Below are 131891 nucleotides of genomic sequence, written 5' to 3'. Positions count from 1 at the left end.
TACTGCAAACTCTGTGCTGTGGCGCAGTAGTGTGCCACGGTGAGATTCCGGGTGTGCCACGAGAGATAGGCTGTGTACGTGTCTGTCACTGCCGGCACCAGTGCCTCTCCTCCTCTCTGTCCCCTGGCATTCCAGGAATTTTAGGGTTACCTGATGGAGGGATTTCCAAATCCTGGCAGTTTGTCCGGGTTTTGGAAGGCCCCCGAGCTCAGGGCTGTGTCTGGAGGGCCTCTGAGCATGCAAGGGCGTCGATGTGATGACATCACGCACATGCATGTGACATCATCAGTTAACATCTGTGCATGCTTGGAGGCCCTCTAGATGTGGCCCCGAGTTTAGTGTGCCATGGTAAAAAAAAAAGTTTGAGAGCTACTGGTCTAGAATAGTGCTGCCCAATTCAGAGACAAATATTTCGATTCGACCACCCTTTCATTCGATTCACTGTTAATGACACAGCTTTTTAAGTTTAAACATTTTATTTAACCAAGGCAATATCATATCAAAAATTCCCAGCTTCTATCCCCAGACTCACCAGCCCCCCCTTCCGATTCCTAGCTTCCATCCCCAGCCCCCAAGACTCACCAGCTCCCCTGCCGATTCTGAGCACCCCCTGCCGATTCTCAGCCCTCCCTGCCGGTTCAGTTACTTACTCGACTGGATGTGGAATCGCGGGGAAGAGAGGAGAAATGCGGAGACAGCCAAAAAATACCCTTTGCTTCCGACTGATCCGCTGCACGAGGTCTTCTCGCTCCCCCTCGACGCTCCCACGTCCTTTCGTTTCTTCTGATGTAACTTCCGGTTTTGCAAAACTGGAAGTTACATTAGATGGGAACGAGTCCGGCAGCCGGCAGTAAAAAAAGAATGAACTTTAATCGGGATGAATCGGCAAGTCCGGTTTTTTTAACAAAAATGAACCGATTCAAATCGATTCACCTGATTCGAATCGATGAACCGATTCGAATCGTGAATCGGGCAGCACTAGTCTAGAGCAATGGCTCAGTGGTAGTGCTGGATCCTGCCTCTTGAGCAGCAGGGATTGGGAATGTTAAATGTTACCATTTGGAGTTCCCAGGAAGGGTGGAAAGGAGGCGGCAAAGAAAATCCTAGTCATGGTGTTAAAGCAGCTCGTACTGACAAAGGTGTATGTATGTATGTGCACTGCATTCCAACTGTTCAAAATGATTCTAGGTGCCAAACCCAACAGAAATTACCCCTCCCTGGACGCAGTCAAGGAGTTTGCTCAATATTGGGGGTGCTCAAATACCCACAGAGCTGGCTCCTATTCCTGGCCTCATCTGAGGACTCTGTTTGTGATAGCAGAGCTGAACAGGAACAAAATGAGAAACGGCTTAATAGCACTGTAGCTCAAAGAAATGAGCAGAAGAAGCTGCCAAGCAAAAAGATTTAAAGAAAAAAAAAAAAAAAGCCCAACAAACAACAATGGAGGTAAGCTGCTGTATTGTGATTGACTACGTCCTCTGGCAACAGATTCTATATGGCTCAGAGTGGGGCTCACGAGTTTTGAACAGGTTCCTGGAAGAAAAGTCTATTGAAAAGCTTATTCACCAGATAGACTTGAGAGGAGCCATCGCTTATCCATGGCAATGACCTATGAGAAATGAGCCTTCGTTTGCAATTACCTGAGGGATTTCCTCTTTGTTTCACATGGTTTATTATATTTTATATAACTCTCTAGAAACAATTATCACCTCCCTGCTTATTTAGCTTAGCAACTGGGAACCATGCAAAGGGGTTGTTTTGTGATGCCCTGAAATTAGGAGCCTTAAGTCCAGCCACTAGGTTTACTCATCGCATAGTTCTTTTGACACCCTGTCCCCAGGGCTGTGAGCACTGCGTCTGCATCAGCACAGCAGCTCCGGCCAGCCCAGGGGGAAGAACACCCGAGCAGGGAATCGAACCCAAATTCCTTTACAGCATCCCACTTAACCACTAACCAGGCCCCATCTCGGAAAGAGGGGTTTAAATCTAACCAAATCCAATGTTCCTCATTTACAATTCAAATGATCTTCAATCATAATTTTCTTCAGTATACCTAATTCAGATATGGCTCACTGTAAATTAATTTCGATGAAGTGATGTGTTGCAGATATGAAAAAAAAGAAACATACCTGATTGTGTATCCCTTAATGATGGGTACTGCAGCACACGGGGAAACCGCCACTGAATGTTGCTCTTGTGAAAATCTTGGGCATGAGAGGAATCCTTTATACAGACTGTGGGTTGTTGCAGATCATAGATGAATTCCAGCTATCTGCTTTGCAAAGTATTACACTTATACCAGTTTAGTTTAATCTGGCCTGGAAAGTTAAATATTGGCATTCATCCAGTTTATGTAATCTTGATGCACTCTGAAGTACATTTGCTGTTCTTGGTTGAATGTGACTCAGGAATTGTGCTTGTTGCAGGATTCCGGGTCTCGCTGCATCTTTGTCAGGTAGAAACCTACGTTTCAGCCACACTGCTCTGGCTTTCTTCAGGGTGTGCTCTGAAGTCTGCAGTGTGACTTTGGAAATAGTGGGTTCACTTACCTGATTGGGAACAGGGCAGTCCACCAATCTGAATTTTGGTGGGTCTTTCACAACAAAATTCAAATTTCTGACCAACTGACTTTCCCGCCAAAATTCTAACCAGCCAATTGGGACGCACATTTTTTTAAAAAAAAACCCAATTTGAGGCAGGCAACCTGTCAGTGCAGGAAGGTGCCTAGGGACGCTTAAGCTCCCCCAAGGCTGAGCATGGGCATGGTTTCACCCAGAAGTGGCATTGGACAACCTTAAGTGACATAACCCTAGGGCCTCGATAGGTGCCTGAAATGTAGGCCATTGAAATGCTGGCCTACATTTCAAATAGTCGCATTTATTAAGCTGATCGCAGTAAGGAAATCTCCCTGCCACAATCAGCTGAGCAGCCATAGCAGACAACCCCCAAACCCCACTGCAAATCGTCCGGCAGGAAGGATGGACATTGTCCGCTGGAGGAAAGATGCCCAATCCCGCTGCCACCCCTGAACCCACCCTTGAAGTCCCCTGGCAGGAGGGATGCCCACTCTTTCTGGCACCCCCTGAACACATGACCCCCCCTACCCCCCAAAGTCCCACCGGACCACCCAGACCTTTTTCAGGATACCTACTTTCGTCAGCCGGCAGGCCCGCCTCTTCAGAATGGCTAACCTTCCTCTTCCTAGTGCATTCTGGAATGCACCAGGGAGGGGCCTAAGGCTCTGATTGGCCCAGGTACCTAAGGACCCTCCCATAGGTACCATAGGCAGGGCCTTAGGCATCTGGGCCAACCAGAGTCTGGGATGCACTCAGAGTGACCTAAGATTCCAATTGGCCAGATACCTAAGGCCACTCCCAGAATGCACTGGGAAGGAAGCCTAAGACTCTGGTTGGCCCAGGTGCCTAAGGCCCATGGGCCAATCAGGGCCTTAGAACTCTTCCCAGTTCATCCCAGGATGCACTAGGAAGGGGAAGGCACAACATTCTGAAGACATCAGCAAATTTAATTTCTTTTCAAAGAGGATAGTGCCAAATAGTATACTATATACCAGGGGTGCCCACACTTTTTGGGCTTACGAGCTACTTTTAAAATGACCAAGTCAAAATGATCTACCAACAATAAAATTTAAAAAAAACACAACGCACACTGTACGCATAGAAAATATTAATTATCATTCCTATTCCAGGGTTTTTCAAAGAGGTCAAAGCAGATGACTCTATGCACTATCACCTCAGTAACAACCATACAAAAATAGAGAAATATAACCCCCTCCCTTTTTACTAAACCACGATAGGAGTTTTTAGAGCGCAGGGAGCTGCGCTGAATGCCCAGCGCTGCTCTCGACGCTCATAGGCTCCCTGCGCTAAAAAACTCTATTGCGGTTTAGTAAAAGGGGACCTTAGTGTAAAATATAGACAGCAGATATAAATTCAGACACATTTTGATCACTAAATTTAAAATAAAATCATTTTTCCTACCTTGTCTGGTGATTTCATGAGTCTCTGGTTGCACTTTCTTCTTCTGACTGTGCATCCAATCTTTCTTCCCTTCTTTTAGCCTGTATGCTTCCTCTCCTCCAGACCTCATTCCCTCCCCCAACTTTTCCTTCCTCTCTCCCTGCCCTTTCTTTCTCTCTGCCTCCCTTTCTTTTTTTCTGTTTCTCTTCTTTCCTTCTGTCTCCCTGCATGCCCTTTTTCTTTCTTTCTCCCTGCCCTCCCCCAAGCCACTGCCATCGGGGACCAGGACCCAAACTGCCACCAATAACAGGCCCGAAAGCCGACGCCGACCCAAGCTCTCCCTGCTTCGGCCGACCAGCATTCCTCTCCCCGACGTCAATTCTGCCATCGGGGAGAGGAAGGCTGATTGGCCCAAGATCGCGATCGACCTATTGGGGGAAATGCTGCCGGGTCCTGCCTTCGCGGAAACAGAAAGTAGGCAGGACCCGGCAGCAAGAAGAGCAAATGCTTCACTAACCTGTCTCCCACCTTAGCCCATAGTGAACGCTTGCTTCAGGGCTCTCAACATGTGCGTGCCGGCTTCCCTTCTCCCCCCCATAACTTCCGGTTTCGGAGGGAAGAGAAGGGAAGCCGGCACGCACACGTTAGAGCCACGGAGCATAAGTTCGCTACGGGCTGAAATCTCCAAGCCGGATTTTTTTTGTTTTTGTTTTTTAATGTTCAGCAGCAGTGGCAGCAGCAGATGACAGCTGGGCGGACCGCTCAGCTAAAAGGCCCTAGAGAGAACACTGGAGAGGAAGGCTGATCAGCCCAGTAAATCAGGACGGCAACACGAGATGGGCTCCGCGATCGACTCGCGTTGCCTTCCTGAGCTACTGGTCGATCGCGATCGACGTGTTGGGCACCCCTGCTATATACAGTATACTTTATAATGGACTTCAAGGGACCTGGAAAAACAATCCAGAGTCCGTTACATCCAGAGTTGCATTTTTTAAAAACTTTATTTAGGGCAGGAGTAGGGAACTCCGGTCCTCAAGAGCTGTATTCCAGTCGGGGTTTCAGGATTTCCCCAATGAATATGCATTGAAAGCAGTGCATGCAAATAGATCTCATGCATATTCATTGGGGAAATCCTGAAACCCCGACTGGAATATGGCTCTCGAGGACCGGAGTTCCCTACCCCTGATTTAGGGCAACTTGAAACAACGTAAATCGATGAACAACAGTCACTGCACAAGCATATCAGCAATATCAAGAACAAAACTCAGCAAAATATTGGTATGGCACAAAATAATTGCAAACCAGAACACTGTACTGGAAAGAAAAATACTCTGTCATTTTTTTTCTGGGCTGCATTTTGATACTATATCACTGGCATGCCATGTGCCTTGTAGGCAGAGCCTGCATGTCCGTTATAGCTGAATAAAACTACAGCTAAAAGCGACTCTGGGGACCAAAATAGTTGTCCGGTATATCCAAAAGTCCATTATATGCAAGTCCGCTATATCCGATTATTTTCTGTATGTTTATAATGGCGCTTGCCGGGACCAGCGGACCTCGTCTGCTATATGCAAGGATCCATTATAAGTCCGGTATAACGGGATTATACTGTAACTTGAAGGGCACTGTTCTGAGGGATGTTAGTATACAATGCTACCACATCTAAACTGACCAAAATCAATAAAGAGCTTGCATCCCATTCGCATGCCTTGTTGTTCTCACTTTGCTTGTTTGACATTGTTCTTCATGGGACTATCATGCCAGCCTCTTTTGCTTTCTTTTAGGAACTGGGCAGTACTGGCTCAGTGGAGGGAAGAAGGCAATGGTTCCACTTCCAGAATTGTGCCATTCTAGTCTAGGAGAGATATGATAGAGACATTTAAATACCTACATGGCATAAATGTGCATGAGTTGAGTCTCTTTCATTTGAAAGGAAGCCCCGGAATGAGAGGGCATAGGATGAAGTTAAGAGGTGATAGGCTCAGGAGTAATCTAAGGAAATACTTTTATACAGAAAGGGTGGTAGATGCATGGAATAGGCTCCTGGTAGAGGCGGTGGAGACAGTTGTGTCTAAATTCAAGAAAGAGTGGGACAGGCATGTGAGATCTCATAGGGAGAGGAGGAGATAGTGAATGCTGTCGATGAGCAAACTGGATGGGCCATTTGGCCTTTATCTGCCACCAAATTTTTATGTTTCTAGGGGTTCTCAACCCAGTTCTTGAGATACACCAAGCCAGTCAGGTTTTCAGGCATCATTGGGTTGTCCGCCAACCACTCGGATCCCTCTGGTAACTATGGGCCACTCTATTAATCTCTGGTCCCTTTGAGTAGATTGGTCTTCAACTATACCCTAGTCACTCAAGAAAATGCTTACTGGGAGTTAGGCAATTGCCAGCATTCATCTCCCCTCCTCTTCACCTAATCCCCTACCTGATGCTGCATAGGTAAATAAGAAATGTATATGTATATTGATCTAGATCCTCTGTATAGTTTAAGCTAAGATAAACACACTGGGACTCATAATCAAAACTTACATACGTTTAAAAACCCGCCCAAGTCTTCACTTGGTCATCCTAAAAAACAGGCCATCCAAGTGCTGATAAATGAAATGGATTTTTAGATGTATCCAGGGACATTTTAGACCTCTGAATCCTGCTGTGTGCCCAGAGCTGAAAGGGGCATTTCTGGAGGAGTGGTTAGGATGGGATGTGGGCCAGTATAGACTTAGTTGTCCTGCAGGGATAATCGAATATTTGATGAGACTGCCTAGATGAAACTTATATGTTGTGTCTTTACAATGTAAAGACAGGTATAAGTGCCCAAAAGGTATCCAAAGTGACCAGATAACCACTGCAGAGACAAAGTAAAGACACACACACACACACACACATTCCCCCCCTGTTCACTAATCCTGTCGCACCCCCACAAAGTTCAGAATAAAAATATACATATCTGCCTCCGGAACATCAGCATCTGAAACATAGAAACATAGAAAGATGACGGCAGAAAAGGGCTATAGCCCATCAAGTCTGCCCACTCTACTGACCCACCCCATTAGGTCTGAGTGCAAATCACCCAGTTCCTTAACTCGACTTTCGTAGGCATCCCACGTAGATGTCCCATTTATTCTTAAAGTCAAGCACGCTGGCGGCCTTGACCACCTGCTCTGGAAGCTTGTTCCAATGGTCCACCACTCTTTCCGTGAAGAAATACTTCCTGATGTCCCCATTAAATTTCCCTCCTCTGAGTTTTAACGGATGCCCTCTTGTGGCCGAGGGTCCTTTGAGAAAGAAGATGTCATCATCCACCTCGATACGTCCCGTAATGTATTTAAATGCCTCAATCATATCCCCCCTCTCCCTGCGCTCTTCTAGAGTGTAGAGCTGTAGTTTGTTTAGCCTTTCTTCGTACGAGAGACCCTTGAGCCCCGAGATCATCCTAGTGGCCATCCGCTGAACCGACTCGACCCTAAGCACGTCTTTGCGGTAATGTGGCCTCCAGAATTGCACACAGTATTCCAGATGAGGTCTCACCATGGTTCTGTACAGTGGCATTATGACTTCAGGTTTCCGGCTGACTAAACTTCTATTGATACATCCCATCATTTGCCTTGCCTTGGAAGAGGCCTTCTCTACTTGTTTGGCAGCCTTCATGTCTGCACTGATGATTACTCCCAAATCTCGTTCTACTGAAGTTCTAGCTAATGTTTCTCCATTTAAAGTGTAAGTTCTGCATGGATTTCTGCTACCGAGGTGCATGACCTTACATTTCTTAGCGTTGAAGCCCAGCTGCCATGTCGAGGACCAGCTTTCCAACATAAGCAGGTCCTGTGTCATACTATCCTGCAAATTGCATTCACTTACTATATTACATAATTTGGCGTCATCGGCAAACAACGTCACTTTACCCTGAAGCCCTCGGGTCAAGTCCCTTATGAATATGTTAAAAAGGAGAGGACCTAGGACAGAGCCCTGCGGCACTCCGCTGGTCACCTCCGACATCTCAGAGAGGGTGCCGTTGACCACCACCCTCTGAAGTCTCCCACTCAGCCAATCATTGACCCATGCAGTTAGTGTCTCACCTAACCCCATTGATTTCATCTTACTTAATAGTCTGTGGTGTGGGACGCTGTCGAAAGCCTTACTGAAATCAAAGTACACTATGTCCAGAGACTCTCCCGAGTCTAGCTTTCCTGTTACCCAATCAAAGAAGCTGATGAGATTGGACTGGCATGACCTACCCTTAGTGAATCCATGTTGACTGGGATCCCTTAGATTCCCCTCATCCAAGATCGTTTCTAATTTACCTTTAAGTAGTGTTTCCATGAGTTTACACACTATGAAAGCCTGGTAGAACTGCACAGAGGTGGCTTAAGTAGTCTGGAGGGTGGGCTAATGAACCATAGAGAGGAGAACCCAGGACCATAAGCCACTCTAACCATTACATTAATGGTGGAAAATGTGAGCCCACCACAAAACCACAAAACCCTACTGCACTGCCATATAGGTACCACTTAAGGGATATTGGGGTTGTAGACAGGTGGGTATAGTGAGTTTTGATGGTGTTTGGGGGGCTCACCATAACCTATAAGGGAGTTCTGGTGAGATGTTGATGTGGCACCCTTTTTGTAATGTTCACAGCAGTGCCCTGTAAGGTGCCCCACTGCTCTGTTGCCATGTCTGGATGGCCAGCCCATCACAATGCTGTCCCCTCCCACGTCCAAAAGGTCTTGTTCTGGGTGTTTGGGACTTGGACAAATCTATGATTGAGAATGTGGTATAAAGATAGACATAGTGGCAGTCTGGACGATCAAACGCCTTGACATACAGATAGACACTGGGCACAGAGGGGATGGGGGACACAGAATCGTGTTGATGATGAAGGCAGAGAGATGGATACAGAGGAAATACTAGAAAGGGAAGTATATGAGACAGAGAAGGGAGATGCTTGCTGAACCTGGAGAAAAACATACACAGAGATGGAAGATGAATAGTGAGCATGGAGAAAGAAGACATGTCAAATGGGCAGGAGACCCTGGCAAATGAGTTAAGAGTGGACAGGCGGAAACAGAAACCAGAGCCTGAAACCAATGTGATGTGAAGAATAAAATCACCAGACAACAAAAGATAGAAAAAAAATTATTTTCTATTTTGTGATTAGAATACAGTATAACCTTGGTTTGCGAGCATAATGCATTCCGGAAACATGCTTGTTTTTTTTTTTTTAATTTATTTATTTATAATTTTTCACAAATTGTTTAACAACAATCTAAAGAAATTAACAATTGAAAAAGAAAATAATTATATTAAATTATATATAATAATTCCACATATATGACTAATCAGAGTCCACATATTGAAGAGAGAATCCATCACCTCCAAGGGAAGTTGGATCTAAAAGAAAAGAAAAAACTCATACAAATTAGAGTGCGGTTGGATTTAACCATCTGTCTGGATAGAGGACTGTATGGAAGGATCTGGAGCTCTAGACGCCGTCTTACCCTCTAAAAAGAAATTTAATTGGTCAGGGTCATAAAATATATATCTAACATTCTGGTAGGTAAGACAGCATTTGCAGGGAAAGCGTAACTGAAAGGTTGCTCCCATATTCAAAGTTAACTGTCGATAAGCCAGGAATTTCTTCCGTCTGGCTTGCGTCAATTTTGATACATCAGGGAATATTGAAACTTTGGAACCGTGAAATTCTGCATTCTCAGTCCTATAGAATAAACGGAGAACTGCCTCTTTATCCTGAAGAAAAACAAAGGTTACCAGTAAAGTTGCTCTAACAATTATTTCTTCTTGAATTGATGTTTCCAGCATACCAGTGAGATCCAAGTCTCCTGATACAGTCCCTTTGCTTTTCTCTTCTTTGGGAATATTCAAATAGTATAGCTTTTGGAGCGGTGGCATATTATTTTCAGGAAATTTCAACACTGATTGTAAGAAGGAATTAAATAAGTCTCTTGGAGTTTGAAATTTGGATACCGGAAAGTTCAACAGTCTAAGATTTAAATTTCTATTTGCATTTTCCAAATTTTCCATTTTTCTAACCAGCAAAGACTTTTCCTTCAAATGTAAATTCATAGAAGCCTTTATTTCTGACACTGATTTTTCCAAATTGTCCGTTCTATTGGACTGCTTTTGGAGTTTCTCTTCCAAAGTTTTAACTTGTAAATTAGTATTCTGTGTTGAAGAAAAAAGTTGAGAGCATACCTTATGTACTGATTCAAGTCCACTCCAGATTGCTTCCATATCGATGACTTCAGGTCTTACTAGAGGAGGGGGCAAAGATATTCCGGGGATTACCCCTTTAGCTCGCTGCTCCTCTGTCCCTGCTTCCTCACCAGCAACTGCTCCTCCGTTCTCCATTGTCGACTGCAAGAGAGTCGGCAAGCCGTGGAATACTTCCGGGGTCAGGGGTGAGTTCAGCAGCGTCAACGGAGAACTCGTCTCCGGCACCTCCTGCGCTGCCGACGGCGTCCCCGACATCCTCCCGGGCCGCGGAGGAGCTCCAGGACCCATAGGGCTAAGCGAAATCTCGCTCTCCAAGACCGAGGTCTGCCCCCCTCGGTCAGCGGATGTGCCCGATCCAGCCGGTGTGGCATACGCTGTAATTGCCACCTGTCTCGCCATTGAAGTACCAGATGAGGCTGGAAGAACGCCTCTCTGTTTGCCTCTGCGCTTAGGCATAGTTAAGGTAAAAAATTTTAAATGAAATAGAAATCGCCAAAGCCAAGCAGGAGCAGCTTTCAAGGGTGACTCACTCCGTCGCCATCTTGGATCTCTCCCGGAAACATGCTTGTAATCTAAAACACTCGCATATCAAAGCATATTTCCCCATAAGAAATAATGGAAACTCAGATGATTCATTCCACAACCCAAAAACTTTAATACAAAATACTGTATGTACTTCTTATGCAAGACTTTGTTTGTTTAGAACAGTCACTACACTCCCGCAGCGTCAGAGAGAGAAGAACCATCGGCTCAGTTGTTATGCGTGCATACTGTATGTACTTGTATTGCAAGACCTCGTTCGTTTATCAAGTTAAAATTTAATAAAACGTGCTCATCTTGCAAAACAATCGCAAATCAAGTTACTCGCAATCCAAGGTTTTACTGTATATCAGATTTGAAATATGTATCCTGCTAGAGCTGGTGTTAGACATAACTGGGGACTGCAAAGCCCAGGCTGTGCTTCTTTAGCTTCCAGCTGGCTTAGGGCTCTCTCTGACCAGGGGGTAGTTGCTCTAGTTGGACTCCCCTAACACTGTTCCTGCCATGTGTGAGATTCTGTTAGCTTGATTTTTATATGTAGCAGTCTGTAATAATTTGACTTCAATTTTCTCAATAGTGGAGGGGATATTTGCGAGGGGGAGGAGAGGGGAGACAGAGGTTTTGCTAACATCGTTGCCTCATTTCTCAAGTAAGCATGCACTAAGACTTGGTACCTTTTCTTAGATTGTGACACATATCGCATTGGATTTGGATTATGCGAATTAATCAAAGAAATTAAATAAACTTGAAACTTGAAACTAAATAAACTTGAAACTTGAAACTATATGTCATAGAGCTAACTCACACATTAAGCACATGCCACACATTACTTGCATTAGGACAGGGATATTTACAAAAACAGCCATAGGCTCACTATGGAAGAATACACACTTCTGAAAACAGGGCCATTCACACAAGATTGTATTTAAAACTGCCCACACTGTGGCACTGATGTACTGTGTTTAGTTTCTGTAGATGAGCTATTGGAAATGCTAAATCAACCCTTCATTCCCTCAGGTACAAACTTAGATTATGACCCTCCGGGGGCAGGAGAATACCTAACATGTTTGAATGTAATTCACCTTGAGCTGATACTAAAAAGAAATGAGCAAAGAGCAAATAAATTAATCCAGTGGGTTTTCTACTTGCACATGAACAAATACAGCCAAAACATAAAATCAGACAAGAATTTCAGTCATATTTATCAGCTGTCTGGAACTCCCTCCATCCATCCTTGATGTGGCTGATGGTTTTCATGTTGTCCTACAACACATAACACATGGTCTTTTACTTAGATTTCAGCAAAGCCTTTGACACGGTTCCTCATAGGAGGCTCTTGAACAAACCTGATGGACTGAAGTTAGGACCCAAAGTGGTGAACTGGATTAGAAACTGGTTGATGGACAGACGTCAGAGGGTGGTGGTTAATGGAATTTGCTTGGAGGAAGGAAAGGTGAGTAGTGGAGTGCCTCCAGGATTGGTGCTGGGGCCGATTCTATTCAATATGTTTGTAAGTGATATTGCCAAAGGGTTAGAAGTTAAGGTTTGTCTTTTTGCAGATGATACAAAGATTTTTAATAGAGTGGACACACTGGAGGGAGTGGAAAACATGAAAAAGAATCTGCAAAAGTTAGAAGAATGGTCTAATGTCTGTCAACTGAAATTCATTGCAAAGAAGTGCAGAGTGATGCATTTGGGGAGTAGAAATCCGAGGGAGATGTATGTACTGGGAGGGAAGAGGGACCTTGGGATGATAGTGTCTGAGGATCTGAAGGCGACTAAACAGTGTGACAAGGCAGTGGCTATTGCCAGAAGGATGCTAGGCTCTATAGAGAGAGGTGTACCAGCAGAAAAAAAAAAAGGTGTTGATGCTTCTGGATGGATCATTGGTGAGGCCACACTTGGTAGATTGTGTTCAGTTTTGGAGGCTGTATCTAGCCAAGGATCTAAAAAGACTTGACGTAGTCCAGAGGAAAGCGACGATAATGGTAGGGGTTTTGCACCAAAAGAAGTATGAGAAGAGACTAGAAGACCTCAACATGTATACTCTGGAGGAGAGGAAGGGCAGGGTCCTATGGTTCATGGTTTTTATTTATATCCCGCTTTATTCAAAGCGGGTTAAAAAAAAAAACAAAAAAAAACATACATAATAAAATGCAGACATTTAACTAATCTAATCTAATCCTTAGGTTTGTATACCGCATCATCTCCACGTTCGTAGAGCTCGACGCGGTTTACAGTAGGAGAAATAGGAAGGAACTACAACAGAGGGTTAGAGGTAGAAGTGTGAAGAAAATTTAGAGGACTTGGGATGCCAAGATATAAGAGTTTCCTTGATTCCTAAGTTGGAGGGAGACTTACATTTTTTGAGAAAAGCCACGTTTTCAGATGTTTGCGGAAAACTTGGAGAGAGCTCAAGTTCCGAAGAGGGGAGGTAAGGTTGTTCCAGAGCTCAGTGATTTTGAAATTTATTAATATAGAACCAGAGAGGGGAAATTGGTAAAACTAGAGGATCTAAATTGAGGATGTGGGGTGGTAGACTTAGGAGAAATTTTAGGAAATTCTTTTTTTTTTTTTTTAAAGGTAGGGGAGTGGGCACCAGATTCAGTATATAACTACAACAGAGAGGGTGATGGATGCCTGGAATGCCCTCCCGAGGGAGGTAGTGGAGAGGAAATTGGTGACGGAATGAACACAGAGGATCTCTGATTAGACTATGAATGGGCAGACTTTCAAGGTCTGAATTCCAGAAATGAGATGGTTTGGATAGGCTGGAGTGAGCTTCAGTGGTAGCTCCAGTCGTTGGAGCCTAAGGTGGACTTCGAAGGTCTATGGCCCAGAAATAACAAAGGTGGTAATATATTACAAGACTCCTAAAAGTGGTGGTTTCCAATATATTATCTCACAAATGTAATAAATTATACAATTCATACTGCTTTTCATACACTCAGAATTGTGTAATTCAACCAAGAGCCGGAGCTAAATGATCAATATATGACAGGTACCTTTGTGTTGCCTTAAACCTTATTTTAGCATTGAAAATCTGTTTTGTTATGAGTTTTTGAATTTGACTGTATGACCCTTGTGTCTTTTTTCAACAGAATGAAACAATTTCACGATCACTAGCTTTGACATTTCAGTTGCTTAAACCTCGTTTTGGGTTCCTTGAAAAAGACAATCGAAACATGGTCCATGTCGGGACCTGCTGAAAATCTTACAAAGCTAAGTGAAATCACTCTTTTTTGCCATTGAGTATTTAGATTTTAACTTTTGAATAGCACTTGAATCCACAGTTTTTCATCATTTCATACACAGTGATTGGGGTGGTGGGTTCGACTATAGGAGCTCTGGCTCTTGGTCGAATTACACAATTCTGAGTGTATGAAAAGCAGTGTAAATTGTATAATTTATTACATTACATTACATTACAGATTTCTATTCCGCCATTACCTTTCGGTTCAAAGCGGATTACAAAAAGAGTTATGGAAGAAGGGTTACAACATTAGATCAGAGAAGGTTTCCAAGAGAGAGAAAAGTAGGATCTGGGGTTAGGGAGGGGATGGTAAGAGGGGGGTTAAGCTTTATCATGGTATTAAGCTTTATTAAGGGATTTCTTGAAGAGTATAGTTTTTATTTCCTTTCTGAACATCTTGTAGTCTGGGGTTGTTGTCAATAGGTTGGAGACTTGGTTGTCTATCTTCGCTGCCTGAGTGGCCATTAGTCCGTTGTATATTATGTTTGTGAGATAATTTATTAAAAACCACCACTTTTAGGAGTCTTGTAATATATTACCACATTAAACCAATTCGACTTCCTAATTTATTAACACACTACAACAAGCTTCCCTACCTCTTTCTTTTTGACCAAGCCAGAAATAACAAAGAAAAAAAAGACATTTTAATGTAATCATGAAATTGTAAAGCATGGAGCATTCAGGTCTTTTATCTGCAGTCATTTACCATGTCCCACATTTCTTTTCTCCGTACTCACCCTCTGAGCTCTATGGTGGTCTCTCCTTTCTGTAGCCTCCGGACCAGTGTGTCTCCTTTTTTCTTTTCCCACTGACCGCCTCATATCCTGTACTGTATCTTTCTCCCTACTTCCGTGCATCCAGTTTTACATTGGTTCTTATCTACCGCATCGACCTCACGGTTCTGTGCGATTTACAGGTCAAGAATTACTAATAAATAAGGCAGATCACAATCGGTCATAAAGATTTAACAGAAATAAATTTCCAACTGTTTATAGTCTACAATCCCCTCATTGGATCTCTCTCTTCCCTCCCCAAGTTCATCTACCAGTAGCAGCAAATCAAAGCCATAAAATTTCTGCTTTGTATAAAGAGATGCAATTAATGTGGAGCAGAATTGAGTTCAGCCTATTGGTCTGGCCCTTCAGTTTCTCATGTGGCCCTTTGGGAAAATTAATTGCCCACCCCTGGCTTAGATAGTTACTTTTCCAAATGTTTTTTTAAGTATTGTGATAAATTGTGTATATTAAAATTAGAATCTTCCTGGATGTTTCCAAGAAGACCCAAAGGAAGATGAAAAAATGTATATTGCTATGAACAATAGTTTTGCAATTGGGAGCTTTGTGTTTTTTTTCTTACATTGCCTTCCAAATGTATCTGTACAATGTCTTCTTTGAACTAGTACAATTACATAGTAACATACCCTGTTTCCCCGAAAATAAGACCTAGCCCGAAAATAAGCCCTAGCATGATTTTTAAAGATGCTCCTAATATAATCCCTACCCCCCAAATAAGCCCTAGTTAAGATTGACCCCCATAGACACCCCCCAATGTCCCTGACACTCCCTGAATCCATCCCTGCCCAATTCACTGAAAAAATTGGACTCGTCGATTCAGCAACCCCCACCTCAGGTGAGGCCTGACATACCTCCACTCCAAGGCACCTTAAAGCAGCAGCGGCGGCAGCACTCTGAACGGGCTGTTTTGCAGCCTTCCCCGCCGGGGCCTTCCCTCTACCACGTCACTGATGGACCGTTTTTGGAGACCTCGGAGGTACAGTATGTCAGTCTCAAGGTGGGAAGGTCGGTGGAGTTCTGCTGAATGGGGGGATGGGAGGGATAGAAAGATGCTGCACAAGGGGATGGGTGAGGGGGAGGAAAAATGCTGCACATGGGGGAGGGAGGAGAAATGAAAGAGGAAGAATTGGAGTAGAGGAGAGGAAGGAGGATGATTGTTGTACATGAAAAAATATGACATCCCCCAAAATAAGCCCTAATGTGTTTTTTGAACCCCAAATTAATATAAAACACCATCTTATTTTCAGGGAAACACGGTAGTAAATGACACCTGAACAGTCCATCCAGTTTGCCCTGTAATTACATGCATTACAATTTCATGATAAAATAAAAATGTCTCTTTTCTTTGTTATTTCTGGGCCATAGACCTTACCTGTTCAACCTTTATGGAATGATCTACCTTCTCAAATAAGATCTTGAGTTTTGCTTCAGGTCTTCCGTAAAATCTTAAAAACCATGTTGTTTCAACATTTTTTAAACAATAATTTTTAAGATAAATTGTAAACCGAGTCAAGCCCTATTTTTTTTTTTTTAGGGACGACTTGGTATATAAATCTATGATTAGATTAGAAGCCATTTTCAGAAAAGCAAATTTGGAAGAAGAGAGCATTGGCTGCAAAATTGGTGGGCAAAATATAAACCTGCGTTAGGCAGATAATACAGCGCTCATCGCCAGCAGCAAAGAAGACCTGCTGTATCTATCTACTGAGAAAAGCCAAAGCCGAAAGTCATAACATGGGATTAGAACTGAACATGAAAAATGATGAAGATTTTGAGCTTGAAGGCGATTGAAATCCTGGTTAGGGTTGGTAGCAAGAGTTTTATTTAAATTTTCTTGCATTTGCTTTAAGTTGATATCAGGAGAGTCTCCAATTTGCCTGTCTCCTCATTTTGAGTTATATAGACCACTAGCTGATGGCCCGGCGTTGCACGGGTATTTAATTATAGCAATAACACTGTAAATGGATTCAAATAAAGATACTTTATAGTGGTGAATGAAAATATTTTTTTACTTTATAAAAAGTACAATATTCAAATTATAATGTGAAATATTTGACAAAATGAATACAATACAACTAACACAAAACTTGATTATAAACAACATTTTTAGTTTCACCTCCAGGAGCAAGAACATATACATTATTGGGTGAACCCACCCTTCCCACGTGTGCAGGTGGGCCGCGAGACCCCCAGAACATATCACCCCAGGTAGTGAGGGATCTGCATACCAAGTTTCGTTCAAATCGGTCCCACAGCTTTTTACATTTTTTCCATTGAAATGAATGGGTGAAATCTGATGTTCTGTTTGTAGCTCCGCCCACATGTGCAGGTGGGCCGCGAGACCCCCAGAACATATCACCCCAGGTAGTTGGAATTACTGTGAGAATGGCAGTTTTTTACATTTTTTCCATTGACATGAATGGGTGAAATCTGATTTTCTGTTTGTAGCTTCGCCCATGTGTGCAGGTGGGCCGCGAGACCCCCAGAACATATCACCCCAGGTAGTGAGGGATCAGCATACCAAGTTTAGTTCAAATTGGTCCCACAGCTTTTTACATTTTTCCCATTGACTTGAATAGGTGAAATCTGAAGTTATGTTTGTAGCTCCGCCCACGTGTGCAGTTGGGCCGCGAGACCCCCAGAACATATCATCCCGGGTAGTGAGGGATCCGCATACCAAGTTTCGTTCAAATCGGGCAAGCCGGTTTTGCGGAGGCAGTTTTTACATTTTTTCCATTGACATGAATGGGTGAAATCTGATTTTCTGTTTGTAGCTCCGCCCAGGTGTGCAGGTTGGCCGCGATACCCCCAGAACATATCACCCCAGGTAGTGAGGGATCTGCATACCAAGTTTCGTTCAAATCGGGCAAGCCGTTTTTTGCGTTGGCAGCTGTTTTACATTTTTTCCATTGACATGAATGGGTGAAATCTGATTTTATGTTTGTAGCTCCGCCCACATGTGCAGGTGGGCCGTGAGACCCCCAGAACATATCACCCCAGGTAGTGAGGGATCGGCATACCAAGTTTCGTTCAAATCGGGCAAGCCGTTTTTGCGTTGGCAGCTGTTTTACATTTTTTCCATTGACATGAATGGGTGAAATCTGATTTTATGTTTGTAGCTCCGCCCACATGTGCAGGTGGGCCGTGAGACCCCCAGAACATATCACCCCAGGTAGTGAGGGATCTGCATACCAAGTTTCGTTCAAATCGGGCAAGCCGTTTTTGCGTTGGCAGCTGTTTTACATTTTTTCCATTGACATGAATGGGTGAAATCTGATTTTATGTTTGTAGCTCCGCCCACATGTGCAGGTGGGCCGTGAGACCCCCAGAACATATCACCCCAGGTAGTGAGGGATCGGCATACCAAGTTTCGTTCAAATCGGGCAAGCCGTTTTTGCGTTGGCAGCTCTTTACATTTTTTCCATTGACATGAATGGGTGAAATCCGATTATCTGTTTGTAGCTCCGCCCACGTGTGCAGGTGGGCCGCGAGACCCCCAGAACATATCATCCCGGGTAGTGATGGATCTGCATACCAAGTTTCGTTCAAATCGGTCAAGCCGTTTTTGCGTGATCGCGGCACATACATACATACATCCGATTTTATATATATAGATTAAGGAATACAAGAAGTTCTTACTTATTTGCCTATCCTAAGCCAAATGGTGTCAGTTATAAGACCTTAGCGTTTCAGGCAGGTAAATTACAATCCTGGCTTGGTGAATGTATTCATCAAGCCATATCTACTGTTCTTTTCGAAAATTAGTTAAGTCTTCTTTGTTTGACAAATTTATTACTTAGTTGGGTATTTTAAGATTGCAATTACATTTTTAACTTTTTATAATGATTATATTTTTATGGTATGAATGTATTTCGATGATTGTTCAGTTTCTTATGGTGTAAACCACCTAGAACTCTTGGTAATGGCGGTATAAAAGAATAAATTTATTATTTATTATTATTATTCCATGTCTCGATATATAATTGTATTCAATAAGCTCGCTTTTTTCTCAGGTTGCTGTGCACAGTCCTTTCCCCCACTTTTCTTCTTTGCTATATTTATCGTGGGGTGCGTGCCTTGTTTTTAGATTGCCCCCAGTAGCTACACCGCTACACCTTGTGCAAATAAATGCTAATTATATTGGTACTGATGTGCGTAAACACCCTATGCACCATTCTTTAAAGTTGCTGAGTACATGGTGTGGCAAATGGAAGGTGGTGTACATATGAGTACAGTGTGGGTGGGACATGGGTATGTCCGCAAGGTATGGTCGCAACTTATACCGGCCAGTATTCAGCACTATTTGGCTGGCCAGAAATGGCTCCTGGCCAGAAAAATAGTTTATAGCCAGCTAGCTACTGATATGCCATGGGAAAGAGCTGGCTATCACAGGCTGAATATCCTGGTCCTTGGATTGGCCAATGACTAGCTTTGTCACACAACATAGCCGGTCATTGCCTATATTCAGCAGCTGGCCAGCTAAGGCTAGCGGCTAGATAGACCCAAAAGGCAGGTCTATGGCCGCTAGGCTGGCCAGCCGCTAAATATTGACTTGGCCAGCTAAAACCACCATGGTGAACTTTGACCTGGATATTCAATGTTGGTGGCCGGATACAGCCCTGGCATTGAATTTCCAGGATTGCCGTGGTCTCAGTATTGGGTGGATAGAATGAACATAAGAATAGCCTTACTGGGTCAGACCAAAAATCTAACAAGCCCAGTAGCCCGTTTTCATGGTGGCCAATCCATGTCCCTAGTACCTGGCCAAAACCCAAGGAGTAGAAACATTCCATGCTACCAATCCAAGGCAAGCAGTGGCTTCCCCCATGTCTTTCTCAATAACAAACTATGGACTTTTCCTCCAGGAAATTGTTCAAACCCTACACATGGACATGCCACATATAGACAAGCTAAGCTATACCAGGACTTTGGCTGGTGTAACTGCTAGTGCATAAACGTAAGTTATGCTCTTATAGAGCAGGCTCTGACCACAGGGGACCCACCTATAGAATTAACATTTATCATTAATTTTGTATGATATAGCACCCTTTTTGCCCTGCAAATCAAGGCAGGTTACAATCCTAATAAAACATATATAAAATAGAAAAGGAATGCCTTTTTTAAAAAAAATAGTAAAGCACATACAGTCATACAAAAGGTTAGATCCATTCATCTCCATACAAACTAACAGACCAGAAACTGCTCTGTCCATTGCTGCATTGAAAACTGTGTTTTAGAAAAAGGAATAGGAACTTTGTGTCCAGAAAAATAGAACTTGTTTTGTTGAGCAAGGATAGCTAAAACTCAGCTAGGGGTTTTTCAAACATCTGATTCTAATTCCCACCAGAGTATATTTGTGCCAGAACTTTACCGGATCAAACTTAATTTGCAGCAAAACATATATCAAATAACCGTGACCACATCCCATCTCCCATGGACTGGCCATTTTATACAAACTGGAGTGACATTTGGCAATAAAAGTAAGCATTTGGAATCCGGAAGGACAATTGCTTTATATAAACAATGCAAATATTTGTAAGTTGCCACATGACATATTGCAAACACAGTACAGAACCATGAAATGTTTAATTAAATTCATTGCTGCCAAAGTGCCTGGAAATACTTCTCCCAGTTTCTCCATCATTCTCTCTATCATCCCTCTTCTCCCAAAGTCCTCTGTTTTCTGACTTGCAAATGAAAGGACAGTGTACAGTTTATTACTGAAAAAACCATGGACGTGTTCTTCTTCTCCCTCCATCAAAAATTACAAATACTAGGGGACACTCAATGAAGTTACAATTGGAGGAAATATTTTTTCACTCAGAAAATAGTTAAGCTCTGGAATGCGTTGCCTGAGGATATGGTAAGAGCGGATAACATAGCTGGTTTTAACAAAGGTTTGGACAAGTTCCTGGAGGAAAAGTCCATAGTCTGTTATTGAGAAAGACACGGGGGAAGCCACTGCTTGCCTTGGATCGGTAGCATGGAACATTGCTACTCTTTGGGTTTTTGCCAGATACTAGTGACCTGGATTAGCCACCATGAAGTTGGGCTACTGGGCTTGATGGACCTTTGGTCTGACCCAGTATGGCTATTCTTATGCTCTTACAAGTGCCAAGAATAGGACAATTAAGCCATTGTAACATCACTGATGAGGCATTATGGAATGAGGCACTGTGGAATGAGGCATTATGACATCACAATCTCGGCTCTGTGGAATGAGGCATTATGACATCACAATCTCAGCTCTGGAATGTTGCTCTCATTGGGGTTCCGGAATCTTGCTGGAATGTTGCTACTCCTTGGGGTTTTGGCCAGGTACTGGTGACCTGGATTGGCTACCGTGAGAACGGGCTACTGGGCTTGACCCAGTATGGCTGTTCTTATGCTCTTATGTGTGCCAAGTATAAGACAATCAAGCCATTGTAACATCACTGATGAGGTTGGCTCTGAGGCTCTGTGGAATGAGGCATTATGACATCACAATCTCATTGGGGTACCGGAATTTTGATATTCTTTGAGATGCTGGAATGTTGCTACTTTTTGGGTTTGGGCCAGGTACTAGTGACCTGGACTGGCCACCATGAGAACGGTCTACTGGGCTTGATGGACCATTGGTCTGACCCAGTATGGCTGTTCTTATGTTCTCATCTGCTCATCTGCTCTTAGGGCCCCTTTTACAAAGCTGCAGCAGTGATTACCACATGGCAGAACTCAAGTGGATAGTGGCCCTATTCAGATTGCCATCCAGATAACCTACATCAACACAAAAGCAGTCGTGATCCACAGAACATAGAATAAATTAAAACAATGCATTGACGAGGTTAAAAAGGCACACACGTTTTGCATATTGCAGGCTGCTTCAGGGCAGCGGTGTAGTGAGAGGCCTAGGGCCGTGGACCCCTCCCCTGCCCTTACCTCTACCCCCCCCCCCCACCCCGCTCCTTCCCCGATCTTGCCTGCCATGTGACCCCTTTTCTTTTCTTTTCTTCTCTTCCCTTACCTCGTACTTCTAGTTGAAGTTGCTGCTCATAGCGGTCAACAATGTGGACGTCAAGTACTCCTCACGGGCTCTCCCTTTGATGTCACTTCCTATACCCAGAACTGATGTCAGCGGGAGAGCCGACGGAGTCGCGAAGAGATGTACGTAGATTAAAGTGGGCGGGAAAATCGCGCGAGGACAAAGGAGCTCAGACAGATGCGCTTAGGATGTCAGCACGCCAGATGAAAAGTTAAATTTAAAGCGCTCCGATGGAGGGTGTGGGGGAGAACCCCCCCAGTTTACTTAGAAGTGTTGGCGCTGCCGTTGGGGGTTCCGGGGGGGGGATTACAGAGGAAAGTGTAATTTTTCCTTGTTTTAGGGAAAAATTACAGTTTCTTTTCTAAGTGGGGGGGAGTCCCCCTACCCTCCCCCAATGGCAGTGCCAACATTTCTAAGTAAAGGGGGGTTCTGCCCCACGCCCCTTCAGAGCACTTTAAATTTAACTTTTAATCCGGCGCACTAACGTCCTGCGCGCATTTGTCTGAGCTCTTTTGTTCACATGCAATTGGCGTGCTTTAGTCCCCTCACCGCGAAGCGCACATTGTTAACTCCCGTGACTAACTTCGACTAGAGGAATGGGGGAGGGGAAGGGGGTGCGTGCGTGGAGGGGAGGAATGGGAAGAGGTGGGGGGCATGGAGAGGAGGAGGGGTGATGGCGCCCCCCACCAACATGGCATCCAGGGCAGACGGACCCCTCGCCCTCCCCCTCCCCCTTACTACGCCACTGCTTCGGGAGCAGTAGCTGTCAATAAAGCAAAGCATCAAATGAAAATCAAACTACAAGAGAAAGTATACTGCTACTACTATTATTTATTATTTCTATAACGCTGAAAGGCGTACACAGCGCTGTACATTTTAACATACAATAGACAGTCCCTGCTCAGAAGAGCTTACAATCTGATTTAGACAGGACATTTCAGGGTTGGGGAGGTTAAAACGTTGGTCTGGGTATCTGACAGCAGTGAGGGGGAGTTTCAAAAAAGTGGGCTTGTAGCTTGCCAGGGACGGAGCACGACGTATTGATTCAGGCAGCCTGTTCCAGGCATACGGTGCCGCAAGAAGGAAGGAACGGAGTCTGGAGCTGGCAGTGGATCAGAAGGGTACAGATAAGAGGGGCTTGCCCACCTGTTTATGCTGCCCCAGTTTGAATCTGTGACTTTTACTTATTTTTACGCTTCTCCATTTTGTTTTGCAAATTTTGTTGTGGATTTTTTTTTCAAGTGTGTTCTAGCTCAGAGCTCCCCCTGGTGGCCACAGGCAAAACAATGCAAATTGGCAGAGAGCCATATGCACTGTATAGATTCTGTCATTCCCAAACTACAGTACTTAAACATGAGGCCAGTGCTGATCTTGTAGAATTTTAGCAGTACATACCAACATCTGACAGGTTGCCATGACAAACTTCAGTGCAATTTTATTGAAGCTTGTAGTGCAGCAGCTGGTTGCTTTGGCAACCAAGAACATAAGAATTGCCGCTGCTGGGTCAAACCAATGGTCCATCCTACCCAGCAGTCCGCTCACGTGGCAGCCCCAAGGTCAATATCAGTGCTCCAAATGAGTCCAGTCTCACCAGTTTAGAATGAACTTGTACAACTTTGTCTTGAATCCCTGGAGGGTGTTTTCCTCTATAACAGACTCCGGAAGAGCGTTCCAGTTTTCCACCACTCTCTGGGTGAAGAAGAACTTCTTTACGTGTGTACAGAATCTATCCCCTTTCAACTTTAGAGAGTGTCCTCTCGTTCTCCCTACCTTGGAGAGGGTGAACAGTGTCTTTCTCTACTAATTCTATTCTCTTCAGTATTTTGAATGTTTCGATCATGTCCCCTCGCAGTCTCCTCTTTTCAAGGGAGAAGAGGCCCAGCTTGTCCAATCTCTCACTGTACGGCAACTCCTCCATCCCCTTAACCATTTTAGTCTCTTTTCTCTGGACCCTTTCGAGTAGTACCGTGTCCTTCTTCATGTACGGCAACCAGTGCTGGACGCAGTACTCCAGGTGAGGGCGCACCATGGCTCGGTACAGCGACATGATAACCTTCTCTGATCTGTTCATGCAGGAGGATGTCCGTGCCTTATCTGAACTATATGAGCCTTAAATACCCCATAAAAATTTTTGCTAAACCACTGCCATAGGATCTTATATATCTTAGTTCTAGCCCAGGAGTAGGCAATCCTGGTCCTCAAGAGCCACAGGCAGGTCAGATTTTCAGGATATCCACAATAAATACGCATGAGATAGATTTGCATCTCAAGGAGGCAGTGCATGCAAATCCATCTCATACATATTCACTGTGGATATCTTTAAAACCTGACCTGCCTGTGAAAAGGAAGTGTAACTAGAGACTCATGAAATCACCAGACAACAAAGGTAGGAAGAATGATTTTATTTTCAATTTAGTGATCAAGATGTGTCTTCCAGCTCAGCCACGGGACGCACGTAGAAGACACCGCCCGCGGCCTTGAGCAGAGAAATGACTGTGGCAGTGAGGAGGAAGTAACAGGCCAGAAGGTAAACACCCACTGGAGGGAGGCACAGAAGGGAGGGAGGGAGGAAGAAGGGTGTGTTGGGACTCGAGAGGGAGAGAGCACAAACTTCTGACAAATGATGGAAGGAAGGAGGAAGGGGGCATGAACTTGGGACACAGAATGAAGGGAAGGATGGAGGTGAGGATGGACCATAGGATGGAAGAATTGAGGGAAAGAGATGCTGAGGTGAGGGAGGGAATAAAAAGGAAGAATTGGGTGTCTGAGAGAGGGAAAGAGATGGTGCATATGGGGAGATGAAGAAAGAGGAGAATTGTTGAGCAGAGAGAGCGAGGGAGGGAGACAGAATTATTGGGCAGAGAGAGGGAGAGAAAGAGAATTATTGGAAATAGTGGTGGGAGAGGAGTTAGACAGAGATGCATGGGGAAGAGAGAGATGAGAGGGAATAATATTGGATGTGGTGGTGAAGAGGGAACAGTGGGATGGATGGAAAGGAATGTAAGAGGGTCCTTCAGGAGGTGGAGAAGATGGGAAGAATACTAGGATCTGAGTTACATACAAATTCAACTTAAGAATGGTTTCAAAAACGGAACCCGTTCTTAACCTGGGGACTGCCTGTACTGCACATGTGCGGCCTGTGGTGTGTGACCTCGTATGTGCAGCCTATTACTTAAGCCAGGGTAATTTAACATTTGAAGATGGTGTGAGAGTTGAGTATGGAGAGCCTTGGTGAACCTAACGCCCAATAAAGTGCAAAAAAGTCATTTATAATTAAAAAAAAAAAAATAAATAAATCTCCTGCAGCTGATTGTGATTTGTGATGGGGACAGTTCTATAGGTGAAGTGTAGATATTTTTTTTCCAGTGAGAAATTCATTAAAATGCTGAGGGTCAACATGATGATGGCTTGTCTAGCGTTGTTGAATATCTCATAGGCTGCTGTTATTTACAAATTTGTAAAAAAAAAAATCTTAAATGTCACTGAAAAAAAAATCTACCCTTCACCTGCAGAGCTACCCTATCTCAAATTGCAATCAGCTGCAGGAGATTGTTTTTATTATAAATGACTTTTTCGTACTTTACCAAGACTCTCCAAACTTAGCTCTCACACCCTCTTCAAATCTTAATAAATTATGAGTGAGCTAGGGAGGGCCATGGAAGTGACTGAATCTGATGTTTGGAACCCCTGCTACGTGCAATTAATATGCGACAAGTGAGGACCCACTCAACACAGCAGTGTAATTAAAAACTTTGCAGTTCAAGGAAAGCCAAAAGCAGCAAGTAAGTTTTCTGGCACTGGAGCTAAGATGCACAGACAGGAAGATAAATGAACATAAGAATAGCCTTACTGGGTTAGGCCAATGGTCCATCTAGCCCAGTAGCCCATTCTCACGGTAGTCAATCCATGTCACTAGTACCTGGCCAAAACCCAAGATGTAGCAATATTCCATGCTACTGATACAAGTTGGTGGGTGGTTTTCCACATTTTGGATGGCTGCAGACTGAGAAGGAAAGGTAATTTTTAATAACATGATATTGTCAATTGACTTTTACCTCAGTTTTGTATATCTGTTTTTAAAGGAGACATTATTAAAAAAAAAAAAAAGTAAAAAATGTCAAAAACAATTTTAAAGGGACACTGTGAAGAGGAACCCAAAAAAGCAGTAATACTTACCTTGACTGAGCGATCCTCCACATGTGCCACTGACAGCTGCTTCAGCATCCCCTCTCTGTTGACGCTCGCCCTGAAGTGGCTCACCGTAGCTGTAATAAGTGAATGGAAGAACCAGGCTTCTGCTCTCAGCTCAGTCAGGGTATTACTGCTTTTTTGGGTTCCTCTCCACAATGTCCCTTTAATGAAGGTTTATTATTAGATACGTGCATCTTCTGTATTAGTGATTGAAAATATGGGACTTGCTCGACCTTTTTTTTTTTTTTTTTTGCTTATCAGCTAGCATTAGTGTTTGTTCGGCCCCAGACAAATTTTTTTCTTCCAATGTGGCCCAGGGAAGCCAGAAGGTTGGACGCCCCTGATCTAGAGAATGGCACGGGGACAAATTTATCCCTGTCCCTTCAGGAACTCAATTTCCCCACCCCCATCCCGTGAGTTTTGTCGCTGTCCCTGCCCCATTCCTGTATGCTCTGCCTTATCTGCACAAATCTTGAACACTTATGATTTTAAAGTGCTTGAGGCTTGTGCAGATGAGGACGGAGCTCAGGCATTGGTGGAATGAGGCATTATGACATCACAATCTGAGCTCTAGAATGTTGCTATTTATGATTTTATGTTTAAATGATTTTTATTATTCCAGCAGTAAGAAGCAAATACAAACAGTAGTACCATTCATTTTCAACAATATAATCGGTTCCCCTCCCCCCCACCCCTCTCCCCTCCCCTCCCCAAGAATCCATGGCCAGTCCAACAGCTGAGAGTGGGAATAAAATCTTAAAGATTCAAAAGTCTACTGCGAGCACGCGGTGTGAGGTCCCGCCAGAAGTGCTCCCACACCTGACAAAATTTGCGACCCGGAACAAGAGTCAAGTCTCCCACCATGCGTCTCTCCAGTGTTGCGTGCACTATCATTAGGGATCTCCATTGTGCATATGACGGGGGATCACGGGAGAACCAGTTGGTGAGGATGGCTTTTTTTTCCCATGAAATGGGCTCTGGAGATAAATGCTGACATTCCCCTGCGTTTGGGCGAGGCTGTATTATAAAATCCAAATAACGCCCTCGGTTGCGGAAGCCATCGCCTTCCCCAAAGCGATGTGGTATATAGGCCAAGATGTCTCCAAAACTGTTGGATTGCGGGGCAGGCCCAAAACATGTGACTCAAAGATGCGTGAGCCTGATTGCATTTCGGGCAAGAATGCGACGCAGTAATCCCCATCCGGGCTGCACGTTCCGGTGGAATGTAAAGTCTAAGAACAATTTTCAATTGCATTTCCCAGTGAGTCATATTGGGTGACACCTTCTGAATGTTCTTCAGGGCTATTTATGATTTTAAAGTGGTTGAGGCTTGTGCAGATGAGGATGGAGCTTGCAGGAATGGGGCAGGGACAGGAAAAGAGCTTGCGGGGACGGAAAAATGAGTTCCCGTGGGGACAGGGAAAAATTTGTCCTTGTCTCATTCTCTAGTTTCATCCTCTTTATCATTTTGGTTGATCTTCTTTTAACCTTTTCTAACTCCACTATGGGCTCCTTTTACTAAGGTGCACTAGCGTTTTTGCGCATGCCCAAGATTAGCGCGCTATAGTGTGTGCTTAAAAGGAGGTGGTAGCGGCTAGCGTGCGGGGCATTTTAGCATGCGCTATTCCGTGCGTTAAGGCCCTAACGCACCTTTGTAAAAGGAGCCCTATATCTTTTTTGAGATACGGTGACCAAAACTGAATTTATGGCAAAAATCTAGGTACAACTTTGCTGGCTATTTTGTAAGTACTTTCATTTGGGCTAAGGTTTCTAGTATACTTGATATGAGAATCTTAATTACCCAGTAATTATTCTGACATTCTTTCATTTTGTTGATGGTCTATTTTAATCATCTGTTTTGATTTTATTGCTTATATTCTTCCTGTTCTTTTGAGACCTACCATATTTGAAGTATGGTTTATTTTAATTAATTTGTCCTGATTTTACTATTTACATTTCTTTTGTTCATTGTAATCCACTGGAGATATTTGTTGGCTAAATGGAATAGAAATTCATGAATTCAATTAAATTAATTAAAGCCAGAAACGGCTGCACTGCTGCTTGCTATGAGACTCAAGCAGAGCCTGCAGGCAGCTAAGAATGAAACCTGGAGTGGATTCCTTTAAGAAACCAAAAGAAACTCTGTGGAGTGACGATGTTCCTTAAATGGACTTTATTTGAAAATGTCAAAGTTCCAAAGGTACACTAAAATCATCCACATAAAATAAAATCATGCACATAAAAGTAAAGTAATCCACATAAAAGCCTTAAAGGACCTAGTCCGCTAGGGATGCAGGACCTAACACAGTCCGCGTTTCGACAAAAAGTCTTCTTCAGGGGTCCCTGGGTGTCCTATAATGGTGAATACATGGGAAAGCTAATATGTGGTGAGCCGGGAGTGAGACACTGCTTGCATATTAGCTTTCCCACGTATTCACCATTATAGGACCCCCAGGGTGTTGGGTCCTGCATCCCTAGCGGACTAGGTCCTTTAAGGCTTTTATGTGGATTACTTTACTTTTATGTGGATGATTTTAGTGTACCTTTAGAACTTTGACATTTTCAAATAAAGTCCATTTAAGGAACATCGTCACTCCACAGAGTTTCTTTTGGTTTCTTCTGGATTTTCTTCCCTGTGGACATTATGGGGTCATTTTCTGTGGATTCCTTAAGTATGCCACGCCGATGCACAAAACGAAAACATAAACTGTGTGGTTACCATGCGGATTTTCTCATCAGGGCCAGGGCTGGCATTGCCTGACCTGATTTCAATACTGGTTAGCTTTTCTGCATCAGCACCCATATGTCTCCAGCAAACATATGTCTCCTGCTGTAAACACTGCACCTTCTCCCGGCACGACCCTCTTTGTAAACCGCTTCGAACTTAGGGTATAGCGGTATATAAGAAATAAAATTATCATTATTATTATTATTGCTCAACCCTGATGCCTAGGACCCCCGACAGATCCCCTGAACCAGTGGTTCCCAACCCTGTCCTGGAGGACCCTCAGGCCAATCGGGTTTTCAGGCTAGCCCTAATGAATATGCATGAGAAAGATTTGCACATAATGAAAGTGACAGGCATGCAAATCTGCTCCATGCATATTCATTAGGGCTAGCCTGAAAACCCGATTGGCCTGGGGGTCCTCCAGGACAGGGTTGGGAACCACTGACCTAAACTATACTTTTTTAAATCTCTGATATCTAGGGCACCCCTCTCCCCCACTCACTGATCTTATCTCCTCCTGCCTAAAAAAATCCTTGGTGTTTAGTGGCATCCTTCCCCTACCCAAGGGTTACCATATTTAAGAACAGGAAAACACAGACACATGGCCCCGTGCTCCAGTCGAGCCTGCCAGATTCACTCACACAACATCTGGGCTATACAATCACCCGGCTGAACTAGGTATGGAGTCTCGCCATGGTTGACCAGTAGGACAGCCAAAGTCCCTCCAAATCAGGGTCAATAACACCTGCTGCTAGGGCCTTTTCCCAAGCTAGACTGGATCACAAAGCAATCCTTAGATATGATCCCAGGGGACAAGAGACCTATAGATCCGTATTAATCAAAGCCCTCCCTTTAGCGGGAATCTGCTGCTTATGGGCCGCATAAAAGTTGTACCCTGCAGCGCCTCAGATAATGACACCCACGTAATAGTGGGTTGCCAATTCCTAGGCCTAGGTCTCTGACCCCTTAGTCTACCAGGCTCCTTAGTATAAGGTCTCCTCTTGGACCAGGTCCCCATCACACATGACTCCCTATGAGGATCACTCTCCCCCCTCCTATCAACTAAATTTGTAGGAGAAGTTACCAGAGCCCACATACCAGTCTAATCACAACCTAGTATCAGAGAATAAGGTAAGTTCTCTATAATGGCCATTTTTAATGTGGTCTGTTTACCTTCCACCTTGATGGACACGGGACCAAAGGATATTTCTTAATATCCCCATGAACACACTGTATAACGGCTTTGCTACTATTTTTACTGCTGGAATCCGGCCTCCTTGTTTGTCTGCTCCAGTATCTACCAGAGCAGTAATTCTTTTCACAATACCTGTACTTGGACATAACAGTCTCTCCTAACTCCCTTATCAGAGTTACAGGCTATCATGAAGTCTCTCCTTTCTCTACAGTCCTCTTTTCCCACACCTATAACACTGTATGGTCTTCAAGTTAGGTGGTTTCTTATACTCAGGGTGGGTGGGACGTTGGGTGATATCAGGTATGGATCTAGCATCCCTAGCACTTCGGGACTGGGGTCTAGTGCCTCCCTTAAATTCATCACTAGGGGTCTGAGCATCTAAGTATGCTTCTGCAGTAGTGAGAACCTGTGTGATGTTTTCACAATTCTGCTTCCTAAGCCATCCTTTCAAATCTTTAGGCACTGATTCCAAAAATTGTTCACAGTCTATTTCTGCCAGGAAAGGTTGTAGCCATCTCTCTGCCAGCTAAGTTATGCGCTGGAGAAGAACCTTTGACCTCTCCATTGCCTGCATAAATGTACATCTATAATAATAAAACGCTAAGCGCTCATGCGCACTCTTAACGCCGTGTTGCCTGATCTGTAGTTCCGTGGCCGGCAGAGTGTGCATGCGCATTTACCACGCATCTCTCTGTCTCGCAGCGGTCTTGCCGGCTCCGGCCAGACAAAGTTCTTTTTTTTTGTTTAAAGCCTCCGCCACGGCTCCTCTATCGAACCTCACCAGAGTCGGAGAAGACTTCCGACTCTGGCAGGGATCGAGAGAGGAGACGCAGCATCGGCTTTGAACTAAAAAATGAACTTTGTCTGGCCAGAGCTGGCAAGCCCGCTGCAAGACAGAGAGATGGCATCCGAATATTAACAGCGACTCGGCAACGGAGGAGGGGGAAGAAACCAAAAATAGTATGTTCTACCGTTTGGCATTTTTTGGAAGTGTTCCTAATTTTCTTCCTTACCATTTCCCTCATTGCTTCGTAGTTTCTTTTCCTGAAGTTGAAAGTTGTCGCTATGGTTCTCTTTCCTTTCGGTATTCCTACCTCAACCTTGAACTTGATCATGTTATGATCGCTGTTTCCCAACGGTCCCACTACCTCTACTTCCTTTGCAGGTCCCCTTAACCCATTTAGGATTAGATCCAGAGAGGCATTTCCTCTCGTTGGTTCTCTAACAAGCTGCTCCATGAAACAATCTTGTATAGCCTCCAGGAATTCTGTCTCCCTAGGGCATTTTGAGCTTCCAAGACTCCAGTCTATCCCGGGGTTGTTGAAGTCTCCCATAATAACCGTGTTACCGCTTTTGCATTCTCGCTTCATCTCGGCTTTCTATTTTATATTTACATTAAAGGCTCTGGTAGAAACCCATTTACAAAGTATGTATTCTTCCCAATTAATATTTCCAAATTAATGAAGTCTCTTTGCTTATTTGTAAATGGGTCTCCACCAGAGCCTTTAATTAACTATGTCTGAAGTTTATAGGGACGGGGGAGGGGGGAAAGAGGGATTCCTCGCGGGGACGGGTGGGGACGGAGAGTTTCCTCACGGGGACGGGTGGGATTTTGGCGGGGACGGGTGAGATTTCTGTCCCCGCACAACTCTCTAGTGAGCACCCACACGAACATTAGAGATACTCTCTCCATTTGTGAGGACCAGATCCAATATCGCTTTTTCCCTCGTGGGTTCCGTCACCATTTGTCTGAGCAGAGCCTCTTGAAAGGCATCCACAATCTCCCTACTTCTTTCCGATTCCGCAGACGGAACATTCCAGTCCGCATCCGGCAGGTTGAAATCTCCCAACAGCAGAACCTACTCTTTCCTTCCATTGAGTGTTTCATTGAGGTTATTACTCCATATCTTTCTCTCAACATATAAGAGTTCAAAGGAAAAAGAAAACAGCTCAGCTTTTCCTTAAGCAAGGAAAGAGAACCAAAACTTAAGCCCTGCTTCAGAGCTTGTGAGCTGTGACACTGTTCAGCCAAGGTTTGTTCAAAGGCTTAATCTTAATCTTTTAAGCAAACAACACAGCAGGGAGTCTTGACCAAATATACATTCACAGAAGCAGTAGGTTATCTGTACTTGAGAATAGCATATGACTAGGGCCTAGATTCACTATCCTGATCGAGTCAGTCCGCTCCGTGTCCGATCCGACGCGTCACTCAGGCCGACTGATTCCCAACAGGCCTATATTCAAATGGGGGTGATTGGAAAAACGCCCCCCTCCGACCTCACGGATCACTCTCCTGCGATCCGGATGCATGCGCAGACCATCTACTTTGCCTGTAGATGGTCTGCGCATGCGTTTGATGTCCGTGTTTTGTGTTGGGGGGGTTACTTTTTACTCGGGAGCCCATGTTTTTAACCCGCAGGTGTAAAACGGGTTAAAACCATGGGCTCGAGTCAGGGCAGGAGAATCGGAGCAGGAGAGTTGGGGCAGAGGTCGGGGCAGAAGATTCAAAGCAGAGATCAAGATAGGAGAGTTGGGGCAGAGATTGGGGCAGGAGATTCACAGGAGAGTTGGGGCAGAGATCTGGCAGGAGTATAGCATGCACTCTGTGGTCTAGGCTATGATAGAGGACTGTACAATTTGTTCCTCGGCTTGTGCAACAGGAGAATATGCAGAAAATGTACATAATGCTATTAAGAAAAGCAGTGTTATACATTGAGAGATCATTAAACTGAAGGAGTAACCTTCAGAATTTCTTATTGATCAAACAAAAGTATCATCTTAAGCTAGGAACATAGATAAACTACTTTGACTCATGTAATATACTCTGCTTATTATAAGTGCTTTAAATTAGGAATTCTTTTTCATAAGCCAGTATTTGCAGTCTCCGGAAACAACATGAACTCGAAGCAGGAGAGTCGGGGCAGGAGATTCGGAGCAGAGATCGGGCCAGGAGAGTCGGGGCAAAGAACATAAGAATAGACTTACTGGGTCAGACCAATGGTCCATCAAGCCCAGTAGCCTGTTCTCAAGGTGGCCAATCCAGGTCACTAGTACCTGGCCAAAATCCAAGGTGTAGCAATATTCCATGCTACCAATTCAAGGCAAGCAGTGGCAACAAAGCTGGTGAAAGGTATGGAGAACCTGGATTACGAGGAAAGACTTAAGAGACTGGGGTTGTTCTCCCTTGAGAAAAGGAGACTACGAGGGGATATGATCGAGACATTCAAAATACTGAAAGGAATCGACAAAATAGAGCAGGAAAAAACGTTATTTACAATGTCCAATGTGGCACGGACAAGAGGACATGGGCTGAAGCTAAGGGGGGACAAGTTCAAGACAAATATCAGGAAGTTCTGCTTCACGCAACGAGTGGTGGACACCTGGAATGCTCTCCCAGAGGAGGTAATTGCGGAATCCACCATTCTAGGATTTAAGGGTAAGTTAGATGTACATCTCCTTATGAGTGGCATGAAGTGACATGGGTAGGGGTAGGCTAGATGCACTTCCCTTTACGAGAAGCTTGGAGCGATATGGGGACCAAAACTATGCCAGGGTACACCTGGCGGGGCCTCCGCGTGTGCGGATCGCCGGACATGATGGACCTAGGGTCTGTTCCGGAGATGGCACTTCTTATGTTCTTATGTTCCCCATGTCTTTCTCAATAACAGACTATGGACCTTTCCTCCAGGAACTTGTCCAAACCTTTCTTAAAACCAGCTACGCTATCCGCTCTTACCACATCCTCTGGCAACACATTCCAGAACTTAACTATTCGCTGAGTGAAAAAAAATTTCCTCCTATTGGTTTTAAGAGTATTTCCCTGTAACTTCATCGAGTGTCCCCTAGTCTTCGTCATTTTTGATGGAGTGAAAAATCGATCCACTTGTACCCGTTCTACTCCACTCAGGATTTTGAAGACTTCAATCAAATCTCCCCTTAGCCGTCTCTTTTCCAAGTTGAAGAGCCCTAACCTTTTTAGTCTTTTCTCATACGAGAGGAGTTCCATCCCCTTTACCACCTTGGTCGCACCTTTTCTAGTGCCACTATATCTTTCTTGAGATAAGGAGACCAGAATTGAACGCAATACTCCAAATACACCATGGAGCGATACAGGGGCATTATGACATTCTTAGTCTTGTTAACCATCCGTATTTTAATAATTTCCAGCATCCTGTTTGCTTTTTTTGGCCGCCACCGCACATTGGACGGAAGGTTTCATCGTATTGTCTACAATGATACCCAGATCCTTTTCTTGGGTGCTAACCCCCAAGGTGGACCTTAGCATCTGGTAACTGTGATTTGGATTATTCTTCCCAATGTGCATCACTTTGCATTTTTCCACATGAAATTTCATCTTCCACTTGGACGCCCAGTCTTCCAATATTCTAAGGTCCGCCTGCAATTTTTCACAATCCGCATGCGTTTTTACAACTTTGAACAGTTTAGCGTCATCTGCAAATTTAGTCACCTCACTCATTGTTCCAATTTCCAGATCGTTTATAAATAAGTTAAATAGCACTGGTCCCAGTACAGACCCCTGTGGCACTCCACTGTTTACTCCATTTAACCCTACCCTCTGTTTTCTATTCGATAACCAATTCCTTATCCACAGCTAAACTTTGCCACCTATCCCATGACACTTTAATTTTCTCAGGAGCCTCTCATGAGGAACTTTATCAAAAGCTTTCTGAAAATCTAGAGAGCAGGGCAGAGAGCAGGGCTGGAAGATTGGGACAGAGAGCAGGGTGGTAATGGAGCAGGAGAATTGGCAAGGACATGTGCGACTGGTTCCCAGCAGTCACATCTTCGGTTAATCAGCCAGCCCAGTCGGTGTCCCAGATTTGTTTAGTGAATTCCGTCCCTGCCTACTTTGCATACCGTTTCCCCTCATTTACATGCACGGATTGGAATCGGATCGGCACAGAGGTTAGTGAATTGGGTGGGAGGAAAATCGGATTGCAAAGGGGGTCGCAAACCCATCGGTACATGATCGGTTTGCTTAGTGAATCTATCCCTAGATTCACTAAGCCCACCGATCAAATCCTGACCACGTAGCGACCCCTTTGTGACCTGATTTTCCTACAACCCGATTCACTAACCTCTGTCCCAATCATCCTCCGATCCGCGCATGCAAATGAGGGAGAACGGCATTCAAATGTAGGCAGGCAGCGAGTCACTAAAAAAAATGAGGGACACGGACTGGGCTGACTGCTGAGGACCAGTCGCTCAGGTCCTTTCTGACTGCTCTGCCTTCTGCTGCCCTGCTTCTTTGCCCCGAACCTGCTTCTCTGCTCTCTGCCCCGATCCTGCTTCTCTGCTCTCTGCCCCGATCTCCTGCTGTCTGCCCCGACTCTCCTGCCCTTTTCCGCAGTGCAAGCCCGTGGTTTTAACCTGAGGGTTTAAAGTGGGTTAAAACTAGGAGCTCGCGAAGTAAAAAAAAAAGTAAAGTAAAGCAAAGTTCCTCCCGACTCACACACACAAAAAAGTTTCAAGCGTGGTGAGCATGCACAGACCATCTACCGGCAAAGTAGATGGTCTGGCAATGCGTCGGGATCACAGGAGTACGATCCAGGCGGTCGGCTGGGGGCGTGATTCCGAACGCCCTCATTTGCATGAGGGCACTTCTTGAATCGCCCCCCCCCCCTCCCCCCGGCCATGGATCGGATCGGATCCGATCCATGGCCTTAGTGAATCTAGCCCTTAGAGTCTTTAGCTAAGTGAAACTCATGCAGCTCCGTTCTGACGGAGAACTCTTATCTCTCGCTTGCTCCTTAATCAGGGACACCTGCACCCAATTCACTCCATATACAGGAATACAAACACACTGCTAGCAAGGTAAAGCTTCATTTGATAGCTTACAGACACTATTGGTTGAAATGAAGCCCATTTTCCTAAAAAAAAAAAAAAAAAATTTCAATGCACCAGGACGATATAGGAGATACAAAACAATGCTATTTTAAGAATGCAAATAATGTCGAGAGAAACAGAAGGTTTGCCAAGCATTCGTGCCGTTGTTTTATTTTATTTTATTTTTTTAAAACTAAAGCAATAAGATGAACAAAAGAGGAAAAGAGGCTAAAATCAAAAGAGCTTTTATCAATGATAGGAAGCCATTCCCAAGAACACCTAAAATAACCCCCCTCCCTTAAACAAAACCATAGTGTGGATTTTAGCGCCAGCCGCAGCAGTAACAGCTTCAACACTCATAGAATTCCCTAGAGTGTCGGAGTTGTTACCACCGCGGCCTGCGCTAAAAACCACGCTACGGTTTTGTAAAGTGTGGGGGGGGGGAAAATAAATAATACTGAACTAAAAATAAAACGCCTTCAGGTCGATATTATATAAGCATTTTTGCTGCCGGGAAGTGGCACCGAGCACATAAATTTTTCCAAAATAATTTAAGCAGGATGGAGAGGCTTCTCTGTGGGCTATCTGCCGGTGTTCAATGATACTTAAGTGGGCAGTGCCACCGAATAGCGCTAGAACCTACTGATCTCAAGTCGAGGCAGAGCCTCGGCAGTCGGGGGCGGAGTCAGCAGTTAGAAACATAGAAACATAGAAAGATGACGGCAGAAAAGGGCTACAGCCCACCAAGTCTGCCCACTCTACTGACCCACCCCATTAAGCCCGAGTGCTAATGACCCAGCTCCTTAACTCGACCCTCGCAGGGATCCCACGTGGATGTCCCATTTATTCTTAAAGTCGAGCACGCTGGTGGCTCTGATCACCTGCTCCGGAAGTTTGTTCCACTGATCCACCACCCTTTCTGTGAAGAAATACTTCCTGGTGTCACCACTAAATTTCCCTCCTCTAAGTTTGAGCGGGTGCCCCCTTGTGACCGAGGGTCCCTTGGGAAAGAATATGTCATTTTCCACCTCGACACGACCTGTGACGTACTTAAATGTCTCTATCATGTCACCCCTTTCCCTGCGCTCTTCTAGAGTATAGAGCTGCAATTTGCCCAGTCTTTCTTCGTATGAGTCTTTCTTCCTTGAGTCCGGAGACCATCCTAGTGGCCATCCGCTGGACTGACTCAGCTCGAAGCACATCTTTACGGTAATGTGGCCTCCAGAATTGCACACAGTATTCCAGATGAGGTCTCACCATGGTTCTGTAAAGTGGCATAATGACTTCAGGTTTGCGGCTAACGAAGCTTCTATTGATACATCCCATCATTTGCCTTGCCTTGGATGAGGCCTTCTCTACTTGTTTGGCAGCCTTCATGTCTGCACTGATGATTACTCCCAAGTCCCGTTCTTCTGAAGTCCTAGCTAGTGTTTCTCCATTCAAGGTGTATATTCTGCATGGATTTCTGCTGCCGAGATGCATGACCTTACACTTCTTAGCATTGAAGCCCAGCTGCCATATTGAGGACCAGTTTTCCAACGTGATCAGATCATGCATCATGCTATCCTTGAGATTGCTTTCGCTTACTGTATTACACAGTTTGGCATCGTCGGCAAACAGTGCTACTTTACCCTGAAGCCCTCGGGTCAAGTCCCTTATGAATATGTTGAAAAGGGATGGTCCCAGGACTGAGCCCTGCGGCACTCCGCTGGTCACCTCCGAAGTCTCAGAGAGGGTGCCGTTGACCATCACCCTCTGAAGTCTTCCACTCAGCCAATCATTGACCCATGCAGTTAGTTTCTCACCTAACCCCATCGATTTCATCTTGTTTAATAGTCTACGGTGTGGGACACTGTCAAAAGCTTTACTGAAATCCAAGTACACTATGTCCAGAGACTCTCCCGAGTCTAGCTTTCCTGTCACCCAATCAAAGAAGCTGATAAGATTGGATTGGCATGACCTGCCCTTAGTGAATCCATGTTGGCAGGGATCCCTTAGATTCTCCTCATCCAATATTGTGTCTAATTTACCTTTAAGTAGAGTTTCCATGAGTTTACACACTATTGATGTGAGACTCACCGGTCTGTAATTCGCAGGCTCTGCTCTGCAACCCTTTTTGTGCAGAGGAACGACGTTAGCTGTTTTCCAGTCCAGGGGGACTCTCCCCGTACTTAGGGAGAGATTGAAGAGCATGGCAAACGGTTTTGCCAGAACATCGCATAGCTCTCTGAGCACTCTTGGGTGCAAATTGTCCGGTCCCATGGCTTTGTTCACCTTGAGTCTTGACAGTTCTCTGTAAACATCAGCAGTTGTGAACTCAAAATTCTGAAATGGGTCTTCCATGCTTTGCTTTGTTTCCAGCCGTGGCCCGTGCCCTGGTGCCTCACAGGTAAAGACTGAGCAGAAGTAATCATTCAGTAGTTTGGCTTTATCAGAGTCTGTTTCCACATAATCCCCGTCTGGCGTTCTAAGGCGTGTTATCCCGTTTGTGTTCTTTTTTCTGTCGCTAATGTACCTGAAGAAGGATTTGTCCCCTTTCTTAATGTTCTTCACTAGAGTTTCTTCCATTTGAAGCTTGGCCTCCCTGACTGCTGTTTTGACCGCTGTAGACTTTGTCCTGTATTCAATGTTTGCTTCCTTTTCCCCGGTGCGTTTGTATGAGATAAATGCTCTTTTCTTCTCCTTGACGAGGTACAAGACCTCATCAGTGAACCATTGGGGTTTCTTTTTCCTTTGTTGTTTAGATACCGATTTTATGTAGCGGATAGTTGCCTCGTGAAGAGTCGATTTCAAGGTTGACCACATAGCTTCCACATTATCAGTTACTTCTTGAACCTGCAGCTTCTGATGGACGAAATCTCCCATGCGTGCGAAGTCAGTGCCCCGGAAATTGAGTACCCTTGTTTTTGTTTGTGATCTAGGGAAGCCTTTCTTAAGGTTAAACCATACCATGTTATGATCACTGGTGGCTAGCGTTTCTCCCACTGAGACCTCCGAGACGCTTTCCCCGTTCGTAAGTACCAGGTCCAGGATGGCCTGGGCCCTGGTGGGCTCTAGTACCATTTGTTTGAGCCGTACTCCCTTCATGGACGTCAATATCTTCCTGCTATCACAAGTTGTCGCTGAGAGAGTGTTCTAGTCTACATCAGGCATGTTGAAGTCTCCTAAAAGAACAACATCCCCCCGTAAGGTGATATTCTCAATGTCCTCAATTAATTCTGCGTCCTTGTCCTCCGATTGTCTTGGAGGTCTGTATACCACACCAAGGTACAGGCATTTTTCCCCGCCTCTGGCCAGGTTTACCCAGATGGATTCCCCAGTATACTTGACATCCGTGATCCTGGTTGTCTTGATGATCTCTTTGATGTAAAGTGCTACCCCTCCTCCTAACTTACCCTCTCTGTCTTGGCGAAGCAGGTTGTATCCTGGTATAGTTATATCCCACCCATGAGAGTCTGTGAACCATGTTTCGGATATTGCTATTACGTCAAGGTCTGCATTAACTATTTCAGTTTCCAGTTCTAGAAATTTATTCCCTAGGCTGCGTGCGTTAACATACATAGCTCTCCACTCTTTATGTTTATTACTCTCATGTAGAGAGCCACCCATTTGAATTAAAGTGTCTCCTAGCGATTCTTTTGCCGTAAGGGTACTTACCTCAGACTTAGAAGCGGAGTTTTGGTTCGCCACATCAGGATTGTTACTTACTGCTCTGGTGTAAAAGTGGGTACCCACCCCCGACTTACCTAGTTTAAAGCCCTTCGAAGTAGGTGGGCTAGTCGGTGTCCGAAGACGTTCTTACCTCTGTTGGTCAGGTGGAGTCCGTCTGATCCCTGTAGTCCCTGTAGTGCCTCTCCGTGATTCAGGAATCCGAAGTTCATTTCCCGGCACCATCGTTGTAGCCACTCATTCGTCTTCAGGATGCGTTCGTCCCTGTCCCTTCCTCTGCCCCTAACAGGAAGAATCGAAGAGAATACTACCTGTGCTCCTGTCTGTTTTAGCCTCCTTCCCAGAGCTCCGAAGTCTCTGGCTATGTCCTCCAGGGTGTTCTTGGCAGTGTCATTCATTCCGACGTGGATGAGCATCATGGGGAAGTGGTCCTGGGGTCTGACAAGTCTATCAATACAGGTGGTCACATCTCGTATTCTGGCTCCGGGCAGACAGCAGACCTCCCTTGACTGCATATCTGGTCTGCAGATTGGTCCCTCGGTGCCCCTCAGCATGGAGTCCCCGATGACTATTACTCTGCGCTTCTTTTCGGGGGGTCGATCCATTGTCCCTGGAGGTGGAGATGTGTGTTGAACCTGGTCCTGCTTCACTTCGGTATCCTCTTCCTGCAAGACCTGGAATCTGTTCCTCAGGTTAAGTTGTGGGGTCGATGTGGAGCTACCCTGGTAAGAGAAAGAATAAGAAGGTGAAGAGTTTGTAAATGGAGGGGGGGGTCTCCTACGTTTACCTGTGGAGGAGGTTACTAACTGCCAGGAGTCAGTGTCCTCAGCTAACTCCAGGATTCCAACAGTTGATTTCAGCGTCGATGGTCCTGGTGTCTCATTCGACGGTCCTGGTGTCTCATTCAGTGATCTGTCACGGGCCCGTTCGGTGATTTGGGACAGTTCCTGCACTATTCCATCGATGTAGGCCTCGTCCTCTCTAATGCCCCTCAGGCGTTTCACCTCCTCCCTGAGGCAGTTATGCGGGCATGGGCCATATTTGGTGCCAGTGCCCAATTACTAAGCGACAAAATAGGATTGCCATTAAAAGCAGTCCTGACTTTCGCCACTTAGCGATGCGGACGCCTGTACTGAATATTGGCTGACACTCGCTTCACTGATCGGATCCCTACCCCCTTTCTGTGCTTCTTCCCCCACTCATTTAGCAGTGAAAGCCTTCCCTTCATTATATTCCACCCTCTCTCCTGACCCCTCCCCCCCAAGGAGCTCCATCTGGCTTCTCATTCCTGCCTGTGTGTTCATTCTGCTGTTCATGTACAAATAAGGGTACTCCCCCACAAAGTCGCAGTTCAGAATTGGTGGCCACGGTCGTTCGCGGTTTTTCACTAATGTCTTTTTTTTTTTTTCCACATACAAATCAGGCGCTGTTCTTCACAAAGCCAGAGGAGCTCCGGGAATTTTTTGGTGGGTCTGCCACGACATCCACGGGGTGGTCCTGCTGGGGGGGCCTGGGCTCCACCTTCAGCGAACTCTTCCGGATGCAGTTTCTTTTTGCGCGGCCCTGGGACTCTCAGCAGGGGGGCTAGTGACAAGAGAGGTATCGACTCTGCCTTTCTGAAGACTCTCTTCGCTTCTTGCTTTTCAGGGTCAGTGCCGCGGGCCCTATAGCCTTATTGCGCACTCCGTTGAGGGTTGTTACTGTTTTCCTGCAAAGCACACTTTTGGCTATACAGTAAGCCCCCAAAATTAGTTTTGGGGAGCATATTTAGGCATTTTTGTACCACATCCAATATTTGCAGTTTTTTTGCAATTCGCGGTCACTCTAAGAACATAACCCCCGCAAATTTGGGGGGCTTACTGTACGTGTGTACTGATAGACAGCCAGATATATGGAAGAATCACCGTGTATCCGTTTCAAAACAGAGATGGCCTGTTTGTAAGAACAAATAAATGAGTTCTCAGAGACAAAGCAATACTCGGATGTTCCAAGTATTTTTTACGTGTATAGCGCCTTGAACTGAAAAGGTACGACGGGATATAAATAAAGTTATTATTATTACAGTATTATTACCTAGAATCTGATTGGAGATTAGAGCAAGCTATTCAGTGCCAGCCACTTATTTATTAAAAATAAGCAACGTAATTGCAGAGCCAGTTTCACAGACCCAGTACCTGTATATCCTGAATTCAGCCAGCAGTGCTGAAACTCCTACCTAGAGAATGACACGGTGACAAAATTCATCACCGTTCCCGTCCCCGCGGATAACCGCGGGAAACCATCTTCATGTCATTCTTTAAGGAGAGAGGGAAGAATCAGAGTATAATTGGGCACAACCACTGACCAACTAGCTTTGCTTTGAAGAATGCTGGTGTAGAAGAATTGAGGTTGAAATAGACACTAGAAAATAATCTGGGATTATTTCCCACGGTTATCCATGGGGACGGAAACGGTGATGAATTTTGTCACCGTGTCATTCTCTACTCCTACCCTCTTCTTTAATAATTCAAAGCCAGTGTATAGACCTAAGATTGTTTTAGTATTAATGCATTTCACCATTCCTTGCATTACCATGCAGACAGAAGAACCAGTCAAAACAGCTGAACATGATGGAACTCTGCTCTTCTTCTCAGTGACGGGAAGGGGTAAAATGCGGACCTTACGGACCTCACGGATCTAAAACCGCACGTCCTTAAAAATCCGAGGTCCGTGCATTGACAAGTCCGCCTTCGCTTTCCCTGCAGCTCAGCTCAGGCCCCCGGCTCCCTCGCGAACCTCACGGATCTGAACTGCACGTCACATCCTTAAAAATCCGAGGTCTGTGCCACTTTTGAGGTCCCTGCCACTTTTAGTCTCTGGCTCTGACAGAGCTCTATGACAATTAAATTCTGACGGATCGTAGCATAGAGAGGGAAAAGCATTAGGATCCGTCAGAGTTAAATTGTTTTCCATGCCCTTTATCATCCTTGTTGCTCTTCTCTGGACCCTCTCGAGTATCGCCATATCCTTCTTAAGGTACAGCGACCAGTATTGGACGCAGTACTCCAGATGCGGGCGCACCATCGCCCAATACAGTGGTAGAATAACTTCCTTCGTTCTGGTTGTGATACCCTTTTTGATAATGCCCAACATTTTGTTCGTTTTCTTTGAGGCCGCTGCACATTGCGCCTCCAGCTTCATTGTTTTATCCAACAATACCCCCAAGTCTCTTTCTAGGTTGCCTTCCCCCAGTACAGGTGATCGAGGCCCACAGTATCCCAGACTTCAAGAATAAATGGGATACCTATGTGGGATCACTGCGAGAGTCATACCAATGAATAGGGTCGCTAGGATATAGACTTAATAGAGCAGGTCAGTAGAGTTAAGGGGGCCAGTAGACTTAAAAGGGGGTCAATGGTATGGGCAGACTTGATGGGCTGTAGCCCTTATCTGCCATCATCTTTCTATGTTTCTATGTTTTACCCTCCCTCCCATCGTATAGCTGTACATCGGGTTCCCTTTCCCTATATGCAAGACTTTACATTTCTCTACGTTGGAAGTTCATCTGCCATCTTTTTGCCCACTCACTCAGTTTGTTCAGGTCTCTTTGTAGTTCTTTGCATTTCTCAACGGTTCTGACCCTACTAGAGAGTTTTATGTCGTCCGCAAATTTTATAACTTGGCACTTCATCCCTGTTTCCAGCTCATTCATGAATATATTGAACAGCAGCGGTACCAACACTGACCCAACTGTGGGACCCCACTTGTGACCCCTTTCCAGTCAGAATAGCGTCCCTTAACTCCTACCCTTTGTTTCCTGTCCGCCAGCCGGTTCCTGATCACCCAGGGTGCTGGGGCTGTAGCTTTAACCACTGCGCCACACTCTCCCCCTGCACTGGAGAGGTTCCTCTTTGAAAACTGCCTTCTGCTTTATTCTCATGGACTTTGCTACTAGGCAGCTTAGTGAAAACTGACCTCTACAATGTAAATAATGAGCTAGCAGGTCTTCGAAAAAAGGTAGAATCAGGATAACTTAAGACGCTTCTTCATAGAGCGGGGGAAACAAAAAGACACAAAAGCATGACATAAGCACAGAGGGTCTTTACTTTATAACAATTTTTATTGAAAGAATCAAATAATCAATACAATAGGATAATACAAAAATATAATCAATACAATAAGAATCATAATAATAATATTTCATACAAATTTATATTATTCTTTCAAATTAAATTTCCATGTGAACTAATCCAATTTTATCTACACCCCCCCCTAATTCACCACCTACCCCTCTACCTTCCCCCTGAATGAAATCCCTCAACCCGGATGAAAGTTGACAAAAATAAAGAATTAAAATAAGTAACTGGAATGTAATTATTAAACCTAAATTCATAGTAAATCATTGATAACCAAACTTCTTATTCTTGGTGAAAGATTCTGAATATAAGGATCCCAAACCTCCATGAAAAGACGAGTTTTTCTAGGCGAATGTAACTCTCAAATAAAAATAAACGATGCCATTGATTCCTCCAATGCCAGAAACTTGGTGATTCTTTCTGTAGCCAAAATTGCATAATACATTTATGGCCAATCATACAGGCTTTCTGAAATAAAAGACATTTCTTTTGGCCAAAAACCCCACAAGCTGCTGCTTTACCAAAAATTATTCCCCTGGAACAACCCACTAACGATTTACCCCATAAAGAACCTAAAAAGAGTAAAGTCAGGACTGCAACAGAAAGAAAAACTGGACAGGAACGGATGGACCTGGACATCTTTATCCATCACCATAGTACAGGAAAAAAAAAATTGGCCTGTATTCTGCAGAATGACTGTGTGCGCGGCAATGACTGAACATCTGGAGCTATTTCAGCCCACGGCTGTCTTTTCTTGTGCTTCCAGATCAAATATTTGGACCAGCTCTGGAGAATGCCAGGCTCTGTTCCATGGACATTAAACTCCTATGCCTGCATCGTTGCACACCAGCCGATTTACAATAGAGGCTATTGTGCATAAAATACAACCCATTGTGTACATAAATGTTTCAGGTTTTGTTTCAAGAAATTAACGGACAAAAGGAATCTCAAATAGCCACGCTAGTGGTAAAGCAATGTGATACCATATTTTACTAATTGCAAATTCCGCCCTGTGACATGTTATCTCTGGGGTCCATCTGGCTTTTCAGTGTGCTCACAAAATGCAGAGATCACTTAAAAAAAAATACTTGGAACATCCGAGTATTGCTTTGTCTCTGAGAACTCATTTATTTGTTCTTACAAACAGGCCATCTCTGTTTTGAAACGGATACACGGTGATTCTTCCATATATCTGGCTGTCTATCAGTACACACGTACAAGTGAAGAGAACAGGGAGATTACAGCATTGGTTTAGGGGGGGAGGGTGAGAGGAGGGTGGGTTGCGCAGGTAGGAGGAGGTGCGTGTTGGGATTGTAGGTAGGATGGATGGGGTTTCGAAGGATCAGATAAACTTGTCGAATAAGTGGGTTTTCAGAGATTTTCTGAAGGATTGGTATGATGGAGAATTCAGAAGGAGAGTGCTTAGGGTATTGTTCCAGATGCCTGCCTGAAAGGATAGTGTCCTATCAAGGAATTTTTTTGTATCGACATCCCTTGGGAGTGGGGAATGAGAATAGAAGTGTTTTGTGGGAGGGGTGGGGATTGTCCTGTAGAACAAAATGTTTCATGACATAGGTGGGGTCAGCAGGGCCGCTGGGGTCGGCAGGGCAGGGCCGCTCTGTGAAAATCAGTGCCACCATTGACAAATCTAAAGGTAGACCCGTGGTGGGGGGTTGGGATGGATAAAATGCCGATTGGGAGGGGGGGAGAGAGTGAAAAGATTAGATGCCAGGAAGGGGAGTGGCAGAAAGAGCAAACCAATAGGTAGGCTGGCCGGCAGTAAAAATGCCGCTCCCTCAAGAGTGCCGTCTGAGGCCGCCGCCTCAATTGGCCTCATTATAGGGCCACCCCTGATCCCAGTGATTCATGGATGCTATAAACAGGCAGTGCAAATGCACACATGATGTCTATTATTTTATTTGCATCTAAATCCTGTCCTCCCAGAAGATCTCCGAACAGGTTACAAGATTACATCCTCTATAATAAAACCGTAAACGCGCATGCGCACTTAGGGTTTTCTGATTGCTGCCGCCGTGCTGTGTCCCTCCGTGCCATTTTGGAACACGGAGGCAGGGAACATGCCGGCGATTCTCCCTTCTTGCCCTCACTCACCAACCGCTGCCGACGGCGCTGCTCCTCTTCAAAGCAGCCTACGGAGGATCGCAGCCAGCTGTAGTGAACCTTGCAGGCCACTCTGCACCTTGGTAGCACATTCCCTCTGACGTATGTGATCGCATCAGAGGGAACGTGCTATTGAGGTGCAGAGAAGCCTGCGAGGTTCGCTACAGCTGGCTGTGATCCTCAGTAGGCTGCTTTAAAGAAGAGGAGGGCAGACGCAAACGATAAGGAAGCCGCATGCTGGACAGAGGGAGCAGGCAAGAGGGACAGGGGAGCAGGTAAGGAGTGCTGCTGGACAGGGGGAGCCGGGAAGAGGTGCTGCTGGACAGGGGGAGCAGGGAAGAGGTGCAGTTGGGCAGGGAAGAGGGACAGGGGAGCAGGTAAGGAGTGCTGCTGGACAGGGGGAGCAGGGAAGAGGTGCAGTTGGACAGGGAGAGCAGGGAAGAGGGACAGGGGAGCAGGCAAGGAGTGCTGCTGGACAGGGGTAGCAGGGAAGAGGTGCTGCTGGACAGGGGGAGCAGTGAAGGGGTGCTGCTGGACAGGGGAGATGTAAAACAAAGGAAGAAGGGCTGCTGCTGGACAGGGGGAGCAGGGAAGGGGTGCTGCTGGACACGGGGGAGGTAAAAGGAAGGGAGAAGGGCTACTGCTGGACACGGGGAGCAGGCAAGGGGTGATGGTGGACAGCTGAGGAAAGAGAGACAGAAAGACAGACAAACAGAAAGAAAGAAAGACAGGCAGAAAGCAGCCAAGGAGAGAGAGAGAGAGAGAAAGAAAGACAGACAGACAGACATACACATCTATTCTAGCACCTGTTAATGTAACGGGCTTAAAGACTAGTACAAAATAAGACATAACAGGGTTTATATAATAATTTATAACAATTCATTTTTGTGAGAATGGGAGGCAAGATTGTGAAACCAACATCAGTCTTTGCAGAAATGGAACAAGGAGAGAAATGTTTTTTTTAAAGGCAGCACTTTATCGTCATCCTTCAAGGCAGTGTAATTATTCTGATAGCAACTAGTTTTCTCTTACTGCGGCAGGTTCCCCTGTGCTGTGAAGGAGGAGGGCCAGTTCACTCAGTACTTTTCCATGAGATGGTATGACTGCAGACTGGTGGCTGCTTGCCTTGCATCTGACCTTGCTCAGCTCATCAGAGATCAGAGAATGAATTTCTAGCATTTTATTCTGTTGATTTTTCACATGGTTTTATCTCATAAGAAACTTGTATTTCTTAAGAATTTTTGAAGGAAATTGCCTTATAAGCCTCCCTTTTAATCCGTTAACAGATTGCAATAAATGTATTGAGCTGAAATAATAGCATGCAATATAAGACAAATGCTAGCCAGATTTTAGGTAGGTTCAAGGCTGATCAAGCTTTGTGGCTCAGTCGTAGAGAATGACACGGGGACAATTTTTTCCCCTGCAGGAACTCAATTTCCCCGTCCCGTCCCCATGAGTTTTGTCGTCGTCCCTGTCCCATTTCTGTAAGCTCCACCTTAACCGCACAAGCCTCGGACACATGATTTTAAAGTGTTTGAGGCTTGCACAGATGAGGACGGAGCTTAGGCATTGGTGGAATGAGGCATTATGACATCACGAGCTGAGCTCTAGAATGTTGCCACTTATGATTTTAAAGTGTTTGAGGCTTGTGCAGATGACAGAGCTTGCAGGAATGGGGCAGGGACAGGAAAAGAATTTGTGGGGACGGGACGTGGAAAATGAGTTCCCACGGGGACGGGGAAAAATTTGTCCCCGTGTCATTCTTTACCAGTAGCATCACTGTGAATGTCATGTGGAAGATTCTGGTTCAATTCCTAGGCCCAGCTTTCTTGGAGTGTGTAATCTATGTTGATGTACTGCCCAAAACACAGAATAACCAGGGCTGGCCCAAGGCAGTTGTCTAGAGCAGAAGCTTCTGGAGGATGGCAAAGAGCTGCTGCAATAGATCCCAAGAGCCACACAAACTCAAAGAACCATCAGGGTGAACTTTTACCTGCAAGGAGGGTGGGCAGTGTTTAAAATGGCGGCAGCAGCAACATCAGAAGAGGAAATGCACACCAACAAAAGAGAAAGACCATGCTCCCACCACTATGTAAAGGAATAATTGGGGGGGGGGGATGGCTGGGAGGGAAAAGATAAGATTGTAAGCTCTTCTGAGCAGGAACTGTCTATTACATGTCAAATGTACAGAACTGCCTACGCCTTTCATCGCTATAGAAATGAGGCATAGTAGTAGTATGAGGTTGATGCTGGGGCCAGAAGAGGCTGGAAGTAGATGATAGATAATGCTGGGGGCAGGGCCTCAAATGAAGCTAATGATGGGACTCAGAGGGGGCATAAGAACATAAGAATAGCCCCACTGGGTCAGATCTATGGTCCTTCAAGCCCAGTAGCCCGTTCTCACGGTGGCCAATCCAGGTAACTAGTACCTGGCCAAAACCCAAGGAGTAGCAACATTCCATTCAGAATCCTAAAGAATAGCAAGATTCTAGAACCTAACAGACTATGGACTTTTCCTCCAAGAACTTGTCCAAACCAGATGGTAAGGGGTTGATGCTGGGCTGGGATTGGAAAGGGGATGATACTAAGGCTGAAGGTGGGATTAGGAGTGAAAGGAGGGTGAGGCTGGAGGGAAAATGCTGGGATTGGATGGGGACTGAGCTGCAAGAAAGCTGCAGCTGGGGCAGATGCGGGCAGGAATGTGGGAGAAAGGGGCAGATGCTGCGGCAGTGCAAAAGGAAAGGCGGCCAGTTATTCAGGCAGGGAGAAAGTGGCAAGATCGCATGCAGGGGAAGGTGGAGCAGGAGGGGCATAGGGATGGATGCTGGGGGTAAGAAGCATTTAAGGCAGGATTACTGAATCCTGGAGAATGAAGTGAACAGATGGGAGCTGGGGAAAGGGAGGATTAAGGAGTAGGCAAACTAGGCTCAGGTCTAGGGTCCAAATGTTTGGGGAGGCTGAGCCTGTTAGATGTGCTCAGAAACACAGTAAGCTAGAGAAGCCAAAATGTCTGAATTTCTTCATTCCTGTACAGAGCTTTTCATTAACAGGGTAGGCAATTCCGGTGCACCTATTTATGTCCACGTTATGCACATAAGTGTTTAGAATATGAGCATGTGTATGCATTACGCATATATGCACGTAAGTGCTAGCATGGCACCTCAGTATTATTCTGGAAATAATTCATTAATCTTACATAGTACATATTTGTAGCGTAGCTACAGGTGGGCTTGGCTGGGCCATTATTGGCTCAGACCCATCTAGTGATGGCCCTACACTGCTCGAGTCGTTCCTCAACTCCGTGGCCTCCAGGCATCTGCCCTCCAAACCCCGTCGCTCCCTAGTGTACTGTACAGGCATCCCCGGTCCCAGCAGTGATCCATTATTTGCTGCTGATGCTGGCCCCCTAGGTTTTCCTCTGCCATGTCCCACCCTCATTTATGTCATTTCCTGTTTCTTGTCTGGCAGGGAATATCAGAAGGAAGCCTTGTGGGGGGGGGGGTGCTGGCAGCAAAAATGAATTGCTGCTGGCACCAGGCATACCTGTAAGGTACACCAGGAAGGGACAGGTTTTGGAGGACAGATGTCGGGAGGCCACAGAGTTAAGAGATGCTGGATGCAGGATAGGTGTAAAAATCTGTACTTTTTTTTGTTTTGTTTTCATATCTCTGGGACGGGGGTGGAAGGGCCCATCCAAGTTAACTGTGGGCCCATCCAAAATACTGGGTTTGGCTATGTCACCGGTAGAAAGGGATGGAGAATAGGCGGAATATAGGCAGAGCTCCCATTTACATGCGTAACTTAGAAAGTACTGTAAGCTCTGCCCATCCCGTTCACACTGAAGTATGTCCACTGACACCAGCACCTAAATGTTAGATACATGTTATCCTGGTTGCCCTTTAGTTGCTAAACATATGATACAAACAATGGTCAAACATAAATTTCCCATCCCCCCCCCGAGAAAAATAATACAATATCAAAAACAAACATTATTAAATCATAATATCAGAACAGGCATTTTCAAATCATAATTCTAACAATTAAAATGCAGAAAAGCACTGAATATTAAATTCAAGGCACATTAGCATAGGAAGGCATTGACAATAAGGTGCGTTTTTAAAAACATTTTCTTAAACTTTGTTTCCTGTAAAGTTACATGTGTAAATGGGAGCCTCCCCCCCCCCCCACACACACACACCTATATCCCATCCATGCTCTGTCTCTTTGCACACACATGCTATGGAAAATTTCATGGCGACACCAGAAAGTATTTCTTCACAGAGAGAGTGGCTGATCATTGGAACAAGCTTCCAGTGCAGGTGATCGAGGCAGACAGCGCGCCAGACTTTAAGAATAAATGGGATACCCACGTGGGATCCCTACGAGGGTCAAGATAAGGAAATTGGGTCATTAGGGCATAGACAGGGGGTGGGTAAGCAGAGTGGGCAGACTTGATGGGCTGTAGCCCTTTTCTGCCATCATCTTCTATGTTTCTATGATGGGTCATTTGGCCTTTATCTGCCATCATGTTTCTATAATCAGAAAGTTCTATGACATCACAATGCAGGTGTTAAAGAGCCTTAGCCTATAGGAAGAGGAGATGCAAATGTTAAGAGCCTTAGCCAATAGGGAGAGGAGGAGAGAGTGGCTGCTGCAGACACCAGAAAGTATTTCTTCACAGAGAGAGTGGTTGATCATTGGAACAAGCTTCCAGTGCAGGTGATCGAGGCAGACAGCGTGCCAGACTTTAAGAATAAATGGGATACCCATGTGGGATCCCTACGAGGGTCAAGATAAGGAAATTGGGTCATTAGGGCATAGACAGGGGGTGGGTAAGCAGAGTGGGCAGACTTGATGGGCTGTAGCCCTTTTCTGCCGTCATCTTCTATGTTTCTATATTTGCAGAACACCACTTGGGTGCCATGTTAGCACTTACTGTACATTACATTCATAAGTAAATAGAATCACCCAGTTATAGAATTGCCCCCTAACTATGTGAATGGCTTATGTGTCTGAACATTTTTCGAAGATTAGATCTCTATAGCTCATTGGCTTCTCCCCTAAGCAAGCTTGCCTCGCCTGCTTCCAGTTTCACTAGCAGCAGAGACTGCGGTAGGATCCAGCACTGGTTTTTGACAGCTAATCATTTCTTTTCACACTACTTTGCACTACACAAACCTCCAAGGGTCTTGCACCTCCTTCAGCATAGCTGTAACATTGTTGGAAATAAAGGACTGATTCCAAGGCTAAAGCACTTTGTAAGGCTCTGCTGGCCCACACTTCCTGCTTCCATAAGGGCAGGACTAGCAGAGCCTTCCAGAACACTTGAGTACCAAGGCTCCATAACCTAGTGTTCAGCCCTTTTATTGCTAAAGCTGTTGCAGCCATACTGAAGGAGCTATGACAGCCCTGGAGGTTTGAGGAATGCAAAGTGGGAAGGAAAGAGAAGGATAGGTGTTGGACCAATGAGAGGAAATGGAGAGAGGGGGTCGCTGCTGGACTTCAGGAGGGAGTGGAAGAGGAGCAAGGGAATATGCTGGACCATGGAAGGGGAAGGGGGAAGAGGAGAGAGGGGGATATGCTGGACCATGAGAGTAAACAGGAAGAAGGGGGGGAGATGCTGGACATAATGGACTGAATAGGGATATGATGGCGATACTGAATATGGGGGAGATTAGACAATGGAGATGCTTGGTATGACAGTGGAATGGGGAGAGAAAGGAAAGCTGGACATGGGAGAACTCTGCTGGACAGAGAAGGACAGGAGAAAAAGAGAGGATAATATAGGAGGAGGGCAGGGAGGCAGAGAGGGGATGCTGTTTATGTAAGAAGGACTAGGGAAGCAGAGAGGGGATGATGCACATGGGGATGGAAATAGGAAAAAGAGGATGTTGGACATAGGAGAAAAAGGGAAATGCTGGATAATGCAAACAGAGATGGGGGTAGATGCTGGATATGGAGGAAGGCAGAGAGTTTAGATTTAGTGAAAGCCTGTGGAATGAGATTGGGGAAGGAGAAATGATAGGGAATGGAAAGGCTGGGGTGAGAAAAATTAATATAAAACTGTATGTAGGTGCTGTAAAAAAAAAAAAAAAAGGGAAATTAAGCAGTGAATGGTAAGAAATATGAAATCTGGATAGAGAAGGAGTAAAATGGAAGAAAGTTGGAAGGAGATCAATGTTAGAGAAGGATGTAGGGGAGAAAGTGAATAAAAATATTGATAGACAACCCAAACTAACCCCCCGCACTGAATGCTCCGCACTGCTCTCCCGACACTCCTAGGAACTCTACGAGCGTCGGGAGCAGCATGGAGCATTCATCGCGGCTCCTTGCACTAATAACCGCTATCGCGATTTAATAAAAGGGAGGGGGGGGGGTTAAATGAATATGGGAGAATGGAAATAATACTAGAATATTTCCATATCTCAATCTGATGCATAAATGCTCTGAAAAGGATCTGGGAGATGTTCAGTACGTGACCTGGGTATCACCGGCAATGTTTCATGAAATATGTCTCATGTACTGGCACTCATTAATGCTCCTAAAACATCATAAATCTCCCAGGCCTAGTGCCAAGTGGAAAAAACATGAATAATTTGGCTCAGTACGTGCATTGTTCAAATAGATTCAGTTCCTACTTAAAAATAAATGTTAAATTCTCCCCTACGTTGAAAAAGCAGTTCACGGAATATTTTGAACTTAACCCTTTGGCAGATGGTGAAACGGCTGCTTTATGTAACTTGACGTTGAACGAGAGCAACATTGTCAAGTGAACAGGCGTTTGGAGATGCAGATTTCCCATAAGAGTCATAGAAACCTACGTTGCTTCTGAGCAACAATGCCAAATAAAGGGTTAACTATGAGTCCCAATCAAAAGAAGATATTCAAATGCATGAACTTTAACATTGTATTACGTAGCCGTATGATAGTATGCAAAAATTAATGTGTCTAATCCGGCATCTTTTGTTCTATAAGGCAGTGTTCTTCAACCACCGGTCCATGGACCGGTGTCGGTCCACAGAAATTTCCTGCCGGTCCACAGGGCCGGCATGTGCATCAGGCCCAAAACTGTGTTCTTCAACTGCCGGTCCGCAGTGCGATCGATGCGTTGTTAATAAAATTATATTATGTGTATATATGAAAAATGAATGGAAAAAAATAGTGTTACAATTAGGACTATGGGGGCAGGGTCTGGGGTGGAGATAAGCAGGGTCTGGCCCACGACTTAGCCCAGTGTTCTTCAACCGCCAGTCTGCGGACCGATACCGGTCCACAAAATAATTCTTTTATTTCTGCCGGTCCTTAGGTGTAAAAAGGTTGAAGAACACTGCTATAAGGTACCCTATTTCAGAGCCCCTTCTTCAGGAACAGTGGAGGAGTGGCCTAGGGTTAGAGCAGCTGTCTCAGCACCCTGAGGTTGTGAGTTCAATTCCCACTGCAACACTTTATGACTCTGGGCAAGTCGCTTCACACTTCATTGCCCCATGTAAACCACTTTGACTGTGTAAGCCACACAGAAAAAAGCAGTATATCAAGTCCCATCCCCATCAAATCCTGCAAAAAATGAACCATAACATCTTCGGTTGATGGAAGACATGACAGTTGACATAAAACAGCAAATGAACAGGACAGGAAACTCTGGAAACAGTAGGGTTACCAGATTTTTACTTCCAAAAAACATCTGCCCATAGCCCTGCCCCTCCCCCAAACCCAACCGAGGATAGGTGGGGTGAGCGGGATCCGTGAGGTCCGTGGGAGTTAAAACAAGGGTCCGTGGAGGGACCGGGTTCAGTGAGGTCCGCAGGAGTTAAAAAACCAGGATCCCTGCGGAGCCCACGCCACGGCCGCTTTCTTTTTAAGGCCATGTGGTTTTAGTTCTGTGGGGTCAAGAGACCCTTTTTTTAACTTCTACCTTTGCTGGCTTCTTTTCTGTTGGTACTTTGCTTTCTACCTGGAGGCCTCACGGATCCTGCAAAGCTAAAGTGCACAGGTTTAAAAAGGAAAGTGGCCATGACGCAGGGTCTACAGAGATCCCCGCTCACCCCCCAAATGAGCAGATTTTTAAGGGCATGCAGTTAAGACCCATATGATCTGTGTGGGTCCGTGAGGTCCGTGTTTTACCCAGTCCCAAGTTCTCAAAAGGTCTATGCACTTTCTGTGATTCTGCAGATTCTACCACCATCTTTCGAACTTGAGATTGCGGGGTCATCAATAATTTATCCATACTTTTATTACAGTTATACTAAATGTTACCACCGCATTAGTTAAATAATAAGAAGTCAAAAACCTCCCAAACTGAATCAAGAGTGACCCACTTTAGTCTTCAGCGATTCTAGCAGAGCTTTGTTAAGCAAAGACTGAGGTATGCTGGCTGGCATGCTAGAGAGTATCTTCCTTGCTCTGCTGCCCCCGGGAGTTTCAACATATTGAGAGCTCTCCTCCCCGGTTGCCATGCGGTCTTGCAACATAGATTGCTGCAATTTACCTTTGGCATGGAACACCAACAGAGGGGGGAAAGGAGCTTGGACCGCTGATGCAAGCTCACACTAACATTTGGCATCTCCCTTGGCCGCTGCTTCAAACGACCCAGCAAGAGGAATCCGTGCATTCACTCAGGAGAAAGTTTCAGTGATGGATACTTGATGGTAAGGGAATGCTGAGACTTGGAGGGAAACTCTCTTGATTTCATTACATTAGCGACTTCTATCCCGCCTTAACCTTGCAGTTCTAGGTGGATTACAAAAGAGGTCAGCTGGACATTTGCAGGATTAGGTGCTAATTACAAGATTGTGTTTGGAACTGAAATGAGGGATTCCCCCTTACAACCCCCCTCCCCCAATTACTCAAGAGGGAACTGCAAACCATTGCTCTCCTGTGGCTCTTCTCAGTCAGCCATCTTGGATTTTCCCCTTTAAGTGAAAAGATTAAAGCCCCAGGCCTAGACTGGAGGAAAGAAGGCATCAGAAATAATTGTTGCAGGGTATCAGCTCAAGTTAGGGAGTTGAAAGTCAAGTTAGGGACAGTAAGGGAATATCTAAGTACCTATTTTTCTTATAATTTTAATGTCCCTATTGTCTATTTTTTCTGTAAACCGCATAGAATCCTAACGGAGTTTAGCGGTATATAAGAAATAAATTACATTACATTACTCTAAGGCAGGCGAGATTACAAGCAACTAGAGTGGGAGCATTTTCTTGTGCTGGTCTGAACGCTTGGAATCATATTCCATTTTACATTAGAAAGCACAAAGAGGCGACTGGTTTTAAGAAGCTTTCGAAGAGACATCTTTTTTACGAAATGAAATATGGGTGCTGAGCACTTATCTTTCCTGCTGAATTTGTATGATATGTGGATGAAATTTATATATTACATTACATTACATTAGAGATTTCTATTCCGCCATTACCTTGCGGTTCAAGGCGGATAGTCTGTAATATTTATTGTGAATGTAGTATTGTAACCACCTTGTTAAAGGGGGGCTATAATTAAATAAACTACAAACTATGTTAAGCATTTAAGCCAGGCAATGGTTTGGATTTGTTGTATATAAACATTTTTCCTTTTGTTCTGCATCTGTCAGGCTGACTTATTTCTCTTCAGCAGCCGCATCATCAGCTCAGAACCTTGACTGCTCACGCCCAGTGGTTCCCAACCCTGTCCTGGAGGACCACCAGGCCAATCGGGTTTTCAGGCTAGCCCTAATGAATATGCATGAGAGAGATTTGCATATAATGGAAGTGAGAGGCATGCAAATCTGCGCCATGCATATTCATTAGGGCTAGCCTGAAAACCCGATTGGCCTGGTGGTCCTCCAGGACAGGGTTGGGAACCACTGCTCATGCCCACACTGTTTCAGCTTCTTAATATTTATCAGCAAGGATAAATGTTCCTATCCCTTTGAAATTATTTCATATAATAGTTAAAGTTAATAGGATCACAATTCTCCAGTGAGGTACAGAGATGGGACGACCTTGCTATGAGGAAAGCAACTAGGGCTCTTCAGCTTGGAGAAGAGACGACTTAGGGGTGACATGATAGAGGTCTATAAGAGAATGAGTGGAGTGGAAAAGATAGATGTGAATCACTTGTTTACTCTTTCCAAAAATGCTAGGACTAGGGGGCATGCAGGTAAACTCTGGAATTCGTTGCTGAAGAATGTGGTGAAATCAGTTAGCTTAGTAGGGTTTAAAAAAGGTTTGGATAATTTCATAAAAGAGAAGTCCATAGGCCATTATTGAGATGGCATGGGTCCAACTCTAAGAGCTTTCAATGCTGATTCTATTTCTTTTAAAGATATATGTTCTTCTAAACTTCCTTTTATATGATCCGGAATATTTGGTCCAATAAATGCCTTTAAAAATTCTATACCATCTTGTTCTTTATTTTCATAAGTATCAGAAGTATATAAATCCTTATAAAAATCAAGAAACTGTTTTATATCTTCATTACTAGTGTGTGTATTGCCCCGTTTATCCTTAATTGCAATAATCTTAGATTTTCTTTTTTTTGCTTTAATAAAATTTGCTAATAATCTTCTATTTTTATTTGAATTTCCATAATACTGTACCTGCCGACAGAACATATCTTTCCTTACAATTTGAGAAGAAATCTCATTATATTTAACTTTTGTTTTTAATAATTTCTGCAATGTATCATGTTCCCATTTAGTAATTAATTTTTGTTCTAATAATTTAATTTCTTGTTCCAATTGTATAAATTGTTTTTTAAGTTGTTTTTTCATATATGCAGAATATGATATATTTCCTCTCATTGTTGCTTTATAAGCGTCCCATAAAATTTCAATGTTTATGTTATCCAAATTATTGAATTGAAAGAATTCATGCATTTTTTCTTTAATATCTTCTATAAATTTTATGTCTGCAAGTAAAGCATTATCAAATCTCCAAATTGGTTTAGAATAAATTATTCTACTGATCAGATATAATAACACATGTATAGAACATATAGAAGGGGTAGGGAGGGAAAACTATTGTAATATTAATATGATATAAAATTCTGATAAAGGGTTTATTTAATTCACATTGTAAGAACATTTAATAATAATTTCAAGTGTTTTTTCATAATTGAATGTATTACATGTATTTCACTTGATGTAAGAATTTAAAAAAAGAATAAAAAATATTAAAAAAAAAAAAAAAAAAAAAAGAGATGGCATGGGGAGATCCACTGCTTATTCTTAGGATAAGCAGCATAAAATCTGTTTTATTACTTGGGATCTAGCTAGGAACTAGGGACCTGGGTTGGCTACTGTTGGAAACAGAATACTGGGCTTGATGGACCTTTGGTCAGTTCCAGTTTGGCAATTCTTATGTTCTTATGATGAAACTGATATTTATTTATTTAAAATAAAGAAGTCTTTCATAAAAACATGGAAAATGATGTTAGATAAGGATAGAAAGCTATACATGGACCCTTCACCACTTAGGATCCTCTGCGCTTTTCCCAAACTACTTGATCAATTCACCTGCTTCCAGATCTATGATTTGTTAGATAATATTCCCACTGAGGTGTAGAAGTCTAATGCAGGTCTACTCAATTCTGGTCCTCAGCAGACCAGGTTTTCAGGATATCCACAATGAATATGCATGAGAGAGATTTGCATGTACTGCCTCCTTGGTATGCAAATTTCTCATGCATATTAATTACAGATATCCTGAAAACCTGGATCTCGGGGACAACAATTGAGTAGCCCTGGTCTAATAGCTAAAGCAGCAGGCTGGGAGTTAGAGGGCTCGTTGAAATCCCACAGCAGTTCCTTGTGGCCTTCAGCAAGTCACTGCATTCTCTGTTGCATCAGAAGGCAAACACAAGCCTTCATGCAGTCACCAGAAATGCATCATGACTAAAGGATCCGCATCGAGGTGGAAGATGATCACGGGCCGCATCGAGGTGGAAGATGATATCTTCTTTCTTAAAGGACCTTCAACCACAAGAGGTCATCCGCTGAAAATCAAAGGTGGGCAATTTCATGGCGACACCAGGAAGTATTTCTTCACCGAAAGGGTAGTCGATCATTGGAATGAACTTCCATTGCAGGTGATTAACGCCAGCAGCGTGCTCGATTTCAAAAAGAAATGGGATATGTATGTGGGATCTCTAGCCGGGTGAAGTCTGGGGGTGGGTCATTAGCGTGGGCAGACTTGATGGGCTACAGCCCTTTTCTGCCGTCATATTCTATGTTTCTATGTTTCTAAAGGATGCCTCTGGATCTGAAATATTCCCATTAGAGAATGACACGGGGACAAATTTTTCCTCGTCCCAACGGGAACTCATTTTTCCATCCCGTCAAGTTCTTTTCCTGTCCCTGCCCCATTCCTGCAAGCTCATCTGCATAAGCCTCGAACACTTTAAAATCATAAGTGTTTGAGGCTTGTGCAGTTAAGGTAGGACAGCAAAAAAAACTCACGGGGATGGGGAAATTGAGTTCCAACAGGGATGGGGAAAAATTTGTCCCCATGTCATTCTCCAATTCCCATATCTACTTTGATAAGCTGATGAAGGAAGAAGCAAATCTTGTGTCAAGCAGGCTATGAGTTAATGAAGAACTTGGATGTAACTTAAAATAGTTATAACTGCCCTCAGAAATTAAGGTAAAGTTTAACAGTGCTAATATGTCATCTTCTCTCAACGTCCCCTCTCCCTCGGCAGTAAACCACTAATTCTAGAAAGACTTTCATCCTCAAGAGTTATCTTTCAGCCTATGAATTAAACAATACTGTAATAAACCATACACACCGCGAGTTTGTGTATCAGTTCTTCACAACTCATGAAATGGATGATCTTCTCAGAGATCGCCATGGCTAAAATAATTGAATTAGTATGTCGTAGGATCTATGTATTAAATGCCTGAATAGCAAATTTCACCCACATGGTTTTCTGTTGGTGGCACATCTGTCATACATCATGTCACCAGGCACTTGTCCTCGAGATCCCATTTACATGTGGGATATTGTTGAAACACAGAACTGCTAGGTTGTAGGCAAACAATCATAGCATCCAGGATGCCAAACCAACAAGAGACACTGGAGATGTTGAATCCAACCGAATGGTCAAAAATCCTTTATTTGCGGTTTGTATCAAAGTTTAACCCCTTCTTCTATGAAACAGCGCTAGCAGTTTCTAGCGCGAAGAGCCACGCTGAATGGCCCACGCTGTTCCCGTCAGGAGCGGTTCTCTGTGCTAAAAAACGCAAGCGCAGTTTCGTAGAAGGGGTTAAACTTTGATACAAACTGCAAACAAAGGATTTCTGACCATTTGGTTGGATTCGACATCTCCGGGGCCTCTTCTTGTTGCTTTTGCTTTCTTTCGAGGCTTGGTACCTTCTTTCCCCTTCTCTACGCCAGCCATAAAAGTCCGTTTTCCATTCCACTTCTAAGTCTAGCTATAAATGTCTTGTAAGAGACTACATCCTGTTGTTGCCGTGTTTTTGTTTGTGTGCTTGCTTTTCATGTTTGAAAATGACATGTTGAACCTGATTTTCTGTTTTGGAAGAGTTGTAGTTGTACTGAACCAAAGACACTTAGCATTTGGTACCTCTGGAAAATCAGGTGTGTAGGGATGAGTCTAAGCCCTTTGGGGTCAGGGGAAATACCTAGTGCTGTGTAATTCACCTTCACTACTAAATTCACTACTAAAGAAAAAAGTGTGAGCTAGTCCACGTAATATGCCATAGGCAAGTGTAACATTTAGTATGGGAGAGGAAATGTTTAAGATCACACAGACTAAAGTATAGTTAAATATTTTGCTCCTGGGCTAGTCCTTTGGTTTTCTGGGAAAGGCTAAAGTGGTTGGGGCTGAGGGGAGATATAGATGTCTAAGCTGAGTTGAGTAGAAGAGGTAAACTCAACTCAATCATTTTACCCTTGTATCCTCCACTTCCAGTTTTGTATCCTCCATTTCCAGTTTTGTGCTTACTCACTTACATTGTGGACAACAGTTAAATTACAAAAATTGGATGCTACCAGATCTAATGCATGTTGGAGTTGTAAGAAGGAGGTGGGTACGCTGGACCATCTTTTGTTTTATTGCCCGTTGGTTCAAATGTTTTGGCAAAAAGTCTGGAATAAAATACAATGTATGTTGGAAGTTCTCATATGGCACGGTGATATGTGGAACGCACGTTGCTTTAGTAACCTTGATGGCAAACAAAAATAAATTATTCCTGATATTAACAGGCATGGCATTACAGTTATTAGTCAAAAACTGGGAAAACGTCACTCTTTTGAACTTTCATTTTTGGTGAGAAACAGTATGCATTTATTATCGATATGGAAGCTAATTTAGCTGAAAGATCTGGGAATATGGCCTCCTTTGTAGATGGGTGGAGCCCTTTTGAGGGTTTTGTTAAGCAATATGTGCGATTGTATGAATGATCTACCAGACAAATGGTAGGTTTGGGTAAGGGAGGGATGGGTAGATAAGATATTGATGTGTTTCTGTAAGGATTTTCTTAATAACATAGTAACATAGTAGATGACGACAGATAAAGACCCGAATGGTCCATCCAGTCTGCCCAACCTGATTCAATTTAAATTTTTTAATTTTTTCTTCTTAGCTATTTCTGGGCAAGAATCCAAAGCTTTACCCGGTACTGTGCTTGGGTTCCAACTGCCAAAATCTCTGTTAAGACTTACTCCAGCCCATCTACACCCTCCCAGCCATTGAAGCCCTCCCCAGCCCATCCTCCACCAAACAGCCATACACAGACACAGACCGTGCAAGTCTGCCCAGTACTGGCCTAGTTCAATATTTAATATTATTTTCTGATTCTAGACCATATATTTTCTGATTTCTAGACCATATAGCCATAAGCTCAATGCGGTTAACAAAAGAATATGCTATGAAAGAAATACAGAAATAATATAATATACAGAAATCTAATTGATCAAAACTTTAGAAAAGAGAAAAGTTTCAACAGTTTTCTAATGTATGTATACATATGTTATGATCTATTTGTGAACTGCATTATTCTGTAAGATGTTACAATTTAATAAAGATTGAATTAAAAAAATAACCACCTAAGTAACACAGAGGCTCATTTTCAAAGCACTTAGACACACAAAGTGCTTTGAAAATGAGCCCCATAATCATGCATGTTTGATTACATCAGAAAAGGAACCAAGCAATATCACCTGTGGCACAAAAACAATATTTTGTATCCTCAAAGCCCCCCTAATTAGCTGTAAAATGGGGGACATAGTATGACATTACCAACTAGTAAATTTCAAACAAATAGAAAATCTTTTTATACTCAACACATAATTAAGCTCTGGAGCACGTGATAAAAACAGTGTAACTGTGTGTAAAAACCATTTGACAAGTTCTTAGAAGAAAAGTCTATAAAACTTTATTAGGGGTAGGCTTCGGGTAAGCAGCATGGAATCTAGAATTAGTCATTGCTGGAAATAGGATACTGGATTTAATAGACCAAGGGTAGGCAATTCCTATCCTCGAGAGCCAGAGCCAGGTCAGGTTTTCAGGATATCCACAATGAATATGTATGAGATGGATTTGCATGCACTGCCTCCTTCAAATGCAAATCTATCTTATGCCTATTTATTGTGGATATCCTGAAAACCTGACCTGGGTCCAGCTCTCGAGGACCGGAATTGCCTACCCCTGTGATAGACCAATGATAGACCAATGCTTGTCTGCCATAGCATGGTGGTTATGTTCTAAGTCAGTGATTCCCAACCCTGTCCTGGAGGAACACCAGGCCAATCGGGTTTTCAGGCTAGCCCTAATGAATATGCATGAGAGAGATTTGCATATGATGGAAGTGATAGGCATGCAAATTTGCTTCATGCATATTCATTAGGGCTAGCCTGAAAACCCAATTGGCCTGGTGTTCCTCCAGGACAGGGTTGGGAACCACTGTTCTAAGTAATGTATGTCTCCTTTCAGTCAGGAAAAAAATTTGTCAGCAGCTGTGATGAACTTTGAAACCTTTACTTGTTTTGGCCTAGCACTTAATTAGAATCAGCCTCTGTTGAGCTGTAGCACTAGGAACCTTTATTTTTAACTTCATTTTTGAATCCTCATCACTTCAGTTAAGCCCAACTACTGTAATAACTATCCTCCACTATGGACCACAGACTGCAGCATTGTCGAAAGCCTGCTCTGCATGCACCCCAAGACTGACCACTGGGTGTCACCATTGTACAATGTGCAAAACTCCCTCCCTGCCAGCAGCTGTGATGTGACTAGGACCTCTTCTACACCATCCCCATGGAGCAGTAGTAGGGCTTGGAAGGAGAGGATATCAACTGCCTTTGTCAAACAGTCATCCTTGCATCCCCTTCAATTAACCTTCAGGCCCCTGTGCTTCCCCTGCACTTTTAAAAATTAAATTCAACAATCATGATCACCTCAAAACATGATTCTTCCCAGATTCTGAAAATTGTAATTTTGATATAAAGTATGACATCTTTATGTAACAGTTTCCCATTTAAAATATGAATTATTTTATACTTGAGAGAAATTTCTAAGCACTATTTACCATGGCAAATGGACCATCTGAAAACTGCCCCATTTCCTGTAGGCAACTGTTCATACTGACGCATTATTTTTGCACATACCTTGCCAGTAATGAACCTCACTCCTGAGCCAGGGTATAATGATCTGTTTCTCAAATTTACTGCTAATGCTTGCCATAGTATTTGGTCATTCAAATGTGTTCATGCTGCTGCCCCTCAATATCTCTTATTTCTTCTCTCTCCTTTTACACTTCCCAGAGAACTCCATTCTTCGGATCAGCTGCTTTTAGCTGTACCCTACTCCTCCAATGTCAATTCCAGACTTCATTCCTTTTATCTAGCTGCCCTATATGCCTGGAATAAACTACCTGAATTTGTCAGCTACGTCCTTTCCCTTCCCTTGTTTAAAAGCAGACTGGAAGCCCACCTTTTTGATATAGCCTTCAATCCATAACCCTACTCCCCATTGCCCACCACCCTAGCCAGCAGATGAACCATTCCTCCCAATTGTATCCATGGCATCTGCCGTTCGAATCCAGAGTTCTATTTAAGTTCTCATGCATCTGCTACAAAACTGTATTTGGTATATCACCGGATTATCTTTACCCCCACTTCAACCTGAACTACAATAATAAGAGCTCCCACAGAATAACTCTGTTCGCTTTTCCCTCATTGAAATCGTGTCATCTTAAAAGATTCTTCGATCGAACCTTCTCTTTTCAAGCGGCCAAACTGAACTCATGGCTCGCCCAAATTATACTTGACGCCTCTTCATATCTCCACTTTAGAAAACAGATCAAAATTCTACTTTTCAACAGACCAAATCCTTAATGCTCCCCTCTTCCTCCTTAACGTTTCATATCACCATTTTAGAAAACAGATCAAAACTCTTCTTTTCAACAGATTAAATCCTTAACGCTTCCCACCTCCTCCTTAACGTTTCCCACCTCTTTCCTCCCCACTCTTCTAAGATTGTTGCTCCCTCCATTCAACTTTTATGCTTTGTTCCCTTCTCTTAAATTCAATGTATTCTCTTACCGTATGCACTGTATATGCTCTGTATATATATAGTCCTTCCCTCACCTAAATTGTAAACGTAAACTAGTTTGACTCTATGATTGCTTTGTTATGTTCTTCAATTTCAACCGCACTGTATGTAATTCATTTAACTGTTGTGAACCGCCTAGAACTCCCTGGGTATGGCGGTAAACAAAAATAAATTATTATTAAGATTGGACTGTCTCCATGAGACTGTACAGTGCTGCATACGTCTGGTAGCACTATAGAAATAATAGTTCATAAATTGTTACATGTATAGGCAATTTATCCAGGTGTGCTTGGAAATTTTTCTTAACAAGGTTTTTGCTTTGGCTGCAGTTGCTCTTTGTCATCCCCTACCCTAAAAAACCACAAATACCTGCTGCCTTAGATAAGTGCCTATTCTGCCTAATTGTTAAGCTTACCCTACTTGGGAATCGATCTTCAATTTCCCAATTTAGCATGGCTGTTGCATCCCTTTGCACAGCCACAGCATCAGGGTAAACTATGGATCTTTCTTATGAGTATAGTATTGTTTAGCATTTCTAATTTTTAATTTGTTTTTATGGTATTTTCATTGTACAACGCCTAGAAGTTTGATTAAACGATATAAAAATTTTTAAATAAACTTGAAACTTAAAATACTGTATAATGATGATATGCTAGCTACTAAACTAAACTAAACCTTAAGTTTATATACCGCATCATCTCCACGGATGTGGAGCTCGGCGTGGTTTACAAGAACTTAAAATATAGGAAGAGAAGGAAAAAATAGGTTTACATGAACTTATATATAGAAGAGTAAGGGGGGATAGAATTACATTTTAGTGAAAAAACGGGTTTTCAGTTGCTTGCAGAATAATTGGAGGGAGCCCAGGTTCCTCAGTGGGGTAGTAAGGTCGTTCCAAAGACCTGTGATTCTGAAGAAAAGGGATTTTCCCAGTTTGCCTGCATAGCGAATACCATGTAGAGAGGGGAAGGATAATTTATACCTTTGGGTGGGTCTGGTAGAGTCAGGACTCGAGGAGTTATAAGATAGTGGGATTAAGGGAGGAAGGATACCGTGAATGATCTTAAAAGCTACGACAAGAATTCACCACATTATTTGTATTACTGAATGTTAAAAGGTTCCCCCCCCCCCCACTACCCCAAGAGCAAGCATTCATTCATTTTTCCTCAAGTTTTCTATTCCCCTCTGTGGAGGGCTATTTTTGATAGGATGTCTAAGTTCGACTTTGGACGTGTCCTGTTAAATGTCCAAAGTTGGAGGCAGAGAAATAGCCATTTTCGAATAGGACATCCAAATAATATTTTTTTCCAAAAATCCCCTACTTGGACATCTTGGCTGCCACCAGAACATCTAGCTTTGCCTTTTTGACCAAACTTCCAAGTTAGAAATGTCCAAATAGGCACCATTTAGATGAGGGAGGGGGACATCATTTAATGAACTGGCCCCATAGAAATTCCAATAGCACAGTGGGGTACTGCTGCGACTTTCGCATAAAGGGTGCCAAATATACATCTCACCATAACTCCCAGGCCCATTAGACACTCTAACCACTACATTTATGGTAGAAAGTGTGAGTCCACCAAAACCTACCAAAATCCTACTATATTGCCATATAAGTGCCACCTGCAGCCATAAGGGCTAGTGGGGTGAGAGACAGGTGGGAATAGTAGGTTTTGGTGAGTTTTGGAGGGATCACCACAAATTATAAGGGGGTTATGGTGAGATGTATATCTGGTACCCTTTATGTGAAGTTTATAGCAGTGCCCTCTTAAGGTGCCCCACTGCTCTACTAGGATGTCTATGTGGCCAGTCCATTACAACGCTGCCCATCCAAATGATCTAGATGTGGATGTTTTCAACATTCTGCAGCTTCACACTTTCCACCATAAATGTAATGGTTCGAGTGTCTTATGGGCCTGGGTCCTCCTCTCTATGGTTCATTAGCTTACCCACCAAGATACTTAAGACACCTATGTGATGCTCTACTAACCTTTCCCATATCAGATGCTGTTCTAAATGAGTGAAGTCTTGCAATACAAGTACATATCGTATTTTGCATTAAAGTTTTGGGGTTGTGGAACGAATCGTCTGAGTTTCCATTATTTCTTAAGGGGAAATTCGTTTTGATATACAAGTGGTTTGGATTACAAGCATGTTTTCAGAACGAATTATGCTCGTAAGCCAATGTTTTACTGCATTTTTAATTCCTTTCCATTTGAATGTTCTTTCTTGTTAGCCTGTGCACTGCTCTGTTCTGTCCTGCCAGTTAAAGGCGGTATAGCAAATGTGGAAATAAGTAGCTTTTAGTAACTTGACTCCAGACACATTGTCAGAGAGAATCGAATGACACGGTGGCAGTTACCCACGGGTAACCCGTCGAAATGGTGGGGGGAATAAAAGTGCTCACTGCGGGCACAGGGACAAGGCCATCCACTGCCCCGTGAAGCGGTGAATGGCTTTGTACCTGCAGTTAAAGGAGGGAAGGCGCGCGCAGCCCCCTCCCTACGGCCAAATCTATCTCCCTCCCCCTTACCTTCACGGCACTTTAGTAAAGAAACTTACTGAAGCCGGTGAAGCCTGCCTGCAGTCGCGTGTGTATGGGCGTCAGAGGAGAAGCTTCCGCCCACACACACGCGACTGCAGGCACAGGCAAGCAGTCTCCGTTGGCTTCAGTAAGTTTCTTTACTAAAGCGCCGCAAAAGGTAAGGGGGAGGGAGGGAGATTCTCGGGCCGCTGAAGGGCGGTGAGGTGGCGAGAGGGAAGGGTGGATGCGACGGGGACGGGGCAGTGAAAGGGTGGCGGGAACAGGATGGTGGTCCGGTGACGGGGCAATGACGGGGACAGATTTTTTTCCCCCCCCGTGTCATTCTCTAAATTTTAACTCTTTAGTCCTTCCTCAGCATCTCCTACAGCAACCATAGCATAATGTTAGTGACCCTCTCTGGTCATCAATTAAGAGCAAGGGAAGATTAGGGTCTTACCTCGATAATCTTCTTTCTAGTAGAAAGGCATACAGGTCTCGAACAATTGGATTTTATCCTCTATTGATCGCAAGACCCTGCAGCTGGCTAAGTACTGTGAAATAAATCCTACATCAAGCCATCAGTAACACTTTTTATCATCATATGCCACCTTTATTTTCCCATATATGTAAAACTCAAATTACTTCATATAGAGGGCTTTCTGGTTTCATTAACAAAATAACCAGACGAGCTCAAACAGGCAGGGCCCCCCAAAAAAGGGCAAAAATTAAAGTGGCCTTCGAGTGGAAAGCAGTGACCAGACACATGAACCGACACAGATAGCTGGAGCAATTTTCATATGCATATACTTTCTAGATATTCTGAAAACCCAACTAACAGAGCATGTCCAAGGGATGGGTTGCAAACCAGTAGTCGAACACAAGCAGCCTAAGCTTCTAATTTATTTTCCTTATGCAGTATTCTGCTCCAGCCAACACTGGAACACTGCTTGGACTTAATTCCACACGAGGCTTCGAGAACGCAATTGATGAAAATCAACATTATTCAAAGGGTGGTTCATGCTATTTCAAGATAAGGAAAAGTGGCACAATCTGTCATGTCGTCTTGAGAATATTTTGTAATTTTTTTTTATTTTTTGCAAGAGAATTTTTTTCCATGATGTCAAAATATCCCCAACACACAGCCCAGAATCTGAAATACACATCAACTGTCAGCTACAAGAGGGTACCCTAAACGCCTCTGTTCTTCCCATGGCTTGGTTTGCAGAAGACTTCAATTAGTCACATGATCTGCAGCCATCTATTTTCTTCTGCTGCGTAATTTAGCCTCGTAGTCAGGGGGTTTCATCCCTTCACATTCCTTCGATGTGGGGAGTGTTTGCTTTAAAAATGTAGGTCTGATCACATCGATATCACGATCCAAGTGTTCCAACATTCTTGGAACAATCGTTGATGGGGCATCCAGGTCTACCAAAAAGTATCTAGGAAACAAAGAGATGGGTTAAGTTTATTTGCAAAACTAGTTATTCAGCTGCATTGTTATTATCCTAACCTAACAGAGATGCAAACTTTTTACTTTCAAATACAGAGGTACCACTAGATCCTTTAAGTCTCAGGGCTCTTCTGCTCCCATTGCAATCTTACCCCCCTCCATACCCCCAACAAAAACACCCGTTCCCTTCTGGCTAGAGCAGGAGGGCAGCACTTCTTAACCCTCTGCCTCCTGCTCTGCTAAATCCCACAAAATTACAACGATCCATGCAGTTCAGACATCAAACAGCTCTGCAGACAGAGGTAAGATGCACTGTTCTCCTGCTGTAAGCAGAAAGGATATAGGGCAGTGGGCTCCAACCTTTTTCATGTATAGGGGCTACAGTCTGAATACATGGGCTAGATTCTCAAAATTTCGAAGTAAAAAACGATGGGCCGCTGCCACTGTGATAAAATTCATCACTGTTCCTGCCTCCGTGGATAACCACGGGAAACCATCCCATGCCATTCTTTAGTGTCTCTCTCAACCTCAGTCCTTCCACACCAGCATGTTTCAATGCAAGGCTTGAGGGTCAGTGGCTGTGCCCATTCATGCTCTGATTCTTATCTGAGCAAAGTATAGGATAATGAAGCTATTGTGACATCACTGATGAGGTTGGCTTTTAGGCATTGGTGGAATTAGGCATTGTGACATCACAATCTCAGCTCTGGAATGTTGCTACTCTTTGGGTTTCTGTCAGGTACTTGGGACCTGAGTTGGCCTCAGCTGTAAATAGGATCCTGGGCTTGATGGACCTCAACGCTTATGGTCTTATGTTCTAACCATCCTGTATCATTCTTTAGTGTCGATCTCAACCTCAGTCCTTCTACACCAGCATTCTTCAATGCAAGGCTTGAGGGTCAGTGGCTGGGCCCATTTATGCTTTGATTCTTCCCTCTCCCCTTAAAGAATGACATGGGGATGGTTATCTGTGGGGATGGGAACGGTGATGAATTCTGTCACCGTGTCATTCTCTACTTTCAGTGAGACGAGACAACAGAGGACAGTTAGCCCACAGAAACAGAGCCCTACTTCCCCCCTTTTGTCCTCTCTCTGTATATTCTACGATCAAACAATTTTTATTGATGCAAAAAACAAATATAATCACCAATGGCAAATTTAGGAACATAGCTAATACAAAGAACATCTAAAGTCCTGCATCAATTTCAAATTGTAACATCAAAAGACAGAATAATACAGAAATATTGACACTGCAAGAATGAAAATACAATAGTGAAAAGTACACAATATTACAACATTCCTACCCCCCCTCAAGAGACGTGAACAATAAAGAGATTAGGCCATGACTATACAAAAAGAATAAATAACTCTTCGACAAGCCCAACAGAGGAATAACCCAAAGGTTATTCTAATCTGCCCTTCTAACTGCAGCTGTGTGTGTCGGATCTGGTGTAGAAATAGTTGCTTGCTGACAAGGAAAAAATCATTTCCTAACTGCTTCCTTTTGACTAAGAGTAGATGTACGTAAAGTTTGAGCTGAGCACTGCACTGTGTCTTTTGGCTGAAACTAACTCTGCTGCCTGACCATGACCAAAGAAGGAGCATACAAATTAATGCATGAAAAAAAAAAAAAAAAAAAGACGGCCAGAGTCTCTCTGTATGACTCTTGCAATATGCAGGACAGGTGCTCCTAGGGTTACTAGACTTAGTCCGGATTTCCCTGGACATGTTCTCCTTTTGAGGACATGTCTGGGGCTCTGGACAGCTTTTCAAAACCCGGCACATGCAGTCCACGACATCAACGTGGATGCCCTCCTGCCCGACCAGAACAAACAGCGGGGGCGGGATTAAGGGCAGGACTAGGGCTTAACGGGGCGAGCCTGGGGGGCAAGTCTAGGGGGTCCAGATTTTACAAATGTAAAATATGGCAACCCTAGGTGCTCCCCCATTAATGAAGGATGACTATTTAAAATGATTCCAGGCCAATGCCCTGGTTCCACGTTCAGAAATTGCAAATCAGGGTAAAAATAGTCCTCAGTATGAACAAGTCTTATGGCGAAAATAGTACAGCTCCTGTTTCTCTATATCTTGGATTCTCCTAAGAAACACTGGGTGATAAAGTACCTTATCAACTTTTACGCTCTTTCAGTAAGGTGGGCTCTGAACCAAGAGCCTAAATCTCACACAGGCTACAGCCTGTGTTTAATAACCATTTAAGTTATTATGGAGGCTCCAATCTACAGTAAAACAAGGCAAGAATAATAATAAAAACAAAAAAAAACCCCCCAAGTTTATTGTATCCCTTCTGCCTTTATCATACTGGCAGAATACCCAACTCAGTGAATTAAACTAGTCAGAGATCCTCTGCGTTAAAACTCCTATTTTAAATGAGAAGTTCCCCTCCGAAGGCCAAGCCTCGCATTTTCTTTGATTGCTAAAATCATGCTTGCTCTCGAAAGTGATGCTGATGCTGGCAGGGCAGTGGAAATTTCCACCGATGCGATGTGTCTGAGCTGAGTGAGAGAGGAGGAGGCAGCAACTCCTAAGTTCCCCTATGCTGTACAGGGCAGAGACTAAATGGAAAAATCCATGATCCACAGCTCCCAGTGCCTGTACCACCATGCTCAGAGGCAACAAGTTTATTACCTTTCTGTCTGACAAGCACCAGGGAGCTTAGACAGCTTTGGCGGAAACAATGAGAAGGACTGTTCTTAAGAGCAGGGTATATGAGGGAGCAGAGTGTATGCCGATCGCCACTGGGGAGGAGGGGAACAGGAGTTCAGCTGTGAATTGCACTGAAAGGTGGGAGGAGGGCGGGATTCAAATCTCTGAAAAGCAGAGTGTGATGTCACCAGGCGAGAGAGACACTTGTAAAATTCCATCAGTGCATACCGAAAACACCACAGCTATTTTGGAATAATCTGTGCCAACCCAAGAGAGGACAAGCTGAGTATTGCTGAGAACAGGATATCCGTTATCTATTTCCCTGCTTCAGACACAGAACCCACAAAACAACCCCCTCCAAAAAAAAGGATAAACAAGATAAATCAACTAGAAAAATAAATACAGAATTTCTCTAGGAAAAGCTGAATGGCTATGGGAATGAATGATCTCGGCTTTTCTTCCTGATGTACCATTCTGAATTTTTAGAGACCCTAATTTTTTTTAAAAATAGCGCTGTTTGAACACTGAACTGCAAACTTAAAAATGGACTAGGCCAAAAATAATAAAAGCATTTATGCTTCACAAAATGCTTACAAGATTCAGGTGGTTGTCAGTGAGAGCCACAGCTGACACCATATATGGGGGGAGGGGTGTCCAGAGTAGAGAGTTGCGCGGGGACAGAAATCCCACCCATCCACGCCCGTCCCCACCAGGATCCTCTCTGTCCCCACCAGGATCCTCTCCGTGCCCACCCATCCCCGTCAGAATCCTCTCCGTCCCCACCCATCCCCACAAGGAATTACCTCCATCCCCGCCCGTCCCCATAAAAAGCAGCAATTGCTTCTTATAGGATCATCAATTCCACAGTTTCTTTTGCTGTTTTACTTGTGGAATCTCTTTGGTGGAACCCTTTTTTTGTTTTCTGTTCAGGTAATTAACTTATAAACCCCCTCTTTTACTAAGGCTGATGTGTTCATTATATTATATGGACAAACCCTTTTTCCAAAGCCTTCCATCCCCGTGGGAGTCCCGTTGGCTAGATGGGGGTCCCCGTGGGAGTCCCATGGGCCAGAGGGGGGTCCCCGTGGGAGTCCCATGGGTTATGGGGGGATTCCTGCGGAACCCGCAGGATTCCCGCAATCCCCGTTCCCATGCAGACCTCTAGTCCAGAGTCCATGACAGACCAACAGCAGAGTGAAACAGAAGGTAGGAAAGTGATACCACGGCAGGGGACATAAGCACCGGAGTCCCCCCATTCACTTATTAAGTGCCAGCTCAGTCCATCAAACAAATAAATTGCCCCTTGAGGCTCTGTATAGTACATCCCCCCTCCTTCAGCTAGTCAAATTCTTCTAATTCATGTTTCTTGGGGGGGGGGGGGTATGGAGGAAGGGGAGTTTCCAAACCAGTGAGAGACTATGCAGCCAGATGCTTTTATTCCTAACTATCCAGGAATTATGGCTCAATTTTGGTACTTGTAAACATATGTACATGTTCATTATTCCATTACACTGCTTCACACTATTCCAGAACTTGTGGGATAGTTGTGTCTATCAACCAGAAGGTAGAGATAGATATAGCAGAGCTCAGCTCAGTGATTTCTGTCTAGGTACCCAGCTGTTTCTCAGTATTTTCTATCTCCAGCAGGTGGATGGACATGTAGCTTGGTCTGAGTTGCTCCTGGTCCAGTTGGTGACTGGTTCCCAGAATGACACGGTGACAGAATTTGTCATTGTCCCCGTGGATAACTGCAGGAAACCATCCCCATGTCATTCTTTAAGGAGAGAGGGAAGAATCAGCGTATGAATGGGCACAACCACTGACCCTCAAGCCTTGCATTGAAGAATGCTGGTGTATAAGGAATGAGGTTGAGATAGACACTAAAGAATGATACCGGATGGTTTCCTGCAGTTATCCACGGGGACAGTGACAAATTCTGTCACCAGGTCATTCTCTGGAGTACTGTGTCACCTGTGCAGGTCATATCTGGAGGTTCCAGGTTCCTGACATCTTTCCTTCCTTCTCTCTGGCTCATTGAACTGCCTTCCCAGCAACCTTGTGGGGAAAAAAAGCAAGGTGCAGTTTTAGGAGAACTCCATGAGTGGGTTATAAAAAAAGGCACTTATGCAGAGCTGACGTGCAAGGAAAGCAGGCAGGGGTAAGTCCATCTATTTGTTTTTCTCAGACTTCGGTGTGGCTCCAGGGCAAATTTGAGAGTGCAGATTGGGGTGCATTCACTGGCTACATGGCGACACCTATGGAAATAGTTTTATGTTCCTACTGCGAAGTTTGGTGCTCTTCCACAGGGAGGTGCAGTGAGTTCACACTGGGTGCCATGCGGGAAGGGGACGAGATTGTTGGTTCCAGTGCATCCGAGGCTGCTTTGGGCTTTCCTGCGCTCATTTTAGGGGAGGACTGACACAGGGAAGAGGTGGTTTTCACATAACCAACTCAGTTCCTTTCTCCTTAGGGTTACCAGATGTCAGGATTTCCCCGGATGGCTTTTCAAAACCCAGCACTATGTCCGGGTTTTGAAAAGCTTCTAAGAAATCGCCGTTGGGCAGGAAGGCATCTGAACATGCAATGATATCATGCTCAGATGCCGACGAGAGCAGGCCGTGGGGGTGGGGCGTAACAGGGCGGGTCCAGATTTTCCAAATGGAAAATCTGGTAACCCTATTTCTGACATTGGCCCGCTCTACAAAGCCCTTTACGTCTGTGAGGTATCACTGCAGGGCCTAGTGTAGCTGCATTTCTAGCACTTATCTAAAGAGGACCCTGACAGAAGCAAGGACAATTTTGCTCTCATACAAACCTGTGAGCCTCAGGTTTGCACAGATTGTCCTGTTATCTAAGATTTGTAGTATCTACCCTCTGGCCTACTCTTACAACAATCATTTATCTTTTCCATATATTCCAGAAAAAAAAAATAGCAAGGTGATCAATTCATCCAGCAAGAAGTGACAAGGCATACCAGGTAGATACATGCACATAAGCCACCACAATCAACATAACATAACTTTATTTTTCTATACCGCCTTAATCAAAAGAATTCTAGGTGGTTTCCACAGAAGAGAAAAACTGGACAATCAGTGAAATACAAAATAAGAATAAGAATAGAGCCTATTATTTAAAAAGACGTAAAAAATTTAAATTGATACAGTAAAATTATTGTGTTAATAAAAGCACAAATTAAGAGATAAATTTATCAAATACTGTCTTAATTTCTTTTCTAAAAGCGCCATAGGACAGCATGGCTCCGCTGATATAGTTACTCAACCAGGACTATTGTTTGCTTGCTTGAAATGTAAATCTAACTGAGTGAGGGAATCTAATCTATTATTTCTGAGTCGCACTATGCTTAAATAGGTTCAACGTGGCTTACAATATAAGGAATTGCAGATATATATGCTACATTATATTATAGCAATTTGAGGAGGTTCAAGTTACGAATGGAAGGGGGAAATGGGGGGATAGAGGTTCCAGAACCATAACCAGCACCTCGGGTGCCGTCTTGGTGAGGACACCGATAACTCTGTACCCTCCACGCCACACTCCCTCCCTTCCCCCGTACCTGTTTAAAATCTTCACCAGAGCGACTATTCTAGCCTGCTGCTTGCGCCAGCCTGGATCCCTCTGAAATTTCTTCTGGGTCGCAGGGCCAGGAAATGACATCAGAGGGAAAGCCAGCACGAGCAGCAGGCTGGAGAAGCTGCTCGTGCTAGCGAAGATTTAAAAAGGTACAGCAGTGTTCTCCCTAGGGCTTTTTAGCCGGGCAGACCGCCCGGGTAATTTAGATGACCGCCTGGCTATCATCCGCTCCTGAATTCTGTTGCTGCCGCCACTGCTCAACATTTTAAAAAAACACCCGGCTTGGAGATTTCACGCCTTAGCCCGTAGCGAACATATGCTCCGGGGCTCTAACGTGTGCGTGCCAGCTTCCCTTCTCTTCCCTCCAAAACCGGAAGTTATGTCCGGGGGATGGGGGGAAAAGAAGGGAAGCCAGCACGCACATGTTAGAGCCCCGAAGCATGCGTTCGCTAGGGGCTAAGGCGGGAGACAGGTCAGTGAAGCTTACAATTTGCTCTTCTTGCTGCCGGGTCCTGCCTACTTTCTGTTTCCATGAAGGCAGGACCCGGCAGCATTTCTCCCAATAGGTCGATCGCGATCTTGGTCCAATCAGTCTCCTCTTCCCGACGTCAATTCTGCCGTCGGAGAGGAAGTTCGCTGCCTGGCTGGGCCGGAACTTCCTCTCCGACGGCAGAATTGATGTCGGGGAGAGGAATGCTGGTCGGCCCGAAGCAGGGAAGTAGGGAGAGCTTGGGATGGCGGCGGCGGCTTGGGGGCCTGTTCCCCGATGGCAGTAGCTTGGAGGAGGGCAGGCATGGAGACAGAAGGAAAGAAGAGAAACAGAAAAAAAGAAAGGGGGCATGAAGAGAGAAAGAAAGAAAGGGCAGGGAGACAGGAAGAAAAAGTTGGGGGAGGGAATGAGGTCTGGAGGAGAGGAAGCATACAGGCTGAAAGAAGGGAAGAAAGATTGGATGCACAGTCAGAAGAAGAAAGTGCAACCAGAGACTCGTGAAATCACCAGACAACAAAGGTAGGAAAAATGATTTTATTTTAAATTTAGTGATCAAAATGTGTCTGAATTTATATCTGCTGTCTATAGTTTACACTATGGTCCCCTTTTCCTAACCGCAATAGAGGTTTTTAGCGCAGGGAGCCTATGAGCGTCGAGAGCAGCGCTGGGCATTCAGCGCAGCTCCCTGCATTAAAAACTGCTATCGTGGTTTAGTAAAAAGGGAGGGGGTATATTTGTCTATTTTTGTATGGTTGTTACTGAGGTGACAGTGCATAGAGTCATCTGCTTTGACCTCTTTGAAAAAACCCCGGAATAGGAATGATAATTAACATTTTCTATGCATACAGTGTGCTTTGTGTTTTTTTAAGATTTTTTTGTTGGTAGATCATTTTGACTTGGTCATTTTAAAAGAAGCTCGCAAGCCCAAAAAGTGTGGGCACCCTTGCTCTAGAACAGTGGTCTCAAACTCAAACCCTTTGCGGGGCCACATTTTGGATTTGTAGGTACTTGGAGGGCCGCAGAAAAAATAGTTAATGTCTTATTAAAGAAATGACAATTTTGCATGAGGTAAAACTCTTTATCTAATATAATAAAATGGTAGACGCGCATGCGCACTAAAAAAATCGTGTTCCCTGAGCTGTCCCGTTTTTTTTAGTGCGCATGCGCGGGTTGTACGTCACCAAACTCGGCAACGCAAGCCATGTCCGCTGTCGGCCTCGAGCTCCTGGGGGCCGGCGGCTCGAGTCGCCCAGCCGGTGCTGAGTCCCCCCCACTCCCACTTCAGCTGGCACGGACGGTTTGAGAATGAGGGAGAGAACAACGCAGCCAGACGGACCGCGGGAAGGGAAAGGGGGGGAGGGTTTCGAGGGAGCCGGCTGGCCGCATAAATTATTTTAATTTGAAATCTGCCGCCGTCGCCGCGGCTCCTCTCTCATCTTCCGACATAATATAAGTGCAGCTCATGAGAGGAGCCGCGGCGGCGGCTTTGAAAACGGCTCCCTTAGTTCGCTGCATTTTTTTTTAAGTTTAAAACTGCCGCCGTGGCTCCTCTCACGATCCCGGCCTGTGTCAGAGAAGGCTTCCGACGCAGGCCGGATCGTGAGAGGAGCCGCGTAGGCATCTTTAAACTTAAAAAAAAATCCAGCAAAGAACTAAGGGAGCCGTTTTATCTCCATGCTGCTACGAAGGAACAGGTGAGGAGGAGGGAAATGCTGATGCACAGGGAGCAGGCAGGCATGGCAGGCAAGCAGGGGAAGAGGGAAAGGGGCTGCTTTGGGGGTAGGGGTGTGCTGGGGGCACATAGCAGTCATGGGCAGGGGATCACAGAACAGGCAGGCATGGCTCAACAAGGGGAGAGGGAAAGGGGGCTACTTTGGTTTCCTGGGCCAGACAGCAATCATAGGGGGGAAACAGAAAGGGGCCACGGAGCAGGCAGGCATAGCACAAAAGGGGGCAGGGGCATTGGGAAACGGGGCTGCTTTGGGGGGAAGGGTGTTCTGGGGGCACACACCAATCATGCCGGGGAAGAGAAGGGGGCCACAGAGAGATAGGCAGGCATGGCGCAAGACAGAGACACAGACAGAAAGAATGACAGACAGACAGACAGCATCCAAGCACAGAGAGAGAAAGGAAAAAAAGAACAGTCGTCTACTCTAGCACCTGTTGCACAGGGGGAGAACGAAAGAGATGCTGATGGACAGGGGGTTGAAGAAAAGGAACGGAGGACTAATGTTGGACAGGGGGAGAAGGAAAGAGGTGCTGCTGGACAGGGGGGAGGTAAAACAAAGGGAGAAGGGCTGCTGCTGCATAAGGAGAGCAGTGAAGGGGTGGTGGTGGACAAAGGGGAGGTAAAAGGAAGGGAAAATGGACAGGGGGAGCAGGCAAGGGGTGGTGATGGACAGCCAAGGAAAAAGAAAGGCAGAAAGAAAAAAAGCGGCTAAGGAGAGAGAGAGAAAGAAATAAAGACAGACACACACACATATGTTCTAGCACCCGTTAATGTAACGGGCTTAAAGACTAGTAGTTTATAAAACTTTCCTTTAACAGTTAAAAGGAAAGATATATAAACTATATATAGAGTTTTACCTCATGCAAAATTGTCATTTCTTTAATAAGACATTAACTATTTTTTCTGCGGCCCTCCAAGTACTCTATTTTTTTCTGCAGCACCCACATTTAAAGTTCAATATCTTTTCTTTCTCAAAACTGGCACATTTCAATCACTAAATTGAAAATAAAATCATTTTCCTACCTTTGTTTGGTAATTTCATCAGTCTCTGGTTGCACTTTATTCTTCTGACTGTGCATCCAATACTTCTTCCCTTCTTTCAGCCTCCTGTATGCTTCCTCTCCTCCAGACCTCATTCCCTCCCCCAACTTTTTCTTTCTTTCTCTATGTCTGTCTTTCTCTGATTCCGTGCCCCATTTTTTGCTTTGTTTCTGGTTCCCTGTCCCCCCTCCTTCTTTCTTTCTTCCTTCCTTCCTCCGTGCCCCATTTTTTGCTTTTTTTTCTGGCTCCCTGTCCCCACCCCACCTTCCTTCTTTCTTTCTTTCTTCCTTCCTTCCTGCCCTCCCCAATGCCACCGCCGCCGCGGAATAGGCTGCTGCCGCTGCCGCTATCGGGAATAGGCCATGATCTCCCTGCTTCTCTTCTGCACGGGGCTGACCAACTCTCGCTGCCCGACGTCAATTCTAACGTCGGAAAGGACGTTCCGGGCAGCCAGGAAGCGATTGGCTAGCCAGAATGTCCTCTCGACGTCGGGCTGTGGAGGGAAAAAAAGGGGGTCAGGGTGGTGGAGGGAGAGAAAGGGGGCAGATGCTGATGGAATTGGTGTGCAGGAAAAGGAGAGAGAGACATAAGGGGGAAGGATACTGGAAGGAATTGGGTTAGAGGAAAAGAAAGGGGGCAGATGATGATGGAAGTGGGGGGAAGGGAGAGGAGAGTGAAATGCCAGACCATGGGGATGTGGGAGAGGGAAGGGAAGAAGAGGAGAGAGATGCCAGACCATAGGAGGAGGGAAGGGAATAAGATGGATGCCAGAATAATAGGGGTGAAGGGAGAGATGGAAGGGGAATAGGAGAGAAGATGCCATATAGAAGGGGCAGAGAGAGGGTAGACAGTGGATGAAAGGAAGAGAGTGACAAGACTATGAGGAAAGCAGAAACCAGAAAAGACAATGTAGAAAAAAATTCTATTTATTTATTTTTTTGCTTTAGGGGAGATGCATTGCTGTTTCTGTGGTGTTGCATTGTATGCAAAGTCCAGCTTCTTGGTGGTTCAATTTAACCTTTGTCTACGTTTTTCTATTTTATCCCCCCTTTTACAAAACTGTAGAGCGTTTTTTTAGCACCGGCCATGGTGGTAAATTGCTCAAAATTCTATGAAAGTCTGAGCTGTTTCCACCATGGCTAAAAACCACATTATAGTTTTGTAAAAGGGAGAGGGGTTAGTTTGTGATTATATATTCCATACTAGGCGAAGGTGTTTTCTGTGTTCTGTGTGTTGGACAGACATGGTTTTCAGTTAGGATTGACTGTGTAGGATTGATCTGTACTAGTCTGGCTTGTTTAGTTTTACAATGGGTGTATTGATGTACTGCTCACTGCAGTATGTAAGATGCTGCCTTTTCCTAGGTACACTCTTGTGTGATGTGTGGATTGTTACTAAAAATCATGTTTCATACAAATGGGGGGTGTCAAAAAATGATGGGCCTCGGGTGTCACATGCGCTAGGTACACCACTGCCTTCATAGTTTATATCTAATCCACAAGCCTGCTTTTAGGACCTACAGGGTATGTATCCCTCTGATTCATGACAATTTCATTTCTCATGTTATCTTATCCATTCTTTTTATTATACAACTGCCCAGATAAGCATCATTCTTTGACGTGATTGGATCTTGGAAACTAACGGCAACAATGTTCTCCCCAGAAATTTTTTCCAGCCATGAAAAACATTTGCTGCATTTAGTGTGCCACAAAAAACATTTGCTCCGTTTAATGTGCCGGAGTTAAAAAAAAGTTTGAGAGACGCTGCTCTATACCATTTGAAAGAGAGCAAATATCTAATTATTCGTTTCTAGAACTGGATACTTCTTAAATTTAATAAAAAATTATGGAACAAGTGTCAAACCTTAAGAAAGGCTGCCATATTGAGCATTGGAAAATAACTAATAATAATTAACTAATACAAATAGTACACATTTAGGGCTCCTTTTACTAAGCTGCGATAGCAGTTTTACCGTGCGCTTAGCTCGTGCAGAATTGCTGCACGTGCTAGACACTAACGCCAGCATTGACCTGGCGTTAGTTCTAGCCGTGTAGCGCGGCAATTCTGCACGCGCTAAAAACGCTATTGCAGCTTAGTAAAAGGAGCCCTTAATTTTCCCCACCACCAAATTTCCCCGTCCCACCCCACCCGGCTACTTTTTCATGCCACCCGGCTGGTGAAAAATTTCTGGGGAGAACACTGGGACGGGAAGGGAGAGTACGAGTGTGGAGGGGGGTGTTGGTGTGGAAGGCACACAGGAGGGGTAGAGGCCACCGCCCTGGGCACCTCCTACCCTCACTACACCACTGTCCATAACTGTATTGTTATAAAACCTGGGTTAAATATAGGATTTAGTGATATTAGGTATTTGAGTTGGTTGTCTATAGTATGCATGCTTATGACTTATATCAGATTTATGTTATATATGCTCATGACTTATAAGAACATAAGAATGGCCGCTGCTGGGTCAGACCAGTGGTCCATCGTGCCCAACAGTCCGTTCCCGCGGTGGCCCCCATGTCAAAGACCAGGGCCCTAACTGAGACCAGCCCTACTTGCATACATTCCGGTTCAGCAGGAACTTATCTAACCTTTTCTTGAATCCCCGGAAGGTGTTTTCCCCTATAAAAGCCTCCAGAAGAGCGTTCCAGTTTTCTACCACTCTCTGGGTGAAGAAGAACTTCCTTACGTTTGTACAGAATCTATCCCCTTTTAACTTTAGAGAGTGCCCTCTCATTCTCCCTACCTTGGAGAGAATGAACAATCTGTCTTTATCTACAAAGTCTATTCCCTTCAGTATCTTGAATGTTTCAATCATGTCCCCTCTCAGTCTCCTCTTTTCAAGGGAGAAGAGGCCCAGTTTCTCTAATCTCTCGCTGTACAGCAACTCCTCCAGCCCCTTAACCATTTTAGTCACTCTTCTCTGGATAACTTCACTACTAGATAAAGCCCTGTTTGGGAAGAACATTTCTGTGCGACATACCCTCCTCTGTAATGCCGGTGACTATGTTTGCAGATTTTGTACGGAAGTGACCTTTCTCCCAAGTTTTCCAAGTTCCTCACCACTGCACCATATTTCATGAGGGCCTCCACTGTTCGCTTCAGTACAGCAGCTGTCTCGGGCTGAGGAAAGAGGGTAGAATAAAAAAAAAAAGAGGAGGCATTGTTGGTTTTGAAACATAACAACACAACAGAGTATGTGGCATTGCAATAAACCAAAGCAGACCATGGAGTTGGCATGCTGCTAATTATATCCCTAAAACACATTTGCAGGGATCAGTAAAAAGAACCCTGATCCCTTTCATCACCTACCATAGGACACCACTGAGGGAACACAGATTTTGGTATTTTACAGAAATGTGGATTATGGTTGGGGGACCACAGTTCTCTTGGACGATACTAAGCCCTGAATTTACATATTGGCAATAGAAACATAGAAGATGACGGCAGATAAGGGCCATAGCCCATCAGGTCTGCCCACTCTACTGACCCACCCCCAAGTCTCCTATCCTAGGGATCCCACTCCTGGTGACAGGTTCCCTTGGTTTAACCCTCTAAGGGATCCCACATGGGCATCCCATTTGCTCTTAAATTCTTGCACGCTGTTTGCCTCTATCACCTGCACCAGGAGCTCGTTCCAAGGATCAACCACTCTCTCGATCCTTGAAACGAGCTCCTGGTGCAGGTGATCGAGGCAAACAGCGTACAAGAATTTAAGAGCAAATGGGATGCCCATGTGGGATCCTTTAGAGGGTTAAGCCAAGGGAACCTGTCACCAGGAGTGGGATCCCTAGGATAGTAGACTTGGGGGTGGGTCAGTAGAGTGGGATGGACACAGCTTTATTCTATCTGTAAGATTATCAGGATAGTTCTCACAACCCACCACTGAAGAGGTGAAGGCCCATTTTACATAAAATACTGAGATTGGAATGAAGACATTCAGGTTGGGATGTGCGCAACCTCTGACAGTATTTTACAAAAGGCTCTGTAAAATGTGGAACATTTTGTAAAACACATACAAGGATGTAGTTGGATGTTCTGGTAATTATCTTTGTATGGTCCTGGTGTAATTTTTGTAGTTATATCAGTCTGGTTCATTGTTAAGTGGGGAGGGAAGGCGAAGGCTTTGTTATAGTAGACATTGAAACTGTACAAAAAGATGGACATATTTGTATTTTGCAGTGCTCTTTAATAAAAAGATTTAAACAGCAATACATACAAGGAGGTGTTAGCATGCACAGGAGAAGCCATTTAGCACAGTTACTTACCGTAACAGGTGTTATCCAGGGACAGCAGGCAGATATTCTCTACATGTGGGTGACGTCATCCACGGAGCCCCGTCGCGGACAGCTTTTCAAGCAAACTTGATTGAAGATCTTAAAGTTTGCTAGTACTGCACCACGCATGCGTGTGCCTTCCCGCTCAGCTCTCCTCAACATGGTCCTCAGTTCAGATAGCTAGCAAAGAAGCCAACCTGGGGAGGTGGGAGGGTTGCGAGAATGTCTGCCTGCTGTCCCTGGATAATACCTGTTACGGTAAGTAACTGTGCTTTATCCCAGGACAAGCAGGCAGCATATTCTCTACATGTGGGTGACCTCCAAGCTAACCAGGATGGGACGGTGGGAGAGTTGGCAATTTAGGAGAACAGATTACGTAAAACTGACTGGCCGAACTGGCCGTTGCGCCTGGAGAAAGTATCCAGACAGTAGTGAGAGGTGAATGTATGAACCGATGACCAAGTGGCGGCCATGCAGATCTCCTCAATAGGCGTGGATCTGAGGAAAGCGACAGACGCCGCCATTGCTCAGACTTTATGCCCCGTGACCCAACCCTGCAGCGGGAGACCAGCCTGAGCATAGAAGAAGGAAATACAAGCAGCCAACCAGTTGGACAAGGTGCGCTTGGAAACAGGAATCCCCAACCGATTAGGATCAAAAGATATGAAGAGTTAAGGAGCCATCCGATGAGACTGGGTGCATTGGAGGTAAAAAGCCAATGCCCTCTTACAGTCAAGAGTGTGAAGCACCACCTCTCCAGGATGAGAATGGGGCTTGGGGAAAAACACCGGAAGAACAATGGACTGGTTGAGGTGGAAATCCAAAACCACCTTAGGCAAGAACTTAGGATGAGTACGAAGGACCACCTTGTCATGATGAAAAACAGTATAAGGCGGGTCCGCCACCAGAGCTTGCAGCTCACTGACTCTGCGCGCAGACGTGAGAGCAATCAGAAACACCACCTTCCAAGTGAGATACTTCAGATGAGCCTTATCAAAGGGTTCAAATGGAGGTTTCATCAATTGAGCCAGAACCACATTAAGATCCCAAACCACTCGGAGGTGAAGTCTGGCAAAAGGAGTCACATGAACGGTGGAGGCCATGTGTCCCAACAGGATCATCATCTGCTTGGCCGAGGCCGTGGACTGAAAGGAGACCTGCTGGCACAGGTGAATGAGGGCAGCCTGCCGAGGCTGAGACAGAAATGAGCGGAGGCAAACCGAGTCCAGCACTGCCCCTATGAACTGTAGAGACTGAGAGGGGCACAACTGGGACTTGGAGAAGTTGACCTCGAAGCCTAGATGCTGAAGGAACATAATAGTCCGTTGGGTCGCTGAAATAATCTCCTGCCATGACGGTGCCTTGATGAGCCAGTCATCGAGGTATGGCAACCGCAGGGCCGCCGCCACCACCACGATGCATTTCGTGAAGACCCGCGGGGACGAAGCGAGCCCGAACAGGAGAACCCGATACCGCAGGTGAAGGTCTCCCAGCTGAAAGCGAAGGAACCTGCGAGAGGTCGGGTAGATCGGGATGTGAGTGTAGGCCTCTTTCAGGTCCAGTGAGTACAACCAGTCCCCTTCGTCCATCAGGGGATACAACATGGGAAGAGACAGCATATGGAACTTCTCCTTGACCAGGAACTTGTGCAGCACCCAGAGGTCCAGGATAGGGCGCAGGTCCCCGGTCTTTTTGGGGACTAGAAAGTACCAGGAGTAGAACCCGGTGCCCTGCTGACACAAAGGGACCTCCTCCACCGCCCAAAGGCAAAGGAGGGCATGAACCTCCTGGAGAAGAAGGGGGAGTTGCAACCTGTTGGAATGACACTCTCTTGGGGGCAGGTCCAGAGGCGGCATCTGTAAATGAAGGGAATACCCCTCTCTGATGACGGAGAGGACCAAGTTGTCTGAAGTAATCAGTTCCCAGCGGCGACAAAAGGCACTGAGGCGGCCCCCGACAGGCAGAGGAGAAGGCTCGAGGATGGAGGGGGCCGGCCCGCTCCGACAGGGAAAGTCAAAAGGACGGCGCAGGCTTAGCCGCTGCAGGGGTCTGAGGTTTTTGAGGGGCCCTCTGCTGCTGCTAACGCCGAGGTGGCGGCCTGGAAAAAGCCGGCGTGGACTTCTGGGGGTAGCGCCGGGGAGGCATCTTGTACGACTTAGGAGGAGCGGGCTAAGCCTTGGGTCTGACCAAGGAGGCGAAGGAGCGTTCATGCTCGGAGAGGTGTTTGGTGGCCGCCTCAATGGAGTCGTCAAAGAGCTCGTTGCCCAAGCACGGGAGATTCGCCAGACGGTCTGTAGATTTGGGTCCATGTCAACTATGCTGAGCCAAGCTAGGCGGCGCATGGCTACCGCAAAGGCGGAGACCCTCGAGGAGAGGTCAAAGGCATCATAGGTCGCCTGAAACATATAAAGGCAAATCTGCGACAGCGTATACAGCAGCCGGCGAAATTCGGTCCGGCGATGGATAGCCAAATCATCCTGAAAAGAGGGCATGGATTTGATGCAATGTTTGAGATAGGATGTAAAAGTAAAATTGTAATTCAGAACCCTGTTCGCCATCATCGAATTTTGGTACAGGCGCCTGCCAAACTTGTCCATAGTCTGGCCTTCCCTGCCCGGCGGGACAGCCACGTAGACCTTGGAAGGATTAGACTTCTTTAAAGAAGACTCCACCACCAAGGACTGGTGGGAGAGCTGAGCCTTTTCAAACCTCTTACATGGGACCGTCCGGTACCTGGATTCCACATTGGACGGAATGGCTGGAATGTCTCCAAATTCCAGAAGAAAGTCTGCTGCAAGACCGGTTTCAGGGGGAGGCGAAGGGATTCCTTTGGTGGATAAGGAAGCTCCATCTCCTCCAAATATTCCTGGGTATACCTGGATTCTGACTGGAGGTCCAGTTGCAGCACCTTGCCCATGTCCAGTACGAACCTGGTGAAGGAGGAAGGCTTGCTCGCAGAACGCCCTTCAAGGGGCGAAGCCGAGCGGGACTTCGGGGCAGCAGAGAACGAGGGGGAAGCTTCCCTCAAGTACTGCGCCAGCAAGTCAGTGTCCACAAGCATGGACGTCGATGAGGCCCCGCTGAGAAAACGAGGGGGAGTTGACGACAGCCTGTGTTTAGACAGCTTGAAAGGTGACAACCCGGGGGTCCGAGGGACGGAGACCCGGGGAGCCCGCCTCGGTGAGCCCCAGGAAGAAGAAACCTTCCAACGCGGCAAGGAGGTTGGAGTCTTCGACCTCAAAGCCCCTCGGCTCAGAGACCGAGACGGCATGGGAGATCGGCAAAGACAAGGGTCAGATAGTACAAGGTCCGACGGTTTGATGGACCCCATAGTGCGAGGACTTGGTGACCTACCCCGCCTCGGGGGAGAATCCCTGGGCCGTTTGGCGGACCGCTGCCTTAAGGAAGAAGTACGTTTAGGCCGGTGCTTTGAACGAGGTCAGGCAGCGGGGTAAGTCCGCCTCGATGGAGTAGGCGAGGAGTCACTCGAGGACAAGCGGCGGGACCGACGCACCTTGCCTCGAGAGCCCTCGGCGCGACGCTCAGGCTGGTCAACAATGAGCGAGGTCGAGGCCGGGGCAAGCTGAACCAAAGCAGAGGAGATCTGCGAGGTTAAGATAGCCTTAAGCATATCCTCAAACATCGGCACCGAGACCAAAGGATTTGGACAAACTGGTGCAGCAGTGCGCTCCAACGAGGGCGACCTTGATGTAGAGTATTCCTATAATGTGGAGGCACGCTTAGGAGGAAGTCTGGCAGAGGCCGGCAGGACTACACTCACTGCCTGGGTGGCCAGAGACTCCGAGGACGGCTTCTTCGATAGCTGAGCTGAACCTGAAGGAGGAAGAGGAGACTTACCCGAGGCCGAGGTCTTCAAAGCCGGAGCAGCCGAGGCTTTCAAAGTCGAGGGAGACTTGCTTGGGACCGAGGTCTTCGAGGCCGACGTTGAGACCGAGGCTGAGGTCGAGTTCGAGACCGGGGTCGAGGTTTTATCCACTGGCGGGTCCATGGTGAAGAGTTCAACAATCTTGGCCCGTCGTCGAAGAGCCCAAGGTTGGAGAGTGGCACAATGAGGGCAAGAGTCTGTAGGGTGATCAACACCTAGACAAAGTATACACCAACAGTGCGGATCTGTGATCGAGATCATCCGACCGCACTGCATGCACTTCTTGACATCGGTAAGAGGCCAGGACATAAGGCAGGAAATAAAGGCTGCGGCCACGCAAGGCCGGGCGGCCAAGGAACAAACCGGGATCCCCCGGTCGCGATCGATATATTTAAGGTTTGGTTTTTTTATTTTTTATTTTTGGTAAAACAGAAAAGACGTGGGGCACAGCGACTTCCGATGAAAACAATAAAAGAAGCCACGGTGCAAGAAAGGCACTTAGATTCGCAGAGAAGAGAGACAGGGCTTTCTGGTTCCGCGGAAAACTAAGAACTGAGGACCACGTTGAGGAGACGCGCCCTCTAGCTGAGCGGGAAGGCACACGCATGCGCGGTGCAGCACTCACAAACTTTAAGATCTTCAATCCAGTTTGCTTGAAAAGCTGTCCGCGACGGGGCTCCGTGGATGACATCACCCACATGTAGAGAATATGCTGCCTGCTTGTCCTGGGATAATACAGATATACATGATGAGAAAGTGAGTGGCACAAACTCAGCAGCTTCCAGTGTTAAGTGGTACCACTTCCAGTTTTCACCTGCCCATTTTACAAAAACATAAGTGCTGCTAGTTATGTACCAAGGCTTCAAGTACTGGTTTTCTTTTTAGAAGTGGAAACAGATGTGTACCCTGGCTTTTTTCAAAAAAATGCGTGCATGTCTTCGAGTTGATGTGAAACCCCAATTAAGCCCCCTTTCAAATCTCTCCGTGGCATAAATCTCCAGCAATTTTCTGAATCACCATTTACACATGGAGATGTTTTTAAATTAAAGGCCTAAATCTTGATTCCATCCTCAGGTCAGATGTGTTACAAAGGCTGCCATCCGAAACGACGCAGAGAAAGCAGGTTTATTTAGTGCACATTTAGAACAGAAATGTGCACTAGAGATAATCAGGAAAATTATAAAAAATATTTTCCCTCAAACCCCAGTCTTACTGTAAATTACTTTTATTTCTAGTTCAGAAGCCTTTTTTTTTTTTTTTACCTTTTGACACACCAGTTCCTTCTTCTTCTTCAAGCCTCTAGCTCAGTGGTTCTTAACCTAGGTTCGACCGAACCCCAGGGGTTCGGTGAGTCAGTCTTGCGGGTTCGGCGGAGGTCAAAACATACCTCCGACTCATATAGCGCTTCGGTCACGTTCAATCATCTATCAGTTATTCAGTGATTTTGATCAAACCTGATCATGTACTCGGTTTCTTGATCTATCAATCTGTAACTAACATATACATCAATCAATTCCTGATCAAAATTTGTGATTTAACTGATAGATGATTGAACGTGACCGAAGCGCTTATGATTCATGATGATACGTCCCGCTTGTCCATAATTGGCTGCAGGTGATCACGCAACATCGCTTGGCCTATCTGTGCTGCAGGGGATTTGATGCGCACAGTAGTCGAATTGTAACTGTTGTGATGGTACGTCGTGTGATACCTATCTTAATATTTTAATCCCTTACTAACTATGTCGAGCAAAATACGAAAGTGGTCGGAACGTGATGGGAGTCAGCGTCCTAATTGCATTATTATTTGAAATATAGGAGAACTTTTTTGTTTTCAAAATTGATATTATTTTTTCCCTCACTGTATACCTATGTTTTGAATTTGTAAAAACCATATTTTATTTTTCCAATAAAGAAGGGTTCGGTGAACACGCATATGAAACTGGTGGGGTTCAGTACATCCAACAAGGTTAAGAACCACTGCTCTAGCTCATTCAGAACCACAGTTCAGATGCTGGCACCATGAGCCTTCACTTGTTCTAACTCAGGAGAAGGTTTCCCCAATTTCATATCCTCCTTCCACCCCCTTCCCTATTATACTTTCATGGCAGTCCCAGGCTAGGAACCATGGCCAAGGACTATACAACCATGGGCCCTGAATCCAGTGGCCATTTGTCACTCTTGCTCCCCCATTCCCCTCTTTGGTCAGTGTCAAGTTCAGCGCCTGATATGTGTTTTTCATTTTGTCCAAAGTCCAGTCATGTGTTTCTCCCCCTTTCCCCTCAAATTCTCTCGCCTCATGCTTGCTCATGGGAATTCACATTCCATATTTCAAGAAGGGTAAGGCTGGCCCTGTTTACATGAATCTTATTTATAGTTTGTCCAATGGACTTTTACTGGAAGATATGTTACAGCGAGAGCTCTCACAGGATCACTATTTAAATTTATTCTGGGTAGCATCTAGCATCTTGGGTATTTCTTCTACTTCGTTGCTTTGTTTTGACAGATGCCAGCACGGACCTTGGCTTCAGCAAAGGCAGAGTTCTCATCATCCCCAGGTCATCGACAGTAAATTCCTTCCTTTGAGAATGTCAGTTGCATATTTCAGGTCTGCACAAGCTGGAAGGGAAAGGATTCTGCATCTGTATATCTGAGAGATCTTCCAGCCACGGGATACAACATTTCCAAACCAAATAATTACTATCTTGCAAAAGAAGACCAAGTTGCTAGAACCCCCAAAGGGATAAAAATGTTTCTCCTGCTCTTTCCTGGCCACAAAGCAATAGCTAGAACATCAAGCCACTGACCTCCTGCAGCCAAGCAGGAGACGAGATGCTAAAAGCAAGTAAATAAGCCCTGCACATAGCTAACTCTGTTGTAACACCACAAACCAATTCGGTGTCAGGCTGAATGGAAGAATTCTAGCTATGCCAGGCCTTGTCTACAGTACTTCCTGGAGTTACTGGAAATGACACACCAAGTCGGGGGGGGGGGGGGGAGGGGAGGTATTTGCCATTAGTCAGGTGTCTACTCAAAGTCAATATTTGTACGAGGTAGAACATTCGAATTGAAAAAAAGCAATACTTCATATTCACAACTTAATTATGTTTACCAGAAACTTTTTTATTTTCCGGGAGGGTGGGGGTAGATATGAAAGCTGCAATTATTGCCTTGGATTTTAATGCATAGGTTTATAGTGTGTGTAAGGGGACATTGCGTGGTTTTTCTTACAGCATGTAGCGATATGATGCAGCAAATGCACCTGGTCAAGTTTATAAGAGACTTACAATGATCTCCAGTACCCTTTAGCACATGTAATCCAGTCTATTCTTTCACACCCATGCTTCTCTGAATCAATGCTACTGTCCCACAGGAAATGTAATTGAAATAAGGCCACGTGTGCTACTGTGGTGAGGTGTGTGCGCCATGAGGCCATTACCAATTAGCTGATTTACAGATCCGACGACTGCAATTAAAAGCTGCAGCACCCAGTTTTTGCCCTTTGCCATATGATCTGATTTTACTGATCTGCTCAAACTGGGATGCAAACACCGAAGGCTCCATCTAGTCAAGGACCTGGTTAATTTTCACTCCTTTGAGAAGCGGTCTCTGCCTTCACAAGTTTCTAGTTATGTCCTTTGATATATAATCTATCTGAAAGGAGTGCAGAACCAAGGTATACAGAATGTAGGGGAGGGGCTGGTGAATGGCCTTGTCCCCGCAGTTAAGGGAGGGAACGCACACGGTCACCGATTGCACATGGCCCCCTCCCTCCTTACCGGCTGAATCTATCCTGTATATCTCCCTCTCTCCCCCTTACCTTCGCGGCGCGTTTTAAGTTTAGAGAGCAACTTGCTCAAGTCGCTGGAGTCTGCCCACAGATGCACACGACTGCAGGCAGACTTCGGCGAATTGAGCAAATTACTCTAAACTTAAAACGTGCTGTGAAGGTAAGGGGGAGGGAGGGAGATTATCGGACTGCACGAGAGGTTCTGAAGGGGGTTGAGAAGGAAGGATGGTGGTGGAAAGGAACAGACGCTGAAGGGTGGTGGAGAGCAACAGACACTGAAAGGAAATGGGGAACAGAGAGTGGGGAGAAGATGCTGAAGGGAAATGGGGAACAGAGAGTGGGGAGAAGATGCTGGAAGGGAAGAAGACAGAGATGCCAGCCTATGGGGGGAGCGGAGGGAAGAAGATGGGTGCTAGACCAATTGGGGGGAGGGGGTGAAGGGAGAGTAACAGAGCAAATGGAAGACGCAGAGAGAAGACAGACAGTGGATGGAAGGAACTGAATGAGAAGATGAGGAAAGCAGAAACCAGACAACAAAGGTAGAAAAAAAATTTCTATTTATTTTATTTTATTTTTTTTTGCTTTAGGATAGTTGTGTTGATAAAAATTTATAAACAAAGCCGTGCCAGCTGAACATCTCTTTCTCTAGTTCAGCAGCCATAACTTTGATTTATAAGGAAGGAATAAGCTAAACATTGCAGTACTGAGGCTTGTATGGATGCTGCGGGGATAGTACTCGCGGGGACAGGGCAAGGACAGTGGTCGTGGGGACAATGGTTGCGCCTTAGACCCAAAACAGGCTTTTTAAATAATTATGCCCGCTCTTTATATTCAATGCACGGACCATCTTTATTCAAAGCCTTTACAAATTGTTTCATCAGACCTAGCTTTATATGTAGTGGTGGCGGTATGATTCTATCTCTCATGCTACCAAAGGTTCATTGATTACATTTTGTCCTCCAACCACCCAATATAGTCCCTCGGAGGCCAATCTTTTTTTTTTGGCCAATGTTCATGTTTGGCTCTGCTATCCCAAAGGCATAAATTCAACCATATCTAAGAAACTAGAGCTGATGCGGTCTATCCAATGCAATTTTCTGAATCAGCGCCCCAAATAACCCCTGGAACAGGTCAAAAATCCCAAGGCACCAAGAAAATGTTTTTTTGGGATGGCCTGTGTAATCAATGAGCTGGGTTAGGCCATCACAGATCTTGCTAAGAACAGACACATAGGATGTTAATTGTCCCCTCAATTACTCGAGATGCTAAGCATTGACAATCTAAGCTCTTGCCCCTCTGTACTCCAAGAATTAACTTTATCAAGTTGGTCGGTCATGTATCTTTGGAAATGTACACAGTCGCTGTGCCTAACAAGGGCATATATTTTCTTATTTCCTTCTACAAACCATGAAAAACAGATAGAAGTACCGTATTTAATTATCATGTATTTTATTAGAAGAAAGCCAACTTTGGGTCAAAATTGTTTAATATATATCGACTCTGGAACCAACAAAAAATAAAAAAAGCTAAGCTATAAAAAAAAAATTATGCACAAGCCAGAATTATGGTAGATGTACATCTAGGACTAGCTGGACACAGATCAAAAAATACAAAAATCGAAGTGTAAATAAGATTCATGATAAAAAGATTTATTTCTTCACCAAGAAGACTATTAATAATTTTGCACAGCAACTATTTTAACATACATTTTAAGACAGTTAAATCACACTTTAAGCTTACACAGTTTTTTTGTAATTTTTTTGTTTTTTTGTTATTCAACATTCTTGATCTTTCCCCAATGTTCTTTACATACCTATCGCAGTGATTTGACCTAGCACTGACCAAGTGGTCATCACACAATTTCACAAAAATAAGGCATCTGTGTTTCAATTACATTCTACAAAACACAAGTGCACGCACAAATACTGGACACATGGGAAAATGATCAACCTCTAACCTTGACCCTCGAGAGTAATGGCACCGAGCATCAAGTTCCCCTCCCCCCCCAACCAAATATTTCTCTTTACAAACTGATCAAGGCCACTACTCCTAACAGATCAAACTTGGTCCAATTCAACTCTTCTTTATGTTACGCGGATGTGTCCCAGATTGTGTCCTTTCCTGAGGGGAAGGAGGGGTGCAGGAAGAAGAGAACTTGTGGTAATGCCACCCTTCGTTTGCACAAAACCAGAGTAGAAAGGAATGTCTTGAAACGTCAAATCTACCACATACTTCACAGTGAAAATCAGCAACTTATTCAGGTATTATTTACAGAACAAAACGATAGAACAGATATCCACTGAATACTTAACAAACTTATACACATTTAAATTAAAAGATGCCTTACAGGGAAAACATTTTTATTCAGAGTACTTCTTTGTTCAAAAAAATGTGCAACAATTCCAAAGCAGCATATACTCAGGAGGTCACAGAATGGAAAGAGATCACACTTATAAAAAAAACAGTATATAAAATGTGGCGTACAAAACGTCTTTCCATGCCTGCCCCTGGAAAACGGACAGCGAGTGCATCAAAATCCTTTGGCACCCACCTTGGAGTCATCATACTTATTCAAATAATTTGGAAGAAAAAAAGTAAAAACAGAGAAAAACTGTTCAGGTCTGAAAATACAAGAAAAAACAAAAAAGAAATTTTGCCTCAAGTATACAACAAAACAGAAGAGGCACGTAAAACCAATCCACAGTTACATTTATTGATGCTGATAAACAATGGTTCGACAAAAGTTCTTGAATACATATATCGAAGTAAATCCCAAAGTACTTGCACAAATATATCCAGAAAATGTCCCAACTTGGATCCGAGTTTCGATAACAAAAGTTGCCTTCTTCAGGGGACAACAAGAACTTAGGTAAAAACAGGTTGGATATGTTTCATGGTTATTAAAATTTGATATACTGCCTTATCAGAAATCAAAGCGGTTTTACACAAAGTTAATATTTAAAAAGGGGACAATCGTGATTCGAACGCATCTTTAAAAAGAAATGTACAATTCTATGAGAAGCCTGACCCATAGGGGGCAAAACGATTATGCAATGGGAGCTGGATTACCGAAAGCGTGAAGAGCACCATTATGTAGCCAACAAAGCGAGGAACAAGACATCATTTTGAGGTCATTAAGCAGAGTGAAAGCTCTTTTGCCATTGGTCAGAATGCCATGATGTATAATAGAGCATTAAAAGAGAATTTTGATGTCAGGTCACATGATCCAGAAGTTAGCATTGTGGCAAGACAGGACCATTTTATAATACTTCTCATCTAAAAAAACTTCATTAGGATTCATATTGTACGTAATCAAAGTTGCAGAAAAACACATTGAAGCAAGGAACTACCTAAGTTGTACCTGAGGCAACGAAGGATGAAAAGATTTGACCAAGGTTACAAGAACTTTGGTGGGAGAAGCAGATTGTATCCTGGCTTCCTTGGTTCTCTGTTCATTGCACTAATCACAGGCAAAAGTTTGTAAACCTTCCCTCATTGGTGTAAAACTGCACGGTTCCCATGTAACTTAGAGGCAAAATAGATTCCAAACATTCCAAGACATCTTCTGGATGTCTAGGAAAGTTTTTTTAAAAAAAATCTTTGGTGAAGAGTGCAAAGGGAGCCAAGTATTTATTTATTTATTTATTCAATTTTCTATACCATTATCCCAAGGGAGCTCAGAATGGTTTACATTAATTTATTCAGGTACTCAAGCATTTTCCCTGTCTGTCCTGGTGGGCTCACAATCTATCTAATGTACCTGGGGCAATGGGGGTATTAAGTGACTTGCCCAGGGTCACAAGGAGCAGCGTGGGTTTGAACCCACAACCTCCGGGTGCGGAGGCTGTAGCTTTAACCCCTGCATGCTCCGACCGCCTCTTCCTGCATTCAAGTCGGGCCTTACCAATCAGGAGCTGCGTGTCAAAGCAGCTCCTGATTGGTAAGGCTTGACTTTAGTGCAGGAAGAGGCGGTCGGAGCATACAGCAAGTGCTTCACTCGCCGGCACTCCGGCTGCTCTCTCCTGGTCGGTGGTTCGCAGTCAGAAAATAACACGAATGACCGGGACCGCAAACCGCAAATGACTGGGACCGCTGACCGCGAATGACCGGATGAGATTAGAATAGCTCAAACTTTTGAGCATCTTATTCAAGAGCACGGGTGCAAAAGAGTATGACCAGCTACAGCTGTGTGCGTCTGGTAGCAATATAGAAATAATTAATAGTAGTAACAACTTCTTTATTCTTTGATACTGCCATAACCAAAAGTTCTAGGCGGTTTACACTAAAAAGAGCTGTACACATAAGTTCATGTAATCCTTTTTCTTCTTCTCTACCCACTATTTTAAGTTCTTGTAAACCGTGTCGAGCTCCATTCTCATGGAGATGATGCGGTATATAAACTTAAGGTTTAGATTAGATTAGATTAGACAATCAGCAAAATGCAATAATACATTTGTAAAATAGAATTTCAATAATAAAATTCACTAAGTAATAAACTTATCGAACAAAGTGGTCTTAATTAATTTCCGAAAACTGCAATAGGATAACATAGCTTGCAGAACACATTTCCCTAACCAAGATTGTTGCTTGAAATGCTAGGGTCCTATCAAGGAACGCAGAGAGAGGGGTGACATGATCGAGACGTTCAAATATCTCACGGGCCGTATCGAGGTGGAAGAGGACATCTTCTTTCTCAAAGGTCCCACATCAACAAGAGGGCATCCGTTGAAACTCAGGGATGGGAAATTTCATGGTGACATCAGAAAATATTTCTTCACCGAAAGGGTGGTTGATCGCTGGAAGAATCTTCCACTACAAGTAATTGAGGCCAGCAGCGTACCAGATTTTAAGACAAAATGGGATTTGTACGTGGGATCTCTACATAGGGGAAGGTAGGGGAAGGGGTGGGTCATTAGTGGGGGCAGACTGGATGGGCCGTGGCCCTTTTCTGCCGTCAGTTTCTATGTTTCTATCTAAGAAGGTCTTATATCTACACCCATTAATTTTTGGATAAGCAAATAAGTAGAAGTTTCTAGTTTCTTACAGTAATGAAGGAACTGGGTCATTGAATAATCAACATCAAACACAAAGATGTTCAAGCAACTGTTGCTAACTAGACTCAAAACATAGCATAACATAATAGCAGATTTCTAGACCGCATAACCATTAGTTCAATGCGGTTAACAAAAAATTATGCTATGGGATAATGTGATGCGCAGAAATTTAGCTAGCCAAAAATTTGGAGAAAAGAAAAGTCTTCAAAAGTTTTCTGTAATGTTTATAAGATATAGATCTAATCAACAATGGACGGAAATCTTTATCATAGGAAGCAGCCTGATAAGAAAGACAATGTCCATGATGTTTCTTACTTGCACAGCCCTTTGCTAAAGGGAACGTAAATAGGGCATGAGATTTTCTACTCCTCTCATGTGTCATGATAACAAATCTATCAACAAGATATAAAGGGGCAACACCAAAAGCTACTTTATTATAATAATAATAATTTATTTTTTTGTATACCGCTATACCAAAAAAGGTTCAAAGCGGTTCACAACAAGAAATGAATACATACAGTGTAAATAAAATAGCATGAAATAAAACAGACAAATAGAATTAAAATGCATCAATTAGGAAACATGGGAAAGTAGAACAGGAACACAATTAAGATGCGAGTCTTAAGTAATTTTCTAAAATCAGAGTAGGAAGAAGCCTCTATCATTGATTTTCCAAGCATCCCAACTTGAAAATCACCCGGGCCTCCACTGGGAGCCAATGCAACTCACGATAATAAGGAGTGACATGATTGTACTTCCTCGGGCCATAAATCATTCTTACAGCTGTATTTTGGATCAAGGCCAGTCTAGTCAAATTTTTCTTAGTATTTGTCAAGTATACAATATTACAGTAATCTAAAATACTCAAAAGTAATGTCTGATCTAAGAATGTAAAAGCGGTAGTATCAAAGTAAGATCTGATGGTACAGAGTTTCCATAAGGTATAACTCTTCTGAACCACTGCATCTATCTGAGTTTTCATAGTTAGACACTGATTTATTGTAAATTGTCTTGGCACTACAAAAACAAAAAGATGGTTAGCCAAATCCCATCAAGCCTGCTGAAAACTTGAGCAAATACTGGAAAAAACCCCAGAGAATACATTAGAGCCCTACATCGCAAACGACAATGGAAGAACACCCAAAACTGTTCTAGGAAAGATTTGACGAGACAGGTGAAAATAGCAAAAGAAGAAATGTCCTAGCATCTCTTCCCAGACAACTATCTTCAAATACCTAAATTCCTACATAGCACATGCCTGTCCAGTCAAGAGCACCCTAACATATGTCTGAAGTGTAGGCTACAGCATAGCAAAAACTGTAAAAGGCTTTCTGCTCCAACGGCCCTAACTATCTTCCTTTCTAAAATACAGCCCTAGCAGAAATTAGCAAGGAGCTGAGAAAATGACCGTTATGACTTTCATATCCTTACAGGATATATTGAAAGGCATGGATGAAACATCCACGATAATGCAATGATGACAAATATAAAGGTTGATGATCACCTTTCACTCTAAGTTTACATTTTCACACATTCATGTTTCAGGAGAAAAATGTGTTAAAACTTCCAGCCCCCTCCCTCACCAAGGACCTTCAACTTACTAGCTATAGAAATCAAATTTATCAAAAATGAATGCAGTACTGCTATTTTAAATAAAGAGGAATTCAACCCATTCACTATGGCGTGAATAGACCACTTTTGAAGACGACTAATAATGATGGATCCATATACTGGAAACTTTCAACCTTTGTGCCGCTTTGATATTACCCTAAAATGCTTAAATTTAGGGAGGAAAAAAAGGGTTAAAATGGCTGTTGATGTTATAGCTCAGCACGTCTGTGGGGAAGGGAATGGCAGCCCTCTTGTCATGATGACTTGGCGTGTCTTGGCGTGTTTGTCAACTTTGAATGAAATTTAATACTATAAACATTTCACAAATCAGGATTTAAAAATTCTTACAAATGTAAGAAGAAAAATATAATTGTTTCTCTTCTGAAGCTGCCCGTCACACACTGTAGGAGCACACTCTTTTCCTTGAAAATGAATAAATGCACATTGCACAAAGAAGTGTTTTGACTTTTCAAGACCATAAATAACCAAATCCTCGTTCAGGAGGATATGAAGAGAACCGCTCACGGGTTCTTGTTGTAATAAGATGCCCAGTGTCGTACAAAATCCACAAAATTTGTCCTCAGGCTAGAAAACAGCTGGTGGATGAGAAGATTTGGCCAATTTAAATGCAACCGTAGATCGATTGCACCTCCCAGCAATCACAAATTCTACTCACAGGAGTTGCAAAAAGTTTTTGAACTGCGATAATAGTTGGAAAAGGCAGGATAGTTCGTCTACCAAAATACTCTTCAGGGAGTACCAGGATAGATAGCACTATTTATCTATATCAAATTATAGAGTGTACGCATCTACAGCTTCCTTCTGTTCCTTTGGGCTTCTGGCTCAATTAGAACCAACACCCACTGCTTTGAATTCTCATTTGCAACTACCTAAGGGTTTTCCAATTTTTTTTTAATCCACTTGGTCCGTTTAAGTGACAATGCACTGGGGATAGAAGGAAGGGGAATTGGTGGAGCAGCTAGAGCTGGGGTTCTTAACTTTTTTTGGGGGGGTTCTTGCACCCCTTTAAATGATCAGCAATACCCTGCACCTCTTTCCTAAATGTGTTCTCTAGTAACCAACAGCTCTGCTATATACAACAAAGCTGTAGCTTATTAGCGTAATGTATGTTTGACAAGCTTTCCTTCTTTCACTAGGTCAAGAAATTAACAGATGTACCATTTAAATCCCAAGGTAACTGCACCCTCGTTTAGCTCTTTGACTCCGTGCACATGTTATTAGAGCTCAGTGAAAGCAAATGGGAGCTGCTAACCACATGCAGACAGTCTAAGACTGTTACAGAAAAAGGCAGCTCCCTCTCTTGGGATTGCCACTGTGGCCTATGCTCACTCTGGAGTCTGCGAGTCAGTGAACTTTCACAGGTTCTATCCCCCTCCTTCCTGTTGGGAACGGTGTGTGGTTGTGCATGTTGTACCTTAGAGGGTACACTGGGAGGGACAGTTGGCCCTTTTGTCAGCTGGGAGCTGAGGTAAGCAGCTAGAACCTTAAAATCTACAAGCTCTGAGTTACATACAAATCCGTCTTAAGAACAGCTTTAAAAACATAACTCGTTCTTAACCTGGGGACTGCCTGTATAGAAATAACCAAGCTATTGTGACATCACTGATGGAGTTGGCTCTTAGGGATTGATGGAATGAGGCTTTATGACATCACAATATCAGCTCTAGAATGTTGCCACTCCTTGGGATCTTGCCAGGCATTTTTGACCTGAGTGGGCCACTGTTGGAAACAGGATACTGGGCTTAGTCTGTCCCAGTATGGCGACTCTTATGTTCGTCAAGTACAGGAAGTCCCTGAGTTACTTAAGTACGACTCATACTTAAGAACGCGGTTGTGTCTTCGTTTGATTTCACTGAGCAGCATTTCCAGTGGCCTAGACTCCTATACTTCCCCTGTAGCAGATTCAGGAATGATGCATGGCCGCATTAAGAACAGTGTGTGGTTGTGCATGCTACACTTTAGAGAAGTGTCTCGCAAACTTTTTCGAGCTGGGGCACACTAAGCCTAGTGTCCCTGGCTCGAGACACCCGGAAGTGCACCAGCGTCGGTATGATGCCACGCGCATGCTTGACATCAGCGTGCCGACATCAGCGCATGCGCAAAGGCCCTTCAAACGGGCCTTGAGCCGAGAGGAGAGAAGGGCCGGCAGAGAGAAGGAGAGGCGAGAAGAAAGAAGAGCTGGCCTCAGGAGATTGCTTACATAACATAACATATAACATAACTTTATTCTTCTATACTGCCACAATCAGACGATTTCTAGGTGGTTTACATTGAAGAAAGCTGGACAATCAGCGAATTACAAAATACAAATAGTAAAAATACAACATATTTCTTAAGAATAGTCAGAATAAAATTATTAAACTTAGTATAATTTCTGTTTAGGAAATAGATCTGTCAAACAATAGTCTTAATTTCTTTCCGAAATGCGCCATAGGTTAACCTGCCTCCATTGATGTAATTGCCTAACCAAGACTGCTGTTTACTTGCTTGAAACATGAAAGTTCTCTCCAAAAAGGACCTTTTATTTACAACCGGTGAACCTTGGACAGGCAAATAAATTACAATTTCTGGTTATCCTTGTAGGGCTATATAGCACGAAATGAGGTAAGAGATAGGTAGGAGCTATTCCCCAAACCAACTTAAAGCAAATGCAAGAGAACTTAAACATTATTCGTGCTTCCATTGGCAACCAGTGCGAGAGGCACGTCCTGTAGACAGTCAGCTGGTGTCGGCATCTCTCCTCTCCCCCAGTGTACCGTGGCACAGTTTGCGATACACTGCTTCAGAGGGAACACTGGTAGGGACACTTGGCCCTTTTGTCAGCTGGAAGCAGAAGGAAGCAACAAGAATCTTAAAATCTTTAAGTTCCGAGTTACATATCAATCCAGCTTAAGAACAGCTTTAAAAACATAACTCGTTCTTAACCTGGGGACTGCCTGTAATAGCACCAGCTAGCAGCTGAAGCACAAGTTTATATAGTTTTGTCCTACTGCTACAAGTTACAGGAGCCACAAAAAATGTGTTACACATCTCCTAAAAATGAAAAAATAATAATAATAATAAAGTCATGCCTTACAAGTGTGAACCTCAGAAGAATGCCTCTGCTGCAGAGCAGGAGGCAGATGTTTCTTCTGAGAATCACTAAGAGACTTGTGTAGGAACTCTAAGTGGGTGGGGGTGGAGAACCCAGTTTGGAGCAGAGTGAAAAAGGTATAAAGAGGTGTGTGCTGAGAAAGAACTGGGCCTCACCCCCTCCAGAGCTCAAGTACTGACAGGGACTCCTCAAAATGTCTTTGTTGCAGGTTTCCAGGTCTTGCTGCGTCTTGTCAGGTAGAAACCGACGTTTCAGCTGTGACTTTCTTCAGGGTATATGCTCTGAGGTCTACAGTTTGTCTTTGTAAATAGTGGGTTCGCTGACCTGATTGGGAACAGGGCAGTCCACCAATTTGAATTTTGGCGGGAAAGTTAGTTGGTCAGAAATTTGAAGTTTTGTTGTGAAAAGTCAGTTGGTCTTTTTTTCCATAGAATGGAAAACATCTTTAAACCCACCAGAGACTCTTCCATTCTATGGAAAAAGAGACCAACTGACTTTTCACAACAAAACTTCAAATTTCTGACCAACTAACTTTCCCGCCAAAATTCAAATTGGTGGACTGCCCTGTTCCCAATCAGGTCAGCAAACCCACTATTTACAAAGATAAACTGCAGACCTCAGATGTACGGTTACTATATGGCTCCAGAAAAAAGGAGGATGGATTCAGACATCCAGGTTTTACTTCCATTTGTTTCAATAGAAGTAAAGCCCAGATGTCTCAATCCGTCCTCCTTTTTCTGGAGTCGTATGGCAACCCTACCTCAGAGCATATTCTAAAGCAAGCCACAGCATGGTGGCTGAAACGTCAGCTTCTACCTGACAAGACACAGTGAGACTCGGAAACCTGAAACAAGCACAATGCCAGCTGCGGAAACCCTGAGTGAACTTCCTGAAAATGTCAACTGTCTGTGGGGGTGAGGATACGAGTGGGATTGCCAGAATGCAAAATTGTGGATTGTATTTCAGCTTGGTAAGGAAGTGGCCCCGGGCCAAGGAAAAAGGATGGGACCCAGAGTGGCTTACCAGGAGACAAATCAAGGGAACTTGCATCCTAACACTGTTGCCAGGAGGGAACAGAGAAAATGCTATTTGGATACCAATCCAGCTGGAAAAGGAGAGCGATTGTGACTCTGCTTATGGCAGAGCCCAGACTGAGGGTGGAGAATTTGAGCCTTCCAAAACCCACCCAAATCCCACTGTACCCAGAAGTAGGTGCCACCTGCAGGCATAAAGGCTTTTGGTGTGGTGTACAGCTGGGTCCAGTAGGTTCCAGGTAGGTTTTGGAGGGCTCACCATACACTAGTGGTCAGAGCAACTGCCTCAGCACCCCGAGGTTTCGAGTTCAATTCCCACTGCAGCTCCTGCAAGTCACTTAACAGTTCATTGCCCCAGATACAAAATAAGTACCTATCTAAAAATGCTTTGATTGTAACCAAACAGAAAAAACAGTATATCAAGTCCTACCCCTTTACTATAAGGGGTTTATAGCGAGATGCATATCTGGGATCTTTTATGTGAAGTTCATAACATTGCCCCCTGAGGTGCTCCACTGCTCTGCTGGGATGTCTGTGTGGCCAGTCTACTAAGAATGCAGATCCCTCCTACATCCCAACGGCTTGTTCTGTGCATTGTTTTTGAAAATGGTCAAAAAAAAAAAAAAAGAAGCTAATATACACTAAGAACAAACATGTCTAGAAATGGTCATTTCTGGAAAACAAGAAACAAGACATTTTGCAGTTTCAAAAATAACCATTTTTACTATCCAATTTTTGGGTTCCCTTCAGAAAATGTCTAAACTCGGATTCAGACGTCATATCAAAAAATGCTCTTCCACAGATTAACAAGATAACCGTTCCCCCCTTTTACAAAACTGTAGCGTGGATTTTAGCGCAGGCCGAGGCAGTAACAGCTCCGACGCTCATAGAAATCCTATGAGTATCGAAGCTGTTACCGCCATGGCCGGCGCTAAAAACCACGCTACGGTTTTGTAAAAGGGGGGAAAAGAAATTTGTTTTGCTTCCTCCGGTGAAGAATTAAGATTCTATGTCTTCATAGAAGACATATAATATACTGTAAGATTTTCATATTTGCACATACATCAAACGATACAGAGTGATCACACTTCTGGATTATTACACTTCCTAAACTAGGAAAAGATATTAAAAATAAATAGATAAAAATGTGTGCATGAAATCAGGGTCTTATAAATCACAAATGTTTTTCCTGCTGCCTTCAATTATCCATAGGTATATAGTAGTGCAGGTCAAATAATTTCTAATATCCTGATAGGATATTTTATTTGTTGTGTTCAGTTTATTTGTTTAGTTCTGTTTAAACACTGCTACTCATTGAGAGGATAAGCAGGTTATTTCAAGCCTATTTTATAAAAAAAAAAAAATTAAGGGTCATGCATTTGATATACTGCCTTTCTGTGGAACCACCAAAGTGGTTTATATATAGTAGACTCTCAGTTAACCGGGATTGGTCGATGCTGCATAAATGTAGTTTCTGGTTGCTTGAGAGTTACTATTAAAAATAGGACTAACACTATACCTCATACTATACCATACTAGGGTTGCCAGGTTTTCCAATCGGAAAATCTGGACCCCCTAGACCTGCCTCAATCCTGCCCTCAATCCCGTCCCCTGCTGACTGTTCCTGCCCGATGCGATTTGAGGCTTTTCAAAACCCAGACAAAGTGCCGGGTTTTGGAAAAGCCGTCCAGACCCCTAGAGCTGTCCTCAAAAGGACATCCAGACGTCTGGTAACCCTATACCATACCATAAACTGTTCCAGACAAACTACAGGACATGTGGTAGGCAAAGCATGGGCATACTTAGGTGTGGCATGCCAAGTTTACAATTAAGTTTCCGCCAAAAATTGATTTTATTTTTATTTGAATTATTACAGTATTTCTTTGATTTTTTTTTTTTTTTTCTGATTTAATTCGTTTTCTAGCTCTTTGTCCCCAAAGAGCTCAGAACGGGTTACAGGTTGCTCGAGTTCCAGTTAACAGAGAGAGTCTACTGTATTATATACAGACACCCACTTTCCTTTATAGAATTTTGTGCCATGATCACGTACACCAGGCCTGTTAACGCATCTAAATTCTCATGCCCAGATGTTAGCAATACTATAATTTGCATGGTTTCTGGGTATTTATGTGCATGGGTTCTCTCCCGGAACTCCAGCCATGCTTATTTATTGATTAATTGGGATTTATTAACCGCCTTTATGAAAAAGGATTCACCCAAGGTGATGTACAGCAGGTACCATTTAGCGCAAAATATGCCCCCCAGCAAAACACATGCCATGAAACCACAGCACATACTTTTCCCACTAGTTAGTAGTTTATAAGGGGTCATTTATATGTATAAACTGCTATTTACCCACATCCTTGCGATGGCAGCTCCTTATAAAATGATCCTTTTCAAGGTGGTAATTCTATAACAGCTCACTGCCACACCACAATCATACTTTCTCTTTGGAAAATTAACCCATAGAAAGTACCCACACACTTAACACCTGTTCTTTGGTATACACAAATTTCTTGGTTCTTGTTTTTTCATGTGCATATTTTATAAAAATATGCATTAAGTATTAAACCCCTCCCTCCTCATCCTCACCTGCGAGAACAACTCCACTCAGTTTGCTAAAACCTATGCATACACACATAAATTGAGCCGTAAATAATTTCAGGCAGTGTTTTTTTTTATAAAAGACTTATTTCTGTGCATAAAGATGCTGTTCTACCTTTTGAAATGTCTTAAGGACTATCCCAACTAGTCACCACCAATGCTGCAGAATGGAACTGCCCTGGAACTTGGTGATACAATGGACAATAACTTGCAAACACATTTCCACTGAACTGACGTTAATTGCTCTTTGTTAAAAAGTTGCTCATTTGGTGGAGAGGCACTGAACAGTGAGATAATACAGCAAATGAAAAAGGCTAATTGGACACACCCTCCTGCAAAAAGTTTTCCATGTCTGTGGTGCAATGTCACAGCAACATACTTTGACAATAAAACAAAAAAAACAACAGAGGTATGAAAAAACAGTGCCTAAAACATCTAGCAGTCACCATTTTTTACATAAGGGTGTCAAACCTCCCGACTCATGTTTACTCAACACTTATCAGCTCAGAGAGAGAAATAGACAAACATGAATATGCCGACCGAGCACACACATGCCAGGCCGATATTGAGTATCCATTTTGTGGCTGGAGGCTCTTTCAGCATCTGCAGACACAACATTTCATCCTCCACGGCATCCCTAGCTTCTCTCTTGTCTGCATGTTCACCTTTTAAGCCACAAAACCAGTCCATACATGTGACGCATTTGCCCTGTTTGCCCAGCTCCTCCTCCCTCTGGGCACGCCCCACGAGAGCTGCTTGTCCATTTGTGTAACAATCCATGGGCGTCTCTGCTTCTGAAATGCTTGAAGGGCTTACTGGATTCTCTCGCACAGACACCAAGACTGTATAATCCTCCACATGGACGTGCCCAGTTTGTTGTTCAGATTTTCCATTCGGTATCATTTGTTTCGTTTCACTAGAGTTAAGATTTTTCTTTGTAGATCCTTCGTACAGATCTTTCTCTTTAGGGATGCTTTGTTTTACAGTTTTATTTGATAGTGCCCAGTAGGTGGTTGTTCTAATCTGTTCCTTTTTAGGTGGCGGTGTAAGGAGGCTTACAATGACTGCAACAATTCCCGTAATCCAAAATAAAGCAGTACCTATGTACATGTAATGGACTTTCTTGATGAAGCTTGGTCTGTTATCCGGTTGATTACATTCTGGGGCACGGTAAACAAATGCCAGAATCAGGCGCAGACCTCCTAGGATAAACCCCACCATGCCCCCACAAAATGCCCCTTGTTCATTGCAACGCTTCCAAAATATGCCCAACAGAAACAGAGCAGCCACTGGTGGAGTCAGATAATCTGCAACCTCTTGGATGTAAAGGTACATTTGGCCTCCTTGCATTTCTACAATCAACGGCACCCAAGCAATGCTTATGACTACCATGAACACAACAAAGACTCGCCCTACAAGCATAAGTTCTCGAGATGCTGCATTCTTTCGGATGAACTTGTAGATGTCAAGAGTAAAAATGGTGCTGGCGCTGTTAAATATAGAGTCCAAATCACTCATGAGAGCGGCAATCATCACAGCCATCATAAGCCCCCGCAGACCAACTGGCAGGATTCTCATCACCAAACGTGGGTAAGCGATATTAGAGCATCCAGCTCTGCTGCCGCAGACTTGCAGACAGTGCTCTGGATTGATGCATGCAATGTCATCTGCAAAAAGAATTCTCGAAATCATTCCTGGAATAACTATAATGAACATAGGCAAGAGCTTCAACACACCAGCCATTAAAGTGGCCCCCTTGGCGTGGACAATATTTTTAGCTGCCAGCACCCTCTGAACAATAACTTGGTCCGCACACCAATACCACACAGAGGCTGGAGTCTGGCCCAAGATAAATCCAGGCCAAGGAATATCTTCATCTGTTGGCTCTCGCAACATTTTCAGCGCATCTGGCTTTGGATCGACATGGCATGAATTGGAATTAGTAAAGTTATGAGTCAATAAGATTGATGTAATATTTGGTGTTGCCAACATGTACCTTCTTTTAATTTCTTCGAAGCCACCAATCTCTATAAAGCTTATAGCCATAAGGGTAAGAGCACCAACCACCATGAGCAAAGCCTGGATTGTGTCTGTATATATGACAGCCACTAGGCCACCAGTGACAGTAAGTAACGCAGTCATTCCAATTAAAAGGATGATAGACATGTAGAGATTCCACCCCAGAGATTCTTGAACAAACAACGCCCCAGAATATAGGTCTACTGAGAGTTTGGTGAAGATATATAATATTAGAGAAAGAATTGCAAAATAAACTTGAATTCTATGTCCTCCAAAACGTTTGGATAAGTATTCAGGCATGGTGTACACTCCTGACCGTATGTAGACAGGGATAAAGATCCATCCTAGGAGCTGCAACAACAGGAGGGCGTTGAACTCCCAGGCACCTACAGCAAATCCACTCGCAGCTCCAGATCCAGCGAGTCCAATGAAGTGTTCACTACCAATGTTGCTTACAAACAACGAAGCACCAATAGCTGCCCAGGTCATCGAACGCCCAGCCAAAAAGTAACCACTTACAGTACTCCTGTTGGACTTCCACATTGCAAAAAATCCAATGCATAACACAAGTACAAAATACAATGCCACAATGGCAATGTCTGCCGCTTCCATTGAAGCCCTCATCTTTGGAAACCAAAAATAACCTGTAGAATTTTTATGAAAAAAGTCCTTATGCAACTTCTATAATGTGCGATTGCTCAGTCTTTGGTCTGCTGTCTTGACAGTTGCAGCTGTAGCACGTGGTATGAGATTATGTTCCTCAACTTGAGCTTCGAAGCCTTACAGGGTATGTTTAAAGCAACATTCCACAAGACCATCAGCATTTAAACTTTGGCGTTGAAGAAAACTCTTAACTTCTGCTAAGTCTAGGGAAGCCTACTGTAATCAACCCTGCAAGGCAGCAAAGACAAAAGATAAAAAGATAAGGATTAGAAATGGGAATTCATTTGGGAAGAATGACACTCAAAATTCATTTCTACATGGACAACCTGAAGAAATGAAAGAGACTGCCTTTGATTTACTTGCAAAATTGATCTTACACATTGTGAACACTTCCTTTCAGAGAAACCAACAGTAGTATAACAGTACTTCCTGAATACCAGAAAATTTGAGGTGGGGTGACGGAGGTCAAGATCTAATTTGTCCTGCTTCAAGGACAACCAAAGCACTAAGCAGGAAAAGCAAAGCTGCATGAACACTGCATATACCCACTGCAATGTTCTCCCCAGAAATTTTTTCCAGCCACCGGGTGGCATGAAAAAGTAGCCGGGTGGGGCAGGGCAGGGAAATTTGGTGGTGGGGAAAATTAAATGTATACTATTTTTATTAGTTAATTATTATTTTTTTCCAACTAATCTTTAAGCCCATTACATTAACGGGTGCTAGAGTAGATGTCTGTCTGTCTGGGGTTTTTTTCTTTGTCTCTCTCTCCTTGCACGCTACCTGTCTCTCATTTTTTCTGTCTGTGTCTCTCCCTATGTCCTTAGTGCCCTCAGTGCCTCCTTCCTATGTTCTTAGTGCCCCTTCCTACGTCCTTAGTGCCCCCATTACCTCCTTCCTGTGTCCATAATGCCCCCAGTACCTTCTTCTCATGTCCTTAGTGCCCCAGTGCCAGCGTATTGTGTCCTTAATGTCCCCAGTGCCTCCTTCCTATGTCCTTAGTGCCCTCAGTGCCTCCTTTCCGTGTCCTTAGTGCCCCCAGTGCCTCTGTCCTGCTTAGTGCCCTTAGTGCATCTTATGTCCTTAGTGCCCTCAGTGCCCCTTTCTATGTCCTTAGTGCCTCCAGTGCCTCCTTATGTCCCCATCATTATCTTCCAGACTTTGTCCCACCCCCATCCCCGATGCCAGCCTGCCTGCTTCCCATCCCCCTGAGCAGCATGCTTCCATTGAAACCCCCCCAATGCCTGCCTGCCTGCCATCCCCCTTCCATTGAAACCTCCCCCCCAATGCCAGTCTGCCTGCCTGCCTCCCATCCCCCTGAGCAGCATGTTTTTAACCCCCCCGCCCCACCCCTACCTAGCACACCAGAAACCACCGTTGACCCTCCCACCGCTAGACGGCCGACAAACCTTGCAGCTCCAGCAGCGTCCCAGGCACAGTAAACACGCTGCTTCGGGTCTTCTACTGGCCTAATTTCCTGTGCCGCATCCCTGATCACTAGGCTCCTTCCTGAGGTCTCACTGAGGATATGAAATAGATGCTATCCCCACTTCCAGACCTCTTCCACATAATTTACTGAGCCTTGAAGGACACCTGTGTGATTGATCTTTATCTGCTTCTTTTTTATTTTGCTATAGTGCAAAGTAAGAGCTAGGGCAAAACAGTATAGATAAAGATGCAGGTAATAATTAGCAATGTATTAAAAATATTTTATTTTTATGTGCTTATAATGTCATTTGAAAGCTGCTTGATGATAATACAACTTTAATTTAATTCTTTATAATGTGTGTGTCTGTGTGTTGGGGGGGACAACACCTACGTCAACAGTAAAGTTAGAATAGGGTCATTAAACCCAGTGGTGTACCTAGTATATATATGACAGCCAGTGCTGATCATTTTTTAACAACCCCCTCCTCTATATAAAAAAAGATATTTTTAGTAATAATCCATGAATCACACAATAAGGGTGCATCTAGGAAAAGGCAGCATCTTAAACACTGCAGTGAGCACTAGAACACCAACACACGCATTTTAAAACTAAACAAACCAGATCCTACACAGTCAATTGATCTTGTAGTCGATGCAAACAGAAAGCCATGTCCTTTTCATACACACAGAACACAGATACACCCTCGCCCAATATGGAATAATCACAAACTAAAAATAGAAATATGTAGACAAAAGTTAAACTGAACCAAGAAACCAGACTCTGCATACAATGCAACACCACAGAAACAGTGACACGTCCCCTAATACTGTGCAAAATATAAAGACAGTAGATGTAAATTTGAAAAAAACTTCTATATAATAATCACCACTTTACAAATTAACAAATAGAAATAAAACAAATAATGAGAAATATGAAAAAACCATTTTATTGGACTAATCCATTTTTCAATTAGCTTTCAGAGGCCAAATCTTTCTTCAAGACAGTACAGTATACAGCTGTTATGGTATCCTGTCCTGACCTGAGGAAAGGGGTTTAGTCCCCCCCCAAATTGCCTTATTTCCATTTCCTATTGATAAATTTTAATCAATACATTTACAATACTACTTGATTCTACCTAAAGCAACAAAAATATTTTTTTCTACCTTTTGTCGTTTCTGCTTTAGTCATCTTTTCTTCATTCTCTTCTTTCTATTCAGGATTTGTCCTCACTCCCTTCCATGCAACATCTGTTCTCTCTCTTTGCCCCTTCCACCCAGCCTCTGCCCTCTCTCTACCCCTTCCATCTACTGTCCACCCTTTCTGCCTTTTCCATCCAATGTCCGCCCTCTCTCTGTTCCATATGGTATCTTCCCTCTTTCTATGTCCCTTCAATAAACTCTATATCCTGTGCCCTTTCTCTCCTTTGTACATGATTTATTTCAGCTTCACCCCCTCTCCATTTTTTTGTCTCCACCCCTCCCCTATGCTCTGGCATCTCTCTCTTCTCCTTTCCTTCCTTCCCACTCCACCCCATGGTCTGACATCTCTATCTCCTTTCCTTCTCTCCCCCCTCTCCAGTATCTGCCTCCTGTCTTTCCCCTTTGGTCCAGGCCTCTCTCTTTCTCTCCGTCTTTCTTCTGTGAGGAGATCATGTTGATCTTGAACACTGAATAATTCTTCCACATTCTCCATATCACTGTACTGTAGTCTGGTCCAGCAGACTGCTTTGGCACTATTACATGGGTAATAGTAAATTCATTATGCATCAGCTTTCCACACAGAATGCCACAAGTCTCTATTTCTTGTGCTGTGTTTTCATATTCACATCGTCTTCCCAATCCTTCTATCCTTGGAAGTACTGTCTTCTGGATTTTCCCATTCTTGTCAAGAGCCTGCTGCGAGGCACAGGATCCCACATGCAACAGCAGAACAGCTTTGCCTCGAGTCGTTTCTAGGTAAACTGGGACGCTTCTGCTCCTGGGCTTTCCTGCCTCAGTGAAGAGAAAAAGGAAACGCGTATTTTCACAGCTGGACTTCCCTCAACACCCCTTTCCCCTTTTCGCGTCGAGCTCTATTCTTGAGAAGCACGCGTGAAAGTGACGCTTCCAGCTGGTGATTCCTTTTAGTGGGAGAAGCTGGCATGAGCAGGAGAGCGGAGTGAGAGCCATATTGGGCGTGGGCCACAGTGAGATCCATTTTGGGCCGCATGTTGTGCAGGGCTGGACTAAGGCAAGTTGTAAGCTTCCTTCCATCGCTGACCTATCTTCCATAGGTCAGCGACGGAGGGAAGCTTACAACTTGCTGCTCTTGCTTGCTTTGGGACCTTCCTCGTTGCCGGGTCCTGCCTTCACGGAAACAGAAAGTAGGCAGGACCTGGCAGCGAGGAAAGCTCGAAGCAAGCAAGAGCAAGTTGTAAGCTGACCTGTCTCCTGTAGCGAACCCATGCTCCGGGGCTTCCCTTCTCTTCCCCCCCCCCGGGACGTGACTTCCGGTTTCGGAGGAAAGAGAAGGGAAGCCGGCACGCACATGTAAGAGCCCCAGAGCATGGGTTCAAGTCGCTTGCTGGCGTTATAAACTAAAAAAAATAAAAAAAAGTAAGGCTCCTGCGATTCAGGCTGTGCCGAGTCAGCCCGGTAAATCTCTAAGCTGGTGAGAAGGGTTTTTTGTTGTTCTTTTTTTTAATGTTGAGCAGCGGCGGCAGCAGCAGCAGCAGGATTGCGATTGAGATTACGGCCGGGCGGTCATCTAAATTAGCTGGGCGGAGCGCCCGGCTAAAAGGCCCTAGGGAGAACACTGCACTGTGGTACCACCCGAGTACTATATTAAATACCTGGCCACCCCCTCCCCCCACCAAATGTCACAAAACTGTCTTGTGATACCCCCCAGGGAGAGATGGTGGACAGGAAGGAGATAGGGGACAGGAAGTTACCTACAGCTCCTTCAATGACACAATGTTTGAAATTTCATATGGCCAATGTGGTGACGGAGGTAACAAGTGGTGCATTAGCAAATGGAAGGGAACCACCTTGAGCTTTTGGACCACAAGGAACAGATTAGTAATCTCCACATACCATGTGATATAGCATTAACAGAGTAAATTTAAAATTATGAAAAAGAACAATGTCATTCTGTGGCAGATCCCAAAATTTAGTTATATTTCCTAAGTAAATACATCCCTCCCCCAAAAATGTCTGAAAAGCTTTGTCATAAGAAAGTCTAGAAGCAGAGGGCAACAGGGAACTGACAAAAACCAAAGCCCCAAAAACCAAAACATGTTCAAGCCCCATAAAGGGTGAAAACAGATTCCTACTGAATAAAAAGGCAAACTTTATATGAGATTTCAATACAGCAGCTGAGAATCCCATAATTAATATAAGCAGAGAACTATAAACAAGCCTTGGGTAATTAACAAAGATGTGTTATACCAGGGTGGGCAACTCTGGTCGTCAAGGGCTGGAATCCAGTTGGGTTTTCAGGATTTTCCCAATGAATATGCATTGAAAGCAGTGCATGCAAATAGATCTCATGCATATTAATTGAGGAAATCCTGAAAACCCGACTGGATTCTGGCCCTCGAGGACCGGAGTTGCCCACCCCTATGTTATACAGTTGTGTGCAAAGGTTTTGACAACCAGTCAAACTGTACATTTCAATATAAAAGTGACATACATCAGGTATCTCAAAGTCCCTCTTTGAGAGCCGCAATCCAGTCGGGTTTTCAGGATTTCCCCAATGAATATGCATTGAAAGCAGTGCATGCACATAGATCTCATGCATATTCATTGGGAAAATCCTGAAAATCCGACTGGATTGCGGCCCTCAAGGAGGGACTTTGAGACCCCTGTTCTACATGGTAAAAAAGTATATACCATATATATACTCGTCTATAAGTTGAGAATTTTAAAACTTCAAAATCCCATCAATAAACTAGAGCAGTCTTACCTACGAGTCAGTTCTCATAAGTGCCGCAGCACTCTTGTGCTGAAGCTGCTTTGAGAGAATACAGTCAGTGCTATGTGCATTCCTCGTGTGGGGAGAACTCTTAATTCAGTGTGATCTTGTACAGTGTTCAAATTAAAGACAAGAGCTTTGAAGGAGACAGACAAGTGAGACTGGGGAGTGATCAAAATAAAAGTAGTGACTGTTTAAAATCTGGAAATGTTCTGGCTAATTGAAAGGTTATGATGAGCATGCACGCTGAGAGGACAGCATGGCTGCAGAGAAGTGTGCATGACAGTTATCAAGTGACAGCTAAAAGCCATTTGATTGGCAGAGGGCTCAAGCAGTAGGTTCAAAGAGGAAGTTTAGCCGTGATGTGGAAAGAGTTGGTAAGTGAAATTCTGATTGATTTTACATTACATTACATTAGTGATTTCTATTCCGCCAATACCTTGCGGTTCAAGGCAGATTACAAAAGAAGTTATCTGGCCATTTCCAAAGGAATTGAAGAGTAGAGAGATTTGCTACAGAGAATTGGAATGAGTCTTGAGGAATTAGTTTGTCTTCAAGGATGTCTTGAATAGGATGGTTTTTATTTATTTTCTAAACGATTTGTAGTCTATAGTAGTTATCAGTAATTTGGAGAGTTGGTAGTCTAGTTTTGCTGCTTGAGGGGCTAGAAGGCCGTAGTACATTTTTTTTCGTTTGATGTCTTTGATTGGGGGATGAGTGAACGGTCTGTGCGTTCTCCTGTGTCTGGTTGAGGTAGTTTGGATTAGACAGTTGTTCAGGAAATCAGTATTTTTCAGCACCCACATACCTTGGGGGGGGGGGGGTTTTACTAAAAAAAACAACAACACTCAAAACCTGATACAACTGTCTGAAAACTAACCAATCTGTAGATGAACCTCTGAGACCTTTAGTCCACACTGGAATAGTTGGTAAGCTACATAACTATTGCCGATAAACAATGATCTGCATAGGAAAGTATGCAAAAGAAATTTCGACAAACCTGAATCTTTTTGTAACAAACTGCACTGGATCGATGAAACAAAAAATTGACCTGTTTCATCATAACCACACAAAATATATTTGGAGAAAGAGGGTGAAGTGCTTACAAGATCATCACCTCAACAATTAAAATTCACCCATTTATTTTGTTATTTTGTGGCAGAAGTAGCACAGAATATATTGCATGGGAGAAGGAAAAATGTATTCAAATGAATATAGGTACCGATATAATCCTAGAATTTAAATGTCCCAAAATGAATTTAGGAACTGGAGATGAAAGAGGTTGAAATTGTAATAAGACAATGATCACAAATATCTCAAAGTCAAGCATGAAGTACTTTCAAGAAGCTTTTGAAAAAGGCTTTCTTCACAGTCCAAACTTATTATTGGAAATCTGTGGAAGAACTTAAACATACAACTCATGCAAGAGAGCAAACAATATTGGAGCTAGAAGTGTTCTGCAGGGTACCATGGGAAAAAAAAATTCCTAAAGCAAGAACAGAAAAGAACTCGTAGCGAGTTACAAGAAACACTTGAGACACTTTTACTTCTACTGACTAAAAAGGGTATTCAAACCTTTGCACCTGCGATTTTCACTAGTTTCTTATTTGATATGTTAAAAAAAAAAAAAAAGTTGCAAATAGTAAACATATTTTCTGAAAATTTTAAAGGCATATTTGGCCCAGGGATAGTCCCACCACTGAGCTACTGTTTTCCACACACAACCCTGCTTTTCGGCTCCCCCCCCCCCATGTCCCTCTGCATCTCCCATGCTCTGCTCTTTTTACCATATAGAGCTTGTGCCAGCTTCTGTTCACTTATGAGTTTAACGAGGGGTTACACAATGCTATACACCATCCACTCAATATCTACATTTCACACGCTTGCTTTCTTGGCACAGCAAAACCTAGATCATGCAAACAAGTAAATTGAAGGACACACTATCTTATGCTTCCTTTAACTGTGTCTATACCCGGGATTGTGTGTGTGTGGGGGGGGGGGGAACAAGACCATTTTTAAGGCAAAAAAAAAAGTAAAAATCCTTCAATGCAAGTGGCTGAAGAGAAATAAAACCCTTCATCAATTTTTGTCTTTTCACACCAATCCACTTCTTGCCTCCCCCTCTATTTTGTCTTCCCTTCCTCACTCTCCTCCACAAACTTCTTGGTACTTCTCCCATTTCAACCCTTGCGTTAGTCTACCCACTTTTTTCTCCATACCTCCAAAATCTTGATGCTCTTTCCTTCTATCAAATCCATGGGGACAAGGTCATACCTTTCTCCCCCCTATCATTTTGGTTGCCCGTTAATGCCTCACCATCCCTCTTAGAGAGAGGAAGAGGTGATGGTGACTGCGGATGAGCAGACTGGATGGGCCATTTGGCCTTTATCTGCCATCACGTTTCTACACTATGGTCTCCTTTTACGAAGGTGCGCTAGCGTTTTCAGCGCATGCACTGGATTAGTGCGTGCTAGCCGAAAATCTACCACCTGCTCAAGAGGAGGCGGTAGTGGCTAGCATGCGCAATTCCGCACATTAAGGCCCTAACTCGCCTTCATAAAAGGAGCCCTAAGTTTCTATCATCCTCTACTTGTCTTCTCGCCAGTGCTTGCTGCCTCCTTTCTATGCCATCTCCATGCCTCATTTTTTTAAACTTGAATACTGCAATTTTGTACCCCATCATAGCCACACACAAAAAAAAATTGAATTTGCCTTTTATGGTAGATGTGGACATCCTCCTGCCTTTACACTTCTCCCTCCGGATTCGCGGGTGATAGGGGCAGAGCCGGACCGTGAATGGCGAAAAACCGCGAATATCCGGCTCTGACCCACCCCCGCCTTCCCGGCCTTACCTGGTGGTCTAGCGGGCTTTCGGGGCAGGAGCGATCTTCCTATGCTCCTGCCCCATGCAGATCGCCATTAGGAAATGGCTGCTGTGAGTTCTCATAGTCTCTCGAGACTACGACGGTAACGCCCTACAGCTATTTCCTAATGGCGATCTGCATGGGGCAGGAGCGTAGGAAGATCGCTCCTACCCCGAAAGCCTACTAGACCACCAGGTAAGGCCGGGATGCCGGGGGGAAGACTTAACGATGTTTTTTTTTTCTTTGTTCCCCCTCCCCCAAAAATCACGAATATGTGAAATCGCGATTACCGAAACCGCGAATGGGGAGGGGGGAAGTGTACTCTCACTCTATTTCTGATCACATTCATTCCAGAAGCCTCCATACATAACTCTCAGCGACTCCTTTGCATCCCTCTCTTATTGGGCTAGTTAAGAGTGGCTTCCACCAATTCCTATTTTCCCCCTCTATAAAGGATCAACCACAACACTAATTTCCTAGGGTCACAATGAGAAGTATAAAGAGATTAGGTTCTTACCTTGCTTAATATCTTTTCTAGTAGATAGGTGTGTCATTCTGGACAGTAGGGTATTCTCCCCATGCTTGCAAGCCAGGCATGTGGGATATCTTAGGGAGAGGAAGAGATAGTGAGATGCTGTGGATGGGCAGATTGAATGGGCCATTTGGCCTTTATCTGTTATCATGTTTCTATGTAGAGAGCATCAACTACATAACCTATCCCCATTACCATAAGATGGGGGCAAAGGCTCATCCTCTGCCAGAATGAGCCTACACATCTTGGTATGACAAGCACATGCCACAAAAGAAGCTGCTGCAGCTGCTTTGATCCCTAAGGCTAAACTTCAAACTGCCTTTCTAGGACCACATCCACTCTACGATCCTGTGTCTCCTTTAATACTATGCCTCCGTCACTTGGCAGGGACGTGCACTTGGTTACCTGAGCAACCAAGGAATCCACTTTAGACTGAGAAAACATCTGTTGACACTCCTGTGCCACAGGATATAGACATTGTTTTGGCAATCTTTAAAGAGAGTGCTCCATAACTAAAAACACTTATATCAGGATGCCAGGGAAAAAATGTGGGATGCACTCACTCCACTCAGGATAGAACACTGAGTGGAAGGGGCCTGCTGGAAGTCCAACTGTAACTCCCGCAGGGAGTCAGTAATGAGCTCTAACAGCGCCGAAGGCTTGAACAGCTGGCATATTCTGGGATACTCCCCTTGGTCGAGGGCAACCACTGCTTCCTGTATACTTTTCCTTTTTGGGCACTATGAGGTTGAAACAGGAACAATTCACTCTGTGACAGCAATGGCATACAGACTTATCCCTTGTCCTCCCAAGTCCATGTCAGAAAGGTCCACAAGATCCTGGTCAGTCGCTGCTAATGACTCTGATGTTCCCTGGGAGCCCAAGCCTTCTTATGCAACCCTGGCTATTCAAATAAGCTCTCCACATCAAATTCAGGAGAAAAGACTTTACTAGGCATACATCTCTTGGGCTCCATGACTTCCACGCTCTAATGCTTAGGTACGCCGCTGTTCCAGGGTCCCGGGAGAGATTTTCTCTCAGTAGGCAGGCCCCCCCAGAAGTTCCTCAGTCCTAGAGACCAAAAGAGAGACTAAGTCCGGTGCTCCTATCTCCCCTTCAGGTGCTGCACGGTACATGACGCAAGGGTGCTCTTTTGGCATCAAACATAAAACTGGCATGAATTAGGGATAAAAGAGCTTTAGGGCTCCATCCTTGGCAGTTTTGAGGCAAACTGAGGTGATTTGAAGGATCTGGAGAACTTTGAAAAAAAAAAAAAATCAGGAAACCCAAGATGGCCACCATGGAAGAATTTTGGCACCAAAAAACAGCTCCGAAACATCTTAACTAAAAGTATAAACTCAGGAAGCAGGATTTTAGATGTGGGAGACCCTAAAGGATGTGGAAGAAACCTATAAAAATAGGATTTTCAAACACCCCCTCCCCAATTTTGCCCATAGGCTATAATAGCCTTACTCACTGTGATGTGGTCTGAAGGTACTGCAGCCTGCCTCAGCTCTAAGAAGTAGCTGAATCTGGGAGAAGAATCCCTGCCTCAATCATCCAGTCTTTGGGCTGCCAGCTGGGCTGAAGTCAGACTGATCCACATCCCCCATGTGGCTTAGGAGATCCTACTCATGTTAGGGTCAAAATAAGTTTGCCTGTAAAGGGCAGATTGCTGATGAAAATGGCAAAGTCTATCATTCATAGTCTCTTATGAGAGCAAATAGGAAGCAGTAATGGTACCAAGATGAGGGGGGAGAGGTTGTATGTGAGCCAATGATTTTTGGACAATGAAAGCAGTGCTCTATACCACTGAGCTAAAGCTGCTTTCTTTCAGATGGCTGTGATATGATACCTGAGGAGATCATACCTTAGCAAATCCCTATGGTTTCATATCACAGGACAGGAAGAGACACCTAAATGGAAGCTGATGTGGCTCAATGGGTAAAAGCCTTGTTCCCTTCTTTCAAAGGGCATGGGTTTGAATCCCAAGTATGGTCAGCTCACCCAATACATATCCCTATTTTACTTGTGGCATTCAATCTTCCAGATGCACCATGATGATCTCGCAACGAGGTCACCATTGTGCAGCTGGAGACATCCATTTGCAATGAACTAGAAGCCATGCTGAGGTCTGTATCTTTTTTTTCTGTTTTTACCTTTTGGAAATGAAGCTATCTGTGCAATATATTTTTTTTTTTCATGAGCCTTGCTTGCTTAATGCACCTGTTTGAAGAATGAGGTTTTTTTAAGCAAGAATTATAAAGTTATGTTTTTCATGTGCTGTGCAAATAACATTGCTGTTTGCCCACAAAAATAGTTGGTTTTGCATGCAATTTATCTATATTCATGTGCCCTGTTTATGCGTTGCATTTAATTATTATATGTATTTTGAGCTTAATAAAGCAAAAATAAAAACCCAGAAACCTATTTAGCAGATCACATTGGAGACGTCAAAAGCCCGCCTAAGTCCCGTCCAACTAACTAACGCCTATCAATCGCCCAAACCACGCTCAAAAGTAGACCTGCTTTACAATTGCTATGTAGCTTGCTAGCTCACTCTGTGGCACACTGGTTAGATCTACAGCCTTCTACCCTGATGTTGCTGGTTCAAATCCCACTCGCTCCCTGTCACAAAAGAAAAATAAATAAAAAGATTAAACAGATTTAAAGCATCTGATAAAAATAAATAGTGTGGTGCCAGCACTTTACAATTATAATGGAAAACAGTATAAAATCACCATTCTAATAATAATAATACATAAGGTTAAGAACATTGGTTGGATGTCTAATTTCCACCTAAAACACAATTCTCTAAAGGACGTCTTATCTAACGCTGAGCACAATTCTCTAAAGGACGTCTAACTTTTGTAGAATCGCACCTACGAGGACGTCCAAACCACACCTAAATGTAGACGCACTTTACAGAATCAGAGCCCAAATGTGGACACATCCCAGGTAGCATGCTTGTACCGGGTGAGCAACTTTAAAACTTTTATACTTTACAACCATCATAACCACCTGCTAATGTATTTCTAAATTTCAGCTAAGGACCTTATCATTTAGGAAATTAGAAAGTTATGGGATAGTTTTGATTATGGCGGTATAAAAGAATAAAGTTATTATTATTATTATGGATTAAGAACTGGCTGAAAGACAGAAAACAGAGTGGTTTAAATGGTCAATATTCTCAATGGAGAGGGTAAATAGTGGGGTTCCTCAGGGGTCTTTGCTGGGACCTTTGCTTTTTAACATATTTATCAATGATCTAGATATAGTTTTTTTTTCAAGTTTTCAAGTTTTATTAGGATTTTATATACCGCCTATCAAGGTTATCTAAGCGGTTTTTACAATCAGGTACTCAAGCATTTTTCCTATCTGTCCCGGTGTTCAAAGTTGTTAAATTGCAAGAGAACTGTGAAAAATTGCAAGAGGAACTTGAGAGACTGGAAGTCAAAATGGCAGATGACGTTTAATGTGAGCAAGTGCAAAGTGATGCATGTGGGAAAGAGGAACCCAAACTATAGCTACGTGATGCTGGGCTCTGTGTTAGGAGTCACTGCCCAGGAAAAGGATCTAGGTGTCATTCTTGAGGATACATTGAAATCCTCAGCTCAATGTTCGGCAGCGGTGGCTAAGAAAGCAAATAGAATATTTAAGAATTATCAGGAAAGGAATGGAAAACAAAGATGAAAATGTTACAATGCCCTTGTATCGCTCTGTGGTATGGTCGCTCCTCGAATGCTTTCTGCAATTGTGGTCATCGAATCTCCAAAAAGATATAGCAGAATTAGAAAAGGTACAGAGAAAGGTGATAAAAATGATGAAAGATTTGGGACGACTTCCCTTTAAGGAAATGCTAAAGTGGATAGAGCTCTTCAACTTGGAGAAGAGACAGCTCAGGGGTGATATGATAAGAGGTCTATAATAGACTGAGTTGAGTGGAAAGGATAGATGCGACATGCTTGTTCATGCTTTCCAAAAATATTAGGACCAGGGGGCATGCGATGAAGCTACTAAGTAGTAGATTTAAAACAAATTGGAGAAAATATTTCTTCACACAACATGTAATTAAACTCTGGAATTCATTGCCGGAGAATGTGGTGAAATCCATGCTAAGCTAACTGATTTAAAAAGGCTTGGAAAATTTCCTAAAAGAGAAGTCCACTCCATAGGCCATTATTGAGATGACTTTGGGGAAATTCGCTGCTTATTCCTAGGATAAGCAGCATAAAATCTGTTTTACTACGTGGGATATAGCTAGATACTTTGGACCTGGGTTGGCCATTGTTGGAAACAGGATACCAGGCTTGATGGACCTTCAGTCTGTCCCAGTATGACAATTTTTATGTTAATCCAGGATTATGGGTTCGTGAGGGTTGATTTCCAGGGCTGTGGAGTTCTGCAGAGTCAGAGTTGGAGTCAGAGACATTTTGGGTACCTGGAGTCAGAGTCGTAGGTACCAGAAACTGATGAGTCGAAGGATTTATCTATCAACTCCACAGCCCTGTTGATTTCATTGAACATTATGTATCTTGTTTTTATTTGGATTATGTCTTTATTTTGAACAATTGTACATTAGGACTTCCTTTTCAATTAGGAGGTGATACAGGCATCTTACACAGAAGACAGTACCAGAACACCTGTACAAACTTCCAGTACAAGTTGTTTTCGGTACAGTTCTGGCTTATTTTTGCATTAATTTTAAATAAGTATAAGCAATGCAATGTTCTTTCAGACTACAAGCTTATGAGGCACTGCTCGACATACACGAGGGACATTCTGTGGAATTCCATGAGCTTATGAATAATTTGTTTGCTCAAATGGTCTCAAGTAATATTTTTATTTTCAACAGAAGACCTCTGTGACTACGAGCTTCATGTTGCTAAGAATAAAATTTCAAAATTACCTTTTTTTATTTTGTTTTGTACTACATAACCTCCAACAGAAAAACAAGTCTCCATACCGAAGCACTGCATCTGATTCTCTCATGTTGCAATTCTTGTACAAGGAAATACTAAAAAGGTTAGGGCTCTTCGGCTTGGAAAAGAAATGGCTGAGGTGAGATATGATTGAAGTCTACAAAATCCTGAGTGGTATAGAATGGGTACAAGTAGATCGATATTTTACTCCGTCAAAAATTACAAAGACTAGGAGGTACACTCAAAGTTATAGGAAAATACTTTTAAAACAATAGAAGGAAATATTTTTTCACTCAAGAGAATCGTTAAGCTCTGGAACGCATTGCCAGAGGTTGTGGTAAGAGCGGTTAACGTAGCTGGTTTTAAGAAAGGTTTGGACAATTTTCTGGAGGAAAAGTCCATAGTGTGTTATCGAAACGGACATGGGGGAAGCCACTGCTTGTCCTGGATCAGTAGCATGGAATGTTGATACTCTTCGGGTTTTTGCCAGGTACTAGGGACCTGGATTGGCCACCGTGAGGATGGGTTAATGGGCTAGAATACCCCCTTGCCAGTCCGATTTTCAGGATGTCCACAATGAATATGCATAAACTTGATTTGCTTACACTGCCTCTATTATATGCAAGTTTTTTTAATGCATATTCATTGTGACTGGCAAATTGGTATTCCAGGAGACTGACTTGAGAAACACTGGGCTAGAAGGACCATTGGTCTGACTCAGTAAGGTTATTCTTATGTTCTTTAAAAGAAAAATTAGCACCTCTTAATAGCGCTCTATGCAAATGATGACGACAACCACCACCACCGGCTTTGGAACATCGGTTGACTTCTGAAAGCTAATAGAAAAATGTATTAGTCTAATAACGTGGTATCTTATTTTCCTTTTTTTTTATTTCTCTATGGTGATTGGTATTTGTCAGGTTTTTTTGTTTTTTTTTCAAATTTACATCTGATGACTTACATGCATCACCGTTTCTGTAGTGCTGCATAATCTGATTTCTTAGGGTGCCGTTTCACTGTTGTCTACATATTCTATTTTTAGTTTGCAGTTACTTTTGGTTCAAGACAACAACGCGGAAGACAAAGGCGCGCGCCGACAACTGAGCGCAAGACGGAGGCGCGCGCCGAAGAAAATTACTGTTTTTAGGGGTTCTGACGGGGGGTTTTGTTGGGGAGCACCCCCAGTTTACTTAATACAAATCGCGCTGTGTTGTGGGGGGTTTGGGGGGTTGTAACCCCCCACATTTTACTATAAACTTGACTTTTTCCCTAAAAACAGGGAAAAAGTGAAGTTTTCAGTAAAATGTGGGGGGTTACAACCCCCCAAACCCCCCACAACGTGCAACGTGGCGCGATCTGTATTAAGTAAAGTGGGGGGGGGTTCCCCTCCCACGCCCCCCCGTCAGAGCCCTAAAAACAGTAATTTTCTTCAGCGCGCACCTCCGTGCTGCGCTCAATTGTCTGCTCGCGCCTTTGTCCCTGCGCGCTTTTGACCTGACACCGTTACTTTTTGTCTAGTGGGTGAGAGTATCTGTGTTGTGTGTGTGTGTGCAACAAAAGACATGTTTTTCTGTTGGCATCGACTGTGCAGGATCGACCTGTATTAATCTGGCTTGTTTAGTTTTACAACTGAGCGGGAAAGGGGAGTGGGGTGCATGAAGAGGATGCAAAATAAACCCGCCAGCTAAAGCTATAATATAGAAAGCGACTCGAAAAGTTGATTCAATTGGCAAAAATCGAATCGGAAATTTTTTCCTGAATTTGGACAGCTCTGGTTCTCAGAGGAGATAGAAGTAGTGAAGCAGAGAACACGCCCTTGTACATAAATGACAGGGAGGTAGGTCCATATGGAAAGGGAACCCACACCAATCCTCTTCAAAAAGAAACTAAACTTCAAGAGTGAAGAAGAGAAGGACAGAAGTCCAATATCTACTGAATCCGAATGGTTAAACATTTCATTTATTTTCATAATGTATATAGCCTGTACGTAATTTCCAAATGATCAATGCAGGTTATAAACACATTAAAAAATATGCACGATGTAAAAGTCAAACAAGGAACAGGGGAACCATGTGCCAAATCATTTGTGTCGAAATTTACAGTAAAGAAGTTTATTTTTGGAACACAAATTGCGAGTCTTGGGAGGTGGTGTACAAGGGCCTCTTTACCCCGACCTTTCTATTAACTATGTAGAGAATGGGTATAAGATTTATTATATGTGGTATTTGACCCCTGTTAGGTTACATCGGATAATGGGGAGGGGTACAGGTGGTTGTTGGAGAAATTGTGGGGAGCGAGGGGATTTTTTGCATATTTGGTGGGGTTGTTCATTGGTTAAAGAATTCTGGCAATTGGTGGGCAGTTTATTGGTTCGTGTATTGAAGAAGCATTGTGTGGTGTGTGTGTGTGGAATGTTGTTTGTTGAATATGGGAGTGCCAGGTTTTACAAAGTATGAACGGAAATTTGCTGCTTGTTTGTTCACGACTGCTCGCTTGGCTTTAGCTTCTTATTGGAGATCCCCGGGTATTCCTGAGCTGGGTGAATTACTATGTCGTCGGTTGGATTACCTTCAGCTGATGTCCAAATGAACAGCTTTACGACATAATACCTTAAGTACTTATTCGAAGATTTGGAATACTTATTTAATTTGGAGAGCAAAGTAATTTCTTTTGGTTTGTTTTGTTGATGCTACCCCCTTTTTGTACCTGCTGGTAGGGAGGGTTGGGGAGGGTGGGGTTGTGAGTTGTTTATGGGTTAGAGCAGTGGTCTCAAACAAGCGGCCCGTGGGCCGCATGTGGCTCTCCAGGTTTTATTTGCAGCCCGCGGTCTGGAGGCGATGATTCTCTTCCTTTTGGAGCAGCAGCTGGCTCGTTCGTTCAAAGCCGCGGGTTGGCGGCTCCTTGCGCTATCCACTCCTGCATCAGAGAGGCTTCAGACGCAGGCACGGATCTCGCAAGGAGCCGCCACCCGCGGCTTTGAACGAACGAGCCGGCCAGACATGCTGCTGCTCCAGTGGCGTACCAAGGGGGGGGCGGTCCACTGTTCTCCCTAGAGTGCGGCTCGCAGTTCGTCTAGAGCAGTGGTGCCCAACCTGTTTCCCTTCCCTTCTCACTGCTGCCATCGGGGATCAGGCCGGCACCGTGTTCTTTGATCTCCCTGCTTCTCTTCCCTGCGGGGCCGACCAACTCTGGCGGCCCGACGCCAATTCTGACGTCGAGAGGACGTTCTGGCTAGCCAATCGCTGCCTGGCTGCCCGGAACGTCCTTTCCGACGTTAAAATTGACGTCGGGCAGCGAGAGTTGGTCGGCCCCGTGCAGAAGAGAAGCAGGGAGATCTCGGCCTGTTCCTGATAGCGGCAGCGGCAGCAGCCTATTCCGCGGCGACGGTGGCATGGGGGAGGGCAGGAAGGAAGGAAGAAAGAAAGAAAGAAGGTGGGGTGGGGACAGGGAGCCAGATAAAAAAAAGCAAAAAATGGGGCACGGAGGAAGGAAGGAAGAAAGAAAGAAGGAGGGGGGACAGAGAACCAGAAACAAAGCAAAAAATGGGGCACAGAATCAGAGAAAGACAGACATAGAGAAAGAAAGAAAAAGTTGGGGGAGGGAATGAGGTCTGGAGGAGAGGAAGCATACAGGAGGCTGAAAGAAGGGAAGAAGTATTGGATGCACAGTCAGAAGAATAAAGTGCAACCAGAGACTGATGAAATTACCAAACAAAGGTAGGAAAATGATTTTATTTTCAATTTAGTGATTGAAATGTGCCAGTTTTGAGAAAGAAAAGATATTGAACTTTAAATGTGAGTGCTGCAGAAAAAAATAGAGTACTTGGAGGGCCGCAGAAAAAAATAGTTAATGGGACAAAGTGCGAAGTTATCAAGTTCGCAGATGACACAAAACTCTCCAGCAGGGCCAGAACTGTTGAGGAATGCAAAGAACTGCAGAGCGACCTGAACAAACTGAGTGAGTGGGCAAAAAAATGGCAGATGAGCTTCAATGTGGAGAAATGTAAGGTATTGCACATAGGGAAGGGGAACGCCATGTACAGCTATACGATGGGAGGGAGGGTACTCGGGGGAAGCAGCCAAGAAAAAGATCTGGGGGTATTGGTGGATAACACAATGAAGCAGGCGGCACAATGTGCAGCGGCCTCAAAAAAAGCGAACAGAATGTTGGGCATTATCAAAAAAGGTATCACTACCAGAACAAAAGAAGTTATCCTGCCACTGTATCGAGCAATGGTGCGCCCACATCTGGAATACTGCGTCCAATACTGGTCGCCATACCTCAAAAAGGACATGGCAATACTCGAGAGGGTCCAGAGGAGGGCAACGAGGATGATAAAGGGTATGGAGAACCTTTCATATGCCGAACGGTTGGACAGGCTGGGGCTCTTTACCCTGGAGAAGCGGAGACTGAGAGGGGACATGATAGAAACTTATAAAATCATGAAAGGCATAGAGAAGGTGGAGAGGGACAGATTCTTTAGACTAGCAGGGACAACTAAAACAAGAGGTCATTCAGAAAAACTGAAAGGAGACAGATTCACAACGAATGCAAGGAGGTTCTTCTTCACTCAGAGGGTGGTGGACACCTGGAATGCGCTTCCCGGAGAGGTGATAGGACAGAGTACAATTCTGGGGTTCAAGAAGGGACTGGATGATTTCCTGGAAGCAAAGGGAATAACAGGGTACAGATAGAGGTTTACCTTACAGGACATTGAGCGAATAGGGTATGGATATTTTAGGTTAGGTAGGGAACACTTTCAGGTCATGGACCTGGGGGGCCGCCGTGGGAGCGGACTGCCGGGCACGATGGACCCCTGGTCTGACCCGGCAGAGGCAACGCTTATGTTCTTATTAAAGAAATGACAATTTTGCATGAGGAAAACTCTTTATAGTTTATATAAACTATAAAGAGTTTTACCTCATGCAAAATTGTCATTTTTTTAATAAGACATTAACTATTTTTTCTGCGGCCCTCCAAGTACCTACAAATCCAAAATGTGGCCCCCGCAAAGGGTTTGAGTTTGAGACCACTGGGTTAGAGGGAGGGGAAGAAAATTGGAAAACTTATGTTTGCTTGTTTTGTTTGCTGTTCTTTTGCAATAAAGTTTATTGGAAAAAAAACCAACAAATTGCGAGACTTTCTGCAGAAATCTGAGACTAATGTTTCAGGTACTGAGGGGAAAAGACTGTTCTCATAGAACCCAGATGGGGTTAAAAGGTGAAACCCAGAAATCAGACCTAGTACTGAGTAAACCCCTTTACCTAGAGGTATGCCCCCAGAAGGAAGATTATATACATAAATGAAGCTGACATAAGCCACCTTCTCCCAATTTAGCCATCTCACTCCCACTACTATATTTGTAGGTAATGCTATATCCAACATCAAACACAGCTCTGGCATTATTCCAGACTGTACACAACATTCAAATGCAAAAACTGAAGGGAGGAGTTTTGTTTTCCTTGACATCAAGATAAATCACACAAGAGAATGGAATAAATGTATAGAGTATTTACACTCAAAAGCATACTTAAAAAAAAAAAAGAGAGAATGGCACAGAGCTGCAGTTGCAACCCTAAAAATCAAGGGGGGAGGTACTGGTAACCTGTTAAGTGACAGGTATATACAACCCTAGCCACCTTTCTGGGCAGACTAGATGGGCCATGCTGTCTTTTTCTACCATCATTTATTCTATTACAAAGTGCTTAGGCATGGTTGGGGCAAATAATCATTAAAAACCAAAATATATTTTTTTGAAGCTCTAGCTTACCCATGAGGTAAAAATCCCAATGAAACAGCAGCATTTTACTTTTGAGTTACACCCAGATTTCCTTCTTTGGACAAAATAAACAGTAAAGTGCCCTTTGGAGGGATTTATAGCCTATTTACGTCCAGGACATAATTCTTAAACTGGTTCTCTCCGTGGCAGTTAGTGTTCACCAAAGTGCTACATAAAATGTGTAAAATCATTCAACTGGCTGCAAATGGTTGCAGGTGAGCACATCTGGAGGAGATGGCAGCTGTCCATCCACTGATCTCCAGATCAGAATATGCATCATGGACAACACAGATGCTGATTTCTTTTGCCCTTTCACGGGGTACCTGTGCCTTGTAAGGGTATCTTAGCAGTAGGCACAGAAAGGAGAAGAGGAAGGACAATCAGCTGACTTTAAAGGGTGGGAGGCAACCATACAAATCAGAAAAACATGCCAATAGAAATACTAGCATAAATGCCTGATACCAATACACTACAAGGAGTTAAAAGTATTGGGCACATGGATTGGATCATACAGCCCACTCGGGAAATGCCAGCCAACAAATGGCCCCTTGTCATCTCCTTCTGTGCCCATTGCAGAGCTACCCCACAAGCCACAGGGGGCACATTAGGAGCTCTGTCCTAGGACAAGCACTGTGCCCAAGATCTACAGCAGGGAGCGCTCGGGCACATAGGAGCCAACTTTGTAAGTGCTGTACCAGTGGGTGCTGGGCAAATTCTTTCCTTATATCCTGGAAGTCAATTTTTTGCGCGCGCACACCCATCCCCCCTCGTCATCTCCTTCCATGCCCATTGCAGAGCTACCCAACAAGCCACAGGGGACACATAGGAGCTCTGTCCTAGGATAAGCGCTGTGCCCAAGATCTGCCAGCAGGGAGCGCTAGGGGACATAGGAGCCAACTTTGTAAATACTGTACCAGTGGGTGCTCTTGAGCAGTGGTTCCCAACCCTGTCCTGGAGGATCACCAGACCAATCGGGTTTTCGGGCTAGCCCTAATGAATATGCATGAGAGAGATTTGCATATAATGGAAGTGAGAGGCATGCAAATCTGCTCCATGCATATTCATTAGGGCTAGTCTGAAAACCCGATTGGTCTGGTGGTCCTCCAGGACAGGGTTGGGAACCACTGCTCTTGAGCATCCCCAGTATTGAGAAAATTATTTCATTATGTGTCACCCCACCCCCCACCTTCGTTTTTGAAATGTTGGCACCTATGCTCCCGGAGAGGTCGGGCAGCGAACGCTTAGCCCTGCTCGGCCTCCCGATAGAAAGTGACATGCCCAGGGGCTCGCGCGAGGTGTGGGGGGGGGGGGGAGAGCTCACCCGTTGCATGGCCTTCAGGATCAGCGCGAGCTCGTATCGCGTCATCTCCCAACTGCAGAGCTCCGGCTGCGCCGCTTCTCCCGCCCAGCAATCGACAGCGCGAGGCGAGCGACGCGCCCGAGGGGGATTCAAAGGAGGTGTGTTTCAGGGAGGCGGAGTCGCGCACACGCGCACTGGAGGGGAGAAACGAGGAGGGCGGGCGCGCCTCCCCGCTGGAATGCGCGTTCGTTCACTTCCGGACACGCTCGGCAGCAGCGTGGAAAGACCAGGCCGAGTGAACGCGATAGACCTTTTGTTGTCCTAGTCAGTGTTTCTCGAGTCGGTCCTGCAGTACCCGGTTGTCAGGATATCCACAATGAATATGCATAAACTTCATTTGCATACACTGCCTCCATTCTATGCAAATTTCTTTCATGCATATTCATTGTGGATATCCTGAAAACCTGACTGGCAAGGGGGTACTCCAGGACCGAGTTGAAAAACTGTCCTAGGTCAGGGGTGGGCAATTCCGGTCCTCGAGAGCCGAAGCCAGGTTATGTTTTCAGGATCTCCACCATGAATATGTATGAGATGGATTTGCATGCACTGCCTCCTTGAGATGCAAATCTATCTCAAGCATATTTATTGTGGATATCCTGAAAACCTGACCTGGCTCCGGCTCTCGAGGACTGGAATTGCCTACCTCTGTCCTAGGTGAACCATCGGCTAAGCCAGGGGTGTCCAATGTCGGTCCTCGAGGGCCGCAGTCCAGTCGGGTTTTCAGGATTTCCCCAATGAATATACATGAGGTCTATTTGCATGCACTGCTTTCATTGTATGCTAATAGATCTCATGCATATTCACTGGGGAAATCCTGAAAACCCAACTGGACTGCAGCCCTCGAGGACCGACATTGGACACCCCTGGGCTAAGCGTCCTTTGCCCAACCCCAGCCTGCATAGGATCCAACACCTCTCTTTTGCTTCCCTACCCACCCACCTACCTACCTCTCCCCTTTTCTACTTCTACCCCATGTGTGCTCTTTCCAGAAGTACAGTGAAGTTACTAAATAATATGTAAGGAACAAAACAAAGAAAATATTTTTTAACAAGCAGTTAGGCTCTGGCATTTGTTGCCGGAGAATGTGGTGAAAACCTTTTGACGACACAGGGCTTGGTAAAGATTTAGACAAATTCCTAAAAGGAAAGTTCTTAAACCACTAATAAGTGGGCTTGAGAAAATCCACTGCTTATTTCTAGGATAAGCAGTGTGAAATTTATTTTTACTTTGGGATCCTGTCAGGTACAGTAGTGTGCAAAAGTCTGCAACCACTTGTGAATTTTGCATTCTTTTCAACTTTCTGACTTTTTTTATTTTAATTTCTTTGTTGACCCAATAGATTTGTCAGTGTACCACATTATTATGGGTACATTTGGCTATTAGAATCAACGTTTTAAGATCGCTTGTTTCTAGTTTTACAATTTTGTCGATACTATAACATTGCTACCATAACTTTTACAGGGATCATGCTTCAAAATTGGATTGAGATTTACGTGTTATTTCTGACCAATCAGGAGGCTGCTTTGTCAGCCAATCACAATCCAGACATCTAGGGAACAAGACAACTATTAAAAACCCCCCCACCCAGTGGGTTTTTTGAGTTTCATACACTTTTTGTATCAACCATGAACAAGACTTGGAACCTGAGGTTGGAGCGTGTTTGTGTGTCAGTAATGAGCAAAGAAGGATTTTTGTGCTATCTGATCGCCAGCAAAGTCAACTGCAGTCATAGCGGAGTAGTAAAGATTGTATAAAAGAAGAAAGCAATGGGTTCAATGGTAGACAAGCCTCGTTCCAGTTGTCCATGTGCATCAACATCACACTAAGACCGTGCACTTCGATGAATTTCATTGACCAATTGCAAGCTGACCTCACCTCAGCTACTGCGTGAGTAGTCAGACGAGGGTCATGTCAGTGTCAGCTCAACAACAGTTCATCACCAGTTCCTGCAGTTTAGTCTGTGGGGCTGAAAAGCACACAACAAGCCACTTATGTCCAAAGGCACAACCGGATCGACGGAAGCACTCAAGCTTGACATGAAAAATATGGGAAAGGGTGCTTTTCAGCAACGAAAGCAGCTTCTGCTTGTTTGGTAATCAGGCCCACACCTGCCAGAGCAGATTTACTTGAGAGGCGTTCAAGCCTGAGTGCCTAAACCTCACTGTGAAGCATCCTTTGAAGGTCATGGTCTGGGACTGCATGGCTGTCAGTGGTGTCGGATGCCTGCCCATCGTCAATGAAACGGTCAATGGGACCAAATATATCACAATAGTGCATGGTGCTGTCAGCAGCTGTCTCCAGGTCAGTTCCTATTCCAAGATGACAATGTACCTTGCCATCACTCCAAACAGGTGATCAACTGGAAGTGTCAGAACAACATCAAGTCAGTCGACTGGCCTGCTCAATCTCTGGATCTGAATCTGATTGAGAACTTGTGGCACAAGGTGGCCTGGGAGATATCCAAGAGATATCCAACATCAAAACATGAGTTGACTGAGTAACTCATTGCAGCCTGGATCCGCATTGTCACCCATGATTACCTCATCAAACTGGTTCACTCAGTGCCAACATGGTACAGACAGGTGATCAAGAAGAGAGGGTGGCCCACCAAATACTGAGCCATCACTGACACACAAAATGGCCTTTGTCAAGGCCATCAATGAGAGAAGGATAGATGCTGCTCCTATTTATTTTGCCCAGTGAAGTACATTACTCGCTTTATACCAGGGGGTGTCAAAATCCCTCCCCTAGGGCCACAATCCAGTCGGTTTTTCAGGATTTCCCCAATGAATATGCATGAGATCTATTTGCATGCACCGTTTTTCATTGTATGCTAATAGATCTCATACATATTCATTGGGGAAATCCTGAAAACCCGACTGGATTGTGGCCCTCGAGGAGGGACTTTGACACCCCTGATTTAGACATAAAAATGATTAACATAGCAACTTAAACAAACAAACTCAGAAATCTAAAGCCAAGCTAAAATACAAAGTTGATTCTAATAGCCAAATTTATCCCTTATATTGTGGTACACATCTGTTCGGTCAACAACAAAAAATTAAAAAGTCAGAAAGTTGAAAGAAAGCAAAATTCACATGTGGTTCCAGACTTTTGGAGGCGGGGTGTTGGCCTTCATGGACCTTCGGTCTGTCCAGGTATGGTAATGCTTTTGTACTTATTATTGAGCTATCAGTTGGGGGGTGATGTCACACACACATACCTGTAGACCTGCTTTTAATGCCTAACTCATATCGGTTTTATCATTCTCTGTGGGAAATTCCCTAATCCCTATTTGTCTGTTTTGATTAGATTGTAAGCTCTTATCGAGCAGGGATTGTCTCTTACATGTTTAATATACAGTGCTGCATATATCTGGCAGCGCTATAGAAATGATAAGCTGTAGTAGTAGTAATGTCTAACCTCCTCCTAAAGAATGACACGGGGACAGAATTTATCCCCGTCCCCGCAGATAACTATGGGAAATCATCCCCGTGTCATTCTTTAAGGAGAGAGGGAAGAATCAGAGTATGAATGGGCCCAGCCACTGACCCTCAAGCCTTGCACTGAAGAATGCTGGTGTAGAAGGACTGTGGTTGAGAGATATACTAAAAATGACAAAGGATGGTTAGAACATAAGACCATAAGTGTTGTCATATTGGGACGGACTGAGAATCCATCAAGCCCAGTATCCCATTCCCAGCAGTGGCCACACCAGGTCATAAATACCTGGCAGAAACCCAAAGAGTAGCAACATTCCAGAGCCGAGATTGTGATGTCATAATGCCTCATTCCACCAATGCCTAAGAGCCAGCCTCATCAATGATGTCACAATGACTTCATTATCCTATACTTGGCTCACATAAGACTCGGAGTATGAATTAGCCCAGCCACTGACCTTGTATTGAAGAATGCTGGTGTAGAAGGACTAAGGTTGAGAGAGACACTAAAGAATGGCATGGGATGGTTTCCTACAGTTATCCACAGGGATGGGGGACAAATTCTGACCCTCGCACTGCCCATGTGTGCAGCATTTCTCATCATTCCTTCTCCAGAATATCCAGAATATACCTCCTCTTCCTTTCTCCTCAAGTGTCCAGGATCTCCCCCTTCTTCCTTCCCCCAGTATCAGACCTCTTTCCTCCTTTCCTTCTCCCCCGCTGCTACCACTGTTGACATCTCCATCACCCTACCACCATGGCAGTCCAAAGAAAATACAGATTGAGGGGGGGGGGCAGCAGTACAGCACTGTCAAAACTAGCCTTTTGAAAGCTACTGTGAATGGCACATCATTCACTAAACCAAGGTGGTATGGGGAGGATTCTCAAAAAGTTACCGTGCCCTTAACATGGTCGCTAAACCGGTTCCAGACAGTTTAACATGCCAGTAATTTTATCGGATGATTATCAAAATGGCCTTTTCCAAGCTTTCTAGCAGTCTTCGACTCTGCCATGCAAATGTAGTAAGAGGTCATTAATATTAAAATGGTAGTAAAAGGAGCACTCCAGATGATTCTCTATCATTGCCAGGTGATTCCCTAACCTCATTGTGCCACATTTGTGGCCAAACTTTTCCAGCAGGGTCTGAGCTGTCATAGCCTTACTTTCCTGTCAGTGCCTGAGCGCTTCACAGCTCAAACCTTCCCCATCCCCCCCGGCAAATAAAAAAAAAAGACCCCTAAATTAAAGGACAGCAGGAGGGATGCCCATTCCCACCATCAGTGATTCTCCCCCCCCCCAACACCTCCAACAGGAGGGATGTCCACTCCCTCTTGCTGTTGCCGCTGCCATCGGGCCCTGACAGCCCCCCCCCCAACACTCCAGGCAGGAGGGATGCCCACTTCCTACAGCCGCAGCCACTGGACCACAACAGCCCTCCCCTCCTGCTGCTGCTGCCAGGCCCTGACAGCTCCCCCACCCCAACACTCCTGGCAGAATGGATGCTCACTCCTTCTTACCACTGCCTTCCTACCACTCCTTCCTACCACTGCCATCACCACCGGGCCTCGACACTCCCAGCAGGATAGATGCCCATTCCTGCCACCAGGGTCCCCTGCCCCCCAGACACCCCCGTACCTTTCCGATGATGGCTAGCCAGAGGGATGCTTACTGCCTCCAGCCGGTAGACCTGCCTCTTCAAAATGGTGGATCTTTGAGGAGCCTAAGGTGCTCATTGGCCCCAGGGTGCACCAAAAAGGGGAAGGCCCGCCATTTTGAAGAGGCGGGACTGCTGGCCAGAAGGAGTAGGCATCCGTCCAGCCATCATCGGAAAGGTAAAGGGGAGGGCAGGGGACCCTGGCGGTGGGAGGGAGTGGGCATCCCTCCTGCAGGGAGTGTCAGGTGGGGCCCAGTGGCTATGGCAGCAGCAGGAGAGAGTGGGCATCCTTCCTGCCGGAAGTGTCAGTGGGGGTCTGGCAGATCCCAGTGGCAGCAAGAGGAGGGAGTGGGCATCCCTCCTGCTGATCTTGGGTCAGTGTGTTGGGGGAGGGGGCAGGCAGTGGTGGGCGATGTGGTGAGGTGTTGGTGGGAGGAGGGACTCTTCTTTCTGCTGCTCTCCCTGTTGTTAGTCAGCTGAGCCGGCAGGACTTGGGGAGACCTGCGGCTCAGTTAATTGGGGCAGGGAGAGCAGCTTTGACAGGAGAGAGGAATTGTGCTTAGCGACTACTCTTCTGAGCAATCGCTAGGCACAGATCCTCCTGCTCTTTACTGGCAATTCTCTGCACAAATAGCACGCATATAATTTGCATGCTGTTATGCTGAGAATCACCCGTAAAATAAAAGTCGCACCCATTACAGGCACTACATCGATAGCGGATTTTACCGGCGAGTTTTGAGAGTCTTCCTCTATGATCTGTTAGAAGAGGCAGGATTTGGCAGGTCTCTGAGGGTTTAATGCCTGCTGATCTCTATATGTTACAAGAATATTCAGGAATATCAAGAAAAATTCAAATCCAACTCATTAGCTCATTCAAGTCCACGTCTAGGGAGAGCAGAATGCCTGCTCTTCTTTTTCTTGCAAGCATACAGGACCTGCCAGCTTTTTTTATGAGCTCCATAAAGAAAGAGCATGGGAAATAAAATTTAAAAAAAGAAAGGGAGAGGTGACAGCTCTGCTCAAAGGGCAGCTACAACTGTACACAGTTCTGTCCAGAACAATTTGTATCAAGCCACATCTGCACATGTGCTGGAATGCTATTCTAAAATGTACTGTAGTCAGTGGAACAATCTCTTTTTGCTCTACCCCCAGTTCTCATTCAAAGTTCTTTATATGATCCTCAGAAATAC

At 44.3% G+C, this 131891-nt stretch overlaps 2 protein-coding genes across 2 annotated transcripts; both read right to left on the bottom strand.

The window, feature by feature from the left end:
* Positions 1-66338: 66338 nt before the first annotated feature.
* Positions 66339-125718, bottom strand: MRPS6 (mitochondrial ribosomal protein S6). Its single transcript, XM_033947491.1, has 3 exons — positions 125569-125718; positions 79705-79844; positions 66339-67195 (listed from the first exon to the last, which is right to left on the bottom strand). Exons 1-3 carry the CDS (start codon positions 125611-125613, stop codon positions 67015-67017), a joined length of 366 nt encoding a protein of 121 aa, XP_033803382.1. The 5' UTR covers positions 125614-125718; the 3' UTR covers positions 66339-67014.
* Positions 102422-105018, bottom strand: SLC5A3 (solute carrier family 5 member 3). The gene has a single exon (XM_033947490.1). The coding sequence runs from the start codon at positions 104732-104734 to the stop codon at positions 102596-102598; it is 2139 nt and encodes a 712-aa protein (XP_033803381.1). The 5' UTR covers positions 104735-105018; the 3' UTR covers positions 102422-102595.
* Positions 125719-131891: the final 6173 nt, after the last annotated feature.

The sequence above is a fragment of the Geotrypetes seraphini genome, chromosome 6 (genome assembly GCF_902459505.1).
Source record: "Geotrypetes seraphini chromosome 6, aGeoSer1.1, whole genome shotgun sequence".
NCBI lineage: Eukaryota > Metazoa > Chordata > Amphibia > Gymnophiona > Dermophiidae > Geotrypetes > Geotrypetes seraphini.
Note: the sequence above shows the minus strand (reverse complement) of the source record. Positions and strands in the feature narration are given on the sequence as shown.

Coding starts and splice junctions, on each gene's coding strand:
- SLC5A3 (XM_033947490.1), bottom strand. CDS start 104,734: ATGAGGGCTTCAATGGAAGCGGCAGACATTGCCATTGTGGCATTGTAT.
- MRPS6 (XM_033947491.1), bottom strand. CDS start 125,613: ATGACGCGATACGAGCTCGCGCTGATCCTGAAGGCCATGCAACGG. Junction 79,845..125,568: donor TCCTGAAGGCCATGCAACGG/GTGAGCTCTCCC, acceptor CTCTTTCCTCAG/CCCGAGACAGCTGCTGTACT. Junction 67,196..79,704: donor CACCGGCATTACAGAGGAGG/GTATGTCGCACA, acceptor TTTGTTTCCTAG/ATACTTTTTGGTAGACCTGG.